Below are 144179 nucleotides of genomic sequence, written 5' to 3' on the forward strand. Positions count from 1 at the left end.
CACCCTAAGTTACTAGGGGAATCCAGACGTGGACCCCTTGCTCACTATTCTTAGAGAGGCACAGATCCACCCTACTGATGAGGTCCAACCAGACCGAAACACGTGTCTGGGGTTTCTGTTGGTACTCTTGTTCAGAGGAGAATTGCCTCGCATTTCGGTGCTGGACTGCCCCAGGGCAGGACAAAGACTGATATGTTTGGGATATTTCTTCTCTGTGAAAAGATAGTGAGCTAAAGACTCTGGGTAAGTCTCTCGTAACCAGGACTAATGTCTGGCAGAGAGACTCCCAGGACCCCCCTTGTTAAATCTGCATATTTAAGTAACTTTGGGTCTCACCCTAAGTTACTAGGGGAATCCAGACGTGGACCCCTTGCTCACTATTCTTAGAGAGGCACAGATCCACCCTACTGATGAGGTCCAACCAGACCGAAACACGTGTCTGGGGTTTCTGTTGGTACTCTTGTTCAGAGGAGAATTGCCTCGCATTTCGGTGCTGGACTGCCCCAGGGCAGGACAAAGACTGATATGTTTGGGATATTTCTTCTCTGTGAAAAGATAGTGAGCTAAAGACTCTGGGTAAGTCTCTCATAACCAGGACTAATGTCTGGCAGAGAGACTCCCAGGACCCCCCTTGTTAAATCTGCATATTTAAGTAACTTTGGGTCTCACCCTAAGTTACTAGGGGAATCCAGACGTGGACCCCTTGCTCACTATTCTTAGAGAGGCACAGATCCACCCTACTGATGAGGTCCAACCAGACCGAAACACGTGTCTGGGGTTTCTGTTGGTACTCTTGTTCAGAGGAGAATTGCCTCGCATTTCGGTGCTGGACTGCCCCAGGGCAGGACAAAGACTGATATGTTTGGGATATTTCTTCTCTGTGAAAAGATAGTGAGCTAAAGACTCTGGGTAAGTCTCTCGTAACCAGGACTAATGTCTGGCAGAGAGACTCCCAGGACCCCCCTTGTTAAATCTGCATATTTAAGTAACTTTGGGTCTCACCCTAAGTTACTAGGGGAATCCAGACGTGGACCCCTTGCTCACTATTCTTAGAGAGGCACAGATCCACCCTACTGATGAGGTCCAACCAGACCGAAACACGTGTCTGGGGTTTCTGTTGGTACTCTTGTTCAGAGGAGAATTGCCTCGCATTTCGGTGCTGGACTGCCCCAGGGCAGGACAAAGACTGATATGTTTGGGATATTTCTTCTCTGTGAAAAGATAGTGAGCTAAAGACTCTGGGTAAGTCTCTCGTAACCAGGACTAATGTCTGGCAGAGAGACTCCCAGGACCCCCCTTGTTAAATCTGCATATTTAAGTAACTTTGGGTCTCACCCTAAGTTACTAGGGGAATCCAGACGTGGACCCCTTGCTCACTATTCTTAGAGAGGCACAGATCCACCCTACTGATGAGGTCCAACCAGACCGAAACACGTGTCTGGGGTTTCTGTTGGTACTCTTGTTCAGAGGAGAATTGCCTCGCATTTCGGTGCTGGACTGCCCCAGGGCAGGACAAAGACTGATATGTTTGGGATATTTCTTCTCTGTGAAAAGATAGTGAGCTAAAGACTCTGGGTAAGTCTCTCGTAACCAGGACTAATGTCTGGCAGAGAGACTCCCAGGACCCCCCTTGTTAAATCTGCATATTTAAGTAACTTTGGGTCTCACCCTAAGTTACTAGGGGAATCCAGACGTGGACCCCTTGCTCACTATTCTTAGAGAGGCACAGATCCACCCTACTGATGAGGTCCAACCAGACCGAAACACGTGTCTGGGGTTTCTGTTGGTACTCTTGTTCAGAGGAGAATTGCCTCGCATTTCGGTGCTGGACTGCCCCAGGGCAGGACAAAGACTGATATGTTTGGGATATTTCTTCTCTGTGAAAAGATAGTGAGCTAAAGACTCTGGGTAAGTCTCTCGTAACCAGGACTAATGTCTGGCAGAGAGACTCCCAGGACCCCCCTTGTTAAATCAGGGTGGGAGAAAGAGGCAGCCTTAGAGATCGAGATACGACCTGGCAATGCCATTCCAGTATTGAGTGTGAGTGAGAATAAGGGGAGTGCTGGGATGGCCACAGGGTTGAGTGCAGAAGACCTTGAAAGGAAGTTTCCCACTGTTTTTACTTCCATGTTGGGTAAATTAAAAGGATTCTCTCACAAGATCGTACTGAAGAGAGGTGCCATACCCAGTGTTCATAAAGTCAGAAGAGTTCCCATTTTGGCTCAGGATGGGTTAAAAAGCGAACTGGCCAAGCTCAGGGAAGCCGGTGTTATAGATGAGGTAGAGAGTTTCGAATGGTTGGCACCGGTAGTGTTGGCACGCAAGGCTGATGGTAGTATGAGGATGTGCGTGGATTTTAGGGACTTCAACTCCTGCATCTGGGTAGACAGGCATCCACAACCCAATATAAACGAGATGCTCACTTTGGTGGTAGGGGCTTCTTGTTTCTCCACCTTTGATCTTTCAACCTCCTACCGCCAGCTAGACCTTCATGTTGAGTCTCGTCCATTAACATTGTTCGTTACCCCGTTTGGCGCTTTCTGGTTCTGTAGGATACCCTTTGGTTTGGCATCCGCGGTGTTTCAAAGAATAATGCAGAAACTGTTTGTGGGCATCCAAGGGGTGGAGTGCTTTCAGGATAACATATTGGTCTGAGGCAAGTGTCACGCCGAACATGATAGGAGGGTTTTGCAGGTGATGGAAGTACTGAGAAGTAGTGGACTCACGGTCAAGTTAAGCAAGTGTAAGGTAGGTGTATCCAGTGTATGGAAATGCAAAAAGTTAGAGCAAGGGAGTCCTCTTTTTTAGGGGGCTGTGTGGCTGAGGACTAGTTAAGACAAATATAAGGGAGGTACCACAAACAGCTACCCACCTATACACGCACAAGGTGTGCCTGGTTGTAACAAGTGCTACTTATCATGTTGGTCAAAAGATCCAAACAGGGGAAATAGAGAAAAACATTTTAATCAGTTCATGTAAAAACAACCGGAATGTTTTCCGTATAAAACAGTGGACAAAAAATGCATTTTGTAAACAAACAAAGAAATCACATAAAACAATCTCATGTGACGGTCATATTTTTCAATAGTTGAGCAAAGCCACAATTTTCATATAGTGACAGTTTTGTGAGGTTAGTAATAATGTGTGACAAGCACCTAATTATTTCTGATGTCTTTAAATGATGATAACTAGTCCTTGACTCCGTCGACACAACAACATGTGTTTCTGGGACACAGTAACAGTTGTTAGAAATACTCTATAGCCAACTTAAACTGCTATTAGGTATATACTGGACCCGTCTTCAGGACGTAGAATTATGGCATCACCAGAGGTGGTGGTGAAGTGGAAGGGAGAAAACCGTCAGTCAACCTTTCCAATTTGATGTAATCTAAAAACCAAAAGCACACAAGACGGCAAATTGGTGGAAGAATAATAAAAACCCAGATTTTAGGGTAGCATATCTCTATTAAAGTGCACGTACAACCTTTTGCACTAACCTTTCAAGTATTTTGATGGCGTGTATGGTAGCGAATGAGGAGAGCAGTTTTGACCAAATTCGACAGGAATCGCTGTGGAGACTCACAGTGATTAAGGCTGAAAAAGCAAAAACGGAGGGAGCTTGGGTGCGTTAGCGTTCCAGGTGGGGTTGCGCGGTGTGTCAGGTTGGGTGCCTGTGTTGTATTTTTATTTGGTGTTCGGAGGTTTGTCTCCTGGGTGTGGGTGTGTGGTGGAGAGCATGTGGGAGTGATGCAATATTGGTGATGTTGGTGTATATTTCGAACTATTGTACTCTAATGGGAGAGTAGGATGCTCGCAGTGCTGAGGGTTCTTTGGTGGTATCTAATGACGATAGCAGTTAAGGGTTATGCCTTAATCTGGCAGTTGTGGTTTTGTTGAGAGTGTCCTACGTTTGGTGTTGTTCCCCATTAGAGTTCATCCCTATTACTTTCCATGTATTGGAGATGTAATTATGGTGGGAACGTGGGTTAAAAGGTTGCCAGGTGTCAGTAGTGTGGCAGGGTCAGGTATAGAGGTGTGTGTCGCGATGGTTAGTGGTGGTGATGGTGTACGAGTGTAGATGTAGTGATGTTTTTGCATCTGCTTTCCCCAATTGGTGTTGGGCATTGTTGTTGCTCAGGGTTGAGCTGGGTTTGTGCTCAGATGTGGGAGATCTGAGGCTTTGGGTTGGCAGCCCGGAGCGGAAGGTGTGATGGGCCATGAAGGTTTGGGTAGTTTTTTTTTTTTTGGGTGAGCATTCCTGTAATGTTTTAGTATTGCTCGGGTGTGGCAGACTGAGGTTTTGAGGTGGCAGCTTGGGACAGGCTGTGGTGCGTGTTTTGTTGTTTTCTGTCCTCGAGGGTTGCAGGTTGGGGATGGTTGTGATGGTGGCAGGGTCCTTTTTACATGTTGGTGGACTCTGTGGTTGTGTTGGGTTTCTGTGCGGGTGTAGCATGTTTGGACATATTGTAGGTTGGTTGTATGTTGCAGAGTTTGTTTTAGGATGCTGTCATTTTGGGTGGTCTGGTGTCCTGTGGAGGAGTTTCCTGGTGTATTGTGATGTGTTTCTCGTCCCATTGTAGGCCGCTATGTGGTGATGACGTGGCATGTGCCTTTGTGATGTTCGGTAGAATTTGTGTGGGTCACATTTTCTTCTTTTCTTGTGTGTTCCCAAGGGATGGAGATGTGTAGTGGTCTGCTTAGGTGTGGTGATGTCATAGTGGGCAGTGAAATGTTTGTGCCTGGTGGCTTGGGGGTTCTGAGAGGAACCGTTGAGAGTTGAGAGCTGAGAGAGAGAGTTGATGGGTGTGGGGATCCCGGTCTTCATGGCACACCATTTTGTCCCCATTCATTTGGCTGGGGCACCTTTTCTTCACACACAATGTCCCCCCCAACATTTTCAGCAAAGTTACTCCACTGTCCTCAACCTTCCATTTCATGTATGTGGGGGCCACCCCCGCAACTCCTGAAGCTCATCATACCAAACTAGGTGAGCGAGGGACATCCCCGCAACCCCATTCACATAGTTCAGCATTTTGTGATTCGTCATTATGAACTATGCCGAATGCGCAGAAAATGTTCATGCAGCATTTTTGATACGATATTTTGGTCCAATACCCGCAGTTTTTTCTTGTGCCAACTTTTTCTCATAACATAGTTGTGGTTTTTTTCGATCACAACATTACGTATTCACATGTCTGCCTCTGACATTGGAGCAACTGTGTGACATTATATTTATTAAAGCAATCCCAATATTGATGAATCTTGAAGAGAGGACAAACACCTGTGTTCTCAGTGTTATGAACAAAGGGATGTTTCTCATTCAAGGCTCACACACATTTTCAAATGCCTACTACTCTTTCTTTGACAGCAAAATGGGTTTTTCTGAACCGTGAAAACGAAAAGCATTTCAGAATGTATATTTCGAAACAAGAACAATAGGAATGATAATAAAAGGAACACATTTCCTGCACTGGCATCGCTCCAATTAAACTGGCTGTCTGTTTGCTTGGCAAGCTTTCAAAAACATGATGCATGCGCGAATGACAGTGCTCCCCTGTCCTCCCCGCACACCCGGTGGAAGAGCAACACAACACATATGACATGAATATGATACGAAGTTTAAGACATTTGAGCTAATAAAGCGTATTTCTAGCAGTAGAATGTCATTTTATTTTAATAATAATCTTCTAGAAACAAACAGTTGGATACTAGCTGAATTGAATACTTTATGGGATGGTCAGGAATATGGCATCGGATGAGGGGCAGAAAGTAGTTAAAAGTAGACCTGGAATTCAGTGAAGTGCTGCTTTTGTATCCGTCATATTCCCAGTGGACATCCCCCAACTCCTCTCTCCCAACTCTCATGCAGCATCTGTGGCATGGCAAGAGGCGCAAGGGATCAAGGTCCTTGGCACTGAAGAGACAAGCTTGACCTACTGTTTTTGAGAGTGCCATTTGGATGTATCCCTCTTGTGATCACCAGAAATGGGCATTTCATCGAAAGATCTCTCCACTGTTTTGGCCTGTCATCTCCAATGCAGTTCACTGCATTAGGGTGAGGTGCTGTTGATCATGCACGCCCTATCCCCATGCACACAGGCTCACTTCCTCAGGCATGGAAGCATGGAAGCATGAAGGTGTGTGTCAGATCCAGAGCATTTGTGCACAAAAGGTTAGAAAATGTGTCCGGGTGGAACCATCAGCTAAAACTGCTGAGTTTTTCGTTCCTCTTTTTTATTTCAACCAGTTACCGAAGGCACCAGCTACATGCTAAAGACATATGTGTGTACCAGTTGGCTGAACAGGCACAAATTTGATTGGAGGCAGGCCTCAGGCATGTGGCTTTGGTGTTACCCAGGACCAGCCTTTTTGGGATGCCTGATGACCAGGTCTATGGCAGGTACAGGTTTCCACCCCATATCATACTAGAGATGGGGCCTCATTACGACTTTGGAGGTAGCCATGGTGCTATTAGCGCCATCGCTGCCTCCAAATTCGTGTCCGGGTCCGGGTTTTCTGAAAGGGGAAATACTGGGCCATTCCGACTTTGGAGGGCCCGGTATTTCCTCCTTCAGGGAACCCGGACCCGGTCGCTCCCTATTCCCATTCGAGCCCCCAGAGGGCTCAATGGGAATGGGGAGGAAGCTAACAAAGGGCTCTGGTAAAACCAGACGTCCAGAGCGGGTCCCATGAGGGAACCTTGTAATAGGGCAGAATGGGATTAACGGCGCTGGCACCATTACCGGCGCCGTTAATCCCATTCCGCCCATCTCGTAATGAGGCCCATGGTCACTGAGTGGGAGGATGACCTCACATCACCCACCCTGTGCTCCCAAGCACTGAGCCCCTTGGAAAAGGGGCTCAATGTACTGCATTTCTTGGCCACTGGGTCATTTCAGTGGACAACTGCCATAGTTGGGGGCGTCTCACAGCCCACGCAGTCATGCTGCCTACACCAGGTGTTGGCAATCATGACTGTACGCCCCTCAGTCCGCAGGCACATATACATGCCCAGAACACCCACCGAAAGACAGGCCGTGGCACACAACTTTTACAGGGTGGCACACTTCCCCAAAGTGCTTGGTGCCATTAATTGCCCCCATGTGGCTCTACGTCCACCTAGGGCCACTGAGCACATCTATCGCAACTGCAAGCACTGGCATTCCATCAACGTGCAGGTGGTTTGCGATACCAAGGGAATAATCACCTCTGTCTACGCAAACTATCCAGGGTCCACGCATGATAGATTCATATTCAGAATGTCAACCCTAAACCGGAACCTGGAAGCTGGGAGGCATGGGGACACATGGCTCATTGGTGAGTACAAATGCCTGTGCACATGCATGCATGTCACACACACATAAATGGAGAAACCCAACTAATCACACCCAGTATCACCTCCCCAGGGCACAGTGCCTACCCTCTGAGCACCAACATGATGATGCCAATAAGGAACCCCACCACACCACCCGAGGTAAGCAGCCTATATTGCAACCTGGGGCATAGTGGAGTGCACTTTCGGAGTGCGGAAGTCAGGTTTCCGCTCCCTTGACCGCTCTGGTGGGAAGCTACAATATGTGCCCCAGTAGTGTGCGCCCCAGTAGTGTGCAGGATCATTGTGGCAGCATGTGTCCTGCACAACGTTGCAACCCGGCGGGGCGTACCGGTGGACATGGTGGCGACCCTACATCCCCAAACACATGCAGGGCCCCTGCGCATGGGAGGGGAAAGGGCACATGGTGAGGCAGCCCGTATCCAGCTTGTGGCTACATTTTTCACCTAAAATACCACCCCTGCGGAGTGCAAACAGGCCTGGCACATACCAGGTGACAATCGATGATGAGAAAGGCACAGTGAACTGTTACAACCTTACCAACCTGAGAATGTGTCCCTGGAAGTGCTACAATGTGTGCATCCCTAGCTACTTAAACAAACCCAATGCTGTGTGACCAAAAGGCACATATTCATGCAGCATAATCCACTACCCCCTTGCAAATCAGCACAGACTAATACTGCTATGTCACCTAACCCCTCCGAAAGCCCATGTCACCCGCCCAACACACCATTCTAAGTGATTTCAATCCGGCACACACCCAAGTCAACGCCTAGCGTGTAATGCACAACTGAAATCCTTATTTATTTTTGTCTAAAAGTTCTTTATTCTGAACGATATACCACTCATATCACGCCCCTCTCGTGGACCCCCCCCCGGTCATACTGAACCAGGAATCAGGCTGGTTTGCAAAGTTAAAATATTTATTTATGTATTCACAATTTAATCACACTATGTTTTAATGGGTACACAATAATAACCAATGGGGTGGTGTAACACTGAATAATCTCTTTAATACACAAGGAGTAGTAGTGAGCAAAACAATTCAGCACAGAAATAATACTTTTGTGTGTGTGTTCAGATCAAATGGCACTGTGGTTAGAGGTTCCCCCTGTACACCCCTCAACCCCCAATATGCAATGTAAAGAGATTGGAGGAGAGAGCAGGTATTCAGGAATGGCAGAATTCACACAGAATATATCCCACTTTCCCCCAGCAAACACAAGAGAAAAACGGAATTAACTAGGATGGAAAGAACTAAGGATGGATTACTTGACTTTCCATGTACCACCTACACATGTCTATTTCTATGCCTCACTTATTGTTGATATATCATCATTGTATGCAACGTATGTAACCATTGCCTTAAGAAATGCGCCCGGTAGCCTCCGGGCCTGGTCTGCGCTATACAAATAAAATAAATACAAATACAAATACAAACTATCAAGCTGTCAGAATGGCTTTTAAAGTTATCTTAGAATGGACTGGGCAAAAACACCAAATATGGTCAAAATTGCTGAAATTACTAAAAATTCGTATGGAGGCCGCTTTGGATAGTTGCACAATAACACACGCAATGGTTTAATACCAAGAAACAATTTGAAATCTTAAAAGTCAAGTCTGACGCAATCAAAAGCTGTTTTACACATGTCAGAATTGCCCCAAAAAATGAAATGCACGGCAAACGTTTCACTGTGCGATAATCACGATAATGGAAGAACCGTATGGATTTGGAATGCGGTTTTAGATGCAATTTAAAGCTGTGGATGTTAGCTACAAGCAGGAGTTGTTTCTAGCACAAAAACCGAGGAAGTTATGGATGTTTTAGTGGAGGTCATTTTTTCGAGATAGGCGCAAGAATGGAAAACAGGAATGCACTTTTAAAATGACAAAAGGATTTCTTACACTAGATGATGACTATGAACAAAACTAATGGCCCACAGGAACACAGCCACTTGATCAGAATGACTGCCTGCTAAGGACTAGCATTCTTCATATGGGAAAAGATCAGCACAAAGATAGTTTTAGCAATACTATTACAGGAGGAAGATAGAAAGGTTTGGAGAGAGTTCAGATAATTCAACAGTACTCCTAACAATACAGGTTCTGAATACAAGATGGATGGGTTTAAGATAGGGATTGACTATGGGCAGTACATATGCTAGTGACACAGTTTAATATATAGATACTCACTAGATTTTTTAGGTTTTTAAGCGGAACCGTCAGGATTCTGGTCCCTCAAGATTCTGGTCAGGGAACTGGATCTGGTTTTGGGACAGACAGCTGGGCACATCAAGTTGGATCTGCAATCAGCAAGGCGCTCTGGTCACAGAATGGCACAGGACTGGACTGGATCTGCAATGCACTCTGGTCACAGCACGGCACAGAACTGGATTGAATCTGCCCTTCTTGGTTCTGATAATTCTTTTAGCAGGCAAGCAGTACAGCGCAGCCCAGCTGTGTTATGCTTCCCCTTAGGTTTGTGGGGTTTTGGTTCTGGAATTGGAGGCCTATCTGAAAATGGTTCAGCTATGCAATGGGTTTCTGCTTTGCCAAGTTTCTGGTGTCTGTAGCAATGAAGATGTAGCGTTCAGCAACAGGGTGCTCCGCCAGTATCGGGATGGTGAGTGAAAATACCTGTTTTTTTGAGTGGTGAGCTGTCTCTATTTATGCTATGATAAAGGGGTGTATGGGCTGGTTTATCCTAAGCTCACCCCTTTGACAGGTTATTGGGTCAGAGTCTCCACTTTGCCTTGATAGTAGGAGAGCAACAGTGGGTCACCTTTATGGTGTGATTTTATGAGGCAGAGAATCCACCCCTAGCCCCTTGAAAACAAAATCTACTTTTGGCACCATACATATTTACACATGTGCAACCTCTATAACAATCACATATACAGATTACATATTTTATATAGCAGCTATCCCTCAAAACCCTGTAGCTGTGGGATCTTGTCTCGGCTTTTCACAGAATTGTGCCCTTTTCATCAGGAACACAATGTCCAATGTATAAGCAAATTTCTACACATGTGTGCGTTTAACATGGGCTTAAGTGTATAAAGTTTCATACTTCTAGCATAAATACATTTTGTGTAAAATCACATTTCTTGCCCTTTCTTTCCAGAACATGTCACGCGATTTTTCCTCCTCTTGAAACGTGCAGCCAAAATTTAGATTCACAAATCTGTTGCTTTTATATTTTGTACAATTTTCAATGGCAAACTATAAGTCTTTTAAAAAAATGTTCTTTGTGAAGGTTCAGCCACAGATGGCTGTTTGTCTCAGCCTCATTTTGTCTCCCTGGAGTCCAGAAGCAGTCTCCTCCCTGTTTGCTTTTGGCAGAGGCCATTTACGACTGTCCTCACACACCACATTTCCTTAGTAGCAGCTGTTCATTGTTCCCTTTTGCCTCTGTAAACCAAGTTCTTTCCAAACCCTATAATTACTGCTTGGGTGTGATTTCCTGGTGGGGGGAAAGGCCATCCTCTGTGGAGAAACCTGATATTCCAGTTTGGTAGCTTTTAGCCAGGCTTGATTTAAGTGTTAATTCTGTTGCATTTTCCCTTAGCTTAAAACAAACTTGTGATTTCAAAATAGCAACTAGAATTCTGATTCAAGATTTTAAACAATGGGATCAAAACAATGACAATATGGTTACTCTCAGTAACAGAGCCGTTAGATTGCAAACATTTGATTTCAGTTTATACATGTTTAAAGTTTAATCAGGCAGGCTCTTGACAGCTGTCATCTCAGCAGTCCACTGCTGCACAGAGATTTTTGAAATCCACAGACAGGTCACCTTTGCTGTGGAAATCCCTTTATGCTTTCAGCTTTTCAGGACCTTGCAAGTTCACAATGATTTCTTAAACTAAGTGAATTGTAGCACCCAGCAAGAATTTTGGATGTTTGAGGGTGTTTTGTACCAGCATTCTGCAGTTCCAGCACCAAAGAAAAAAGGGATTTAAAGCACGATGTTGGGTTTTCATTTAGCAACACTGCTTGTTCCTTCTGTATTCCATTTTCACATGTTGTGGAGCCCAGTGACATATTCCAGGAGTGAGATCTCTGTTCCACCACTGACAACATGCGTGGCAGATAGGGCAACCATCTTTTTCTGCATTGCAAAGTGCGAATTTCAGGGGCTTTGGCATGCACAAGGGTTTTGCGGCCATTTTGATGTTTTCTGGCACATAACACAGTGATGCTGCATAGCAGAGCAGAAGTGGGTTGAAACATCCCACACCATGCCATGGTATGCAATGTGAAAGCAACCAAATAAATGCACAACACATGACACAACTGTCACAAAGTGCACCATCAGAAATCGAAACAGGCCACAGAAAATTCCCTTTCACATATCAAAATGAAACTGTACACATGAACATATATTTACCTGCATGACAAATCATAAATACAGAACCCAACAGTGGCAACGTCAGACAGTGAACAATCACAATACCCAAGTATCACAATCTGAGAAAGCCACCACATGGACCCTTCCCATCTTCAGTGTGTTGCTGGTAGGCAAATGTGGCAGGGTACTGCATACAGCATGAACTGCATCTGCAATGGACACAGGCAAGGTAACACATGAAGAAGCAACATGTAAATATGCACAATGAGCAATATTAAAAGCAATATACATATCAACCATGCAGTGGAGAAACCATCATGAATCCCCACTAGGGGTGTATACACAGTTTGGACTACAGACTGGCCACACAACTGATGGAAGCCCAATGCCTCTGCATAAGTTACTGTCACACAGTGACATCCTTGCAAGCCCATGGAAAGTGGAAGCAGGAGTGGCATATGCGTCTGGACTCCAAGCCTCAAACACAAACACAAGACAAGCCTGTATGGGTCCAGCTGGAACACACAGTGGATGCCTTCGGATGCCACACAAAGCAACACACTGTTACATAAATGCACAATAGACAGGAAAAGTGAAAAAGAGATAAATGCAAATAAAAATAAAAAATAAAAAATAGCCATGGTTGACCAGGGGGGGACCACACAGGAAGGAGGAGGTGCAGGGTGCACCTCAACACCCTCATGCGTGGATGTTGAGAAAACAAAAACCTTGATGGGCTCCTGGCCTGCACGGCTAGCCGATTGTGGGAGAACTGCTGTCGCTGTCCTCACCCTCAGGTGGAATATGAGAAGGTGTGTGTGGTACAGGAGGCAGATCACACAAGCCCTGGCATGCTCCTCCATGGCAGCAAGCATGCAGGTATGAAAGGTTTGGTTCTGCAGGATGATGGTCCGGAGGTCCCCATGCAGCACCTCACGTGTAGCACGGAGTTCTGCCTGCAAGGCCTCACGTGATGCACAGACCTCCTCACCGGTTGCCTGGAGCTCCGTTGAGATATTAGGTGTTAGCTGCTGCAGCTGCTGTTCTGACCATCAACTCCGGGCCATCTCAAGTGCACCCAGAGTAGCTATGAGGGAGGTGTTATCTTCCCTCACGGCATCCCTGCGGGCCTGTGCCTCTGCAGATATTGCTGTGCGCAGAGCCCCCAGTTCAGCCCGTCGGTCCCTGTTCTCGGCCAACATGTCCTGCCTGTGTGAGCGGCACCTAGACCGCGTTGCCTGCTGCTGGAGCTCCACCTGCCTTTTGGGGGGGAGAATGGAAGTGGCAACCCTTTCCACAGCCTGAGCCACCCTCTCACATGATGCCCCCTGTTGTTGTTCAATTGCATACAAGGAGTTCTCCCACACGGGATTGCCCGGTGGTGCACGGCCACTACGTGGCCGGACACGACACCTGTCGGGCCCAAGGAGACGTGCACCTTGCTGTGCTGGCACTACCTGTGGCTGCAGGGCTGCATGCCTCCTTTGATCTGCCTCCCCAGGAACAGTAGCAAATAGTGTGGAGTGTGACCCTGCATCCGTAACGGCTACAGGCAGACCATCCAACACTGAATGGCCGATTGAGGGGTCTACCCTTGGTGCTGGTGCATTGGACAGACAGCATCCCTGCCAGAAACACTCCCCTGCGATGGGACATCTGTGTCAATGATGATTCAGCACCTGAGTCATAGAGATCCTCAGAGGTGTACCCAGAGACACCCGCGGAAAGGACAGTCTGTAGGAGCAATGGATTCTCATGTGGCACCACCCCACGTCTTCCATTGGTTGTTGGTTGGGGCTCTGAGTACTCCTGCCCCTGCACCATCTCCTCCTCCTCCAAAGCTTCCAGTTCACCTGCACAAAATGAAAAAGAAATAATGAACACACACGTGAACAGCATAGCCCACACACATAGGCATCACAATCTTGACATCCAATATATTAATCAGACATGTCACACATGACACAAATTCAGCCATGTATGCAGTGGCAATGAAGTGGAAGGGGACCCTGAAAGCAGACACTGATCACTCTAAAATGGATAAGCAACATATGTGCTGCATAGTTCATTTCTCCTACATCATACATCTCCCTGTGAGTGGCATGGGCCATCCACAAACATGACAGATGCCAGCACACAGATGGCATGTAGCATAGCCATGGGAGAACAGACAAGGACACCCAGATGGGAGTGAAGCAGCACTGTCCCCCATCCATGTAAAATGTATTTAATCAAACAGAACATGCAAAATAGTGGGAGAAAACACACATGTGTCACATGCTGCAACAATGCCAGTGTGTTGAAAAACGGTGATGGGAGGCACATGGATACATCAATGGTAGTCAATTGGCATGTTGAAGGTTGAAACAGAGCTCAGAAGTGAGCAGGTGCAGTACATGTGTAGGTCCTCAGCAGTCAATAAAGATAAAAAAACATAATTACAATGTTGTGTAATGATGGCAGTTTAAGGGCAAGTGCAGTCATCATGTGCAAAGTGTTTGCAGTGGTAAGTAGGGATACAGTGAACCCCAAACCCAAGGGCGGGGGATGGCTTGGAGGCAGCACATGAGTCACATATGGCAGTTATGACTACATAGCCTGACCTGGCACTCTATCACAACACATCACCCAAGCAACATACACATGGTCTGGACACACACACAAGAACACTCACAGGACATTGCCTCAAGATCTAGGAGGTCTCCCACGCCTTGGATCTGATCCTCTGTGATTAACTCTCTAGCGATTGCCTCATGTTCTGTGAGGTCATCCTCCTCTGGTGGTGACCCACTGCTAGTCAGCAGAGTAGAGGCGTAATTAGAAGCCAGCTTCTTTTAAGCACAGCGTTTGGGGTCATTCCAACACTTCGAGCAATCATCAGCTGTGCGCTTCACAAATCCCAAGGAACTAATGTGGTCCGCGATGCACTGCCAGTGCACCCTACGCTGAGCAGGCATAGATTTTCACCCTGCCGTCACCAGCATGTCGCGGCTGTGTTCCGACACGTAGCCCACAAGTGTGTTCAGTTCCACATTCTTGAAACTCCACTTCCTTGACGTGCCAGAGGGCCGAGCCGTGTCTGGGGTGCCAGCCTGTTCCGCAAGAGCATGCTTCTTCCTCTTGAGAGATGGTGCAGACCCTGAGTGGCTTATGCCACTCCGGTCTGTAGGGGCTGAAGCGTAGGTAGACTGGCCACTGGAAGCAGGCACTGGCATAATGACCAAAGGTCTCACTGCAGGCATTGGCTGCTGGGTGCTGTTGCCAGGACGAAGAACCACAACTGCCTCAGTGTGAGTCGACGGGACTAACACTATCCCAGCTGGGTGACCCACCACCGGGGTGGTGTCAGCTGCAGCTGCCCCTGCAGCCTCCACAACCTGGCTGCTTGGGGCAGCAGATGACATTGCTGCCCCTAATCCACGTGGCCTGGTGACAGCAACTTTCACTGCCACACATGGCTTAGACTTTGTGACACAGAAGTCAGCCTGTGAGTCATCCCTTGCCTGTTCTGTGACCAATCCGGGCCGGGCTAGCAGGGCCTAAACTGGGATGGTGTCAGCGGCATCTCCCTGACCCATGGGGGGGAGAGCATAGCTGTCCCTGAATGGTCCTGGACACACTGCCCTCTTGGGCCACCCTGCCCACGTCGCCCACCACTGCCACCTTGGCCACCCTGGTCATCCTGGCCACGTCCCCTACCACGGACACCTCTGGGAGGTCACATAGCTTTGCCTCCCTTACAACTTCATGGCCTCTCAACCATGGCACTGATGTACTTGTGCGAATTGGAGGTGCAGAAAAAAATTGTACTGGGCAATTCGGGTGAAGGGGGCAGGGTACTAGATGGAATAGGTACCCCTGTGCTCCTGCAAGGCTGTCTGTGTCCCCTGGGGAACAATGACGGGTCACACAACGCTCAGGCACCCTAAAAACAAAAACTAACATGCACGCGACCCCTCGGTACCCCACGTGCGTGGAAATAAGGTCCTGCAGTATGCTGTGGCACCCAGAAACACAAAAAATGCGTACACCTGGAACACGCAGGCTACTATGAACTTGTGAATGGGGTACGTGACACACGGGGACAACCACAGTGGGAAAGAAAATGTGCGCGACTCACCGTCGGCTTGGGAAAAGTATGAAAAAAACATGTGTGTGTGCGCGTTGGCAACTCCCGTGCCAAAACAAAAAGTATGCTCTGCTGCAGTAACCAAGAAGTACGCACTGCAACTGTTGTGAAGTAATCGTGTGTAAACCCACAAGAAGTAGAAGTATCACACGCTTGCTTTCCACAATAAGCGAATACAGCAAAAATGGTGTACTACGCGCACCTTTAACCCGTGCAGAAAGCAACACCTATGCGCGTCAAGTCACATACGCGCTTACACGCTAAGGGCCTTTCTTCGAATTACATGCTCACGTGCTGTTTTTTCATGTACGGACTCACTCTGCATCAAGCTGGCCACGCGACATCACACAGAAGACCACGTTCCTGTCCAGAAGCCATTTACCTGCCCCCCAGAGTACCCAAGCAGCCTCCTACGAACCATCTGCTGCTGCCAGCCTGCCTGCTGCCAACGTGTCCTGCTATTTGGTGCCTGCACAGAAGCCATTCCCAAGGATTCTGTTCCTGAGACTACCTCTGCTGACCCAGAAGACTCCTGACTGGTATACCATCGCTCCACAGCCCAGCCCCAGGACCCAGTTGCCCACCCACACCTGCCTCGGGGGTTGCCATGTTGGACTAAACACCATCCAGGGCCAGTGGCAAACCTCTGGCAGACAGGCAGAGGACTTTCAGGTTCACAGCAAATGAAGTTGGCATGCTGGTGGAGGAAGCCCTGGGGCATTATGATGCCCTCTTCTCACCAACATCGCGCCTTGACAAGGATGGACAGAGGAGGATCTGGTTGGACATTGTGGATGCCATCAATGCAGAGGGGTTGGAATGCCGTGACTACCATCGCACCCAGAAGTGCTGGGAGGACTTCTGGTCCAGGACCCACAGCAAGGCCCGGCACCTCATAGAAGCTCGTGCAGAAGTGGTACGCTGGGACCAGTTGTCCAACATCCAAATACAGGTCCCGGAGCGCACACGCCCACTACTTCACCACCAGGTCCTCGAGCTGCTGACCAGTCTGGAGTCGAGTGGTAAGTGTCCATGTGTTCTTGTCCAGTGTAATGCATGTTGCGGTGTGGCAGGAGTGTTCACCTTGGCCTCAAGTCTAGCATGCCCCATGTATGTATGTCTGTGTGCAGGGCCATGTCAGTGCTGCATGTGAGTCCACTGAAGCCTGTTCCACGTCAATGGTGTCTGTGTTGCAATGCATGATGTGCACCAGCATGTGACAATGCAGAAATGTGTGCATGCCTGTGTCTGGACTTGGCCATGTTTGGGGTGTGAGACATGGATGCTGATGTCACCGTCATGGTCATGCATGGTGTACATGTGCGTGTGTCTGAGTAGTGTGTGTGTGTGACTGGGAAACGCCATGGATGCCTAACACATGACCATCACAATGTGTGAATTAGCTGATGCCGCCTAGTTGTGCATGAATCTACTGCGTCAAGAGGTAGAAATGGCCAGATGCATGAGTGTCCGGTGGTGTGTGTGCATGTGATCAGCATGTCCCATGATACATGTGACGTTCAGCCCCCCCCATCGGATCTTCCAACGGTGCCTTGGACATAGATGCAAATGTCTGTTGCACGTGCCATGCCTGTTTCTGCATGTGTGTTGCTTGCACTGACCCGTGTGTTGTGGAGGGTGATGATGGAAGTGACGTTTCACAGTGCCACTCATGTGCAAGTCTAGCAGACTATTGTTCAGTACCCTGATGCTTGTGTTCAATCTCTCCCTATCTACATCGGCGACTGCCGAAGAGGGAGGAGACGGCGCTGTGCCGCAGAACGGCGGGGATACCTCCCCCAGGTAGGGACGCAAGGCCCGGTCACCCTCCCAGGACATGTTATCTTCCGGGAGTGAGGGGACTGTTGCTGCGTCCAAGGCCGTAGGGGCAGGTGAGCCCAAACAGGGGCTGTCCACAGCAGAAGACGGTGCAGAGACATCCAGGTTGGTGGTGGGTGAGGAGCAGGAGAAGGCTGCATCAGACCCACACATGGGGCCTGGTGGGGGTGGTTGCACTGGTGCAAGTGGTGCAGTCCAGGGGCAGGTGCAGGAGGCAGCACAGGTTGCCACGGAAGGGCCTGTGCCTAATCCTGTCCCTGATACTGAGACTGCATCACCATGCACCAGCAGGGATGCCCGGTCCCAGGCCCGTCCACAGGCAGGGGGGAAGCCCACGTCAACTGGCACTCCTCTACCTGCTGGCGTGGTGATCCCTGACAGGGTTTAGCCTGTTATAATCAAAATCGTGTTGCGCACATGCGACATTCGTGATGATGTGCATGCTTCCTGGGGGGACCATGCACGTCATCACAAACAGGTGTCTGCCAAAGTGAACTGGCTGGAAGGGCTCATGGCTGGTGGTTTCCTCCATGTGCAGGGTGCTCTTGCGTCCCTCTCCTCCTCTTTACACACTATGCGCCAGTCGTACTCCATGCCGTCTTCCGGCCCAGATGCCACCATGGCCTTCTATGGACCTGCACAAGCCACCAGAGCCACGCTGGTGGAGATCCCATCCATGCCACAGTCAGAAGTCGGAGGTCCAGCAGAGGTGGTCAGCCAAGCAACTGGACCCCTGTCAACGGAGGTTGTGCAGGCACCATCAAGCAGGGCATGTGCACCACGGCCCGGGTGTTGCCATCTTCCCCGAGGCAGTCGTGGTGGCAGAAGCATTTGGCATCAAGGCGGCAGCAGGATCATTGTGGGAGGCATCAAGCTTCGGGCCGACTACATCACGGGGGCAGGCATCAGCTGATGGGCAGGAGGACCCGGGACACAGTGTATCTTCCGTGTGGTAGCAGTTGGGCCAGCGGGTAGGTGCAGAGCGGCGGCAGGCAGAAAGGGCACGTCTCACCATGGTCAGAGTGGAGACTCACGGGGAGCTGGAGGAGAGCATGGCGACGTCCCTGCATGCCCTCGAGGACAGGGCGCAGTCCCGCCTCTGGGCCATAGAGTCAGAGTTCAATGATGCCCTGGCCAAGACTCTTGGGAGGAAGGTGAGCCATAGGACTAGCCCGCCACCATTGTATATAGTTTATCAGGCTTAGGTTTCCTTTTGTTTTATTTTTATTTTGGAGTCGATGGACATTGCTCCACTTTTTGTACATAGTTGTATTTTCGTAGGATTTTTACTAGGTTTCATTTGGTTTTGGGATCATGGACACTGAGAACTTTCATTGTAAATAGTTCTGGAACTGTGGACTTTATTCTTTTATGTTTTTCACACCCATGATTTTATTTTATTTTTTACCCTTTGGATTCTGATTTTCTATTTTATGGACATGGACCACTTGCAGGTTTTTCTTATTTTTTTTAATCAAATTTGTCATGCAGGTAAATATATGTTCATATGTACAGGTGCCCGTCACTGGTGGGGGGGCATGAGTCGGGGCCTACTGGCAGGTGCCCGTCACTGGTGGGTGGACAAGAGTCAGGGCCTGCTGGCAGGTACCCGTCACTGATGGGGGACATGGGTCGGGGCCTGCTGGCAGGTACCCGTCACTGGTGGGGGGACATGAGCCAGGGCTTGCTGGCAGGTGCCCGTTACTGGTGCATGGACATGAGTTGGGGCCTACTGGCAGGTGCATGTCACTGGTGGGTGGAAATGAGTTGGGGCCTGCAGGCAGGTTCCCGTCTCTGTTGGGGGACATGAGTCAGGGCTCACAGGTGCATAGTGCCATGTGGACTGCATGTGGGGCATGGTCAGGGTTGATGGGCTGCCTGCGGGGCATGGTCAGGGGTGATGGGCTGTCTGCGGGGCATGGCCAGGGGTGTTGGGTGTTCCCATGGGGTGTGGTGTGGTCTGCCTGCGGTGCATGGTCAGGGGTGTCACAGGGGACCGCTGTGGTGTGGACAGCCTGCAGGTCATGGTCAGGGGTGATGGGCTTCCTGTGGGGCATGGTCAGGGGTGTTGGGGTGTCCCCTGTGGTGTGGGCTGTCTGTGGGCCATGGGGAGGTGGGGAGTGGGCACCCCACAGCCAAATCACGTGAAAAGAACACTTGCGTACCCCGGAATACACAAACCCTGCTCACGCCAGCCAAATCGTGTGAAAAGCACACTCGCGTACCCCGGAATACACATTCCCCTGCTCACACAAGCCCAATCGCGTGAACAGCGCACTCGCGTACCCCCTGACTGATTCGCGCACCCGCATGGTGAGGAGCCACATGCACGCCCTGCAGGCAGCCCACACCACAGGGGACAACCCATCACCTCTGACCATGACCCACAGCCAGACGACACCACAGGGACCTCCCACACCCATTGACTATGCCCCGCAGGCAGCCCATCACCCCTGACCATGACCCGCAGGCAGCCCAAACCACAGGGGACCATCCATCTCCCCTGACCATGCCCTGCAGGCAGCCCATCACCCCTGACCATGACCGGCAGGCAGCCCAAACCACAGGGGACCACCCATCTCCCCTGAACATGCCCTGCAGGCAGACCACACCACAGGGGGCCCCCCAACACCTGCACCACACGCACAGCCCTTTCCACACGTTTTGGCTGCCACAAGCGGGGTAAGCATATTCAAGGTTGTGCGCTGGGATGTTTCCACACTGTTTGGCTGCCATGAGCGGGGTACAGGTATTTAAGGGGGTGCGTTGGATTATTTTCATGTGTTTTGACTGCTGCAAATGGGATACATGTATTCAAGGGGGTGTGTTGGGATATTTTCACGCGTTTTGGTTGCCGCGAGCGGGGTATGCATATTCAAGGGGGTGCGCAAGTAGATTTTCACACATTTCGGCTGCCGCGAGCGGGGGGAAAAACATATTTTTTCAAACGATCACAGTGTAGGGGCCCTTTAAACTGGTCCTGGGTTAGCGCGTCCCTTTGCGCTGTATTGGGGATTTCTATGCCTTTTTCTGGCGCAAGGGGCGTTCTTGGGGGCGTAACTGGCGCTGCTGGATGTTCGCTGCGCCATGGCTGGAAATGGCTTGGGAAATCCATGAATACGCGGTGCGCCTGAATGCTGTTTTGCGCACACGGCTAGCACACGCTGGCACACGCTCCCTCTCTGCGAGAGCTTCGTGCGCTGCATCTGCGCCTGATTCCATGAATTACCCACTGAGTGTCTACCTTTTAGAATCCCTGTTTCCTGTTAGTTCTCTTTCTCTAGTATAAACTCTGCTTTACACTAGGTAGTTTAATGTATATCTATGCCCTGTATTTTTTCAGAGCAGTTTACTGGTTATGCCCATACAAGGCTATGTCATCATCAAAAAACATGTGCCAGGCAACAGGCACTAAAAAGCTTTTGTTCATGTTTGAGGTGGGCTCGATCAGCTCCTGGCTACTGGTTAAGTTCCGAAATGCTGAACTTAGATGGAATTCAAAAATGTTCCGATATCAATCCCTCTTACATTATTCATTCTTATATGCGACTCGTACTGAAAAGGAGAGATTCACACATGCAAATTCATAGAGTTCGACCGACTTGATTAAACCAAGGCTCTTTTTCACACACAATTATTTGAGTAGACAATGTGCTAAAAAACAGTATTTCAGTGGTCAATTGAATTCTTATACACAATCGTTTTTTCTACAGACACCTCTCGGGCATTTGGCAACTTTTTTCTAAGGGTCCCTCAACCCGAGAATCGAAGGATTCTCGGCCGGGTAAGGACCCGACAAGAGCCAATCAGAATGCATGTTGCATTCTGCTTGACTCTCGCCGGGTACTAAATTCCTCTTCAGGACCCAGTGAAAATAACATGGCCCATACACAATTATCATTAAATATAGGAGAAGCGGCCGAGCTCGCAAACACAACATCATCTGCTGTGAACATGCAGACCCTATTGAATGGCAAGGTGTGTTCTTGAACAATATTTTGCAGGGGCCCGAGATTGGCTAGCCACTGCTAATCTCACAACATAAGAATTGGGCTTTTAATTATTGTTCTGGGTGAGTATTATCAGTCTGTGTGCTCTGCTCCAGGTTTCGTTTATTGGGTATTCTTTGTAACTGACCTGTCCACATTTAGTTAGGGGGTCAGTGGCTGCATGGCTCAGTAGAGGCCGAAATTCACCAGTCGGTCTGATTGTTTAACAAGGGGTGGTGTTATTTTCTATTGAGCCTTTTTGCTTGTATTACAGGTGTCCCCACAGGTTTCTGAGCTATATAATAACTTGTGAGGTACACACTTTTTAGTGTTTGAATATAGTTATAACACTTCATTACATATATTTCTCAATCATATTATCCACATAAGTAAATTCACTTAGTTTTTACTTTTTTTTCTTTTTTTCTCTGTTCAACACATATCAGTATCACACACATTATTTTACTTTGTGCATTCTTTTGTGACATTAGATTGTGACTTTACTGGTGATTGGTGCGTTGTTTCTTTGATTATTTACAAAAAGCCATTTGTGCCAGCATTACTCTGCACGTGCTGCTGTTTCGCCCTTACTTGGGCTTTGTCAAGGCACATTCTTTACTTGGTATTGTGTCAGTTATGCATTTACACTTTACATTTCATTGCATACATTTCAATTCAGTGACAGAAAATTGCATAGATTTGTACATATATACATCCGAGTATGTTTGTTCAATTCATTGTTCCTGAGAGAGAACTTCAGTGGGTCTCAAATTAAGGTAAGTCCACTTTTGTTTTGTTGGGATTCTGTGTTCAATTAATCTGTGACTTTGAGTTTCTAAGTTCAGAATTCCTTTCGCTGACTTCAGTGGTTGCTGTAGATTCGGAGGCATGGCACCAAACCTGTCTATTCTGCATTATGCTTCCTTTGAGCGAGAGTAGACTGAGGTGCTCTTATGGATGCCATTTAGCAACAACATCCCTGTTGAAAAGGAATATAAGTAAGTCCACACAGGAAGGACTGCCAGTATAATGGTTCCAGGTAAGTCTTTATTCACAGCTTAGATCAGCTTCACCAGTGCTCTAACACCCGGCAACTAGTTAACCATTGCCTACACAACACCAGCATAGCTATCCTCTCAGGAGGCTAGTTTAAGGGCAACGCGCTCACCTTGGAAGCAAGATGACTTGCAGCAACGCAGGTTCGATCCCGCGGTCCGAGCTTAGAAACCATTGGTATTAAGCGCGTTTTAAATAACCAATTGCAATTGTAAATACATCACACATTTGACATCACAGACGATCATCCTTCCAGCTCACACATAATAGAACTCAGGTATGCGCACACATCCCTACTTGCATCTATTATCACCCAGGCACAGACATCTCCTCTAAGAAACAGACCACACACAGCAGGACTGACTCTGTCTGAGAGCATAAAACACACAACACCACTCACGCAGACTCTGACCGAGCCAAACAGAGAGGGAATGGACTCTGCAAGGTATCCACTGTATGAGATGTTCAGCTAAGTCAACTGATCGAAGTCTGATGAGGAAATAACACACACACAACACACACTCAAACTTACAATTCTGCCACACCTGGGATCTGGCAGCATCCTGATCTGGCAACATTCCTGGGGCACCCCCAAACTATATGTGACCCCAGAGACATTTTTATGGAAGGGCAAAAGGGGCTCTTGCCCAGGGCCCCACTGTTTTCGATAGCACGAGCAGGGTATGCGTATTCCGAGGGGTGCGTGGGGTGTTTTACACGTGATTGGGCAGTGTGGGCCCTCCCTGGTGTGGCCCTCCCCACTCCCCATGGCCCGCAGGCAGCCCATCACCCCTGTCATGTCACCATGCACTTGGGAGGCCCGACTCATTTCCCCCACCCCCACCCTCCTTTGACAAGCCCGGCTCATGTCCCCCACCCCAACCACCCACCCCCCATTGACAGGCACCTGCCAGCAGGCCCCGACTCATGTCAATGACGGGCACTTGCCAGCAGGCCCCGACTCATGTCCATCCACCCACCCACCCACCCCCCATTGACAGGCACCTGCCAGCAGGCCCCGACTCATGTCAATGACGGGCACTTGCCAGCAGGCCCCGACTCATGTCCATCCAGACCCCCCATTGATGGGCACCTGCCAGCAGGCCCCGACTCATGTCCCCACTCCCACCACCCATTGACGGGCACCTGCCAGCAGGCCCCAACACATGGCCCACCAAACACCATGTCATAACAAAACAGACCCATAGCTCTAATGCCAACCCAAATCCCCTGTGCCCCCAGTACAAGCACGCAGCCATCCACTGCACCCACTCCCAAATTACCCATGTCATGAGAGTCTTAAAAGAACCAGTATGGCCATGCATACATTTACAACAGAGTCACACAGTGGCAACACATGACTGAGGCAATGCTCATAGAGACATGCACAAAACCAATGAGAGTACACAACATCAAAAATGAAGATATATGAAATGTATTAAAAAACATAATGAAATAACATAATGAAAATCAAACTTGCAAATTAAGAAATAATGAAAGCAATACCAAAAAAAAAGGTAAATTCAATGAAAATCAAAGATCCATGATATGAAAACTGAAAAGTGGTCCATCGCCAATGTCCATATAAAGTAAATAAAACATTTTTAAAAAAACATTGATCCATGGAAAGTTGAAATAACAAAAGTATGTACAAGTGTTGGACTATTTACAATGCAAGTTCAAAGGGTCCATGATCCCAAACAAAAGGAAACCTACCAAAAATCCTATAAATAAAAAACTATATACATAAAGTGGAGCAAAGTCCATGAACTCCAAAATAATATATAAAACAAAGGAAACCTAAGTCTAAAGAACTATGTACAAAGGTGGCGGGCAAGTCCAACGGCTCACTCTTTGATGTTCCGGGCCAGGGCATCATCGAAGTCCACGTTGATGTTTTGGAGGTGGGCCACTTTCCTGGCCTCGAGGTCTCCTCAAACTCCCTGCGAGTTGTCTCAGCCCATCTCAATGCCCTGTGCATGGAGTTCTCCGCTCTGACCATTGTGAGCCGTGCCTCCTCTGGCCACTGCCGCTCCACATCTATCTTCTGGCCCAACCGCTGCCACACGGAAGACACTCCCTATCCTGGGTCCTCCTGCCCTCCGGCCAATGCCTGCCCCTGTGATGTTGATGGCCCCAGCCATGATCGCTCCCACCCTGAGCCTGCCGCTGCCGTGCACGTGCCCTGCCTGTTGATGCCTGCACATCCTCCTCTTGCTGGGGTGGCCACCCCTGCTGGACCTCCGACTCCCGACTGTGGCAGGGATGTGCCCTCCACCAGCCAGGTCGCTGGCTCAGGGGCACCTCCACAGGGGGCCCATATGATACTTGGGATGGAAGATGGCATGGAGGACGACTGGTGAATAGGGTGTTCAGTTGAGGAGGGGGTCGCAAGAAGTTCCAGCACATGGATAAACCCAGTGCTGACGACCTGTCCTAGTAGGTCGATACGGCCAAAGAGGGATCCAAAATGACGTGCATTGTCTAGACGAGAACCCTGCATGTCATCCCGAATCCCACATTGGCGCAACGCCACCCCGGCTAGGACAGGCTCAATGCGGTCATGGATTGCAACGTCTGCACAGAGAGGAAGGCCAGTTGTTGTATGCACATCCCCTCCCTGAAAACGGGTCTGGACGGAGGCATCCCTGCTGGTGCCGGATGATGAAGTCACAAGATCGGGGACAGGATTACACACAGGCAAATCCGTGGCGGCCTGTGCTGCCTCCTGTCCCTGCCCCTGGACTGCACCACTAGCACCAGTGGAATCCCCCCTCCAGGCCCCATGCGTGGGCCTTCCGCAGCCTCCTCCTCAACCAAACCCCCAACCAACCTGGATGACTCCGTGCCATCTTCCTCCGAAAGCCCCTGTGGGGGGCTCAGCTGCTCCTACTGCTGCCGAGGAGTCTGCCTCCAAATGCCACCGCTTGGACGTACCCTCGGCAGCTGCGGCCATGGACGCGGCACCAGACTCCTCACTCCCCGAAGAGATGACTACCCAGGAGGGAAGCTTTGCCCTGCATCTCCGGCTGGCGGTGGGATCCCTGCCACTGTGCTCCACAGCATTGTCTCCGCCCTCTTTATCAGTTGACGCTGCAGACAGTGAGAGACAGAACACAGGCATCAGGGCACTGTGCAATGTTCGTATACAAACATGACAGTTGCACATGAGTGGCAGCGTCAAACTTCACAGATGGCATCACACTCCCCAACACACATATCATTTGAACCCACACACATGCAAAAATTAACAGGAATGGTGCATCAGGCATCAGCATCCATACACACACAACAGCATGAACATCCGAAGGTCAGCCTGTCTCACATGCATCCATGGCATATCACAGTCGCACACACGCCAAACACACACACACGCACATGTACACCGTGCACGTACATGAAGGTGGAACCAGCATCCATGTGTCACACCCCAACCATGGCATAGTACATACACAGAAATGCTAACATGTGTGCGTCTCCAAATGCATTTGTGCATCATGCTTTGGAACACATATACCATTGATATGCATCACACATGACTGGACTCACATGCGGCAGGCTCATGTACCTGCACATATACATATATACATGGGCCTTTGCAGACATATGTCCATGCTGTACACTCCTGGCACATCTCAACATGCACTGCATCCAATCAGTACACATGGACACTTACTGCTCGACTCCAGACGGGTCTGCCTCTCAAGGACCTGGAGGTGAAGCTCTGGGCATTTGCATTCCAGGACCCTCATCTGGTCGTTGGTAAGGTGAACCAGGCAACCCCCGGCAATGCGCTGCATCCAAGAGGCGCTGGGCCTTCCTGAGGGTCCTGGCCCTGAATTCCTCCCAGCGCTTATGGACGTGTTGTAGGTTGTGGGTTGCCAGACCCTCCGCGTTGATAGCAACCACGATGTCCATCCAGATCCTTCTCCATCCATCCTTGTCGGCGCGTGTTCTTCTGAAGAGGGCATCATAATGCACCAGAACTTGCTCCACCAGGATGCCAGCCTCTCCTGCTCTGAAGCTAGCAGCCCTCTGCCTCTCTGGCTAGGGGTTGCAAGTGGTCTTAGATGTTGTTTCCCCCGACATGGCAACCCCAGAGGCAGGTGTGGGTGGACAACTGGGTCCTGGGGCTGGGCTGTGGAGCGATGGAACTGCAGTCGGGAGTCTTCTGTTCCCGCAGGGGTGGTCACAGCAACTGGACCCCTGCAGATGGCTAACGTGCAGGCTCCAAATAGCAGGGCATGTGACCAGCAGGCAGGCAGGCAGCAGCAGATGGCTGGTGGGAGTCGGCTCGGGGCACTGGGGGGGGCAGGAAAATGGCCGTCTGGGCAGGAGTGTGGTCTTCCGTGTGTTGTCACATGGCCAGCTTGATACGGAGTGATTTTGCATGTGAAAAAACAGCATGTCAGTGTGTTATTCTAGGAAAGGGCCTTAGCGCGTAAGTGTGTATGTGACGAACACGTGCAGGTGTTTCCCTCGGCACAGGTGCATCCGCACGTGCAAAAACATCACATCTGCGTGTGAATGCGTGTAATTCGAGGAAAGGGCCTTAGTGCGTAAGCACATATGTGACGTAACACGCATGGGCGTTTCCCTCAGCATGGGTGCATCCGCACGTGCGAAATCATTACATCCGCATGTGAATGTGTGTAATTTGTGGAAAGGGCCTTAGCGTGTAAGCGCGCCAGTGTGTTACACGCGCGGGTGCTGCCTTCAGCATGGGTTAAAGGTGAGCACGGGCTAGCAGTCCACTGTACGTGCTGTTCATGGAGACCGACGCGTGTGTTAACTCTGCTGGAATCACACGCGGTTACCTCACAGCGTTTGAAGTTTGTACCTCTTCTTTTGGCGGGGTGTTGCCTACACGCACAAGCACATTTGTTTTTCCTTTTTTTTCCACGCAAGGCAGGTGGTGAGTTGCCCATGCTATTTTTCCCACTTTGGTTCCTCATGTGCATCGGGTACCATTTTTGAGGTCATAGTAGCACACGTGTTCCACATGTATGTGTTTTTTGTGTCCCTCCGTGCCACACCGTACTGCTGGAGGTTAAATCAACGCACGTGTGCTATTGGTGTCGTGTGCACATTATTTCTTTTTAATAATTACAATTTCTTGTTCTTATATTTTGTCAATTTCTGCATTATTATAATTTTTTTTTCATTTTTGGGGTTGACTGAGCGTTGTGTGACCTGTCATTTTTCCCCAGGGGTCACAGACAGCCTTGCAGGAGCACTGGGGTACCTATTCCATCAAGTACCCTGCCCCCTTCTAGCCAATTGCCCAGGACAATTGTTGAGTGCACCTCCCATCGGTTAATTTCCATCTGTGCCATGGTTAGGAGGCCACCAAAGGCTAAGGGCGGCAAAGCTGGGTGTCCTCCCAGGGCTGGGCATGGTCAGGCACGTGGGCGCGGAGACCAGGGAGGATGGGGAGTCCAGGGTGGCCAGGGTGGCTACAGAGGGGGAAGAGGCAGGGGTGCCCCACTAGGGCAGGATGCCCAGCCACGTGCTGGTGCAGACATGCCACCACTCCCTGTGGCTCCTGGTGCGGCAGCTGTTGCATCACAACCTGGTGCCCATATGACCCAACAGCAATTTACATCTGCTATCACGGGCCCACCGGTGGTAGTAGCTGCAGATGCAGCTGTGGGCACCTCCACCCGGGCTCTGGGTCAGGCAGCACATGTTGCGTTGCGTGATGAGAATTCCCAGGACGATTTCCATCTTGTCCGGAGGTTCCGGTCACGTTTGTCCAGTGTAGCTGTGACTCGGGCACACGTATCTGGGGCAGTTATGTCATCTGCTGCCCCAAGAAGCCGGGTGGTGGTAACTGCATGTGCAGATGCAGCCAACACCACCCCGGCAGTGAGTCAGACCCAAGCCAGACCTTCTGTCCCCATTCCAACACCGACTGCCTTGGTCCAGTCCACCAGCGCCACTGCCCCCACTGTCCAGGGCCACATTAGCCATTCAGGGTCAGTACCATCGGCCAAAAGGAGGAAGTGTGCTCCTGCACAAGAGGCTGGGACCCCAGATACGGATCCGGCCTCCGGCACGTCAAGGAAGAAGCATTTCGGCGAGCAGGAACTGGACTTCCTTGTGGACTACGTGTCGAAACACCAACGCGATATGCTTGTGGGCCCACAGTGCCATACAACGCATCACCAGCGTTGGGTCCACTGGCAGCATGTTGCAGATGGTGTGGCAGCCATGGGATTCCAGGTGCGCACGGCTCAGGACTGCTATAAGTGTTGGAATGACCTCCGACGGAGTGCAAAACAAAAGCGTTCCTCCAATTATTCTAGGTCTCTGGTGACTGGTGGTGGGCAAATCCATGGAGTGGGAGAGAGGATGGATTATGATGCATCCTCTGGTGAGTATTGATGCGTGTAACTCAATGACATGTGTGTTTGGCATGTGTGACCCTCCCAGCTACAACTTGGCTCCTTCCTTTCTTCAATCTCCCTCTTTATGTGTGGTGTGCACCAGGGGTCTAACCTCTCGGCCTCACTTTACAAACAGCACATGGCAGCTCTCGCCTACTGCATTTTCCTTTTCAGCTACCACTTCCAGTGCTATGCTGATGACAACAAACTCATTTCCAGGCTGCCCTTGGCCAACTCCTCTCCCTCCCTTATTTCTGATAGCCTCATTGCTGTTTGCAATTGGTGTACTGCCAACGATCTCCGTCTAATTGCCAGCAAGACTGACATCCTCCTCATTGGTACACCTTCGCCATCCTTTCCCCTGACTTTCTGGTCAGCCGCACTTGGCCCTCGTCTTACCTTCACCTGCAAGGACAACAACCTCAGGATCACCTTTGACTCAACACATTCCTTTTCCACACACATTCCTGACATATTGTGAGATAAACTTCTTCACCTCCTCAGGGGTACTGTGCCTTTCCTATCGTTTACCTACATGCTCACAGTCTATCATGCTCTGGTTTACTCAAAGTTGGAGTACTGTGAAAGGCTCTTTCGAGCTGCCTCCACAATCCGCCCTCTACCACTAATCCAGTACAGGACTGCAAGACTTGTCCTTGGCCTATGCCCTGGGATCCTACCTTTCCAGCTCTGTAATCCCTTCATTGGCTACCATTGGATGAAAGGATGATACTTCAGACCCTCTGCATTGTGCACAAGGATTTTTTGGGACTGTGTCCAAAATACCTTAAACAATCCCTCTGCCAATTCCTCCCCTCTTGATTCCTTTGTTCCTCTACCTCACACTCCCTCCGAGTCAGTCGTTACTTGAATGAATGAGCTGGGGGCAGATCTGTGTGTACGGCTGGGAGCTCCCTTTGGAACAGCCAACTGTCTATGTTGAAACTTGAGTAGAAAAATCTCTGCCTCCAGAAGCACCTCAAGACCTTCCTATTTGCTCCTGCTTTAGCCCCTCTTCTCCCCAGATGAACAGTTTCCTCTGGTGGCACTGTGCCCCTGCACACACTCTGTCCATCGGGCCCAGGTACCTGCTCTCTCTGCCTCCCTGCTGCACTGCCGCCAGGCCTCCCATTGCAATGGCTCCTGTGCATGTACCGATACAGTCCCCCACTCTTCTTCTGCACTCATCACATTTGCCCTATCCAAATTATCTTGCACTTGCCACTTGCTGGCTGCACTGCCTCCTTTTAAATGCCTATTCTATCATTGGACTTAATTTTCCTTCTTTGGTCTTCTCTGTTTGGCACGTTCCTCTTCTCCCCCTTTCAGGGTCTTCAACCCTTTATCCCTTTTCCATGCAGTTGCGTGTTCTCAATGTCACTGTGCCCAGTATGATAGTTGTTTTGAATTCCTTTCCTCCCTTGTTCCCCTCCCTTTGCTTGTTTGCGCTCTGAGCCACTTGTGAACGAGTGCAATCTTGATGAGATGTCATATCATGTCATATACATCCTTTGTCCTTGGTGCAGTGTGTCTCACTCTGACTGTGCTGATGGCAGTGGCTCACCATGCACATGTGTGCGCAATCATGCTCCATGTGCATTCCATGTATGCCCCTGGTGTCCATGACCACCTGCTCATTGTAGTATGTGTCCAGGATGATCCAAGTGTCATCTCATTTGGACAGCCATGTAATGCTCACTGTAGGTCTGTGTGTCACAACTGCACAACTTTAGGCTGTCCACATTTGTATCATGCACATGCTCCCCCCCTGTTACAGGCCCACTGCCTCTTTTCAACTGGTGTTGTGTCTTCTATATGCATGGGTGTACTATTGATGGTTCCTCATCTGTCCTCCATCATGTCCACTTCTCATCGGCTGTAGTGACATTTGAATGACGAAATGCAATAGACACATGCCAACACTCTCTGGCAATGCACAGTTCTGTGGGGAACCTTTCATTGTCATGCAGTGCCTCCCTGCTATTGCCCAGTGGGTGGGTGTTTCACGGTATCCATGCTACATGGTGCATGCCCTTTGCACATGATGGCTGCAATTGCCCTTGCACTGCCGTCATGTTTTGAGATTGTCATCACTACGTACGTGTTGATGTTGGAAGTTGAGGTGCTATACATGCACTGCACCACACACACCCACTCCTGTGCCAATTTAAGCCCTTCAACATGCAAACACAATGCTGCTGTGTGATGGTGACCTGATATGTATATACCCATGTCCCTCCTTTCACTGTATAGAAAGGCACTAGTGTAGGTGCTTCGTGTGACACATGTACTCTGCATAGTTGATGGTAGTTGAGTGCTGCACATGAACATGCATGTTACATGTGTCATGGTGTGTTTGGTTTGATTTCTAGCTGATTTCTAGCTGTGGCTATTTGTGTGTTCCCCCATTTTTTTCACACTTTTGTTTCAATTATTTTTCTCTTGTTTTTTATTACTTTCCTTTTTGAAAAATTATACTTTTTTTGAATTTTTTATTTACTGATTACATTTTATTTTTTCCAACAAATAATTATTTAATTTATTTTAATTTTCTGGTGATTTTTTATTTATTGCATTTTCTTTTGTCTATTGTGCATTCATGTGACAGTGTAGTGCTTTGTGGCATTTGAAGGCATCCATTGTGTGTTCCAGATGGGCCCATTCAGGCTTGTCTTGTTTATGTGTTTTGCTTGGGGTCCTGACACATATGTTACTCCTGCTTCCCCTTTCCATGGGCTCGCAAAGATGGCTCGGTGTAACAGCATCTCACACAGGGGCATTGGGCTTCCGTCATATCTTGGTCAGCCTGCAGTGCTACTTGTGTGTACACCCCTAGTGGGTATTCCGGATGGCTTCTCCAATGCATGTCTTCTGCACTTCACTTTGGTGAGTATTCTGTTGACTGTGCATTTCATCATGTTGCTTATGATATTTATTATGTATTGACTGTCAATGTTCATGCACTTCCTGCTGTAGGTGGTAACACACACTGATGCTGGGAGGGGTCCGTGTGCTGACAATGTTGAATTGGGACCATTTCCACAGAGTGATTTTGATATGCCACAAGAAGGCTGCACGCTGAGTTATCCATGACACCACGCATTTCAATGACCACCCATTCCTTGCTTGGACCACTTTGGCCATCTTGCAGCCCTGGCTGGTGTTTTGATGTACCATTTGAAGTATGGCCGCATTGCTTTTTACTTGACTGTCATGTTTGTGTCCTGGACCTGCTCCGCCCTCCCATTGTTTGCACGTGGCCCTTATGACAATCCGGCCAACCAGGAGGCTAGAGCCTGCCACCACTACCAAAAGCCCACAATGGAGGCCCTGTCTAGCCCTGTCCACCAGCCTTCTGGGTCCCTTGATTGTCCCCCTGTCTCCCCCCGTTCACTATCACATCCCCTCCCCTTCTGCACCGTCTTTCCCTCTGCCCCCTGTGTGTGCTTTTTTTCCCCATCTCCCCCTTAATGCATTTTGACCTTGGCCCCCTCCTCCCTTCTCTCCTCCCTCTCCCTCTCCACCACCCTTTACCCTCCTCCTTGTCCTCTGTCTGTCATTTTCCACCACTACCCCAATTGTCATCAGGCATGGAGATACGTAGCCGCTTGTTCTTTGCAGACATTTGCCCTTCTGCCTCTGTCCATCCACCCCCCACCTTCAACTTTCTTAGTATTATTTTGGCACTTACTTTTATCATTGGTCCCTCCACCACTGATTACAGGTCATCTGTTCCCCCATTCCCTTCTGTCTTTATTCTCCCCCTCCCCAGCACTATCTTTATTCTTTGTCGACCTTCCACAGTTTTTCACTTGTTTTGTTACTCTCCCCACCTCTGCCCTCCTCTTCCCTCACTCCCCTCCTTATGTGACTCCTGTACTGCAACTATTGCCACCAGGCATAGCAATGTTGATGCTAGTCTTGTTTTCCCACATTCCCTCCGTAGACTCTCCCTTATTGTTCCAGGCACTTGTTATATGTACTTTGATTTGATAGTTCATTTTCACATTGTGGACAGTTTGAAGGACTTGTAGGAATGTACTGTTCTTCTCCCTTGTTCCCTCCTTCATTGAGGCGCTTTGATGAACTTTGTGTGCAGGTCCTATGAGGATTTTCAATGAATCAGTGATGGGTCACTGTCTGCCATTTTCGATGTGGGGTACTCTGTACATGATATGTTCTTCTGGTCGATGGCTGATCATATATTGTGCTTTATTTTTAGGTGTTAGGGGATGGGTGTGGTTTAACACACAGGGGGGTCCTTGAGTGCAATGTTCACATGTGCTGTGTACAGGACACTGAGGCTCACTTCATTTCACATGCGTGTATTCAATGCATGTCCCTACTGACACAAACGCTTAGGCAACACCCCCCCACACCAACTACATTGACATCATGCACACATGTGCACCCAGATTGCCTTCTCAGGCATGCTGTGTCCCGACAATCCATGTTCACTTTTGAGTCATTGATTGTGTACATGCATGACAGGGTACTATTTGGTTGATTGCCCTTTTTTAAAATGGTGCTCAAGGGGTTTCCCCAATGCAATGCACACTCACTGTGCTGTCCAGTGAGCACTGTTTGATGTGGCAATTTTCGATTGTCCAATGTGCATGGCAACAGGTAGTCTGACTTTTGTTGCTTGCACCACTGGTGGCATGCATTTGTGCCACTGTTTTCTGGGTGTGAGGTTTTGGTCAGTCATTTCTTCAGATTCCATGTCAGGTGTAATTGTTTGGTGCCTATTTACATTTCTCACGTGGCACTTCATGACTATTGTGTCATGTCTTATGCATATGGTTTGATGTTTTGCCCTTGCATACCATGGTATGGTGTGGCAGAGAGGGGCCATGGGGGTTTGGGAGGGTTTGGGTGGCATACCAGTACTTTCATGACCTGTTTTGCAGGGTGGGGGATATGCACCTTGCATGTGTTCCCTTTGGTCACATGGGACTGGTTGTGTTTAAGTAGCTAGGGATGCACACAATGTGGCGCTTCCATGGACACATTCTCAGGGTGGTAAGGTTGTGACAGTTAACTGTCCCTTTCTCATCATTGATTGTGACCTGGTATGTGCCAGGCCTGTGTGCACTCTGCAGGGGTTGGTATTTAGGTGAAAAATGTGGCCACAAGCTGGGTACGGGCTGCCTCGCCACATGCCCTTTCCCCTCCCATGCTCAGCAGCCGTGCATGTGGTTGGAATTGTGGGGCACCACCATGACCACCCGTTACACCATGCCATGGTGGAACATTGTGCAGGACACATGCTGCCACAATGATCCTGCACACTACTGGGGTGCATATAGTAGCTGTCCACCAGAATGGTCAAGGGAGCGGAAGCGTGACTTGAGCACTCCGAATGTGCGCTCCACTATGGCCCTGGTTGCAATATGGGTTGTGTTGTATCTTACCTGGGGTGGTGTGGTGGGGTTCTGTATTGGCGTCATCATGTAGGTGCTCAGAGGGTAGGCACTGTCACCTGGTAAGGTGATAATGGTTGTCATTAGACGGGCTTGTGTATTTGTCTGTGTGTGACATGCATGCATGTGCACAGGTATTTGTACTCACCTAGGAGCCATGTGTCGCCATGCTTCCCAGCTTCCAGGGCCCAGCTCAGGGCGGACATTCTGAATATGAAACTATCATGGGTGGACCCTGGATAGTTTGCATAGACAGAGTTGATGATTCCCTTGGCATCACAGACCACCTGCACCTTGATGGAATGCCACTGCTTGCGGTTTCGATAGATGTGCTCACTGGCCCTAGGTGGATTTAGGGCCACATGGGTGCAATATATGGCACCAAGCACTTTCGGGAAGTTTGCCACCCTTTAGAAGTCCAGGACCACGGCCTGCCTTTCTGTGGGTGTTCTGGGTATGTATATGTGCCTGCGGACTGAGCGGCGCGCAGTGATGATTGCCAACACCTGGTGTAGGCAATGTGACTGCGTGGGCTGTGAGATGCCCCTACACTGTGGCAGTTGTCTGCTGAAATGATCCAGTGGCCAAAAAATGCCGTACATTGAGAATCTTCTCCAAGGGGCTCAATGCTTGGGAGCACAGGGTGGGTGATGTGAGTTCATCCTCCCACTCCCTGACCAGCTCTAGGATGATATGAGGTGGAAACCTATACCTGCCATAGACCTGGTCATCAGGCATCCCAAAAAGGCTGGTCCTGGGCATAAAAATGCGGGGACTGGCTATTCTCCTCCTCCTGCGGTGTCCCACGATCACTGCTGCGAGGAATGGGACATTCATTGTAGCTGTATATGCTTCTTTGTTGTTTGCGTGCACTGTTATGCTGCGCGGGGGCGCTTCCGCCTGCTTTCGTGTGGCGGACGTAATTGTGCGTGTGCGTGTGTTTTGATGTGCGCGGGTTTTCCCCATTTGATTCTATGAATACGTGTTGTTCACTAGCCTGTGGGCATTGTGTGTGTTTCCCAGCGGTACTTCCCACGTTATGCCTGCATTTTCCCTCATTGTTCCCCATTCCCCATGTTCCGCCTCCTTTTTAGGTGTGTGCGCGAGAAGTTGTGCGCTTTCCCCGTTCCTGTTGTGCACGCGTTTGGAAAGTCGCAGTGACATGTAAGGTAAGCGCAGATTTGACGCACATCCTGGAAAAAACACACGCAGGGCCTTCCATGAATCGCACACGTGCTATTCGCATGCGTGCACCAGCTTTTGTGCGTGCGCACATTTATTCCATGAATTCCCCCCCAAGTGTCTACCTTATGTTCTAAATATTGCAGGGCGGCAATGTAATTTTTCTCGTATAATCTAACAGGGGATTGGGATACCTGTATACCTAAACAACGGATTCCCTGCGGGCAACAAGCGAAGGTATTACCAATGTCATGTGGGGAAACCCCTGCTGTGACTGGGAGCACTTCGGATTTTGTCCAATTAATACCAAGCCTGACAGAGCCCCCAACCTGGTGATCTCGTCCATTACGGGGTTCAAGTTAATCCGCAGGTGTTTGACATATTTCAACATATCATCCACGTAAAGGGAGACTATGGATGTGTGTGACTGGAGTGTTACCCCTCTATGGGCATGGTATTCCCTCAAGGCACATGCCACTGGCTCGATTGCTAAGGCGAACAGGATGGGCGAGAAGGGGCAGCCTTGTCTGGTGCCGCGGGAAGGATGCATGGGTATAGATTGAATACCGTTGGTGTACACCGGTGCTAGTGGTGCCATGTATAGTAAGTGGACCCAATGTAGGAAGGTGTTACCCATGCCTACTCACCGCAGCAATTCAACAGAGTCAAATGCCTTTTCTGCATCCAACGCTACTACTGCTATTGGGACGTCTGGTTCACATTGTGGAACAGGCTAAAAAGTCTCCTCGGATTGTTTTGTGTATAACGACCTGGTATAAAGCTAGCCTGGTCAGGAAGGACCAGGCCAAGCATGTGGGGTAGAAGCCTGTCAGCCAAAAGCTTTGCTAAAATCTTATTATCCGTGTTCACCAACAATAGGGGCTTGTAGGACGAGCACTTCTTGGGGTCCTTATCTGGCTTAAGGAGAACAGTCACTAAAGTTGTCCTAGTGGACTCGGGAAGTACACCTGTCCAGCTGGCCACCTCATACATGCTATGGAGGCGTGAGATGAGCAGAGTCAGGAAGGATGTATACAATTCGGCATGATGCCATCAATCCCCAGAGCCTTACCATTGGGGAGGGTGTGAATCAACTTAAGAAATTCTTCATCGGAAGGGGGCTCATTTAATCGCATTCCATCCTCCGGATCGATCCAACCCAAGGCTATCCTATCCAGATATTGCACAATATTGTTGTGCCCCGCTATTCACTGGGTCGCATAAAGCTTCTTGTAGTAGTGACGGAATGCCACCTTGATCTTAATGGAGTCCTTGGAGGCCACCCGGTCGGGTGTCACAATTTCTATTATGGGGTTCAGGTGATTCTCCTGTCTTATGGCCCATGCTAAGGTCCTACTCAGGCACTCCCTTGCCCCGTACCTAGCGCCCGCAATTGGATCCCCCAGGAATCTTTCCTCCCTGTCCATCAGCAGACGGATCTCCTGTTTTTTATCTTCCAGGTGAGCCTGGATTTCAGGGGAATCCCTCTGGAGTTGGCTATTCTCCATATTCCTTAAGTCCTTTTCTTTGGACAGAATGGCTCAACGAATACTCTTTAGGACACACCTCTCCTAGGATATACACCAGCCTTGAATGTATACTTTTAACGTTTCCCAGACTACTCTGGGGTACTTGACAGAGTTTGCATTCAGTTGGAAGAATTTGGAGAATGCTTGGCGAATATCTTCCCGGTATGCTATGTCCTCCAGTGCTCGGGTCTGAATCTCCAACGGAGTTGCTTGTGACGGGTGATCGGGCTGGTAAACTGTACCAGGACCGGGGAGTGGACAGGCAGGGTTCAGGGTAGAATCTGCGCCCTATGAGACACCCGGGCCAGTTACGGAGACACTTGAACTTAATCTATCCTGGAGGAACTACCATGTACGCTCGAGTGAAAGGTGAATTCACATGTATCGGGATGGAGGAGCTGACATACATTGATCGGGGCATAATCTGCGGCGATGGAGGCCCATTTTTGGGCCACCTAAGAGTTAGTTGACTGAGCCGATGAGGATCTGTCCAGCCTTAGGGACAGGGCTATATTAAAATCCCCCGCCGATACTACCTCATAACCCGGGAATATACGTGGGTGCTCTGAGCAGGTCTGGAAAAACTCTGGGCTGTCATAGTTAGGGCCATATTTATTTAGGAAAAGAACGTACCATCCTGCAATCTCCCCAGCCACCAGGACAAATCGACTCTCCTCATTGGTCACCGTGTTGTGCAGTTTAAATTCCAGAGTTCGGTGTATGTAAATTGCAACCCCTCAGGAGTAGGTGGAGTAGGAAGAGCAATACCTGTGGATCACCGAACCCGCCACTGCAGGGAGGTTGTGTCCCTTCCCCAGGTGAGTTTCTTGTAGACAGAGGACATTAGCATAGTGGTTCCTGAGATAGTTTGAAATTAGGCAGGTTTTTATCCCATTGGTGAAACCCTGTATATTCCATGTAACCAGGGTAATATCCATATTGGAGGGAGTGTGTGCCCCCAGAGACTGTGTCACGTTATGTCAGGACCATGGTTAATGATTGAAGGATTCCTCACAGTGTCCATAGCCCTAAGGACACTAGCATAGCGGGTTACTGATGGCACCAAGCTATGTGCCTCTAGTGTTCTGGATTCTCTATTGCGTGTTGTGTATCTTGCCCATCTTGAGTGTGCTCGGGACCCAAAGGTCCTGAAAGAAAGTATCCCACCCGCCCTCCCCCTCTGAACCTAGTATTCAAACTCGTATGAAACTGTGAACCCCACCCCACCCACCTCCCACGCCAGAAACACCAACCTACCAGACTATTCAACCCGCCCCTCCCAATTAACTATGAACATCTACCCCAACTAGGTTACTTTGCCGCTGGCCACAGCGGGTGCCATCTGCCAATGTGCCTCCAATTAACAGGAGGCTCATTGCCATATATGTCACCCAAATGTACGTTGTTGTGCATATCAATAGATTCAGTGGTTGTCGTGTGTGGGAACTTGTGGTGCCGAGGAGTTCCCACGAGCGTCCACTGCACACCAAAGAAGGGCTCAATCTGTAACTTTCTTACTACTGCTAACCACTCACACCCCTCGTCCATCCTCATTCTACCCAGTCACTCTGAATCCTTTGTCAATGTTAAGCATACACTTCCTAGGCCAAGCTCTATCCATCTTTGGCTTCGAGGATACGACACTCTAACTTCTCAGACCTCCTATATTCTGGAACTCAACCACTTCCTGCAAAAGCCCCATTTCAGCGGGCATCCCAAATCAATCCTATGCACACTCCTTTCCATTGTAAGCATCTCCTCACTGGTTAAACTCATCTTATCCTTTGGCTTTTTATACCACATTTTTTTACCCCAATACCCAGATCATTTTTCTTCCTTTCCCTCTTTCACCCCAGCCAAGAGTCAACAATTGCCTTTCTGCTGGCTTGCTTGATGCTAAACTCCAGTAAGATGGAAGTGATCTTTCTCTCAGCCTCCAACACAAAGAGTAAAAGGTAGGAGTAAACTAGATTGCAAGGACAAGGCAGAATGCGGGGACGAGGTGGATGGATGGGCAGTTGGATAAATGGCAGCATATATGGAGAGATGGAATTGGGAGATAAGTGACCATGGACTAACGGTTCAATGAAATAGTATGACGAGGGCCGAATGCATAAACATGTGAGGAAGGATGAATGAATAAGAATGACTATGAATGCAGGTATTAATGGAGGAGCATACGGTGATGTATGGTTAAGAGAATGACTATGACAATGAACGTGACTGTGAGGATGAATGAGAGTTTGAGCGTGGATGAGGGTGTGGGAAATATGGAATCTATGTGATCACCTCGAAAAGAAAATCTCGCACACGAAAATGCCGATTTTCTTTTCTGAACATTTTCCCGCAGTTATGCGCGAGGGGGATACTCCCGATACTCCTGGACACGTGAGCTCTGCTCAAGAAATGTGAGATAATAACAAGACATGAAAGTGAAAATTGCCCATTAGCACTAACATTGGAAATAATATGTTGGGGGTTAAGACACTGGGTGAGTGTGAGGGAAATGTGCAATTGACCGTTGTCAGTCAAGCTAGAGAGGTGATTACGTGGAGGGCCATCAACAAGGAGGACGCACTCACTCCCAGAATGATATATAGCATCCTACCATTGTGGAAATAACTTGTTTTTTTATGAATGAACACCCTCCCAATGAAAGCATGATCCTGTCACATAAGATCGCACCAGGTCAATTAAGAAAAAAAGAACATAAAAATACACCCAGGTACGATGCAAAGTGCTATGAGGCAAACAATTAATTAATTACTTATGCAAAGAATGTATCATCCATAGGTATTATGGCATTGCGCCAAGCAAGAGCATGCTATACAAAATTGATACAAAAATACGAGGTGGAAACATGCAGTTAATGAATGGGATTCACAATTCATGGACATTAAAAACAAAGAGACAACCAATTTTTGGAAGTTGATGCAAACAGGGACATTTGAGAATCACACCTTAATAGGGGAATGTGTTATGTTATGTTAAAAGCACTTATAAAGCGCAGCGTACACCCGAAGGCATCTTGGTGCCAGTGTCGGACTGGGACAAGAAATAGGCCCGGTCACCCAAAGAAAAAGTGGCCCACCTCTCGCCTCAAAAAAGTGGCACACCCCTCGCCTCACGACCCTTGACCTCTGATGACATCACAGGAAGTGATGTCATTTGACCCCACCCCAAAGTGACATCCTGGAAAGCGATGAAACACGACCATTCACCCCTTGACAAAGCAGGAAGTGGCATCAAATAGCATTGTTCCTAAGTACACTAAATTACTGTGAATCCAAGCAGACGTCCAAGGCCAAATGATAATATGTTATTGTATAGCACTTACGCTTAAGCTCTTTTTTTATAGAACAAATATACATACATTGTCACCCAACCTGTGTTGGTACTCATTTATCGACCTAAGAAGGATGAAAGGCTTTTTGAAAAAAAAAAAAAGAAAATTTGGAAAAAAAATATTTATGTTCTATTTATTTTCTTGCAAACTGGCCCAGGCATGGCCAGAAACCAGCCCCCACCCCCCAAGGACGATTTCGGCCGGCCACGGGCCGAAAGGCCAAGGGGCCAATCCAACCCTGCTTGGTGCTACTTCACTGGAACAGTCATCAAGAACAATACCTAACCTCTAAGTGTATTCAAAAAGAAAAGTTTTCAAAGAATGACGAAAATAAAGATGATCTGCAGTGGTATGAAGAATGAGTGGAAGAGAGTTCCAAAACCTAGCCGCAGCAATGGAGAAAGCGTGCCCGTGGAATTTCAGCGGCATACAACTCCTGCAAGCGGAAGGGGCAATTAAGAACATATGCCCGAAATGTGCACTTGTGATACTCTGCCCGCATGCCGTAAAAGCCGCAATGCACTATGCACATGTATGCACATGTAGTTGAACTGGACCCATTGCATAATGGGAAGCCAGTGCAGCTGATGCAGAGCTGGGGAGATACGCATAGGAAAGGGGGTCCGGGTAATCAATCTGGTTTCACCATTTTGCAGGACTTGTAGACGGCGCAGCAGATATAACTGTTGAGACAGGTAAACACTCAGGACCAGAGCTGAAACCACTTGGGCACGAACCTGTGATTGTATGAAAAGCAGCACCTTGCTCAAAACCCTAGGTTTGCAGTGCCCTGATTGACAGATGGATGCTTTCTGAGGCTCGAGTGACTGAGAGGATGACAGCTTGACTCCTAAATCTTTCACCACAGACACCAGTGAAGGGAAAACATTGAGAGAAGGGGGCTAAAACAAAGGAGTCCATGAAGATGAAACAGAAGAGGTGCCAACCATTAGCACCTCAGTCATGTCCCCATTCCATTTCAGCCAGTTGTCGCTCATTCAGCAACCGTGAGAGTGGATGAGCTCCATCAGTGACTGGATCTAAACATTGAATAAAGTAGGGGACAAACCAGACCCCAGGGGGACACCACAGGACAAAGGCACTGATACAGAACAAAAGGGATGAGGAGAGATTGTGCCTGATCAGACAAAAATGATTTAAACTATGATAGCGCCAGACTGGCTACACTATTAATGCCCCACTCCACCATGAGAGCTGGGGTATGTCATCTACAACAGAGACTGACACGCTCTCCGTACCGTGGCAAGGGCAGAAGCCAGATTGAAATGGAGAAAAACAATTAGAAGTTACAAGAAATTTAATGTTAAATGTTAAAGGTATTTGTACTGCGCACCGTCACCAACGGAATTGGTCCCCAGGCGCTCTGGCGGATCTGTAAATGATAAGGTGGGATGGGTTAGTAAGGTGAAGAGGGAGTAGGATACTGAGAGAAGCGGTGTTCTGTTGGCAGCTTCAACTCGGTATACACCAGATGCTGTGCTTTGGTGCAGGTATTGGATCGGTGTCAGGCTGCGTGTGCTGTTGGTCTGGCTTATGTGTTGCAGTGTTGTGAAGTGCGTGCGGCTTGTTGTGCGAGAGATGGTTGTGTGAGTTTTTGAGTGAGATAAGTATGCAGAGTTTGAGCCTAGATTGGTTAGTGGGTTACCTGACCTTTAGCATGCTAACATTCACAGTTCTGTCTAAGTGTGGCACCCGTCGACACCCACAACTCTATCTGGATGAGGCGCAGGCCAATGTCTAGAACTCTATCTGGGTGTGGGCAAGGCAGCATTCACAGTCCCATCCAAATGCGGTGCAGGCTAGCGTCTAGAAATCTGTCCAGGTGTGGGCATGCTATCATTCACAACCCTATCTGGATGCTACGCAGGCTGGTGTTCACAATTCCAAGTGTGGCACACGCCATCATTCAAGTTTCATCTAGGTGGTGGCTTGCTATCCTTCAATCAATCCCATCTAGATGTGACGCAGGCTAATATTCACAAATCTATCTAGGTGTGGGCATGTTGGCATTCAGGTTTAACTAAGGAGAGGATAGATTAAAGATTCCAATATCTTCATAAAGAAAGGAAACAGAGAAATAGACAGAAATTGACAGGAGAGGTGTCAAGTGAGGGCTTTTTAGAAAGGGTATCACCAATGCACGTTTGGAATCTGATGGCATGAAACCTAATTGACAGGAGTGATTGATTGCCTGAGCCACCTATGATTTAATGGTCGGCATAATATCCTTACAGATAGCCAACGGAATTGAATCAAGAGTGGATGCGTATCTCAATTTGGAGGTGGCTGACACTATATCCTGATGGTAGAAAGATGGCAAAAAAGACCACACACAATTTGGGGCACACTCAGACAGGACAAAATAATATTTACCTGTCTTCAAACCCACACTCACAATATTGCCACAAATAGACACGATTTTGTCAATAAATGAACTAGATAAGGAATCACACAAACCCTGAGAGGGAGTTATCCCTACCTGCATAGTAGAAGGGGAGGATAGAGAGTGTATACGTTCAGACAATTCTATAGGTTGGTTAAGAACATATTCCACTTTACTAGAGTTGAACCTGCTTTTAAGAGCCACAATAGCCTTATGGAACAGGGCAGTGGGCTGGCTCAGGAGCATAAGGTTAGACTGACAATAAGATTTCCTCCACTCCCGCTCTGGCTGCCAACGTTTGAGCCTCAGTAGCTTTAAATCCTCATCAAACCAAGGCTCAGGCTGGCTAAAAAATATCTCAATGGTGATCTGGTACAACAATTCTAAGAAACAATATAGTGAAACATGTACATTTCACATGCAGAGAAAGCCAGGGCAATCTACCCTCTAATTTTCAGTGGAAGAAATCAGTATAGCCATCATGAATTTAAAAAAATGATAAAGCCTTAAGTCCTGATAAAATTCCAATGAACCTATATAAATCAGAACCTTATGGGCACCAAATCTTACATGCCTGGTTAATGCGGTATTAGACAAGAATTCTGTACCACAATCCTGGTCAAAAGCAGAAATGTTTCCCCTGTATTAAAAGAGAGGGAGAGAGAACCTATGTAATTATCGTCCAATTTGATTATTGGATGCAGTGGGCAAACTATTTGCCGGAGCAGTTTTGGTTGACTTATTTACTATCTTTGTTTTAAAAAAGGAATATAATAAACCATTTGCCGGCTGGCTTTCAAGCAGGCACTCTTCCATTGATCAAAGCATGCAGCTTCAGCTTCTCTGCGATAAGTGGTGCTGAGGAACATGAACCTTTGCACTATGTTCAATGATCTAAAGACTGCCTTTGTCTGGTTCCTTTTTAGTAGGAAATGGAATTTTTTAACAGATCGTGGTATACTACCCGCACTTCTCTCAGCTATTCTACTTCTCCATACTTATCCTGAAGCTGTGGTGAGGTGGAATTTGGATGGCAGGACATCAAAGTCATTTGCGATACAACTTGTGGTACAGCAATGCTGCGTCTTTGCACCAAAAACTGATCTGCATTTGCATCAATGGCATCATAGAATGCCTGCACGCAACTTTCCACTGATGTTCCAGCCATGGCTAGAGAGATATTTCCAACCCTTATGTTTGCTGATGATGCAGTCCTCACCTCGCTGACGCCTGTTGGTTTAAAGGCCCAATTCACAATATTCAAAAGTTTTTGCTGCAAGAAAGGCCTATCTATTAATGTGCAAAAATGGAAAATAGTGGTCTTCAGAAAAAAACAGGAGAAGAAAACAAGTGAGGTTTGAAATTGAGTTACAAGGTGAAAGAAATAGAGCATGTTGAAACATATGACTACCTCGACAAGGGATCAGGGACAATTGTACCAGTGCCATGCAAGTAGATAAATCAGAGGCAGTGTTATCTAGATGCAGTGGGGCTACTGAAAAGGTTCACGAGAGAACATGGCAATGGCGTGGTAAAGGTCTGTTTGGAGGTCCACTAATTACAAACCCAGCAGCCAACCCTCTATGGGGCAGTACTATGTTGCAATGTGAACTGAAATAGCCTTGATGTTATTAAAATAGGTTTGCAAAAAACAGCTTGCACCTACCTGTTAACTTTCCTAACTTATCAACAAGCATGGAATTAAATTTACAGGAGATAGATGCTCAGATTAAACTAAGACCCCTGTGTTATTGGATTCAAGTGTGGAGCTCCACCAGGCTAACAGGATACAGCGAAGTGTAAGGGTGCAGAAGTACCAGGCTGATGACACAGGTGGCATGATCGTTGCTAAATACTTTTGTTTATGAGAAAATAAGGGGAACACCTTACCTGACCCTGTTACTAAGAGGGGTTTCCCTGCCTCAACCAAAACTAAAGATTATCTCAGAATGTCCGTCCAAAGCAAATAGTTCACCATCTTGTGTCAAAACCTATTTCTATCCCTTACACTCTAAAGTAAACTAAGAAAGTGGTGATCTTCTTGATACAGAAGAATGACTTCCTTCTTCTGAACGGTTGACCAATGTTCAAATTCTGAAGAAGAGAACTCAAAGTTCTTCTCAAAAGGGTTAGCTCAAAAAGTCTCAAAAGATCTCTCAGGTTGTTTCTCCTCAAAGGCAAATATAACAGAAGGTCTCTTGTATTTACAAATGTTAGGGGGATGATTCCCTCCCGCTAACCCTCTCCAATAATTCAATGTGACTACCTTCCCTTGACCTTTCTTAGTTTGACAAGATTGTTTAGGCAGTTTGCAGTGCCAGGAGGAATGACTCCCATGCCCTGGCCTTTCTATTGCTTTTTGGTCCCCAACACAAGTTCTTCTGCTAACTCATTTGAGCAGACCTGGTTCACTCACCTGCCCGGTACTGCCATGAATATGAAGCACCAAGGAGGTGCTCCTCTGACTCTTTGCGGGTCCCAGACCCGGCAGCCTTTATGATATGGCTTTTTCGTTTATCTGGTTAACTATCCTGCCAGGTCAAGGACTTGCATGGCAAGGTTGCATATCCTTTTCAGAAAATGCTTCTTACCCCCTCTAAGACCTTGGCAGCCCTGGTACCTTCTTGGTATCCTTGGGTGCTTCTCTGCCAGTATTGGGTTCCTTGGAGGTCTTCAGAGGCTTCCCCATTGCCTTCTCCTGTTCCTGCTTGTAAGCTGTGGCTCTGCAGCATTATCTGTGGTGTGTCCGGCACACTTTTGTTGCGAAGCATGGTTTGCCAGCACCTCTCACCGGTCTCAATGTCTTCTCTTCCTTTGTGTTTGTCTCTCCATAGCAAACCTGACATGGACACCTGCATCTCTGGATTAGCATCCCAGGCAGCACTCTTCACCTCTGGACAGCGGGAAACTCCAGCTTCCTCTTTGTGCCTCCAGGGAGGTTCTGCTTGACTGCTAGTCCTTTTTCTCTCTTTATACCCGGCATACTACTGTGTCTAGTATGGTGAGTGTGATTTTGCAGATGATTCTCTAGGGGTCTGCGTCTCTCACTCATCACATTACTTTTAGTTAAGACTTTCTGTAAGGTCATCTTTGCTGTTCCTCATTTCAGTACTTGTTACAGGAGTAGCTGTGTAACAATACAGGGTAACAACGATGTGGAGTGTGGAGGTAAAGGAGAGTTGTGAGTATGTTGTGGGTACTGCGTTCCCTAATGATGTCCTCCCTGTGTCCCAGATGGAAATACCTCCACATGAGATCCACCCGCTGAGTACCACCCCCAGGAAGACAATCGGGTAGCTGCCTCACCTCCTTGGCCTCAAGGGAAGGGTCTGTCTCTAGAAGAGTATGGACGACAATATGATATCCGTCACAGAAGCTATAGAAGACGTTTTGTCCCAAGAGGCAGGTACGTCATGACCATTGTGTGCTTTTATCAAGGAAATGTTTAGCAGGATTGGTTGTAGTGATAATTGGAGCAGGCCAGTACAAATGAATCATCTAACAAAGTATATTGTGAGGAAGGCTTTTAACGCCAATATCATGACGCCGTAACAGCAAAAGTTGGAGGATTCAGGAGTATTAGAAATTATTGGGACGTTAAGCAAATACCTGGCTAAAAAAAAGTATCTAGATACTCTGAAGCCTAATTACTTGAGAGTTTTGCACATAATGCTCAGAATTGGAATAGTGCGTATAGCTGTATTGCTTAACAAATGTAATAGTGCCAACACAGACACGTGCACCCACTGTAATGAAATGTAGAGAACCTCACACATTCTATGTTAATGTGGCCGCTATACCTGTATTTGAGAAGAAGATATTTTAAACTATTGGTTTTAGCACAAGCAATCAGAGGGACTGCACAAGCTATCACATTATGCTATGAGCATTATGATAAATTGACTGTACACTCAGTGACAAATTATCTCTCAAGAGCATCACTGAAGAGACAAGATAAAAGCGATGAATGCACCTTTTCCACATGAATAACTTTTATGAATCCGCTGACAGTTACTATGCTTTTTCTTTTTTTGAAAAGGTTAAATCTTGTATATTAACCTGTATACTGCAATTCCGTTTGTATTATGTGAATGTATTGAAGACCGTATGACATATTGTCAACTAAGGCAAATAAATTGAAAATGGTAGCTGATGCCGATCAGAGGTTACCAGGAAGGTGCACATACTGGAACTGAGATTAGAAGAGTACCATCGTTTTCAAGTGGTATTGTTTTTACTGAGCAAAGAAACACATTATTTTTCGGTCTGCAATAGATCAATGGTCACTATTATTATATATGATTCAACGCTATAGCCTGTTATACTATGAGTGAGTTTTTTTAAGAGTATCCTGAGAACTAAATCACTTGTGGAGCTGAACATTTGGAAGTATTTAGAGATTGGCAAATGTGGCAGGTCAATTGAGTGGCCCAGGATCACACACGAAAAAAAATACCAAAATAATTTTGCTTTTATACTTTATTGTGCATTTAACTATTAAACAAGCCTTAACATTACAGAATAAGAAATACATAAAATATGCACAAATCACATAATAAATAAAACATTTGAAACAAAAAATAACTTTATAAATGAATAGTATGATACATGTGAAAATTGTACAACACAAAGTGAATGTTTTTTTGTGACAAATAAGCAGACACGAAAATAAGTTTGCCACAGGCCTGTGACATGTGGTCGTATCTTTACTGCCTAGGACTTCTTTCTAGCAAATGACCTACATGACAGGAAAGATCAGACAATGGCCTAAACAATTTCACCAGAATAGGGGAGGGCACAATTTTTTTTACAGAAGATGGCAGAGTAGCTCAGAGTGAGATAAGGTAATTTGTCCATGAACACTATGTCGTCTGGAGGTGAAGCCGGAATATGAGCCTCAACCCTTTTGTTCCATGGACGTGAATTTGGCTACCTAGTCACCTTTCCGGACTAACACTTCATTCTCTTTATTGGAGGTTGCAGGAGAAGAAGAGCTGCTCTAGAAAAGCACCATTCTGATGCTATGTTCATTTCTGTAGCTAGTGGATCCAGTGCAGATACTTTGCTTTTTAACACAGTAGGAGTTACTATCCACAACGTGCATGAACATGGAAGTTTATCAACCTCCAACATAGAAAAGGCAGATATTGCCTTGTCAGAATTTGGCACTGTGTTCCGGCATAGAAGTAGAGTAGTAGTAGTTTGTCATTTATATAGCACCTTTATCCTGTAGGATTATTTAGTGTGTTTTTGGAGTGCAGCGCCACTGCATGGGATCAATGTATTGCTATAATGTGGTACAGTAAGCCATGTGTTGCCAGTTTAACATATGGACATGCAAATGAAGACAGGTTACACATAGTAAAAGCACATAATTTTGAATGGTGTAACATATGGACATGTAAATGAAGACAGGCTACACAGGTCAAAAACAAACCATTTTCTCATTTAAAAGCACACCATTTTTTTTTCTTTTCTCACCTGAAATGCCTCTATTGCAGGAGACACATTAGATAATTAATGAACTAATATAATTAACAAGTACTAACACAATTTTAACTTCTTAATATTGTAATGTGTTCTCCATGTGCAAAATGAGGCAGGCTGAAGCTCACTTTAAACGTGCATTCAGATTTTTTTCTCTCTTTTTCTCTGTGCTTTTCACGGTCCTTGCTCAGAAAACAAAACTCAAATAAGCAGGAAATCAATTTTGTTACAGTTGCTTACTGTAAAAATGAGCTATTGTTTGAAGAAGGAGGGTATGACATGATGGATTTTCATTGGACAGGCGTCAAGTTAGGGGCTGTAACAGAGGTTTCTTGGTGCACCTCGGGGATGGAGAAAGGCAGTGTCCATTTTTGCATAGCTCCGGTGAGGACTTGGCTGAAGTGGCTGTGGGGTTGCCTGGCTAAGAGGCGTCGTTCCAGTGCACTGCTGACCTTCACCGGCTGGGGATTCTAGTCGATTAGCACCGGCTTGAGAATAGAAGATTGCAGGTTGGAACTGCATGTTCTCGCTGGGGTGCTCTAAAAGAAAGCCTGAGCCATTTCAAGAAAGCGACCAGCCCAGAGATTTCACGTGCTGAACAGCTACGAATTGCTGGTTATTATCTTATTCAAAGTGAGAGTGCGGTGTGTGAATGAAATCTATTTCAGGCAGGCAGCGTAGCGATAGCTTCTATTGAAGAATCACTGTATTTAAATGCTACACTCTAATGTTGCCATCTAAATGCAAGTCCACTGATGCATTGTTTTCTTTATTGTTGCAAAGAATATAATGAAATGCCATGTATGTTGCAATTGTTTCTCTTATGTTTATTTTAGAAAAGACTGCCTCACAAAGCTGGTAATGTATGATTTTTGAAATGAAACTGATGTAAATCACAACCTGTGAAAAGGCTTCTTTTTGCTTCTGTTTTTCTCTGGTACAGTTAGCCCATATCACATGATAAAAGGGGAGGTTATTAGGTAATATATGCCAAGCATCCTATGTGGAAAATGTTATGTTATGAGTAATTATAAATAGCTGTGTGCGTGGTTCCACTCAGTGTATATGTGTGTGTGGCTTCTGAGTGGAACACAATCCGATAGTCTGCTGGGCGTACATGAATCAGCAGAGAGAGAGGACTCTGGAAATAGTTTCACTAATGTAAATACATTAGTGATAATACCACATGTTATTGTGAATACTACATGGAAACATAAACTCACTAATGTACATAAATTAGTGACAATACCACATGTTATTGTGAAAACTTTATGGAAGCATAGCTCACTGGTGTAGATAAATCAGTGATAACAGCCATTAGTGGCACTCCATATGAAAATGTGGTGTTATTAAATAATGTAGAAGCCTGAGGCCTCTAGAGATCACAAGAACAGTTTAAACAAAAGAAAGTTTTTGTACGTTGGGGGCACAAATAAAACAAAGAAATTATGCTCATCACTATACCACAACGAAATGTATACCAACCAAATGTATCTGTGTACTGAAATAATGCATAGCCACTATAGCACTATAATACCAAACCCAATCTAAATACAAGGAGTGGTTATTACTAAACTATTTTTTGTTTTTGGCGGTAAGAAAATACCGCTAGGTCCCAAATCTACACAAAATACCCAACAATCCCATTTGTATGACCTCAATTCACTTGTGGTGGGAACGCCCTCGGGGGAACGAAGTCCAAGGTATGGGAAAATTGTCTGAATTATTAGAATGCTTGTGTGCATTTGACTGAATATATGTGGTAAACCATTGCTGAATTCTGATGGCAGAGGTTTTGTGATTTGTGTTTTAGTCTGGTGTATGGAAGCAAAACATTATGTGTCCAGCTAGACTGAATTTTTGGTCATAGGCCATCTCTGTATTCTGATGCATGTGGGTGGGTAGCCATGACTGCGGGAGATGTCCACCTTGAGGCTCAGATGGAGCTTTGACTTTGATGTAGCTGTGTAATCAGATCTGTCTAATAAACAGGCTATCCTCATAGATCCTCGAAGCACAATTAACACGCTATCCTAATACAACTTCTAAGTGCAGTAGACAGGCTGCCCTCATAAATCTTCTAAGTGCACTATCAGGGCTAAGTGCAATGAACAGGTTATCCTAATACATCTTCTAAATGCAATAGACATGCTAACTTATAAATCTTCTAAGTGATGACAGTGGAGAACTGCACCAGAAAAAGAAAAACATCTTCTAAGTGCAATTTCAAGGCTACCCACATCCTTCTTCTATGTGCAATTCATTGACTATCATCATCAACCTTCTAAGCACCATAGACATCTAGGTGCAGTAGAACAATGGACAGGCTTGTAACAGTTTATTGAGAAGCCACCATCAACAAGGGGAGTTCCTTTCCTCCCCATTAGTTATGCAAGAAACTGTTTAACAGATTTTTTTTATTAGCCCTATCTCAAACACATATCATACCCCTTGGATCCCTGTCACCTGAGCTAACAATGAGCCAAGAACCAGGCTCGTGTTCGGGAACTATATTGGTTTATTTAAATTAAAAGTAACATAAATTAGCACACAAATGTCAAACACCACTTTATCAGGGGCACAACTCAATCAACTTCTCTCACCATAACCACATCACAAAAGTGAGTTAAAAAGAACACCATAACAATTCCTCACTTTCAACAAATTTCACTTGACAAAATAATTGCACTGATCAGTCACAAAGGCAATTATTGTGTAATGTTGTGCGATTTTGATTTTCCTGCAGGCCTAAAAGGCTACTAGTAGGATTTCAAGATTGGTAACGATGATTCACCCACATCTTTGGTTTTAAATAAACACAGAGTGATTTATCGGTTTGTTTTTCAGAACCCCCCCACCCCTGTTTTGGTCTATGCTGATAAGTCAGACAGGACAAATTGGAATGCTTTGGGGAGTTTTGGATTTCAGACCCACCTTACTGCGTTGGGGAAGCTGGATAAAATATTATACTGATTTAAGAACAAAGACACCCCTCTCCCTTAACAAAGTAGTGTCTGCTGGACAACAAGGATTACCCAATTAAGTTATAGGCTATAGTTTTTAGTACACATTGAGAAGTGATCTTTGTGAATTTTGAGTTTTAACAAAATTCACCCCATAGTGTTCTGCCAAATGGGATATTAATCAAAATAATGTTTTTGGTCAAATAGTCTAAGGATCTACACAATTCTAACCCCCCCCCCACCCTGCCACCCACCCACTATAAAGGGAAAGGATTCAAGGCAAGCAGATTCCCCCACCTTTTGGTTTCCGAGGTCTCAGTTCTACTTACATAGCAAGCCTCTGCTTAAGGTTCAGGAAAGCCACCTGCATCTCATGACACTCTGGAAAGATAGGGCATGGGTCTGGTCACTCCACTCTCAAAGATGGCCTCCCACACTCTACCATAGGACCCAGTCAGCTTTGAGGCCTTCCTCCAGATGCACTCTCAGCAATCTCCTCTGGTGTCTCCTTACAGCTGTGAGATGGTAAATTTCAGCAGCCTTCCTGATGGTCTTTCCCCTCTCTCTGTCTGTCCCTGTGTGTCTCCTTTTTCTGTGTTTCTCCCTCCTTTTTCTGTGTGTCGCCTGTCCTAGTGCAGTCCCCCTTATATAGCAGCGATGACACCACCAATTGTACAATCTTGGGGAAGTACCCTGCAATTATCCCTGCCACTGGGATTGGAAAGTTACCCTTCTCGCTCCTCCCACACTGAGCCTCCAAATCAGGACTGGTTTAGGGGTCTGGAGCAACATATGGCAATTCCCATTTGTAATCGCCCTTTGTTCTCCTTTCAACTTATTGGCAAAAACTAGTTATGTATCAAAACTTCATAAGTGCACTTGCAACTGCCATACTAAACATATTTTCTGATTCAGCTAATCATGGAGAATTAGATAAGCCAACCACTAAATCTGTACTGTATAGTACAGCCATGTGGCACCTTTCTGCTGTTTTCATAAAAAGCACAACAGTTATGAATATGTAAGTTATTAAGCATATCCCTAATTTCATTTTCCGCCCACTCACCAATTCTCACATTTGGAGCATGTTCAGATCAGGCAGCAACCTAGTTTAACTGGCCATTACAGTTACCAGAGTCACAGTTAGATACATTTTATATCCCCAAAATTGCCTGGAAATTACATATACAGTGTTACATAGATGGAATCCATCTACCTTATGATGGCTGACAAAAAGGTCTAAATGATAATAGTCTTTTAAAATTAATTGTGAATCTTCATGTGGGACAAATGGCCCTGATTCCTGCCTTTCCGGCCATTTGTTTTTACTCGGTTAGCCTGTACCTTTATCTGTCTCCTTTCTTGCTCTTTGAAGTGGATGCCTCCATTTTCACATATATTGGTCATTCTCCAGCCAAGGAGTAACATTTCTTGAAGTCAATGCTTTCAGAGCCAGCAGGTCTGGAGAACACTGATTTTTTTCACCTTTAGCAGGACATTTTATTGCAATTGGTATTTAGATGGGAGATGTAACATCCAGGCTGGGAGTGTGACATGTCCTTGTAAAACTTTGCCCACAGCCAGCAAAATGGTCTGCATGGGGCTGATATTTTCCATGAAGACAAAGTGGCTTTTCCAAATGTCACTGGAGTTTTGTAGGTCAAACATAATATACATTGATTCTTGTCAAGCAGCACATCATGTTTTGTTTTCTTGACATTTTTCTGTGAGCAGTGATATTCTTTTCACTTTTAAACTACTTTAATTTGCACACACCTGTGCAAGCCATTTTTTTGTCAATATTTTAAATACTGTTTTCCATGTGACAGGGATCTTTGATTCATCCTTCCTTTGTAAATTAAAATGCTGCTTATTCATTGGTAATGACAGTAAGACCCCTTTTCCACATGGCTGTTTATTCTTGCTTGAAAAACAAAAACACAGGCTGGGCTGTTTTTGTTTCTATGTTTACCTTGCAATTCATGTGAAAGGGGCTTCTGCTAGGGGACTTTAAATGCACCCCACATGCACCCCCCATTTTCAATGACTCTCTGTTGGGGAAGAGCAGGGCAGAGTGGGTTTCAATAGGCGTAATTTTCTTCATCAGGGAGTGGGCACTCCTGTCTCTCGTTCCATCTCTGGCTTGGTGGTATGGCATGGCACCCCCTTTTTTCTTCCTTCTTTTGGGAGTGGGCATACCAGCCTCCCCTTCCATCTTTGGGTTGGAGGGTGTGACATGGCACCCCCTTTATTCCTTAGTTTCCAGGTCCCTGGGGTCCTCACCGGCCTCCACTCTCACTTCCAGGCTGGAAGTTAAGGAGGCGAGTTTTCTAATAAAAGATAGAAAAAGAGTTTCAGTTCTTTATACACACATTTCTCCTTGTAAAATGTACATAGAATTCACAACATCAACAACAACATACAGTTATAACATGAGATATCCACTTAACAAACACATTTTATTTAATAATTTTCTTCATTTGTACAATAACACAATAAATGACTCCCTGTTATATATACACATTCATACATTTCCATCCAATTTTTCATCTGCTCGACTTTCATTTGGCTCATCAATCAGTCGTAAAGCGTGTCTGGGATGACAACTTTTCAAATGGTTGATATTGACCCATTTTTTCTTTTGTCTGTTCTCCTTTTGGGATGCAGATCTTGTAAGCAACAGGTGATATTTTATCTACAATTTCAAAGGCACCACACCAAGATTGCAGGAATTTCCACTCCTTGGCCTGATTCCTTTGAAAATTGTACAGGTAAGCCTTGTCACCTATTTCATACTCTTTCTTGGTGGTCTTTAGATCATAGTAGGCCTTCATTCCTTCCGCCGACTTTTCTAAATTGCGCTGAGCATAAGCAAAAGCAGGGGCTTCCTTAAATGTTCAATGTACTCATGAGTAGTGGACGCATTTATCAGTGTCCGCTCCTGAGTCCTATAGAGCAGATGCTGTGGTATCACCATTTTACATCTAGTCATGAGCTTAAATGCAGACATCTTTGTTGCAGAAGATTGTATTGACCTGATTTACATCCGGACAAGCAGCAATCAATGTCCTAACTGGGTCCTGTTTCTGCCACAAACTTCTTTAAGATACTCACAATTGTTTTGTTGTATCTCACTACTCTCCCACTTAAGGTCAGGAGGTAGGCGATGTGGAGTTTTCTTTTTACCCCTAGAATCTCTCACATCTTTACCATCTCCTTAACGGTAAAATGGCTTCCTCAGTCTGACTCAATCCTTGGCAGGAGGCCTAACCGAGAGAAGATGTGGTTGATCATTAGTGCAGCAGCTGTCTCCACCTTACAATTCGAGGCTGGAAGACCTGCTACCCACTTTGTGAACAAGCATGTCACAGTTAACATGTATTTGTTTCCTCTAGAGGAGTGAATCGCTGGCCCGATGAAATTGAATTGCAAATCTGACCAAGGCAGTGTCATTCCTAATTTTTGTAGGGGAGCTCTGTATGTGAGTAAACTGGGCTGGAATTGAGCACACACAAGACCCCCTTTAGGTAAGTGTGTAGGTCCTGGCCCATGTGTGGCCAGTAGGCAACCTTGCACAAAATGTCTAATGTCATATGAAACCCCCTTTGACTGGCAATGGCTGTGTTATGGACGTGGTTCAATATCAGGCTTCGGTATGAGGTAGGTACCACCCACTGGTGACAGCCAAACAGGGCTCTGCTTATCAACAAACCACCTTGGATCCAGAACATCTTGGAAAACTTAATCAAAACCCAGAGATCCTCCTTACCATCATATTCCGACTCTGTTAGAGGAAATGTTTTGGGGTCTTCAATGTGTCGATACAATTTCCCAATGATCGAGTCCTCTTTCTGTGCTGTGAGCAAATCTGCATTGGGGTAACTTTACTCCACTGGGCTATTGAGAATTCACTTGTAGCCTGTGTTTGTGACCTGGTGACAGCTGTCATTTGGATTTCATGAAGCAGAGATTTTGTTTCTATGAAATCCCCCTGCAGAGCTATGGTTTTAGCCAGCTTGTCAGCCAGGTAATTCCCAGTCTTATCTGGCCCCTCTATCTTGGAGTGACCTCTCATCTTGTCTTATCTCCAAGAGATGGTCATCTCATTGGAGGTCACCAGATCATCGATTGACTGGATCAGTGTGGCATGATTTAGGAGTTTGTTGTTGGCACAAAGCATCCCTCGATTCTTCCAGCTAATCAGGTGCTCCACAAACCCATTCCTGACATAATCAGAGTCAGTGATTATGACCAGTTCATTGAGTTGGAGGTACACTGAAGTGAGGATGGCTTGATTCATCTGCCCAGGCATTCCCAATGCCAGCCACCAGTTTTTTTCCCCCCCGTTGTTATCAACATGGTGGGAGCACCCATCCACATAAACTGTGGGTATCCCCTGACATGTGACTCCTTCTGTGTGGAAGTTAAGTATGCCTCCATGTTGTTGTTGGTCAATAGACTTTCATCCTTGAGACAGTTTTCTTGAGCACAATCATGCAAGTCCGCCAACCCTTGCGCTAGGGGACTCTTCTCGTTTTGGCCATATCCTCCACACGAAAGCCTTGCATGGACAGAATCTAGAAAGTCATTCTGGAATTACTAATGTTACCCGCCTGGATTCTGTCACTTTGTAGATATTGCAAGGGTTGATGATGAGTGTCGACAATGATATGCTCCCCCTTTATAATTGGTCAGTAATGTTTCAGCGCCCACACGGTTCCTAGGAGTGACTTCTCGCAGTCATTGAATTTTTACTCCACAGAGGACAAAGTCTTGCTCGTGTATGAGATGACTTTGTTGACCTTCTCATGCTTTGGTACAATACTGCTGTTGAGCATGTATCTGAGAGCCCTGTCTCCAAGAAGAACTCCTTGCTCTTTATGGGGTAAGCCAAACAAGGAGCATGGGAAAGCTTCTTTTCAGTTGTTTAACTGCCTTGAATTGTTCTGGACCTCACTCCCACTTCACTCCGTCCTTTAATAAATGGGCCAGGGTCGAGTGACCTCTTTGCAGTCTTCAATTAAGTTTTGACTATAATTAGTAAGTCCAGGAAGGTTTCTTAATTCTCGCAGAGTGGTAGGGTCTTTCAATTTCAATAACGCTTCCGCCTTATTCTCTTGCCCTAAGAAGTTCACGCAGGTCTTACACCAATGTACCTTCTGAGAGGACAGTTTTGCCCTGGCCTTCTGAAACTGGGTTAGAACATAGCAGATTTCTGCTATATGGTCCTCCACAGTTGTGCTCTTGATCAAAACATCATCCACATAGGCAAGGTATCCCCTTTTGCCCAAATCGGGCATGACCTTATGTAGAAAGATGTTGAACTCATTGCCAGAGTTTATGTATCCACATGGGGTTCGGGTCCACATGTACTGCTGCCCCCAAAGGTAAAGGCAAGCCTGTACTGGTCTTCCCTACTCAGGTGTACTGTCCAGTAACCATTGGTCAGGTCAATGGTGGTGTACACCTTTGACCCTTTGATCTGGGCCTGTACCTGATCAATGCAGCAAAGGGGCCATCCTGACAGGTGGACCTGTTTGTTCAAATCCCTCAGGTCTGCAAATAGTCTCCATTGGCCATTTGGTTTGAGAATCCCCAGTACCAGGTTTTTGACAGTACTGTTGATCGGAAAAATTATCCCACGGGATTCTAAATTCTTAATAATCTCTGTGAGTGACTGCTGTTATGCATCGGCAGCATGATTCTTCCTTTACCCTGATGCGTACACCTTCTTTTCATTGGAAACGGAGTGCCAGAGCATCTGTATGGCAGAGGCACAGATTGCGATGGAGGTTGTTTACACAAAGGACATATCCCTGTCAGGTGACGCATCACCAACACAAGTACGTGGAAGCCCCTCCCCCAGCGGTTTAAATCCAGCATTTGAAGTGTAGCCATTGCTGCTAATTGTGGTGTTTTTCTACATGCCTATTTTGCGATCTTCTGTCCTTGCCTCCCTCGGATTACTCTCCGGAGGATTCCTTTGTCTATACGGTTAACCGAACACTGCTTAAGTCTCCCAGACTGCCTATCTGCCTTACGCTTGCCTTGGTCTGCTTACCTGTTGCCGAACGCGGAACGTCCCTGGACTGCCTCCGCCTCCCGCTTGCCTAGATCTGATTACCTGTTGCCAAATGCTGAACGTCCCCGGACTGCCTCCGCATCCTGCTTGCCTAATTCTGATTTCCTGCGGCCGAACGCGGAACGTCCCCGGACTACCTCTGCCTCCCACTTACTTCTAATTACATTACCGAACGTATGTGCTGTATTCCGCTATACACATACAAAATAGAAAGTTGAGTGTTCTTCCTGCCTTGCTAACCCAGACTATTCCTCAGAGCTACACTTTCTTTACACTACCTTACTCAGAGGGTTATTGGTAACTACCATCCATTTCCTGATTTCTAAGCTCCTCTCCTTGGACCTGTTTTGTGCTGTTTTCTCATCATCAGCTACTGTACATTCTGAACGCTTTGCTGCTTAATGCACCAACCATTACCTACTGTGTCCCTCGTGCCGCCCAGGTTACTTACCCTGTACTAATATCCCTGTTTATTATTTTCTCCTTTCGTTGTGTTTTGTTTTCCTGGAACTAATCTAACTCAGAGTCAGTTCTCTCTCAGGTCAGTGGTTACAACAAATAGCCAACATTTGGGTGTCATACTGTCCCAGTTTTAAGTTTATAGTGTGGGGTTTCATTTATAGGTTCAGGAGCCGTTCATCTTTTCCATGCCATAGCCAACATACCATCAGGTATTCTGTGTGTGGGCTTTTGTTTTCTGATCAAAACACTGATTGTACCATCAGTAATCATATCTGTGGTTTCTTCCGGCATTGGTTTGGCGGTGCGCGTGTTCCCCGCTCTTGTGTGTGATCGACACCGCTGTCAGCAGAGAGGTATATCGTAAAGAAGAGTGCCTCTTTGAGGAAGCCTGAATCCTTGAATTGAGGGGAGCTAGAGATCTGGAGACTGATTGCCATTCTACTCATACCACTCCTTTCATTCTGGGTCGTCCAACCAATGCCCTAAGCTGTTTTCGGTGTGGTGAGTAACACTGCATGGATGTGAGAGTTAACCGGTATTGTTTCACAAATACTGGAGCCATCTCGGGGACTGTGGCAATGGTGGTTGAATGAATGGATGTGCCTCGACAGTCATATGAGTCCACTGAAAAGATATCTTGTAATTCCAGGAATACCTGTTTCAGATTTTGTCTTTGCTCCTCGGTCTCACAGGCTCAGCAAGATTGATCGTTTCCTCCACCATCTACTTGAAACCTGGAAAGACCTTGGGCTTGGCAATTTCAGCTGTCTCCTCCAGTTGTATGAGAGATCTCTTTTGATGGTGTTGACCTGGACAGGGGATTCGAGGTAGTGGTCCTTGACTCTGAACACTACCTCCTCCCTCCTAATGTCACAGATCACTTCTTCCACACCATAGGGAAGGAAGAGTACAGCACTAAATTCCCCCCATGTCTAGTAAATACCTTTTCTGGAGGAATACCGTCGCTGATGTTGAAACAATCATTTCGGATTGGTCTCATGATTTCATTATCTAAATCAATAAATAATGCTGGGCATCAACCGCCATTCCAATAAAAGTGTCTGAGCCCAAAGTGATACCCTTAGCGTCGCTGTTACGCACCAACATTTGAATGGTGTTGTGTTTTAGGTCCACTAGAGGTGTTGGATTTAAATATAAACCTTGTTGTTAGTGTAGAAGAGCAGCCGAATGCCTCTGCAGGAAGTTCCGCCCCCCTACTACCTGTATGCTGGCAGCCTGAACTTGTGCCATGTTTTACACCAGCAGTTTGACTATTCCTCATTGAATCTTTGAGAAAAGGTATACACTATGAAAACCATACGTGATGTATCCCCAAAAAGATGGCATTCTCTTGTAAGAGGTCCCAGAAGGAATATGAAAATGAGAGAAAGAGAAGCTGGTGACATCACAAATGACAAGCGTTGAAGAAAAGACTGGTTGAAGAAGAGAGTGTATGGACCTTATAGAAACTGATGACAGAATGAGGAATCGAGTAAACGTTTATATGCAGAAAGAAGACTGTACGTGTGAAGAGCACTGCAGGAAATGCAAGACATTCAATAACTGTACCGATGCAGCAACACAGGTGGATCAAATAATCATATAAGCTAGCTATACATCGCGAATAGACTGCAGGCGGAGCCGCCATTATATAGAAGCTGGACATCAGTGTCACAATTTTAGTAAGTTCAAACCCATGAAGAGAAGGGCTGAAAGCTGTGTCACAGCAGAGAATTAGCTGGGAGCATGGAATAATCTAGAAGGGCTGTCTGGCGTGGTGTCAAGACTGAAGGCAGCCAAGACTGGTTATCTATTCTTGAGGGCAGAAAACATGAGAAGCTGAAACGTTCCCTATCAAGGTGCAAGAATGAGTACCATGAGTGCCAAGTTTTATTAATTAAAGACAATTAAATGCTGCAAAATGGGTGAAGTACTGTCTCTTGTCACGTGAGCCGAGGATGGAAATAGCATTGGGCATGGAGTTCCATAACTAATTATAGTGTATGCCCATACTCCCTTATATTCCCAGAGATGAGGATACTTTGCAAGGCCAAGTTCAAAGACAATCTCCATGGCAGAAGGCATGGGTGATGAGAGATGGTTGGCTAATTGGGTGGGGAGGTAAAGTCATGGGGCATGTGATTACGTGCTGCTAGTGAGCTGAATGTTCCAGACATGGCATGAGCATGCCAACTAATTGTAGAGGGCCATATAAGGAAGGGCCTTATATTTCAAGAGCCAACGATGTACTGTGTTTCTAATAACTATTGAAAAAGCCTTACACTAGGGGTGGGCATGTGTTGTCTACCTGATCATAGATACCCAATCACAACCCAACCCTGTACATAAAATATATTTAGATGTTCCCCTTGAGCCAACCACATCACCCCCATAGTTTTTTTCTTATTTGCCATGTAGTATGATGTCACGCATGACACATTTCTGCTATAAAAGTGTTGTTTTTATGGAATGCTTTGAGAGAATGCCATCCGTTGATGTCCGTTGTAACTTCGTGTTTTAGACAATTGATCATAAAACAGTAAAATTGGACTTTGCCATCTTCCTGAGTTGGTTTGATTATTTGGAGTAAGAGTTACACTGCATCCTACACACTGCATGACACACTACCCATCAAGGGCCCTAAGTTCATTGGAGATGGAAATGTAGATTTACATATGCGTACTGATGTTGGAGGTTCTGTCCATGTTTAAATTTGATCTGAAGCGTAGATTGTCGCACCTGTCCTGGGATGGTAACCTCTTTTCATACTTGAACTTCAACTACATAAGGCAGCAATTGAGCTTACCAGAATGCTTTTGCAATGTTGTCAAAGCCCATGGGGTTACTCCCCAGTCGGGACCAGGCTACATTATTAATTAGGTCCAAATTTATTGTGAATCGGTTGAGAATATCACTTCCCATATAAAAGGCAGAAGGGACATCTCTCCCAACCCCACAATTATGGTCTAAGCTTTTGTTGCCAATGGACATTTTTAGCATAAACCTGCTAGGCAGGAGATATTTGGAATTTGGGGTTTCCAGACCTACTTCCCATTTGGCAATCAATTTAAATGTGGCAATGGTCCGATGTTTTGGGAGTTTCCTGAATAATTCTTCACTGATGAATATCTTTCCATCATACAGGCATACTCTGGCGAGCACCGGTTCCTCCCCCTCATTGCCCTTTTTCTGAATGTCCGTCAGACTTTAAGCAGATTCTTCCTTGTCTGATTTCACAGGACTCAACATTTCTTCTGATTTTGGACTGGTGTAATATTTTGAGTGTTCCCTTCCAGTGTGGACTTAAAACTGGGAGGAAGGCTGATTTTCAAGAATGGAGAAGGGATCCCATCACCAGTTTGTTCTCCGACAGATAATGTGAAAATTATCATGTAGCTTTCAAATAACGTACTCTTTCTTTGTACCTTGGAAGAGAAAGAAGGCCGATTGTATGCACCGGTTAAGGTGCAGTGTCAGTGTGAATTAACAACTGATACTGGATTGCAAACCACCCTCCTGTCAAAAAGAGAGTTTGACCAATTAAACTCAGGACAGGGGGAGGGCCACCAAATTCCACTCACACCATTTCCCGACAACTGTAACATTTTGACAGGAATGATATTTCCATCAAAGGGAATGCAGATCTGAAAATAAAAATTGGACGGCACCAGCTGAAACATACAGTGATCATTGTGACTCCAGAGGGCACACTTTGTTTACTGGGGAACTATCTACTGAGGAGGTGATCACCTCTGATCGACTGTGTAAACAAGGTCCTCTGGATTCAGACTAACTGCCCTATCAAATTAAAAATGAGTTCCAATTATGTAAGCCTGAATGGTACCTGTCACGTAATTGATCAACACTCTGAAAATGTAGAATTCCATTTGAAAAATAACCAAGTCCAGTGTGGGGTGTGGGAGTGGTCATTTTGTGCTTTTACAGTGCTCATGGTTTGCAACCGGGCTGATTTTGGCCACCTCTGGCCTGCTCCTGCACACCTCACACTGTTTAATGCCCGGTCCGCGATGTCAGTGTTTCCGCCACTGTCATCACGGTGCCACTGCCACTTTTGTGCCAGTGTTTCCATGAAGTTGGTACTTGGAATGTGCACTTAGTACTGCTGTGCGTGTGTTTCAGGCCAATGCGTCATTCTGCAGATTCCGTTCATGGTGCTGCCAGATACGGTAGGTGACTTGGGGTTACAGAGTTTGCAGCATCGCGTCCTGGTGTATACCGGTCTGGAAAAAGGTGCTGGTATGGATGACCGGCACCTCTATTTCTGGACCAGCAAACTAGTAATGAGGGCCTATGACTCATTGGAAGCTGCATTCAGAGCAAATGAATGCAGTATAACAAATGACAATTTCAAATAATACAAACAAATTTTATACAATGAACACTAACAAGAGGAAGATATTGAAGATCAACTAGACGAATAGACTGGTGAGGTTAGTCAACCTAAGAGCGCCAGGGGACCACTCTGGTGGTGATAGTGCGCGGTACAAATGTCCTTTAACATTAACATTAACATTAACATTCCCTTACTGAAAGCCAAGAACCACTTGCAGAACCACTCATTCTAAACGAAGCAGAAATAGCAATGACTGAGGTAGAAAATACCATTTATCAATATAAACAATCTGAGGAAGACTTGTCAGTGCTCGAATCACAGCTAAATGATGAACAACTCACCATTTATCTAGAAGTCACTCAAGAAATTGAACATGGTTTTAAACATGAAACTAAAACCTGTAGCTGCAAAAATTATAAACCTCTGCTCCTGTATCTAAGTGGTGAAGCATGTTCTGGTAAAACATTCTTAATTAAAATAATCGGCACATTGCTACAAATCTTAACAAACAACCTTTTGGCTGTGGTAACTTCCCCGCAGGTTTAGCTGCCTACAACATAGGAGGTGTAACTTTACACTGACTATTGCGCCTCCCCATAGAACATCAACTCAAATTAGAATATTACAAATTATCAGCTGAAGATGCTACTGAAGTTTGCAGAATTCTAAAACAAATGAAAGTGCTCCTGATAGATTAAGTAAGCATGGTTTCCAACCTCATGTTGGCTTTAATTCATCTCAGAATGCAAGAAGTCCTCAAAACCAACTACGAAGAACTGTTTGGAGGAAAACATTTTATTGTTTTTGAGGACCTGCTACAGTTAACACCAGTGAAAGGTCACACTATTTTCAAAACATTAGGACAAAAACAATGCCACATTACCCTTGGCAGCTTTGGAAATTTCAATATCTGGCAAAAGTTTCACTAGAGAGAACTAACTCAAAAAAATGCATCAGTCTGCAGGCCTCACCTATGCTAACATTTTAAAAAGCATTAGAACTTGTCTGCTTACTAAAGATTCAAAATCCATCTTAAATAGTAGACTAATCCATGAGTTATATGGACAAAACACATCTGCACCTGATGTCATGGCTCAATTAACTCAACAAAATCTGAAATGTATGTCCTTAATGTCAACCCTTACAAGCTGTAGTCAATTCAATGAGAATATGTTGAAAAAAGAAATGCAACCCGTATTGCATATCAGATCCACAGACATAGAAGTGCATGGTATGACACTTCCTATGTGCCAACAAACAACAGAGTGACCAAATAGCTTAAAAAATGTATCTCAAGCACAGCTGGATTGGAGAAACCATTGACTTTGCGTCTAAACTGCAGAGTAATTCTGAAAGTTAATGCTGACATAGAACAAGGTTTAGTCAATGGAGCAATTGGTACAGTTGTTGGCTTCCAAACATATCCACATGACAACAACATTCAGTTTGGCAACATCCACTTTGAAAAACTTGCAGAAGTTAAAATAATTGGACGGACAATAGCATGTTTCCTTCTTTTCACAGACATGTACGTATGCAGAGAGCATTGTCTCTATCTCTTGCATATGCTGTCACTAGGTACAAATCAGAAGGTCTAACCTTACATCAATCATTGATTGAAATTGGAAGCACAGCCTTTAAAGAAGGTATGAGTTACATAGAACTTTCACATCTGTGTACAATTAATGGTCTATTCCTAGTTAACTTAAATGCAAACAAAGTCAACGCTGAAATTCCTTGCATACTGGAATACAACAGGCTACGGGCACTATACACACTCCCATCTAGATATGTGCCCTGTACCTAAAAAAAAAAGAAATATTTTAAAAGATAATTAATACTTACAATACTGATAAAAAACAATGACCAACTCCTTCTGCATCAAACAATACAACCACAAAACTGTCTAGCACAAATTCAACTGCACATCCATCAGAAAAGAAAGACACAAATGTCTCTTCTTCAGAAACATCTGCAGGCCCACCAAATGATCCACAACAGAACTGGTTCATTTAAATTCATCAACACAACTCGAGTAAATTGTTATGCAATTAATCTTCTCTTTCAATTGCCACCAATTGTTCACAACATTTACTTAAACGGTTTTGACCAGTTGTGTTTGCAAATGTTTGTCCTTCATAGAAATGCCACATATAATCCTGATAACATTTAATGTGTCTTAGGTATAAGGCAAGAATTGGACTACTGTGCAGGAATCGTAGAATTGACCATAAACACACAGGAAGATCCACAAAAATTCCACATGTACTTACTACATGTACAGGCAAACACACACATCCCTATAAATGACATTTTCCAGATTTCCTACATGTGGAAACATACATGCACTCTCTGCAACTATGTGTCACAAGACCACATCCTTAAAGAACTATTTGAATATGTATTGATACAAAATTCTGAATCCATTCTATTTGTCCAGCCTTGGCGGAATGAAAATCGTGGCATATTATGACCATTTTGCAATTCAGACAATCATTCCACTGTACAAATAAACTCACAAAGCTAATACATCATACTGATGCTTCTAAGGTACAATGCAGATGTTACAAAAAATAAGTGTAAGCTTATAGGCTACACACATGGCCAAGTATCCTTTGGAAAGAAAACCTTCACAACAGTAGGTATAGTATACAACACTGGTGCCACAACCACTCCAGGGCACTACTGTGCATATGTTAAAAAAAGAAGTGTTTTTTTAATGTAATGATATCTCGGTTACTCAAAAACATAAGTAACCAGCAACTTTAACAAATGCCTACTTAATATTCCTTCAACCCAAATTTTGTCATTGAACTATAGCAGAATTAACAGTTAGAATACGCCAGCAGGAATCTAACTACATCCACAATGCTACAATAGTACTTTTGAAAGTCAATCTAGTTATAATACGCCAACAGGGATCTAACTACTTGAAAAATGCCCTTCATTCCAAAACACTTCAAATACGCCATTTCAATTCTTATACGACAAAACATCTTCTAACCTCTATTGTAGTTGGAATATGTCAACAGGTATCTAACTACTTCAAGCATTCCCTTAATTATAACAAACATACTATCATGTAACTGTAATTGTTTTTTAATCCAGTACAGATTTATTTTCCCAATGACCCAATGTTTATTCAATGTCAAAACAACAGCAGTGTGTTATATACTAATGTTTTACCAAACGTAGTACTTAGAATGTACTGTTCATGAGGGTCTAAAAAAATGAATATGTAAAATTGTATACAACTAGAACTTTTAAAATATCCTGCTTAATAAATTGTACTGTTCTTTTCCCACAGAAAATAAACCTAGAGATTCCAGCTTCATAATGCGAGAAAACTAAGTAACCATAGCAATTATAATCAAATACATATTCTATAAGTACTATCCACAATTGTACTACAATCATAAGTACCATATACAGTTCAATTACATCATTCCTTCATTTTACAAACACCTTGTACTCTCACTGCATTACCTATAATTACTATAAACTTGTTATTACTATGGTGATTCTGGCCATACTCCTACTACATTACCCCATTACAAACTGGCAATGTATTTAGCTACCACAATACAATTAACTATTAACTATATAACAAGTACTTACCATACACCATCCACTAATACAAATCCTGACCCCTTGCAATTGAAATGATGTCCGAATGACACCAAAATTGACAGCGGCCTCTGCAGCATTTCCAAACCCCTTTTACCTATATAAACAACTCCACGTTACCCTCATTCCACTTCCCTACCATGTCTACACACCCTCACAGCCATCAAATTACCCCAAATGTCTTTCCCAAGATGTCCATTCAAGGCACTGTCCGCAAACTACTGCGGTGTCCACAGATAGCTATAACACCTCCAAAACTTTTTCCACCTACATAAATAGCCCCATATCATATTTGTTCCACTCCCCCACCCTTCCCAGTCCCTCTTTTCACCTCCAAATAACCCTGTTAAGGATTTCAATCAGGCAATACACCTGGGTCTCAGCCTAGCATGCAATGCACAAATGAAATACTTATTTATTGTGCCTATAGGTTCAATATTCTGAGTGATATACTACTCTTATCACACCCTTCTCAAAATACCCCCCAGGTCACAGTGGACCAGGAATCAGGCTGGTTGGTAAAGGTAGTATTTATTTATTTATTTAAAATTCAAATCACACATATGTTTTAATATAAAAGGGGCAGCAATCACCAATGTGGTGACAATACAAATAAGAAAGTAAGTAAGGCAGTTGAATTCACATCTATCAATACAGAAGATAAAACACAGGGAAAAGAACAGTGTTGGCTTGTTGAAAAGATGGCATTTAAGTTAAATTTTCCCCCTGCAAATTTCTCATCTCACAAAGAAGCAATTCTACAAAGATGTAAGTAAGCAGCAGGTATTCAGGAATGAAAGAACATTGTATAGGGTTTGAATGCAATTACCCCTCCCCAAACAAGTGAGAACACATTTTTGCAACTTTTACACTTTTAAAATAAATGACAGATGAAAATGGCTTTGAAAAACAATGAAAAGTGTGTAAATATCCTTAAATTGATATAAATTCCCATGGGAGCAACACTGAACAGGTCCTAACAAACATAAGCTACAATATGAGCAATAGTACACACTTTAAATCAGAAGGGAAGTTTGGAAATACTTTGAGTGGGAAAAGACACGTGTAAAACCTTTGCAAAATTGCAAATTCCCGCCTAATTTTCACTATGCAATTTTTAATAAAAAGAGGTCAAATACACTGTTTTGGGATGCAGATTTAGTTGTGGATGTAGCTAAAGGTCTTGGGTTTAATTCAGAGTTGAAATTAAGTCTCTAGCTATAAAAAGGAAAGTTATGTACGTTTGAATGAGCGGTGTTTTTGAGAAAAATGAACAGAGAAAAACAGAAAATCGGTTTTAAATATGACAGATTTGTTTTACTTAAACTAAATTAATGCTAAGAAACAGAAGAATTCCACCCGGGAATCTCCACAGTTAAGCACAGCCGATTGTAACCCTTCACTTGGCAGATACTCCATATTTCTTTTATGGGAATTACTTTATTTAAGCCAAATCACAAATGCCTTATGGTCTAGCAAAACAAATGAGAGAAAATCAGCCCTAACATTAGGGATTACAAACAGGGTTGCAAAAACGGTTCTGACAATATTAGAGGTTGTTCAGTTAAAGATGGGATAGGTTGAGAGATGGGGATAGGACAAGGTAAAACCAGATATGCTAGGGTTCACTATGATTCCTATTTATACTTACAGTAGACTGCAAAATAAGATTGGACCGTCAGGTTCTGGTCATCACAGATTGGGTCTACAGATAGCAAGGCACTTCTGGCGGGATGGTCAGCTGGGCGGTTCTGGTCAATTGGTCAGGATCGGATTGGCCCTTCTGGTTGCTGGACACTGTAGACCAGTGGAATGGCGAGTTTCAGCAGGCAAGCCTTAATGTTAGCTTGCCAGACTTGATCAGAATTATTTCCCTTATTAAGTTTTGGAAAGGCTTCAAGATTTGGGCGTAGCCAAAAAAGAGTTCAGCAAATTCTGAGGCCTTGGCTGTTTAAAGAAGTTTGGTATCAGCTGCAAGATGAAGAAGTCAGGAACAGAGCATCACACGGAAATCAGGATGGAGTCAGGAATCAGTGTGTCCCTGTGTTTTGTGAAGTTCCCTTAATTGTCATGCCAAGTGACATCACTCAGTTTATGGTAGGGGCAGACTTACAACCCACACCCACAAGGCTCTGATAGGTCAAAGGCACTTGCCTTTTTCTGGTTGGAAGCCATAAAAGGCTGTCATATTTTATCATGTGACGTGGGTAACTCCCACAGCTATTCGGACCAAAATGTAACTTTCCCACAAATGCACATTTCCATAATTATGCCCTCTAATAGAATCAGACACATACATTACATATTTTGTGGGCTACATTTATATCCAATTCGCACATCAATGAGACCTGGCTTGGTCTTTCTGTGGAATTGTGCCAATTTTAAACATAAAGATTTGGCCTAACAATTCCTATTTCAGTACATATCTGTGCAAACACCCTTAGAACACGGGTATACAATATGAGATTTGCTGCATTAATATTCTCTGTGCAATTAGTGTTTTTGTATAACTTTGGTCCCTTATGCAGTACAGGGTTCAATCATGACTTCAAAGAAAGAGCATAACATTAGATTTATAACTACCAACTTTTAGATTTATCCTGCTTCTTGTGGCAAAGTTAAAAGTCTTTAAAGCTTAATTACAAATAGGCATTTAAGCACCAAAAGTCCTTAGCAGTTTGTATTTTACTTTTCTTTCAACTGGCAACAGCAGTCAAGTTCCTTTGATCAGGGTGGGGGTCTTCTTCCTTGAAAAGGAAGTTTCCTGCCCCTCCCCTGTCGGGATGAGTGTTCAAGCATGCCATTGTCTCTGGCTGGGGCCCAGACAAAAGTCTGTTGAGTTCTTTATCATGAGTATGCAAAAAACTCGTAGCAGCAATTAGTCCTTTGCTGCCAGCAGTGAGGTGTCAACCATTCGCAGGCTGAGGCTGCCAGATCAGAATTAAATAGTTAATTAACTCAAGACTGGGTTTTAACTTTAAGTTGCCTACACTTTCCTTAAAACACATAAATTGAGCACAGTTTATAGATGGATTTTGACATTTAGCAATCCTTTGACATTTCTTACAGAATTAGGCCTTTCAACAAAACATGCTTTTAAACATGCAATTTTGCACATTCTTCCTGAAAAAGCACATTTAAATTGAGTCCTTTACATCAGCTTTTCCTCTGCAGCACACACATTTTATTCAGCACCAATTATTTCCTTAAGTGCTGGGATTTGTTTTGCAGTCTGGATATATGTATCCAGCCTTTGTTTGGAGATTCTGTCTGCACAGTTGAAATTGTTACATATTGCCATTTTAGCCGCATTTTACCCGTGGAACTGGAAACAAATGTTGCTGGGCAGGTTTTTCATGAGATACATTTCTTAGCTGCTGTCAGTCAATAAGGCCCGGCTCCTCTGAGCCACACTGGATGATCTATAACCCTTGTACTCTCAAGGATTCACTGGAATTGAATGGATCTAGTGCCAAAAACAGCACTTTGAAAGTTGCAAAGCTACATTTTAAAAGGCATTTTCGATTTTCAGGACAATTCTGCTGCCTTGCTCCATGTTGAATGTAACAAAGCCCACTGGCATGCTCCTGCAGTGTGGCAGGGGTGCAGCCTTTCCTTGGTTGTGACCAATTGCAGTTTTGCAGATTTCTGCATGCACAGGGTTTAGCGCATCAATTTTTGGCTGTTTCTTTCATCATTTGTAAAGTGGTGCAGTGGGGCACATTGCAATGGGTCAAAATATCTCACAGAAGCCTACCATGTCTTCGGCTTGACTTCCAGTCATGGGGAAGTCGGGCACATGGGATTTTTCTTTCTGTCCATGTGAACACAGATTTCTTCAGGTGTAGGTTCTTCTCCCGTCAGCGAATGATGCGACACACTCTCCTCGCCGGTCCTGGTTGGAATAGGAACCATGCCCCCGTCTTCTCTCATGCTTTCTTCCCGGTGTGGAGCGACACTCCGAATCTCTTTGGTTTTTCCTCCCAGTCCCCTGAGGAGGTCTTCCTTCGTGATTAGGTACACTTTGTGCCAATTCTAGAAAACAGAACATAACCCAGTTATGGACATGTTCCCACTACTACCCGCCAAAAGGGATGACCGCCGTTGGATATACATATGCATTCAGTGATAATTTACAATATTGCACTCATGTATTTAATGACAATTTCAAATTTTCCTAGGTTTCATCATTTTCTCCCTCTGGGTTTTCTGTAGGCTCTACTATTTGCGCAAAGTATGCCTGGGATGGCAACTCTTTAGCTGGTTGATGTGGACCCACTTGTCTTCTCCTGTCAAATCGCCTTCCGGGATGCGGATTCTGTAGGTGATTGGTGAGATATCCACAATTTCAAAAGCTCCCCGCCAGCTGGGCAAAAATGTGCACTCCTTGGCTTGGTTCCTTTGGAAATTGCACAAGTAGACCCTGTCTCCTACTTGATATTCCTTTTTGGTTCTCTTAAGGTCATAGTGGGTCTTCATACTGTCTGCAGATCTTTCTAGATTCCGCTGAGCATACACAAAAGCATGTTGAAGTTGTTTTCTCAGATTCTCAACATACTCATGAGTTGTGGAGGCATTTATCAAGGTCTGCTCTTGGGTTCTATATTGCAGATGCTGGGGTAGCACCATCCTTCATCCAGTCATCAGTTCAAATGGAGACATTTTAGTTGCAGAAAAAGGGGTAAATCTGATGGCCATCAGGACAAGGGGTAAATGAATATCCCAACTTGGCCCAGAGTCTGCCACAAACTTTTTTAATATGCTCACAATGGTTTTGTTGTACCTCTCAACTCCACCACTAGAGGACTGGCGATATGCAATGTGTGGTTTCCTTTTTACCCCAAGTATCTCCCACAACTTTGTCATTACTTCGCTGGTGAAGTGACTACCTCGGTCTGACTCAATCCTTTGAGATACTCCAAAACGAGAGAAGATGTGATTGATCATCAGGGCAGCTGCTGTTTCTGCCTTGCAATGTGGGGCCAGGAGACATTCCACCCACTTAGTAAACAAGCATGAATCACGGGCCCGATGAAATCTACTTGTACATCTGACTAAGGCAGTGTCATCCCCCTCTTTTGGAGGGGAGCACGGTGCATGAGTAATGTTGGCTGAAATTGTGAACACACAAGACACCCCTTCAAGTATTGGTTGAGGTTCTGCCCTATGTGTGGCCAGTATGCAACCTCTCGCAAGACTTCTAATGTAGTATGAAACCCCCGATGACCGGCTGTGGCTGCATCATGGGCGTGACTTAGCATCATGCTTCAGAATGAGGTAGGGATCATTCAGATATGGATCTCCTCACCAACAAACCGTGTTGGGTTCGGAACATTTTTGGAAATTTCATCAACACTCAGAGATCCTCTTTCCCAATGCAATCTGTAACTGTCAGGGAAAAGTTCTCAGGGTCTTCAATGTGTTGATAAAACTTACCAATTATTGGATCCCCTTTTTGAGCTGTGATTAAATCAGCATCTGAGGTCTCCTTACTCCACTGGGCAGCTGAGCGTTCATTGTGAGCATTTGTCTGGGACATAGTGATAGCAGTGACCTGGATTTCCCCCAACAGGGACTTCATCTCAAGAAGATCCCCTTGGATGTCTCAGGTTTTGGCCAGCTGATCAGCTAGGTCATTTCCAGTTTTGTCTGGACCCTCTACCTTGGAAAGGCCATTGATCTTTTTCCAGTAGATTGGCATCCTGCTAGAGGTGACCCGATCATCAATATTTTGTATTAGCTTTCCATGTTTTAGTGGTTTGTTGTAAGCACATAGCATGCCTCTGGCCTTCCAATTGACCAGGTGCTCCACGAGCCCGTTCTGGACATAATCTGAATTAGTGATTATGACCAGTTTGTGGAGTTGGTGTTGGACAGCAGTGAGGATGGCTTGATGAACTGCCATCAGCTCTGCCACCTGACTACTACGAGGACTGATTTTGTACCCAGCAGAGGGTTCCAGGGCATCATTCACCCAGGCATTCCCCACGCCGGCCACTAGTTCCTAGTTGTTGTCAACATGGTAGTATCACCCATCCACATAGACAGTGGGCATTCCCTCACACTTGTCTTCTTCATAGACTTTGTGTGAGGAATTGAGGTACGCCTCCGTCTTGTTCTGGATTTTAAGACTTTCCTCCTCGAGACAGTTTTCTCTGGCACAATCATGCAAGTCAGCCAGACCTTGCACAAGGGGACTCTTCTTGTTGTGTCCCTATTTGACCTCTACAGGAAAACCTTGCATTGACAGAATCCAGGAAGTAATTCTGGAATTACTCACATTTCCTGCCCGGATTCTGTCACTCTGAAGATATTGCAGAGGCTTTTGTGGAGTCTCTACTACGATGTGTTCCCCCTGGATGAACTGGCGGTAAGTTTTCATTGCCCACACTGTTGTCAGGTGTGCCTTTTCACAATAGTTGAATTTTTCCTTCACAGAAGATAAAGTCTTGCTTGCATAGGATGTGACTTTATTGACCTTGTCATGCTTTTGGTATACTTCTGTGGTCAAGCATGCATTTGAGAACCCTGTCTCCAAGAAGAACTTCTTGTTTTTGGCAAGGCACTTGTGAGAGGCTTCTTTTGAGTTGCTTTACTGCCTCGGCATGTTCTGGACCCCACTCCCACTTGACCCCCCTACAACAGATGGATCAGGGGTCTTGTGATCTCTGCATAATTCTCAATGAACCTTCGACTGTAGTTAGTCAGTCCAAGGAAAAGATGGCATTTAAGTTAAGGTTTCCCCCTGCAAATTTCTCAAATCACAAAGAAGCAATTCTACACAGATGTAAGTAAGCAGCAGGTATTCAGGAATGAAAGAACATGTATAGGGTTTGAATGCAATCTCCCCTCTCTAAACAAGAGAAAAAACGTTTTTGGAACTTCTACACTTTTAAAATGACAGTTGAAAATGGCTTTGTAAAACAATGAAAAGTGTGAAAAAATCCTTAAATTGATATAAATTCCTATGGGAGCAATACTGAACAGGTCCTAACAAACATAAGCTACATTATGAGAAATATTACACACTTTAAATGAGAAGGGAAGTTTGGAAATACTTTGAATGGGAAAAGACATGTGTAAAACCTTTGCAAAATTGCGAATTCCTGCATAATTTTTTATATGCGAATTTTAATAAAAAAGGGTAAATACACTGTTTAGGGATGCAGTTTTAGTTGTGGACGTAGCTAAAGGTCTTAGGTTTAATTTAGAGTTGAAATTAAGTCTCTAGCTATAAAATTGAGGAAGTTATGTAAGTTTGAATGAGAGGCATTTTTGAGAAACATGAACAGAGAAAAACATAAAATCGGTTTTAAATAGGACAGAATGGTTTTACTTAAACTATATTAATGCTTAGAAACAGAAGAATGCCACCCGGGAATCTCCACAGTTACGCACGGCCGATTGTAACACTTCACGTGGCAGATATTCCATTTTTCTTTTCTGGTGAATTGGACTGGATTGGATTGGCCCTTCTGGTTGCTGGATACTGTAGATCAGTGGAATGTCAAGTTTCAGCAGGCAAGCCTTAATGGTTGCAAGCCAGACTGTATCAAAATAATTTCCCTTATTAAAGGCATGGTCCAGTAAAATGTTTTATTGTCCCTACGGGTCGGCCATGTTTTTTTAAGCCTAAGTGGCTCGATTTTAGAAAACTTTCCTATGGACCTTACCCGAGTTTTCGTCCATTAAACGCACACGAAAACAGGCACCAGGGAGCCGCCATTTTGTGATAATCCTATCACTTGCCGCATTGCCCTGGCTGACCTGCTTCTGTGGCACTAAATCAAATCCCCCGCCCCTGTGCCTGACATTATCAAAACATTCATATTCCCCACCTCTCTCCATGACATTTCTGTGCTGCGTAGGCAAACGCGCCCAGTCGTCTTCTACGCGACTCGACACATAACCCGGAAACCAACACAGACCATCTCACAACACAGCGCACCACAATTCGGAATATGAAACTGTACTTTAAAATCAAACAGCAACACGGTACATTTGGTAAAGTACATTTATTTGACGTTAAATGTTTAGAGAATATTCAGCAATTGCCATATGAACTCCGAAAGCCCTTTATTTTCTTTTATCTGTATCCGCAAATCCGTCTAAGTTAATATTGAGTCACGCGCTGTTCCTTAATGGTACCCAGGGTGTTGCTTTTCGTTAAAAGAAGCACTTTGGAAGCACGGTGAACCGCAAGGCTGTTCCATCAACTAGGCACTAGTCCACCGTAAAGTTTGATATGTTGCTTCTAGCCACTAGTACAGCGTAAGGGCATGTGGGCCCTTGGCAATTGTCCCATAATATGGTTAACATGCTCCAGTTGTTCACACGACCTGCAGGTGTCTATTGAAGAATCCGTCTGCCGGTGTCTCAAACCGATGACAGTAGCAGAAGGGGAGCAAATACCTGTTATGAAAACAAAAAAATTATAATTAGTCTCGCCAGCCGATCTTCATTAATATTACTCATTTTATTTATTACGGCCAATCAGAAACTATTTGCTTGAAAGGATAGTTCAATGGAGTATGTTCGGCTCTAAAATCAATGCGAAAAGTAACAAAATAAATCGAGGCCAACACACAATGAGAAACGACAGTTAGTCTACATGCATGTGGAATGATATGATGTATGATATGCCATTTGTAACGCGCCTATACACAAGTGTTTCAAGGCACGACGAGGCAGGAGGGGAACAAGGGCAGACAGACAACGATCCTAGTAGGCCAGGTCTCTTTCAGATTGCGCATGGGGAAGGGGACAGGGGGGGGTAAAAGTGCTGTACATGGTTAGTAGAATACAAGATAAATAATAGGGCCAGCTGGTGGCAAGTGCAAGGTAAATGCCGGGAGAAGGGACTGAAGGATACATAGACAGTCCTGTAGTGCAGGTAGGCAGTGCAGGGAAAAGTGGCTGGGCCAAGGACCGAGATCGGTGAGACCAGTGGACCTGCATGCCCATGTGCCCACTACGAACACGTTTTCCGTGCTTTTCCTAGCTCTTCATTCATTCATTTATTCATGCATCCATTCATTAATTCTTCATTCCGGTATAAAAGCGTCTAAAGATTTACTCACATTATATTTGAAATTTCCATTGTTTCTCTGCGTAATGCAGTCTGTAAATCGGACCATGCTCTTGACAATGATTTTTCGTATACTGAACTAAAATGAAACTCGGTCTAGTTTCTGAATTTTCTGCCTTATCGTCTCTTACGTTATTGCGCACCCCCTTCAAATTAAGTTCTTTCGGCATGGTCCCTGTCTCAAGGTCAAAAAACAATAGACCCTTATACTTCCAGTGCGACTTGTGGGCCTCTTCTGGGCGCAAGCTGAAAATCAAAACTGCTGTCCTTCGCATTCTTTATATGCAACATCCCGTAGTAAAGGCATCTGTGAGAACTTGAAGTTTAGAATCCCTCTATGTAGTGCGCCACAATGTGCAAATGCGAACTGGCTTCTCTCCCAAATGCCACGGCCCGCTTGGCGCGTTCTAAGGCCCCCAATTTTGTCCCCGTTGTCTGCGAGCTTTGCAGCCCAAATGGAGACATTTAATTTTTGGCGGACGGTCAGGGAAAGTATAAAGTACAACAGGAGTTGAGTTAAAAGTGAGATTTATTGTTTGTTTGTTTGTTTTATTATTTGCAATACGCAAGCCTCCCCTCCGTTAACAGTGCGCAACAGTGCGCAGCATTTACATTTACATGAGACATGAGAAAAATATATACATACACATATATGAGGTGAATAGAGAGAATTCAAATATGACACCCAGCTTGTTCGCCACCCATGATGGTGACGGTAGGGGTTAGGGGGACAGGTACACTGTACAATAACATTTATTTACAAAAAGACAATCGTTTTGCAATTATTTAAACTGGGATTTGTACTTCACAACCAGCTGTGCTTCTGGTGGACATGGCACAGTTGCAATGTTCGGTGGCAATGGATCACTGCTCTGCACAGAAACGTCCAAAATTCCATATCTGTGCTTCTCTAACACAGCAACAATAAGGCCTTTCACAAAGTCGAACTGCATTTCATCATAGACTGGTTTGATCGCCCATTGCTTACTTCGTTTTGAAAACACCTTAGTGTAGCGAGGCATCCTTACTTTAGCCCTAGTCCTAGATTGTTCACGTCCGACATTGATGTTATGTGCCAAGACCGCTAGTAGAGTGCAATGTTTCATGCCCCAAAAGCTAAAATGCAAGCGCTTTGGCCTGTACTTTAGGCACATATTGTGGAACACCTCCAAATCTCCTGTGTGACAGAATTCTGTCAGTCCTCTCAAATCTCTTGATAGATTTTTGTCGAAAACAATCTTCTCAATGGCTTTGTGTGTCGGTGAAGATGGAATCAACCACTTCTTCTTCCTTGCCTCCTCTGGGTACAAAGTGTCATGTTCACATTGGTGGAAATGTAGGTTTTCTGACCAGCGGTGAACGCTGGTACAGTGGTGCATCAGTGACCGCCATTTTTCAAGTAGTATTTCCACTGACCCGTCACAAGTTTTTGAGCTCCACCAAAGATGGTTGGTGATAGACTGGGACCACTACAAAATACTTTTAAAACCTTTTTTTTGTCCTGCAGCCGAGATGTTCTTACTGATTGATTTAGCAAGATGCCATACATCAAATTGATGATTAATAAGCGGGAACTGCTCTCTCATTGTCTTGGCAATTGAAACGTGTCTGTCCGTGGCTATGAGGTTGATGTGCATTCCCCTTGATTGTAGATATTCCACTGATTTTATAAATCCTAGTTTCTCCATGGCCACTGAGGATGTACATTGTGTTACCTGCACGACCACTGAACTCACAATTTTCCTACTATCCATGTCCTGAAAGTGATAGGTGCAGTACTTGGCAGAAAATCCAGGGCTGTTGCACTGTCCATCGCCGGTTAGCCTGAAACATTTCCCTTAGAATGTACTTGCTAGAGACAATTGTTCAATTTTCCAAGCATCACTAATGGCCAGAAACAGATAATCACGTTGGTATATGTAGTACAGCGATCTAGAAATGAAATGGAGTCCCACAAACTGAAAGAAAGCCTCTAACTTTCTAAAACTGGAGCCACTAAAAAGTGATGCAGCTGGACACAGTAGATTGCCTGCTGGCATTTTCCCCAGCATCGTTTGTGCAGACCATGAGAACCTATGATTTAATTGACAGGCGGCATTTATTTTGCTGTTACTGCCTTTTATTTAACGAGTTATATTAATCAATGGCTTCCCACATACTTTCCCTCTAACTGAATGCCCACATTTCAGCATACTTATAATTTCCATCAAACAACTGTTGAATACAATGTATTTGCTCTCTTTCATTAGAGTGTCATCCTGCGTCAACGTTGTTTCGGCCTGTGACGTTGCAGAGATTTCAACACATTGGAAAGTAATATCGCTGCTATCAAGTTCTGATGCATCTATGGATGCTGCGGCTGGTTCATTCTCTGTCATTTCGACATCTGCTACTTCAACATTGATGGGAGAACACAACAATGTCGACATGTTTTTGGGTGGCAATTTTTTGGCGGGTGTAGATTGTGTGAAGTGATCTGCAACTACTTCAGAGCTATCTTCAATACATTCAATATCATCTTCTTGTGGTGGTGCGGTCGCACTGTAGCAATGGTCCAATGCAACTTTGCTGTATTCTCCAAACACAGTTAATTCATGTTCTGGTTATTGGACATGAGCATCTCGAGCCTGAACACGCCTTGCCTCAATTAATAGTTCCTCCATAGTGTACATGGTCTGGCAAGCAACATCTCTCATTCGCTTCACTGTCTGTGTATGTATAGTTCTGACACCCACGGGTAACTAGAGGAGAGATTGGAAAAGGGATGTTCAGTTTAAACACAAGATAAAGTGTAGTCCAATTGACTGGAAAAAACATACAATAGACCCCAGCACAAACATTTTTTTAAAGTTATTAACTGTTTGTAACTAACCTTTTTTTGTTTTTTTTCTTTGCAACTTTTTTGACTCGACCTTCAACATCTGCACACTGTAGCTCCGATTCATTTCCGCATGTCCTCCCTTCCTCTTGCGCTGCAACGACTATATTTTCTATATCCGCATAGACAGCACGGAATGAGGCTCCATCGTCTCCCTGAAACATAATACTTTCATTACTATGTATCAAAATATTGTTAGCATAAAACACACGTGAGGACGAACACACAGGTACATCTCAATAGCCAAACACGGTTTAAACATTCTGTGCAACAATCAAACGACAAGTATTCGACCAGTGATGATCTATTTCGATGGAGCTGTCAGTATCCATACCTTGGCTCTGCATGGACTGCCATGAATGGTTGTATTGGAGAGGAGGCATCAGCATCTCCCTGAAACACAGTACTTGCATTAGTATGGTTTTCAATATTGGAAACATAACAAACACTTGGGGTCGAAGGCACAGGTACATATAAAGAGATAACCAAAAAAGATGCATTGTCTAAAACAATCAAGGAAAATATAAATATGCAGATTTCATCGACTTATTTCTCCGATTCCTTTACATCTGCATCATCAAAATGGGATGTTGTGATTGTAGTGGAAGCTCCGTCGTCTCCCTGAAACACAGTACTTGCATTAGTATGGTTTTCAATATTGGAAACATAACACACACTTGGGGTCGAACTCACAGGTACATATAAAGAGATAACCACAAATGATGCATTGTCTAAAAGAATCAAGGAAAATCTAAATATGATCACATTTCATCGAGTTATTTCTCTGATTTATTTACATCTGCATCATCTAAATGGGATGTTGTGATTGTAGTGGAAGCTCCGTCGTCTCCCTGAAACACAGCACTTGCGTTAATAGGGATGAAAGTATAGCAAATGGAATCACGTTATATGATCACGCATGATGGAGCTGTCAGTATCCATACCTCGTGCTGCTGAAGAATATCTATGGATGTTGCAAATGTAGTGTGCACTTCTGAAAGCTGTTGCGCCGATTCGTATACGCATGGTCCCGCTTCCACTTCCCTTGGAATTACTTGAATGTCAGGCTCCGCATCAAGTGCAGGGGTTGATGCTCCATCAACTGCCTGAAACATAGCACTTGCATTAGTGAGGATTACAATAGTGAAAACATAACACACACCTGGGGTCGTCAGCACAGGTACATATCAATGGCTAACCACGAATGAAACATTGTGTAGGACAATCAAACGATGGAGCTGTCAGTATCCATACCTCCTGCTGGTGAAGAACATCTAGAAATGTTGTAGATGTGGCGGACGCTTCAGCATCTCCCTGAAAGACAGTACTTGCATTAGTATGGATAACACTAATTATAACTGAAAACAAACACGAGTGGACGATAACTAAGGTGTATATCAATTGGAAAGCACTAACCAAACATTCGGTAAAATAATAAAACGATAGAATAAAACTATTACTTGACATGCATAAAACAAGTCTGTAGCGGATTAGCCTAGTAAGATTACCTGATACGCGCTAGAAGTGGTTGATAACTGCGACCACGTCAAGGATGTAGAATGTTCTTGCTTCAGATTCAAGGGATAGTCAAGAAGTTGTAAAGGTAAATTAATGATTGATAATGAAATGCCGATATTAAAAATAGCTATGTAAGGCGACAGAATACTTGAAAAATGCTCAATACAGCACAGTTCCCTGTTCCCATATATATACATTTTGTTTGTGGGTTATGAAATCGAAAAAAAAGAATATATTGATTAATGTCATTATTCAAAAAGCTATACACTCATATCAATATCGAAATTATTACAAGGGATAGAACACCTACAATATCAATTAATCCATTCGGCTACCTACACACTACCGCAAGGCCTAAAGCTAAATCTGGACACTTGACTCACCGGTGGCGGAATGTGGACGAATAGAGTGGGAATAGCGTTTTCGAGCAATTTCCGTGTCGTTCGCCGTTTATTCTTCTTTGTTACCCAAGATGTTGTGTACATGTCCAAGGAAAAGTGCCGGCTGCAGATGCGGTATCGATCACCCCTCTTGTCCTGTAAGACTTGTTGGACTCTACTTTCCAGCTCATCTAATGGATATCCGCAATGTCTGACCCATTCTCTTATTCGATCAACAGTTTTCGGGAATACATGCATTGTAGTGCCTTCAGATTTCGCATGGGTCTTCGTAGGGCAACCGCTAATCGAACAGGCAGGCATTGTTGATAAATCTGAAAAGTAAATGTCGACATTATTATACAATCTTCACGAATAAAGATTTGATACAAAAGTAAATGAATCATACAATGATCAATGCAAGGTTTGCTTTGGTCGCCGGAACTATACCAGTTCATTATGTGCAGCTTAGTATTTGCATAAGTTGCAGAAATGTATACATGATGTCACTAAAATATGAACATGTGACTCGTCCCTTGGATGTTCTGTCTTGCACGAGAAGGAAAAATGGTTACATTATAGACTGGACCCCCAAAGGATGCAATTTGATGACAATAGACAAAGATGAAAATAAATAGATCTATTGATAGCATAGCAATGGAAACTCAAGTCAATAGCAATGAGACCAATGAACATAGCACTATTGTGTACTCTACTCGCAAATAGATAGAAATGTAAAAATCTGCGAAATATGACTAGGATACATGGCCTTAGCTTGACCAACAAACAGTTGGATTCAGCAAGCAGAGCAGTAAGTTGCAGGAGAATAGGTGGGTGGCCACAGGTAGCACACTGATGGGTTTGCTCTAAGCAGTCACAGAAGTTCACGGATAGCACGATGACGAGCAGATTAGCGTAGATCTCAGTGGTTGCCAGGTAGCACGTTCAGGAGTTGACTTGCAAAGCACAAAGATGTTCTCATGAGACATATCAAGTGGTTTATAAAGTATTAGAAACAGGGGTGTGTTTGTGAATGAATGACGTATGTATGTCGTGGTCTTAGGGGGGCGGCCCGCTTGAAGGGGAGGCCAGGCTGGAGACACGGGGTCTGAGGAGGCCATGTGAGCGATGGCCCCTCGGCGTGGGATACCTTTTGAAGTGTACATGCTGTTTGGCACCTTGGCCGTTTGCGCCCGTGACAGCCCCCCATGCCAGCGCTCATCCCCGGGTGCGAATTGCCCTTGATAGAGGGGGTGGGATGGATGGGCCTGGGGCATGCAGATAAGGCACAGGAAGACTGCTGAATGGAGACGCACTTATGTGGATTGCAGGGGGGCCGCCTGCTTCAAGGGGAGGTCTGGCTGTAGACACGGGGTCTGAGGAGGCCATGTGAGCGATGGCCCCTGGGCGTGGGATACCTTTTGAAGTGTACATGCTGTTTGGCACCTTGGCCGTTTGCGCCCGTGACAGCCCCCCATGCCAGCGCTCATCCCCGGGTGCGAACCGCCTTTGATAGAGGGGGTGGGATGGATGGGCCTGGGGCGTGCAGATAAGGCACAGGAAGACTGCTGAATGGAGACACACTTATGTGGATTGCAGGGGGGGAGGCCTGCTTCAAGGGGAGGCCTGGCTGGAGACACGGGTTCTGAGGAGGCCATGTGAGCGATGGCCCCTGCGCATGGGATACCTTTTGAAGTGTACATGCTGTTTGGCGCCTTGGCCGTTTGCGCCCGTGACAGCCCCCATGACAGCGCTCATGCCCGGGTACGAACTGCCTTTGATAGAGGGGGTGGGATGGATGGGCCTGGGGCGTGCAGATAAGGCACAGGAAGACTGCTGAATGGAGACACACTTATGTGGATTGCAGGGGGGTGGCCTGCTTCAAGGGGAGGCCTGGCTGGAGACACAGGGTCTGAGGAGGCCATGTGACCGATGGCCCCTCGGCGTGGGATACCTTTTGAAGTGTACATGTAGTTTGGCACCTTGGCCTTTCGCGCCCCTGACAGGGCGCATCCACTGGCGCGAACCGCCTTTGATAGAGGGTGGGTGGGATGGAGGGGCCTGGGGCGTGCAGATAAGGCACAGGAAGACTGCTGAATGGAGACACACTTATGGGGATTGCAGGGGGCGGCCTGCTTCAAGGGGAGGCCTGGCTGGAGACACGGGGTCTGAGGAGGCCATGTGACCGATGGCCCCTTGGCGTGGGAAACCTTTTAAAGTGTACATGTTGTTTGGCACCATGGCCGTTCACGCCCCAGACAGCCCCACATGCCAGCGCTCATCCACGGGTGCGAACTGCCTTTGATAGTATATCGTTGCTTATCAATAACAAATGCCACATACCAGAGATTCTTGTGAGCACAGACCCACACTTCAACCGGTGCATTATAGTGGTCAAGACCCTAAGGCCTGTATAATCCAATGGTTTTTGTTAGTATAGATATATGTGTGACTTTTATAGAGACAACCCACTGAAAGACCTTGTTCAAGTGTTATTTAGTGCATGCATTATCGAGAATATGTTATGTTAGCTTAGATAGATAGTGACCACCCTGCTTCACAGCGAACAGACCTTCACCCATTCGGAGCACAGATGTCTGACGTCCATCCTTGAATGGAGACACACTTGATTCATTTAAAAAATCGAAACAACCGTTGTTAAAATATATGTGGTGTTTTATTTTGTATCTTATTTTCATGACACAAAAATACAAGACTTTAAAGATTATACAGGTCAGGTTGCAGCACAGCGAGAGAAAATCCCCTGTACTGACCGCTGTCACTCGGGAACGTTTCTCTTATGGCACGAACGGCACAGGCGGGTATCACTCTTCGAACGCGGTGTCCAAGCCTCCCGTGGAGCCACCATGTAAAGGAACGATAGGCCACCAGCCTGTACCACCTGTGAAAAGGAATGAAACAAACTGTTTTTAAATGACCAAGATAAGTTTAATAAACGTTTGTTGTCAATGAAAATTCTTGTAACTAATGGCATTCTGCACGGACAAATGCTATCTAGACAATGCACACTATTGAACGACTTTCATGCGTTACTATGATATGAATATATAATTTTGGATATAGTAGAAGAACATGAAATAGGAGTGGCATGACAAGCAGAGTATACTTACTCGTTACTCGGATTACGAGGACGAACAGTTGCGCGAAGTTCGTGCATAAGCACCATCATTATTCTCAAAACGGCCCATGTGAGGCAGGCTGCCCTGAAGTCTGGCAGCTCGGTGATGCATTGCGGTCGTGGCTCGCCTTCCGAAATGTAGGCCACGCATCCCGAGTTTTCTCGGCAGCAGCAGTTCTCGTCTTTGGTTGGCATTAGCTTGCACCGATTGCATGTGCACCAGGTGCAGACATCTTCCATGCGACTAGGCCCAGGCTCTTCATCTGTTGAATCGTCCTCCCAACTGCCGTCCGAATCCCCATCGTTTTTGCGTGCTTTCCTTTCCAGTAGTTCCTCCTCGGTATACTCGGGCTCGTACATGTAGGGCATTATTGTAGCCATTGTGTGGTAAACAAAGTAAAATAATTTACAGAGATGGTACAGGTGTTCACACGGACTACAAGCGACGAAGGTAGCTGACCAGAGCACAGAAACGAGTCACAGAATACTCAAAGTAAAACAGAGAGAGGAATGGAATCAAAAATCTGCTGCTGTGTGTTGTGAAACGGTCTGTTTATACTTATTGAGGAAAGAGGCGTCCTGCCATTTCCATGGCGACACGTCATTAGCTGAGGCGCAGCGATTGTTGACACGAGACGTGCTTTGGCGTGGGGAAATGGGCGGTACGAGTCTGCTAATGACAGGCTCAGGGGTGGGGGATTTGATTTAGTGCCGCAGAAGCAGGTCAGCCAGGGCGATGCGGCAAGTGATAGGATTATCACAAAATGGCGGCTCCCTGCTGCCTGTTTTCGCATGCGTTTAATGGACGAAAACTCGGGTAAGGTCCATAGGAAAGTTTTCTAAAATCGAGCCACTTAGGCTTAAAAAAACATGGCCGACCCGTAGGGACAATAACATTTTTTACTGGACCATGCCTTTAAGTTTTGGGACTAGCTGAAAAAGAGTTCAGCAAATGTGAAGGCCTTGGCTTTTGAAGGAAATCTGGAATCAGCTGCAAGATGAAGAATCAGGAACAGAGCCTCACACGGAAATCAGGATGGAGTCAGGAATCAGTGTGTCCCTGTGTGTTGTGAGGTTCCCTTCTTTATCATGTGAAGTGACATCACTCAGTTTATGGTAGGAGCAGACTTAAAACCCACACCATCAAGGCTCTTATAGGTGAAAGGCACTTGCCTTTTTTCTGGTTAGAAGCCAGAAAGGGCTGTCATATTTTATGATGTGACTTGGGAAACTCCCACAGTTATTAGGACCAAAATGTAACTTTCCCACAAATACACATTTCTATAATTATGCCCTCTAATAAAATCGGACACATACATTACATATTTTGTGGGTTACATTTACATCCAACTACCACGGGTATCAGGTAATAATATCCCCAACAAAAATATCGGCGTAAATATGGCCGTTTGGTTCACCATAGGCGACATTTATATTGGTGATATTATGTGGGAGCAGGGGTTGCGGGGGTGTCCCCCGCACATTAAACAGTGACGTGGGGGTTGCGGTGGTGTCCCCCGCAGGGTCCATTGTGAATTTTGTCGCAAAAATATGGCGATATTTTTGTATGGCGATATTTTTACGTCAAAATTATCACATGGAACCCTCCCACGTCAGTGAGACCTGGTTTTGGCTTTCTGTGGAATTTTGCCACTTTTAAACATAAAGATTTAGCCTAACAATTCCTAATTCGGTACATATCTGTGCAATCACCTTTAGAACACTGGTTCACAATATTAGATTTGCAGCATTAATAGTCTCTGCGCAATTAGTGTTTTTGTATAACTTTGGTTCCTTATGCACTACAGGGTTCAATCAAGTTTTCAAACCAGGAGCATACAATTAGATTTACAACTACTAACTTTTAGATTTATCCTCCTTCTTGTGGCAAAGTTAAAAGTCTTTAAAGCTTAATTACAAATAGGAATTTAACCACCAAAAGTCCTTAGCAGTTTCTTTTCTCTTTTTTTCAACTGGCAACAGCTGTCAAATTCTTTTGATCAGGGCGGGGGTCCTCTTCCTTGAAAAGGAAGTTTCCTGTCCCTCCCCCGTGGGGATGCGTGATCAAGCCTGCCATTGTCTTTGGATGAGGCCCAGACAAAAGTTGATGAGTTCTTTGTCATGAGTATGTGAAAACCTGCCAGCAGCAATTAGTCCTTTCCTGCCAGCAGTGAGGTGTCAACCATTCCTAGGCTGAGACTGTCAGATCAGAATTAAATAGTTAATTAACTCACGACTGGTTTTTAACCTAAAGTTACCTACATCTTTCCTTAAAACACATAAATTGAAGACAGTTTATAGGTAGATTTTGATATTTAGCAATCCTTTGACATTTCTGACAAAATTAGGCCTTTCAACAAAACATGCTTTTAAACAGGCAATGTTGCACTTTCTTCCTGAAAAAGTACATTTAAACTGAGTCCTTCACATCAGCTTTTCCCCTGCAGCACACACATTTTATTCTGCACCAGTTCTTTCCTTAAGTGCTGGGATTTGTTTTGCTGTCTGGATATATGTATCCAGCCTTTGTTTGGAGTTTCTGTCTGAACAGTTGAAATTGTTGCATGTTGTCATTTTACCCATGGAATTGAAAAGAAATGTTTCTGGGCTTGCTTTTCATGAGATACATTTCTTAGCTGCTGTCAGTCAATGAGGCCCAGCTCCTCTGAGCCACACTGGATGATCTATAACCGTTTTACTCTCAAGGATTCACTGGAAATTAATGGATCTAGTGCCAAAAACAGCACTTTGAACGTTGCAAAGCTACATTTTAAAAGGCATTTTCAATTTTCAGGACAATCCTGCTGTCTTGCTCCATGTTGAATGTAACAAAGCCCACATGCATGCTCCTGCAGTGATAACTTTGTTTTCACCTCCACTTTGACTGTGTGTGGCAGGGGTGCAGCCTTTCCTTGGTTGTAACCCAAACGCAGGTTTGTAGATTTTTGGGTGCACATGGGTTAGCGCATCCATTTTTGGCTGTTTCTTTCACCATTTGTAAAGTGATGAAGTGGGGCACATTGGAATGGGTCAAAATATCCCACAACCCAAAATATGTTTTCCAGACTTTTTCCCCAGTGCTGTGTCCGCAGGCACCAGCAAATGTCTGCAGATACCACATGGAGGTTGTTTCCAAAGATATGACACTCCTCACGATTTTAACCATCCAATCGGTGGGCGTGTCTGATGTCTGTATTCCTCAGGCCACCCTGTGGGCCAATCGGATGCCCATCCCCAGACTGAAAAGGGAAGTGAGTCCACGGACTGAACCCAGATATCACTATTTTCTTTTATCTACATATTGGTCATTTTAAAAAAAAAACGCCTGGATGGATTTACATCAAATGCTCTCGGGACAAAACCACCGCTCCTGCCACAAATTTGTTGAAAATCTGTCACGCAGTTTGGGCCGTATTCTTGAGCAAATTTGTTTTCATTATGTCTATGGATAAAACCACACATTTTGGGACCCCCCATAACTTTGCCCCACCTTAACAAAACCTCATCAGACTTTGCAGAATCAATCTGACGGGCCATATACCTTTTTTGCAAAGTTTTGTGAGCATTCGTCCAGGGTGGGGAGCAAAGTTATAAGCTGCCCAAAAAGTTTTCTTCCTATGGGTTGAGCACCTTAACCATAACTACAGGGCCGCTGCCACAGGCCCTGTAATATAGATATTTATATATCACAGGGCCTGCAGAAGCAGGCCTGTAGTTATGGCTAAGGTGTTCAACCCATAGTCAGAAAACTTTTTGTACTGCTTATAACTTTGGCACCATTTGGCGAATCTTCACATACTTTTGCAAAAAAAGTATATAGCCACCTCAGTGTGAAGTTTGGTGCAGTTTTGTCCGTGAGGGGCAAAGTTATAGGGAGGGTCTCAAAATGTTTGAAATCCTCATAGACAAAATGGAAAAATAAATGTGCTTGTGCCTACAGCCAAAACAGCTCGATGGATTTTTACAAAGTTTGCACAAGGAGTGGCAGCCTGGTCCCAAAAACATGATTTTGTAGATTTGGTGTAAATTAGTCGAGTAGTTTTTTTTTTAAAAAAGGCCAAACAGTAGGTACAAAACAATTAGTGATATATGGGTCTGGTCCACTGCCTCATTTCCTGATTTGGTGTCCGCGTACACCTCTGGACCAATTAGATGGTGGCTAAGTGTCCTCAGACATGAAAGACGCACACTGATTGGATGTTGAAAAATGTGAGGTTTGTTAGAATTTTTGAAACAGTCACCAAATTGGATCCACAGACAGCCACCATTGACCACGGACAGCGCAGTGAGGAAATGGTCTAGAATCACATTTGAGGTTACTTTGTGGCCAAAAGAGGGAAAGCAAAAGGTGGGGGAGTGGAAATAAGTTAATAGGGAGGTATTTTATGGGTGAAAAAAGGGTTTGCAGGTGCTGCAGATTCCACAGACAAAGCTGCTGACCAAGGACAGCACAGTAAGTAAAACGTTTGGAAAACATATTTGGTGTTATTTGGTGGCTGAAACGGGGCCTTGAAAGGGTGGGGGAGTACAATAAAGGTGTCATTGAGCTGTTCTAATAGGTCAAAAAAATAATGCTGCTGCCGCCATGTCCACAGTGACTGTCCTTGTCTGCAGACACAAACACATGTCCACAGACATCAGTTGGATTGGGGAGTTTCTAGGTGAGTCTTGCTATATGAAGGTGTACTCTACCTATGGTTTCAATGTATTGAGGTGGTTGTGACCAGTGGCCAGATTCTTGGGGGAATGGCCATAGGCTATGACCCCAAGATTCCGGCCACTGTTCGCAAACACTATAATAATATGTGTATAGTAATTATATGTACTGTAGGGGGAGTAAACTACATTAGTAATATGGTGCAATGATATAATTGAAATGTACATGGTATTTATGATTGCCATAGAATTGAGGATAGTGGTGATGGAATCTCTAGGTGAAGAAACAATGATTTAAAACAGTGGGTATGGATACTTAATTGCATTTGGAAATAAAGTTGGAAGCTCTGGTTCATTTTCTGTGGAAAAAAACAGTACAATTTGTTAAATACAGTGGTTTCAGTGGTTGTATTTGCATTTAATTGTACACATACATTTACTTTTAGACCCTCAAAAATAGTACATTTCAAATACTATGTTTGGTACAACATAAGTGTGTGTTGCACTGTTGTTGTATTTACTTGAAGCACTCATTGGGTCATTGCAAAAAAAAAAACCCATAGTGGAATAAAACAAAAATGACTACATTTTAGAGAGTACATGTGTTTGGTAGAATTGCTGCATGTTGGGATTGTAGGTGTGGTAGCATGTTAGTTGGAAGTGGGATGTAAGTAAATATATGTTTTAAGTAGCTAGATAACCATTGGTGTATTGTAACTATATGGGATGTTAGATAGAGTATTCCAGTAGCAATACGTGTTATGGTATATTTGAAGTGTATTAGAATTAAAAGGATTTTTAAAGTAGTTAGATACCCATCAGCGTATTCTAACTGTGTTGGAAATAAAAATTAGTATTGTTTTATTATGGATGTAGTTAGATAACTGTTGGTGTATTCTAACCTTTTACTGTACTATACTTCAGTGAGTAAATTTGGGTTGAAGGAATATTAAGTAAGCATTTGTTAGATTTGCTGGTAACCGATGTTTTGGAGTAACGGATGTGTTGTTACATTCAAACCAACCACTTGTTTTTTTAACATATGTAGTAAAGTGGCCTGAAGTGGTTGTGGCATAGTTTATGCCAATGGTTGTGAAGGTTTTCTTGACAAGAGATACGTGGCCATGTGTGAAGCTAGTCAGGTTACAGTTAGTTTTGGTAATATCTGCATTGTACTTTAGAAGCATTAGCATGACATATTGGCCTTGTGAGTTTATGTGTATACTAGAACGATTGTATGAATTGCAAAAAGGGCATAATATGCTATGATTTGCATTTTGGAGAAACTGCAGAACTGGAATTGATTCACAATTTGGTATGGACACATACACAAATCGTTCATTAGGAATGTGCTCTTGATGAAATCTGGAAGATTTCATTCATAGGGATGTTTTTGGTTTCTAGTATTTGTAGTGAGTACACTAGTAATTCTTGTGGATCTTCCTGTGTGTTTAAGGTGGATTTTACCATTTCTGCACATCAGTCCAATTCTTGCCTTATACCTGAGACACTGTAAGTATTGTCAGGATTATTTGTGGCATTCTTATGAATGAGGAGCATGTGCAAACACAACTTGATGGAGTAGTTTAAGTAAATGTTGTGAACAAATGGTGGCGATTGGAAGAGAATATTGATTGCTACATTTGCATAGCAAGATACTACACTTGTGTTTCTGTAATTCAAATGGACCAGAAAGTTCTGCTTTTATATCTTTTGGTGGTGCGGCAGTTGGTTTTTGAGAAGCAGCATTTGTCTATTTTGATTCTGATGTATGTACAGTTCTTTTTGGACTAGGGAATTTTGTGGTTGTATTATTAGATAGACTAGCAGTTTTATTTTCAGCGGTATTGCTGAGAGATCTTGTACTGGTTCTGTTTGTATCCCTTTTCTTTTTCAAGGTTTTCTTTTTTCAGGTACAGGGTACATAGCGAGGTGGGGGTGTATAGTGCACGTAGCCCGTTGTATTCCAGGATACATGGAATGTCAACTGAGACTTTGATTGCATCAAAGTTAACTAGGAATATACCACTGAGTGTACAGAGACATGAAAGTGCTATGTAACTTATACCTTCTTTGAAGATTGTGCTGTCAATGTTAATCTATGTGTGATCTAGGGTTAGGCCTTGCGATTTATGAATAGTTAGAGCATATGCAAGGGATAGAGGGAATTGTTCTGTGCATAAGTACATGTCTTTAAAAAGAAGGAAACATGCTATTGTACAGCCTTTTTTCTTAACTTCTGCAAGTTTGTCAAAGTGGATGTTGACAAACTGAGTGCTTTTCTAATGTGGATATGTTTGGAAGCCAACAACTGTAACAATTTCTCCATTGACTAAACTTTGTTCTACGCCAAGGTTACATTTTAGGATTACCCTGCAGTTTAGACACAGATGTAATACTTTTTGTAATCCAGCTGTGTTGGAGATACATTTTCCTAAGCTGTTGCTTGTTGACACATAGGGAATCGTATGCCGTGCACTTCAAGTTTGTCTGTGGAGCTGATATGCAGTATTGGTTGTATTTCTTTTTTCTTTTTTCAACATTGTATCGTTTAATTGACTACAGCTTGCAATGGTTGGCATTACGGACATCAATTTTATATTTTCTTGAGTTTTCCACGACATCAGTGGCAGATGTGTTTGATCATATAGTTCATGGATTAGTCTAGTTTTTAAGATGGATTTTTCATCTTTAGTAAGCAGATCCGTTCTAAGGGTTTTTAAAATGTTAGCATAGGTGAGATCTGCAGACGGATGCATGCTTTGAGTTAGTTCTCTATAGCGAAAATGTTGCGTGAGATTTACATTTCCAATGCTGCTGAGTGTGTTACGGCATTGCTTGTGTGCTTATTTTCAGACAAAAGGTTCACCTTTTACTAGTGTTAACTGTAGGAGGTCTATGAAAACAATTACATGTTTTCCTATAGCAGTTCAGTGCTCCATAGTCGTTTTTTAGGACTTCTTGCATTCTGAGATGAATTAATGCCAACATGAGTTTGGAAACCATGCTTACTTCATCTATCAGAAGCATTTTCATTTGATTCAGAATTCTGTGCACTTCAGTAGCAGCTTCTGCTGATAATTTGTAGTATTGTAATTTGTTTTGGTGTTCTTCTGGGAGTAGCTATAGTCAGTGTAAAGTTGCACCTCCGATGTTGTAGGCAGCTAAACCTGTGGGGGCTCTTACAACAGGTGAAAGGTTGTTGTTAGTTAAATCTTGTAGAAATGTGCTGATTATTTTAATTAAGAATGTCATACCAGAACCAGCTTCACCACCTACATACAGGAGCAGAGGTTTATACTTTTTACAGCTAAAGGTTTTAGTTCACGTTTAAAACCATGTTCAATTTCTTTACTGACTTCTAAATAAATTGTGTGGTGTTCATCATTTAGCTGTGATTTGAGCACTGACAAGTCTTTGGGCCTCATTACGACCCAGGCAGTAACCATGGCGCTATTAGCGCCATGTTTGCCTCCAAAAACGTACCGATTCCGCCATGGTGAATGGACCAATTACCGCCCCATTCCAAGGCTGGCGGGGCGGTAATGCCCCATTCACCATGGCCCTTCCCCATTCCCATTTGAGCCCCCATAGGGCTCAATGGGAATGGGGAAGGCGCTAACAACGGTACCGCTAATTGCGGTACCAATATTAGCTCCAAAGTCCCTTTGCGGGTCCTGTCCTTAATGCCTGGTAAACCCAGGCGTTAACGGAGGACCCGCAAAGGGACCTCGGAATAGGGCGGTAAGGGATTACCGGCACCAGTGCCCTTACTGGTACCGGTAATCCCTTACCGCCCGGGTCGTAATGAGGCCCTATGTCAGATTGCTTAGATTGATACATGGTGTTTTATACCTCAGTCATGGCTAGTTCTGCTTCATTTGAATGAGTGGGTCTGCAAGTAGTTCTTGTTTTTTTGTAAGGTAAGGTTTGCGGCCCTCAGGAGTGGCTTTAGTTAACATAGCTTCAATTTCTTCAAATTTTTAAAAACATTTTTACATGATTAGTTAGGCTGGGTTTCCTAGGTTTTACTAAGCTTCCTCCACAAGTTGAGAATGAAAACATGGGCTACATTTTTTCCAAACTAGTACTTCTGTTTGGGTAGTATCTGTCAATTACATTGTTTTTTTAAAATGTCCTAGCTGTTGGGATCATTTGTGGCTTTTGTTTCTATCTCTTGCTAGGATTTTAGTACTATTTTTTGGGATGAAGCTGGACAAAGATTTAGCCAGACAATGTGTTCAGATTTGCCATAGAAGGTGGTTCCTGTTAAACAGTCTGCAGCTTTGTAGCACACGCATTCTCTATGGGAAAGCATTTTGATACCGAAGCTGTATACATTTTTGTGACAGTGCTTTGTCAGAGGATCTTTCATCCCAGAGGTCTTTTAACTCTGTTTTCTCAGCTTTGGTAAGGTAGGCTGTTACATATCTTGCTTCTGCAGTAGAATTGTCTGCGGTGAATGTCTATATTTCCATTACATAAGAGGGCAATTATTGCATTTTAATCATGGATGTACTTGGATACTTTGTCCCTTTTAATGCTGAATGTTTTTTTAGGGGATTTCCCTTTCACACTTAGTCTAAGACACTAAGCTCTTTACTTGTCCTGTTAGGCAAACTGGTCTTTGGTAGAGTATTTGCCTTGTTTTTATATCGACATTGCCAGTATTTGTCACCCATGTCTTTGGAAGTGTAAGATTTGTTTACATAGGTCATTATCTGAGGTTGTTGAAGTGATGTCACAAGTAATGCATTTTTGAATACATTGTAAAACATTGCATCACTGTCATGGTCAAATCTGGGAGCATATTTTATCCACAAAAGCGTGGTGCTCCAAAAGAAGTGTTGCACTTCTCCGAGTCGAGGGGTATTTTTATTGCAGATGAAGTTGATATGATATGATATGAGATGGCATTCGTAACCCGCCTATACACAAGTGTTTCAAGGTATAACGAAGCAAGGGAGGGGGAACAGAGGGAAGACAGATGACAATCTTACTAGGCCAGGTGACATTGGGATCACGCAAGTGCAGCATGTCAATGAAGTGATGGTGAAAGTACCTTGACATATTCACAGGATCAAGAAAATTGAGTTCTCCTGGTGTTTTAAAATCTATTCCCTCTTAAATTTAATTTAACGTGCGTAAGAAGTCATCCCATGCATATTCTTCACAACTTAAAGTAGCAAACCATGTGGGTGTGCCTAGGCTCCTTAGCATACAATATACATCGGCGGGCTGTCACAACCAGTATTCTTTTGTACCACGCATGTTTGCCATGAGATTTGTGATACTTGACTGCAAAACTTAATCTTCGCTTTTATCTTTTGAAGCAGTTGGGTAGCAGATATGTTTGAAAAAATAGAGCCAATTTTTAATGTGTTTGCAACTCCATAACATAGTGTTGCTAGTTCACTTTCAAACAGGAAGTGGTAAATGGATTCTACATTTTGTCTAAATCTGGTGTCTTCATAATACATTTGTAAAGAGCTATATTCTGATGCACTAATTTGTTTGGATCTTTAACCATATCTGCCCCTTTTTCCTATTAGATAAATTAGAAGAAAAGAACCTGCTTCTTCACTTTCCTCCCATATGCTCATTGGAGAGGTTTTGGCTTCATGCATTTTATATGTTTCTAATGCATCTTCTATGATGTCTTTGGTGTTTAGTGGTTGACTTGTATACTGGTCTAAACTGATGGCTGCAGTAACAGGATTTACACATTAAAATTGGACAGTGTGTGGTGAATCGTGAATTATTTGGGTTGTTCCTTTTAGGTTTTCCTCTATATTTATGACTTTGTAGTATTCATTGTTTCTTTAAGGTATTGTAGGGTTTGTCTAAAGTTGTTTATGTTTACTAGTTGTTGCCAAATTATTTTGTCTTTTGTTGGTACACCATTAACTAGTACAATCAACGATAGATCTATTGGCCATTATACTACTAGAGATTCTACATTTGTAATGGCAAATATACTACTTTGCCACAAATGCCTTTTAGTAACTCAGATTGGCTGTGTTCGGTTTAAGGCACATTATAGCTTGAAATGTGCGTATAGTTTGGATTATAATGCTCTCATACAAGTTACGGTGTTGGAGAGCTTTTGGAAGTGGGAAGATTTCTAATTTATTAGTAATAGCACATGATGGCATTTGCTTATTGTCCAGATTTGTATTGTAGTATGTGCAAACTATTGAGACGTCAGTTATTTTGTATTTATTTTCTGCTGTTGGATATAAAGATAATTGGAACCATTGGGATTCCTCATTGTCTTCTATTTTGTAGGCCATATCTACTATTTTGGTGCTCTTTTTATAAAAGGTTCTGCAAGAACAGACACATACTTTCTCTGGTATTTCAGCAGATGTGTTTTGTATGTGTTTGTAAAATGAGTGCTGTTTGTGAGGATTTTTAAAATGTTTTTAAAAGTTACTGAATTTTGTGAGTCAACTTCAGTTCCAAAATATTTACTTTGGATCTGTTCTTTGGCAGTGCCATGTAGGAGAATGATATTTGCATTTTGCAGTTCTAGAGCAGGACTTTTTGCATACTATAGACTATACACAAGATTTAATGTAGCAGAATTATGTGTTGCTAACATTTTGATGTGATGGAACATGCTTTTGCAAGCAGTTTCTGAAATGCAGACTAATGAATGTCTTCACAGTCATGTTTGGATGCGCACAGGGCAGGAGTCCATGGTTTGTAAAGTTTTTATTCTACTTTTGTCTTTTTGTTTTACATAAAGATTTAGGAATTGTTGCAATAGATTTGAAGGATTGTTGTCGCACATTGTATATTGAGCTGCACATCCATTTGTATACTGGATGGTTCCTTTGAGCAAAAGGAACATTGGGTTGACATTTTTGTTGGAGAAGATTTCTCTAGAAGGGTTTCTTTTGCCATAATCATGTGACCTACCATTTCATAGCCTCTGCTATTATTGTCTATGACAATTGGGATTCTTTGTTCTTGTTTATAAGTGTCATCATTGAAATATGGCTTTGTACTTCTTTTGTGAATACATTCACTGTCACAGAAATGTGAAACCATTGCACATGTTTAGTATTACTTTTTGTAACTTGTTGATTAATTTAGTTAGTGGTTTTACTCTGTTTAATATTAATATAAACAACTTTCTCTTTAGTAGAAATGCGCTGTCAATAAGAGCAGCCAGGATTAATTTCCTGGTGTCGTTTTTAAGGGTACATCTTGACTTTGTAGATGTTTTTTATAAGATTATCAAGAACTCTACTGTGTAATTTGTTTTTGTTAAATTGTTTTTTTGGATTGCTTTATTGTGACTAGGCTAATATTGGTAGCTATAATATTAGGTTCATTACTTGGTCTGGTTTTGTTTGTACATGTGTTTTTACTTTTAGATTTTGCAAGAGGGACATAAGTTGTTTAATGGTAGCTGGTTTACTGTTGTTGAGTGACGTTAGTAACTCGCTTGTCTTAATGTTTTCAATACATTATTTTAAAGGAGGATGACTATATGTCATGTTTTGCATTTTAGTAGGCATTGTGTTTTGCCTGTTAGGGAAAAAAGAAAGTTTGTGTTTGAAAATTGGGGAATGTTTATGTATGTATTATGTTGTGTGTGTAATTGTTCAGTGGGATAAGTGTAGTTGGGAAGTATGGAAGAGTAACAGGATCTACAGGTGTGATAGGCTTGGGTTAGTAAGTAAGGGAGTGGTGGTGTGATGGAATAAGTAGGGACATTATGAGGTTTTGAAGAAAACAGTGGTTTTTATAATGTGGGATTTACTGCATAGGTATGAGGGTTGTGTGGATGTAATGGGAAAGGGGTGAAGAAGAGTGTCTGTGTGTGCTAATTTGTGTAAGTGCTTTCTCTTCACCCGATTTTCCTTGCAGTGTGTTTGGTCATAACAGTTTTGTGTTTATCTAATAAATGCTTTTTGTCTTGCAATGTCACTTTGCCCAACTCCCTGTCTACTTCACCTACTTATCCAGGGCATCATTTGGCAGAGGTTTTAACCTTATGTGCTTGCAGGAGGCAGTGCATCGGTTCCAAATGTAATGAAGCACCTTTGCTTCTAGGAGTTATTTTCTTAAGACCCTGATAACTCCTTTTCAAGGGTCAGTGCCGGACCAACATCCAACAAGCTCCCTAGCCAAACAGCCTTTTGCTGGACATGCATCTGATAATAGTGTGGATTTGCCAACTCCCACTGCTTTGCTAAACTCTCGTATGTTTCCCCCTTCAACCCTTAAAGTAGTGGGGATTTATCTATTTCTTCATCTTTGGAAACCCCCCCTTGGTTGAGTGGGGCTATAACATCCAACCCTATACCCCTTATGGATTCCTCAATAAGTTCTGACAGTACCAGCACCATGGAGCCCTGGTGTTATTGGAAGGCCACTCTCATTAATGAGTTAAATAATTGTGTTACCTCCATGGATTTTGATGCTTGGTTATTTTCTTTAGACATCTCTGCTGAGAAATACCATTATTTCATGTTTGATAAAACCTCCAACCTATTCACACTTTATCTGCAAGTCATCTGCCCAACAATAAAGTGAACTTTGCGTCTCAAACAGATCTGCCTTTCAAGGAAGTTGAGAATCATGTACTCATCGTAGGGGCCCTCAGTGCTGGCAGTGTTCCAAATTTACTGCAGCTACGAAAGATACACCGCCATTTCAGGCTTCCTTAAGTAACAAACAACTAATGAACCCTCACTCTGTTTTCCCTGAGCCATTGGTGGTGCCGGGGAAACCATGTCTGGATGGTACTGAAGAATTTTTTAAGCCTAGACCGATCAACTTAAGAAGCTTTCCTCTAAAGCTGATATGCCTACACCAAAAAATGACGGCACCAAAGCTCTGGTTCTGGACCATAGAAACTTCATCATTACACATGTATGAAACCCTCCAAGAATGAACCTAGAGATGCTCTTCAAAATAAGGTTCTTGCCTGGCTTCGCAAGAGATTCGGATCTGGGGTGGTTCGTTAGTTCAGATTTGTTGTTTTTGTGCAGGATAGAACTGGATGATTGCTGTGGCCAGGGGAACAGGGATTGTATCCTCGTGGGGGTGTGGTGCCAGTACTTAATCCCTCTATTTGAGACAGTGCAAGTATTTCCCCAGGGGTTCCTCGAAATCTGGGGCTTGTAGTCTGAGCTGAACTGCTGCTCAAAAATCTCTGATCTTTGGTTCTCCTGGTTCTATTTTATGTTATTTTGTCTTGTTTTCCTGCTTTTTATGTTTTGTTGTACTGTTTGTACGTTGTGTTTTCTTTGTAGTGCTTTGAGGCCTGTGGGCATTAAGCACTTTTTAAGAGGTCATAATAATAATAATAATAATAATAATAATAATAATAATAATACGTGATTTGGAAAGGAATGAGTTTTAAAGATGTTGCGTTGGAATTAGGACCATGTGCATAGGGGTATGGAATATGAAGTAAGTACATTATGGTGTAGCAGTTGTTGAGAGATAGCTGTGTTGTAAAGAAGCTAAGAATGGGCAGTGTTTTGAATAAAGAACAGTGTTTAGATGGGAATTGAAAGAGTGTCAATGTTGCAATCTAATGAGTATAAATGAAATACAATGTTGGCGAGTAGAACAGAATATTCTAGTGTAAAAGATAGGGAAAATACATTGTTACAATTAGAGCAGTGAACATGCAATACCTATGTACTTTATAGGATGTGAAGAGTGTTCTTTCTTTGGTAGTTGTTTTCTTCAATCTTCTTTTTTGCTGTAATTGTAAAAGAAAGTTAGTGGGTAATGTGTAATGGTGAAGTAATTTTAGTGAGATAGTTTGTTATTTTTTAAGGTTGTAGAAGTTTTTGGGAAAAAGAGTTAATGAAGGTGTGTTATGGGTGGTGTAGTAAAGTATGTTGTTAGAACAATTGGACTATGGGTCTTATTATCAATGAGTTAGTCTGTAGTTAATGGTACTAGTAATAAGTTACAATCAGATTTTCTGGACCAGCTAACTCTGTGTTTATTGGTAGGGGCACTGTACTCTTGGCAGGTCTTACCTGCTGGGAGTAGAGGCAGCTACCGGCAGGCCTTACACTGAAGCACCAGCATCATTCCTAATGGTGCCGGTGCTTCATGGTTCCCATTACCATCGAGTCATATAGGACTGTATGGGAATGGGAACTTAGTGTACTGATGCTGATTGTAATATTTCAGTTGCATTGTGATGTTAGGTGGTGGTAACTGTAATATAGGTTTGATGGCAACACATGGCTAGTGGTGGGTTTTATCAGAAATCCTGTAATGGGGTCCTATGAGTAGTGCAGTTTGGGATATGATAAGGTGTATGGCAAAAATGGGTGTGTAAAAAAGATGCCTATCTAGATTATTTTTGTGCTTGTGATTTTAATAAGAGAAAGGCTGCATTAGTGGTGCAATGTATTTGTAATGTGTTGCATTGTTTTTAAAGAATAGAGAAACTGTGGCTGAGTGGTAATGCAATGACAGATTGCAGTTGAGCAGTGTTTGGTGTGTTGTGGGTGGTAGTGCTTGGAAAAGGACAATAGTTAATATATCAAGAGAAGTGTTGTATATAAATACTCCGGGCCCGATTAATGGCATTTTTGCACAGTGCAAAGTGACTTTGCAGTGCTCAAAAGTGAGTTTGCACTGCCAATAGAAACCCTCATTCATAGAACCGTGCAAAGTGTATTTTGCAGTGGAAAGTCAGTGCAAATTCATTTTTGCAGTATAAAGTGAGTTTGCATTGACTTTGTACTACCAAAATACACTTTGCACAGTACTATGAATAGGGTTCGTGCTTGCAGCTCAAACTTACTTTTTAGCAGTGGAAAATCACTTAGCACTGTGCCCAAAATGTTATGAATTGGGCCATGTGGCAGTATATACGTATTTGAGAGCAGGTGGCGAATGGTGGCACAGTAAGAGATTTAAAGAGAAATGTTGGAATGTTTGATGTTGACATGGAATAAGAAATGGACAGCGGTATGCATTTATGAGTGTTTATTTTTAGGAGGATTTTGCAGAAAGTAAAAAAAATGCATATGTGCATTTACAGCAGCATTGCGTCTAAGTATTTAGTAAAAGAAAGTAAAAAGCTGATGTGAAAGATTTGTAAAACATTTTTCAAGTGGCACTTGGTGTGTGGAACTTTAATATGTTGGCAGTGCATGCAAGTAACTGCCACTTGATGTTAGCAGGTGTAGAGTGCGGTCATGTATGGCATTTGATAGTGGTTAAAAAGAGAATATGCTTATTGAGAATATTATTACAGGGTAAGTAGCAGCAACACTATATATATATCCCTATATATATATATATATATATATATATATATATATATATATATATATATATATATATATATATATATATATTACATGGACGTGGTAGCGTCCATGTAGTTATGGTTAAGTTGGTGTTTCCATAGGAAGAGCATTTTTTGGGTGGCTTATAACTTCGCTCCCTCTGGACGAATCCTCACCAAACTTTGCAAACAAAGTATATGGCCCACTCTGAATCTTTAGACATAATGGGAAAAAACTTTGCGCATGCCTACAGCCCAAACCGCTGGACGGATTTACACCAAATTTGCGGCAGGAGCGGGGGCTTGGTCCCGAAAGCGTGCTTTTGCAAATTTGGTGTAAATCCGTCCAGTAGTTTTTTTTAAAATGACCAAAATGTAAGGCGAAAAAATTAGTGATATCTCCGTTCACTCCGCGGATGGACTTCCCGGTTCGCTCCGCAGACAGTGCCCTGATTGGCTGAGCGGCTTGCGCGATGTCCGCGGATATCCGACCTGTTCGCTGATTGGACGGTGTGGTGCGTGAAGCGCGTCAGATTTTCTGTGGCGCCCGCAATCTTGCATTCGCCGACGACCGCGGACAGCGCAGTGAAACTTGGATTAAAAATTGTATTTAGTGGAGTGTGTTGGTGTGTAAGAGTGTTTGGGGAGGGTGGGGGAGTATGAGATAGGTTCAATGTTTTTTTTTTTAATGTGCTAGACACTTTTGTTGTGTTCGATTTGTCTGCGGACAACACGGCTGTTCTGAAATTTTCTATATAAACTAAATGGTGGGGTGTTCTGAGGACATAGTATGTGTCCGTTTTGTTCGCAAGCAAGCTGAAATTGAGCTAAGGACACTTGCGGTGTCCTTAAATGTTCGTACATAAACAAAATGGGGGTGTCCTGAGGACGCTGTGGTATTGTTCTCTGGCAAGGTGAATGTGTTCTAAGAACACTTGCAGTGTCTTGAAATGCTCTGATTACTTACCGGTAATCTTCATTACTCCTAGTCCTACTTTTCCTCGTCACAGTACTGACGACCCTCCTCACCCTCCCTGCGGGGAAGGTCCCATGCTATGGCTTGGTAATATGAAACTGAGTGATGTGGATGTGGGGGAGGAGTTATAGAAATTTAAAGAAATAGAAGAAGGTCCTGTGTCGGAGGCAGGGGCCTCATGAAGTAAGTACTGGGACGAGGAAGAGTGGACGTGGAGGTAATGTTTGCAATTAAACAAAATGGGGGTGTTCTGAGAACGCTGTTCGTATTGTTCGTTGTCAGGTTGAAAGTGTTCTAAGAACCCTCCTTATGTCCGTTGACCTTACAATTTCCTCTGGGCCTTACCCGACTTTTTGTCCACTAAACAAACGATAAATCAGGCTGCTGTGCGCCGACATTATGTGATGATCCTATCACTTGCCCCATCGACCTGGCTGACCTGCTTTTGCGACACTAAATCATATCTCCCGCCCCTAAGCCTGACATTATCAAAGCATTCACATTCCCCGTCTCTCTCCGTGACGTTACAGGGTGCGTAGCCAAACGCGCCCAGTCGTCTCCAGTCCTACGCGACTTTACACAGAACCCGGAAAACAACACAGATCATCTCACAACACAGCGGGCCACAATTCGGAATATGAAACTGTGATTTAAAAGCAAACAGCAAGATTGTACATTTCGTAAAGTACTTTTATTTGACATCAAATGTTTAGAGAATATTCAGCGATTTGCATTTGTCTTTGCTGTCGATCCGCAAAAGTTCATATTGAGTCACGCGCTGTTCCTTTGCGGTACACAGCGTCTTGGTTTATGATAAGAGAAGCACTATGGTCGCACTGATAATCGGAAGGCTGTTCCAACAACGAGGCATTAGACCACCATAATGGTTGGTATGTTGCTTCTAGCCACTAGTACCGCGTAAGGGCATATTGGTCCTTGGCGATTGTCCCATAAAATGGTGAGGGTCATGAAGTTGTTTACAAGTAGCTGCACCTGCCAGTTAAAAAATGCATCGGCCGGGGTCTGAAAATCATGCCATTGACAGTAGGGAAGGATGTACCTGTTTTAAAAACATAAATTAGTCTCACGAGCCGATATTCATTAAAAATATTCATTTTATTTATTAGGGCGTGAAACTATTTGCTAACGAGGATAGTGCAACAGAGTATGTTAACTTATTCTTACTAACCCACCCTCTCTCCTCTGCCTTTTCCAGAGCCTTCTGAGCGCCAGGCGACCACTTCGGCGGTGATAGTGCGCGGTACAAAACAATATGCCACATTGAACGAACAAGTACAACTTAACTGGGCTTTAACGCCACGCTATTGTTATTATATTCCGGTATAAAATAATCTAAAGGGTTACTTACATTATATTGGCATTTTCCATTGTCTATGCGTAATGCAGTCCCTAAATACGACTCCGTCTGTGCCAACAATCTTTCTCATAGTGATATAAAATATAAAAGCGGTTTAGTTTCAGAAATGTCATCCTTATCGTCTCTTACGTTTTTTGATATTTATTCCAATAATCTTTGACACTATTTTTATTAATATTACACTAAGAATCCCTTGTACAGACTTTTCATGAAAGGTAAATGCACATGTGATGTCATCAATGACATTTGTGATGTCATCTTTGATGTCCTGGGTTTTAGGCTTAGCAGTGCACGGTGGTGGCGCGAATTATGGTTGCTTAGCTTACCATAACTGGTGAATTTCAGGGGTTTTTCTGTTTTACTTGGAACCATAACGTCCCTTTAACAAAGTTTTTTCACTGAATTTCATGGGTTTTTAGTTGCGCAACTTAACCATAACGTCCCGTTAACAAAGATTTTTTACTGAATTTCATAGGTTTTTAGTAGCGCAATTTAACCATAACGTTCCGTTAACAAAGTTTTTTTACTGAATATATATATATATATATATATATATATATATATATATATATATATATTTATATGTTGCACTATCAAAAACCCATGAAATTCAGTGAAAAAACATTGTTATACGTAAGTTATCGTTACAAATAAAACCAGAAAATCCTTGAAATTCACCAGTTATGATAAGCTAAGCAACCATAACTCACGCCACCTCTGTGCACTGCTAGGACTAACACCCAGGACATCAAAGATGAGATCACACATGTCATTGATGACATCACTGATGACATCACATATCTGGTCCACTTCTTTTTGTTCACTGACATAACTAGGCTATGTGATTGTTTTCACTGATAGAGACAATTTTACAAATTAAACAATGTTACATATGTAAACATTAACCTTGTTGTATGTTCTTATGGCAGTTTCCTTAGGATTTGGCCTCAATTCATCGTACACATACATGAATAAATAAGCAAACCTCAAACACACAATTAATTTGTGTACTTGATGATGAAGCCTAATGTTACTGTCATTTTATGGTGGTGTTGTTTATTTTGTCCTTACTGAAGTTTCCATGTATGTGCTTCAGATGTGTATGAATTGTAGGTGTTGATATGTATTGTTTGTACTAACACAAGTATGTACTAAGTTTTCATTTATTAGCTGTTAGCTATTTATTCCATGTTTATCATTACTGAAAACTCTGATAAGGCACCATTCATTATTTTAATATCCAAAATTACCAAATTAAGAATATTGTATTTCTATAGTGATCACTGCAACAATTGCATATATGTATTTAGGATTAGGGTCCTGTATTAACAACAACACTCCAATATCATGTTTTGTTGAGATCAGTACATTCTTTCATACATTAAGTAGTTCATAATGGATCTCCCAATCACCCCTCACATCGTTTTACTAACATTATAAATACAACCCCTTTTTATCATAATTAATTCCATATGTGATGTCATCAGTGATGGATGTTAGTTTTAGCAATGCACGGAGGTGATGAGATTTATGGTTGCTTAGTATATCATAACTGTCAAATGTCAAGGGTTTTTTGGTTTTACTTGTGACCATAATGTCTCTTTAACATTGTTTTTTTTACTGAATTTCATTGGGTTTTTGTTGGTGCAAAGTAACCATAATGTGAATTTATAAGTCCCTTATATTATACTCCCCCCATATTGCAGCTATGAAGTTCATGGGCAGCGCAGTAGTCCGCGGACATCGGGCAGCATTTACAAGGCTTAGAATCATAGCGCAGAGCCAAAAAAGATGTACCCATCAATCAAAAAACAGATGTACCTAAAATCACAACTAATGTTTACAACATGCAAATATACCGTTTTGTACAAACACTCACGCTAAAAAATATGAATTATTTTTATGTCACATATATCACAATGGAATGCACCAATCACAAACCATAACTGTAAACTTCATATAATCTCACCACAACTCTGCATAAAGATTAAGACACACAAGGTGCTTATTGGATAACACATTCTCACTAAATAGTAAGCGCATTGTATTTATATCTCTTTTATTAGCTTTCATTACATAGACATGTGTTTTAAGACATAAGCCCTTTTTTCCTCACAGAAATGGCAAGCAGGCTTGAATGGTTAGAAGAGAACTTCCCAAAAAAAATGAGTAACGATAATATCTCCAATGGTATACAATAGATATTTTAATGTAAACAAATAATGTATTTTCTCCTCACCTAAGTAAAATAATAATTTCTATTTCTCGTACAGTAGAGAGTTTTCATGAAGAAACCACACCCCAGTTGAATTATAACCAATCCCCAGATTCACAAACATAAGCCCTTTCCCCAACTGTAAATAATCAAATCATTAACTTGTCCAACACATTAGATGAACTTAGTAGTGATTTGAATTTTCCTATCACTGTCCTTCTTGCACCTTCCCCAGCAATCATCCCCAGCAAATTCTGCACATTTTAATGAAATACACTTTGATGTAACCACACTTCCATCCTCCCCATATAATTATTTTACAAAATTTCCTGATTCTCCCATTTACATTTTCCATTCCGATACCCCATCCCTTTCTTGAATAAATATATTTTTTGTACTATAAATATTATGTTTACTGTTGTGTAATGTTTCCTCCCACTATGATTCCGCGGACCAAGTGACTGTCTGGGGTATCTGCGCTCAAAATGGAAATGCACCCAAAAAGACGCACTGTCTGGACATTTGACGTACATTTAATTAGTCGGCGGACAATATAACTGCCCGCAGTCGTCTGGTGGTGTCCAGACAGGCGCAATGTCCAGATATGTCAGTTTTTGTGTGACAGACTTTTAATTAGTCAGTTGACACCACGACTGTTCTACAGACATCCAGTGCATTTGCCCTACGATTCCCGTCTGGAGGGTGTCCCCGAACGTCATCATGTGACCGCACGTTTACGGCATGATGGTGGTGTCCATGGCTGCAGACAGTTAAAAAGTGCTTTTCCAGCCAAACAAGGGTGTTTCAAGCAGAAATGCTACCTTGCACAGCTACCAGACCCATTTGTGGTTGATCTGGCAACTTTTTACAACTTTTCAAGGCCTTTTTGTGACTTGGTAGTTTGCAGACAATACGACTGTCCGCGGACAGTCCTTCTAAAGGGACCCACCCATTACTTTTCCTCATTCTCAATCTGGCTTCCAGGAGAGAGCACTTGCTTGCAGATTTGTTTGGCAGAACTTCACGGAGACCATCATCACATCTGTTATGGCAATCCCTCCTTCGCAGCCACCCCCACAACCACCTCAACAACCTGGAGGGCCTGGTGACGGGCACAGGCGTGGTGATACAGAAGAGGAAGATCAAGACGAAAAAGAGGATGAAGTGGAGGAAGTTCCTGTCACCAGTACTCAGAGGGAGTCCTGGGTGTGACATTTTTTTACGGCTGTTGGAAATGTCCCGAAGGCTTATGCAAGCAAGGCTTGATGCACTGATTGTAAAGTTGTACTCAGCAATGGAAAACCTGTTTTGTATTCCTATGGGACTACTTCCATGAGGCGCCACACCAAATTGACCCACCAGAGTGCTCTGAGAAAGGCGATACCTTTCCCCGTTAAGAGCAGGTTGACTTCCTCCAACACATCATCTTCATCTGCTCCTGTCACCACAAAGGGTACTCCTTTGGGGCAGAGGATCCCAGCAGAGGCTTCAAAGGCCATACAGAATGCTGTTGACCCTTACCTTTCCAGGATTACAGTGCTATGCATGTACTGTGAAGCACCAATCTGTAGGGGGAGAAGTTTCGGAGTGCTTTTGAGGCTGCGGTCAAGGAGCATGAGAAACATTATCACCTATCAGATTAAGGCTCGCCCAACATCTTCTTCTCTCCACATGCCCCTTCGTCGCTGTGGTTGGTGCCCCTTCCCTCCGTTCCCTCCCTTAGCTTGCCTCTCGTGAAAAAAAATGCCCAAAGAAAACAACATTAAAACAATCCCAAAAAAGGTTCCTTTTCCTTTAGGAGCCACTTTTCACAGTTAAAAAATAGAATTGCATCCTGCAAAGTCCATGGACAGCGTGGTACCCCACGGGCATCCAAATATTTCAGGGCGTGGTACAATTGAAATCATTCTAATTGTTCTACGTTCAAAAAGGGTGGCTTTTATATTTTTTTTATTTTTGGTTTTACAAACTGAACTAAGAAAACATTTCACTGAATTTCATTATTCATTTTCACTTTCACAAAAACTGCTTCAAAGCATTTTGAATTTTTTGCACAAAAATCTAATTACCACATCAGTTAGATGAACTCCATCTTGCTGAAAAATGTTGGCCAAATAAAATTTAATGTTCTCATTATTAAGCGCTGCCATGCAAATGTCGCAAACATCTCAAACAAAAGCACACACAGCTTTATTGATGTTGTGCCTCGCTTTTTCCATTTGCGGACCAAATGAACTGGAATGCATCCATCCTTCAACTATCCCAATGTGTCCTTCATTGGAAAATGCAATGCAACTCCAATCAAGTTCCCCAAACTGTTGCCACCACAATGAATGCTAATGTCCAGATGTTTCAATTGAACCATATTTGCACACAATGGGAGCAAGTCAACCCACTTCATGCTTCACACTCCCTACCAGAACACTTCCAAATCAGGGAATCCAAAACTGTTTCATTTACAATTTGTTTTAAGGAACCTCTTCAATGCATTCCTAAGATTGTAAAGGAAAGTTGCATTTCTGAAATCTATGAAGTGGAGTCCCTGATGGTATGATAGGTTATTTGTAACACGCTTAACAGGCAAATCCTCTGATCCTGACAGAATTAGAGGTTGGAATCACTAGAAAGTGGGCAGAGCTTGATCTTAGGGTGCAGGAAGGGAGGTAGGGTATTATCTTCTCTTGTAGGTACCTTGGGCTGGTCTTGTGCACTGCTCAGTGGGTATTGCATAGAGTTTAGAAGGTGATCCTTCGTTCGACTGGGAGCGAGTGGAGGGTTTGGAGAGCAAGTGAGATGTGGTCGCTGTGTCCCAGGGTGAGCAGGAGTTTGGCGGCAGCATTTTGGGCTCTTGGAGTTTGTTGAGTAGGTATGCCGGTGCTCCCAGATATAAGGATTTGGCTTAGTCCAGTCTCAATATAACAATAGAAATAACATTGGCGAGTCTGTTGGGGTAGGAGTGGTAAGGAAATATGCATCTAAGATGTTTGAGATGGTAGTGACAGCATTTTGAAACATTGTTGATCTGACTGAAGAAGGTTAGGCCAGAGTCCATAGTGCAGCCTAGGGTTTTGACTATGTTGGAGGGAGGGGATGGTGGGCCGAGGGAGGGGGCCATGGGATTGGTTGTGGGAGAAGGGCCGTATTGCTGCACACCATGATTTCTGTTTTCTCATGTTTCAAAAGGAGGTGGCTACTTGTCATCCATTGGTCAATATCACAGAGACAGGCCTCAAGGTCAGGATGTGGGCTGGTCCTTGTATTAGGGATTCTAAGGATAATTTGGGTATCGTCGGAGTAGTTGTAAAAGGAGATGTTGCGCACATGCATGATTCCTGGTAGAGTGGTCAGATAGAGGTTTAAAATGAGAGCAGAGAGGAATGCACCTTGGGGTACTCCAGTGTTCACAGGGTGAGCAGTTGAGACAAAAGGGGAGAGGAAGGCGATTTGTTTCCTGATTCTGAGGAAAGAGGCAATCCATTTGTGTGCTAAGCCAGGGATTCCTAGAGAGTGGATGCGGTCTAGGAGGATTGAATGGTTAACAGTGTCAAAGGCTGCAGAAAGATTGAGGAGCATCAGCGCTGCACAACCCTCAGAATCTGCCGTGACCTTGACATCATCCCAGATCCAGATCAGAGTGGTTTCTGTTCCATGTTGGGGTCTGACGCCCAATCGATCGGGGTCGAGGAGTTTGTTGGATTCTACAAAGTGGTTGAGCTGGGCGTATGCAGTCTGGTCAATGCGTTTCATGAGTAATCTGGTGTTGTAATTCTTAGGTTCAAGGTGTTCGAGGGATGCCTTTTTTTAGAGCAGTTTGGAATGCACTGTTTTGAAGGTTTCCGGGAATATGCCAGAGGTGAGCGAGTTGTTTAGTAGGATTCTTGCATGTTCTCCTGGGCAGTTAGAGGATAATACTTATCTTAGAACAGCGGCAGGGACCGGGGTCAAGGGTTGACCCAGAGGGTCTTCTGGCTGATAGCTGGTCAAGGAACTCATCTCCGAAGATGGGTTTGAAAGAGTCGAAGTTTGGTAAAGTGGGTGTCAGGGCAATGGGAACATGAGGGGTCGGTGTAAGGAGGGAGTGGGCGAGGAAAATATGGTGTTAAGGGATGCAATCCTGTCAAGTGCAGTGTTGTAGAAATGTAGTGAGAGGGAGTCACAGAGTGGTTGTGTGGAAGTGGATTGGGCAGAGGTGCAAGTAGGTTTCACAAATTCAGAGATGATCTTGTGGAGTTCTTTGCTGCTGCTGCCACAGTTCAAAATGTGTTTGTTGTAATGGGCTTTTTTGGCCTTTCGGTACTCGGATTTGTAATTACGGTGGTGGACTTTGAACATGGATCTGCTGAGATCGGTTTTAGGTGCTTGCCATTTGCGTTCAAGAGTTATTTTGTTTTTTGAATGTCCTCACGTGGGACGTGAACCATTGGGGGATGGTGCTTTGCCTGAGGTTGCGATGCACAAGGGGGTGAGAGGATTTACAGATTCTTTAAGCTAAGAGTCAAAGTTTGTTTGTTTGTTTGTTTTATTTGTATGGTGCTCCAAACCCAGAGGTAGAAGGGCGCTTAAGAATTTGGTTACAGCGTTGAGAAGTATCTTTGTGTTGCATACTTCGTACAAGTTTATAATATATACATATATATACAGTGATCAATAAACAGAGCATATGCAGTACGTACAATATACAATTTTCAGTATAAACACAGTGTCCAAGCCAGTTACCGCACGGGTCTGGTGTTAATGGCATTATTCTTTGTTTAGCAGCCAGCTGATGACCTGCTTCCTAAAGATCTGGAAGGATTTGACAGTTTTTATGTTAAGCGGTAGGGAGTTCCAGAGTTGGGGGGCAAGCACTGTGAAGCTTACCCCTCCAGCTCTTTTTAGGTGGAACCTGGGCACTAATAAGCAAAGAGTGTTGGAGGATCTGGTGGATCTGGTGGCATGTTTCAGGGTGAATTTATTAGCTGGATATGGTGGTGCTAGGTGATTGAGGGATTTGTACGTGAGGCAGATGGTTTTTAGATCAATTTTTTGGCGTATGGATAGCCATTTGCAGGCTTTCCTCGTAGCAGAGATATGCTCTTGTCTGGGAATGTTGAGGGCTGCGCGCAAGGCGTAATTTTGTATTACCTGCAGCTTGTTGAGTACGGATTGATTAGCACCTAGGTACAGGCTGTTACAGTAATCCAGTTTGGATTGTATTAGGGCCCTGGCAAGGGTGAGGCAGCTGTTGGGTGATAGGAAAGGTCTGCTGGCCCTAATGAGCTTTCCGGTATAGGCAGCGGCTGAGGCGGTCATATTGGTGTGTTTGCTAAGGTTGGTGTTGGCATCTAGATAGAAACCAAGGGTTTTTACGCTTTTGGCTATGGGGATGGCATGGCCATCGATGGTGATGTTGTTATAGCTAGGGTCAAGTTTAGTTAGAGTGTTGGGGGAGCCGACGATTAGGAGCTCTGTCTTCTCATCATTCAGGCAGAGACCATGGGAGGCCATCCATGCCTGAATGATGGAGAATATTTTGTTGATCCGGGCGGAGTCTTCTTGGTAATTACCAGAGATGGTGAGGAGTATCTGGGTGTCATCTGCGTAGTTTGTGTAGGTGACACCCAGACGGTCCAGTTGGTCAAATAGAGGCTTTGTGAATATGTTGTACAAAGTGGGGGATACACAGGATTCTTGTGGGACCCCGCATGTGATGGGGATGGGGTCTGCTGCAGCTGTAGTGGAAAAGACTTGCATGGTTCTGTTTGCCAGGAAGGATTGTATCCATGTGATGGCAGAGGAGGAGAAGTGGGCTGCGGTGGCAAGGTGATTACAGAGGACTTCATGGCTGACCAGGTCAAAGGCCGCTGCGAGGTCTAGTAGGAGTAGGATTGCGGCATTGCCTTTGTCTTTAATTTCATCAATCTGGCTTTTGAGATCAACAAGGGCGGTTTCATATCCGTGTTGAGGTCTGAAGCCAGATTGACGTATTCCTAGCAGTTGGTTGGATTCCAGGTATTCCTGAATTTGGATGTAGGCAACTCTGTCCAGGATTTTCAGTAGGAAGGGGACTGTGGTGATGGGCCTGTAGTTGGTGGGTATGGCCGGGTTGAGGGATTGTTTTTTCAGGAGTGGGAGAACCCATGATTGTTTTAAGTTGCTGGGGATAGAGGTATTGGTGAAGGATAGGTTGATGAGTTTGGTAATAAGGGGGAGAGCTCTCTGGCTGCATCTTTTATGATCTGTGCCGGGCAGCTGTCTCCTTTACAGTTAGAGGGTTTCAGGGAGGTGATGATTTTTTGAACTTCCGGGGTGGTGACTTTTTTCAACGCGAAGCCTGCGCTAGTGTTGTTGGGTGTGGGTAGGCTAAGGTTGGTGACCTTATTGTTGAAGAGTTGTTGCCGTTTGTCTTCGATTTTAGTTTGGTGTCCTATAATTTTATTATTGAGGGCATTCTGGATGTTAGTGCACCAGGATTTGTCTTTCAGGCAGGTTTCTGGAGGTGAGATTGGGTTTTCTAGTTCCTTCAGAATTTTAAATAATTCTTTAGTGGAGGATCCTGCCTGTGTGATCCTGGTGTTGTATGCATCTTTTTTGGTCCGGATTATCTCGCTTTTGTAAAGTGAGGATAAGTTAGTGAGGTTGGATTTGTTTTCCGCGGTGGGGTTAGTCTTCCAGGTGTGATGAGCCTTAGCTTTCTCTTTCCTGAGTAGTTTGAGCTCAGGGGTGTACCACGAGTTCAGATGAGCTTTGGGTTTAACTTTGCGTATTTTCAAGGGGGCAACGGTGTCCATTGCTCTGGCCATGGAATCATTGAAGGTGTCGATCAGCAGGTTTAAGTCAGCGTTGGCAGGGTGAGCATTGAGGGTAGGTAAGACCAGTGGTAGTAGGGCTTCAGCAGTAATGTTGCGTTTATTCCTGGTGGGACATGCTGGTGCCATGGTGTGCTTATTGGGCAGTACCTGATTGGTGTTGACCTCAAGGGGGATCATGTGGTGATCGGTCCATGCCAGAGGTTGGGGGTCTTTGCAGGTTGTATTGCAATTGTGAGTTGCTACCCAATCAAGGGTTCTGCCTTTTTGGTGGGTAGGCAGTACAATGAGTTGAGTAAGACCATGATCGGTTAGGACATTGGCTAGGGATGCAGCATGTGCATCGTTCGGGTCTTGGTAGCCGAGATTGAAGTCTCCGAGGATCATGATTTGTGCTGATGGTTTGGAATTTTCGGGGATGAGGGATGTGATGTCTTCTTCAAAGGTCCCAGGGGGGTCTGGGGGTCTATATATGAGGTGGATGGTGATCGTGGTTGTGGGGGAGGTTTGTAGTTTGGCTGTGAGTAACTCGCAGGATGTGAGTGTGACTGTGTCGGTTGGTCTAAGGCCTAGGGTGGATTTGGAAATGATCGCTACACCTCCACCTCTGGCATTTGGTCTGTCCGCTCTGAGGATAGAGTATTTGTCTGGGATGGCTAGCGATAAATGGGGTCCGGACGCCTCATGAAGCCAGGTTTCTGTTAGGGCTAGAAAGTCAAGGTCGTTGGTAAGGATAATGTCTGCAATTTCTGTGGGGTGGGCAGCCAGGGATCTGACGTTGAGTAGGGCGCCTTTTAGTGGGGGAGGTGTGGTCTTGTTCGGTGCAATGTGCTTTGTATTAGTTTTGGTGTAAGGTTTGGAGTTGGGTTTAGAAATTGTGGTGCGGAGCCTGGAGCCTAATCTGTCATTGCGGGCTGTGAGGTTGGGAGTAAGGGAAGGGGTGGTTGGCCCGGGTGGCTTAAAGCGGGCGGGAGGTTTGGTGGTCAGTTTGATTTGGTTAGACTTAGCAATGGGACTGGGATGGCTGTTGGTAGGTAGGCCATTGATGACAGTGGAGGTGGAGGTGAGAGGGTGGTGGTAAGTGGGGGGGAAGGGGGATGCGGGGGGTAGGAACGGAGTGGGGCATGGGATGGGGTGGTGTCTGGGGCACCCTAGTTTAGCCAGGACGTCCTGGTGGGCTATGTAGCTATTGTTGCTACATGGTACGTCGTCCTGTATTAAGCAGAAGGGGAACATGATTAGGGCGAGCCAGAAGATCATGGTCTGTAGATAGCGGTGGAGTCTAGTGGCGCTGGTGGGGAGCAGGCCAGACTATGATAGTTGGTGGCTAGTTAGAGTCGGGTAGAATTGGTCAGGTACAGCCTGTGCACTATGGTATCTAGATTGAGTGCAACTAGTTTTGAGGTTGGACAATAAAACAGGGGCACATAGATGTGACAATTCCTGAGATTGACTAGAGATTATACATCAGAGGGCACCTAGATGTGACAATTCCTGAGATTGACTAAGATGCATACATCAGAGGGCACCTAGATGTGACAATTCCTAACATTGACTAGAAAGCATACATCAGAGGGCACCTAGATGTGACAATTCCTTACATTGACTAGAAAGCATACATCAGAGGGCATCTAGATGTGACAATTCCTAACATTGACTAGAAAGCATACATCAGAGGGCACCTAGATGTGACAATTCCTAACATTGACCAGAAAGCATACATCAGAGGGCACCTAGATGTGACAATTCCTAACATTGACCAGAAAGCATACATCAGGGCCACCTAGATGTGACAATTCCTAACAGTGACTAAAATGCATACATCAGAGGGCATCTAGATTTGAGGAATGTTCAATATGCATTTAATATGGTTGGATGGGGTGTACCAGGCAGAGGTGATACAGTTGGGCTGAGGTGCACCTTGTGGTGTCTAGATGAGGCAGATTACTCTATGGCGAGAATCAAAGTTCAGGGCAGCAACCAGATTTGACAACGGTTGATATGCACAGGCAAAGTGACATACATCTTGTCTAGATTGACGTTGCAAGGATAGGGTTGTAATACAGATATTCAATTAGGATGGCAGCGTGTCAGTTCGCATTTGTAGCAGGTGTCCGTGTAGGACTGGGCAGACGTAGGGATTTTCTTTACGGGATTGCGCACAAAGTCAATAATGTAGCGTGAGTTGCAGGGCGCATTAAGGCACTTACCCAATGATTCTCAGCAATGTGCCTCGAGTCAAGCAGCGTTTCTGTCCCCTGGCTCCTGCGGCTCACGACAGGCTCTGGACAGGAATGGGCCTTATCAGTGAGGGCCTTGTCCAGGAAGGGCCGGCTCACACCATCCGGTCGTGACGACCTGCTGATGAAAGCAGGAGCGGCCAATCGCAGCTCGTGTTGCCTATGCCTGGTTGCTAGGCAGCCATGTAAACAATGCTGGGGGCGGCCATCTTTGAAATCAGCCGCTTGTGGGCTGTAATGGCAGCAGGCACCCAGAGTGTAGCGGGTGTCGGGGTGATCAGCTGGGCTCGTTTGCGGCGCAGCAAACGGTAGGCCTGGGCTGCATGGATCAGCGCAGCTCCTTCTTTTTACCTTGAGGGAGCGGGGCGGTGGGGCTCCGAGGGCTCATCCAGGTGGGCAGGCTGCATACTAGGATATGCTTTGGGCTCCAGCCCTTTCGAAGCAGCGGCAGCGGTGAGTGAAAGGTTTCGATGGTTAAGGGTCTGCCACAGTACAGTGTTGCAGGGGGACGTAGTAGCAGGGCTCCATTTAGGTCGGGAAATATATTTACTTTGTTCCAGCATTTGTGATCAAAGTTTCAGGCAGGGGCAGGTGTCGGAGGATGAGTTGGTGAGTGGATAGAGAAAGGGATGGCAAAGTGGTCTCTCCACATAAGCGGTTTGGGACTGGATATAGAGACCAGGTCATGGAAGCTGAAAATATCATCAAGCGTGTGCCCAACTGAGTGAGTTGGACCAGAGGTATGTTGGCAGAGGTTGAGTGCATCAAGACTGTCGACTAGAGGATGGGTCATGGGGTTGTTGGGCATATCAAACCAGATATTGAAATCTCCCAGTAGAGTAAAAGATCAGTGATTTACCTGGATGGTAGCTATTGGTATCAAAGAGGTTATGGGCGAAATGTCTGTCATATCCTGGGGGTCTGTAGATGAGTAGAAAGCAGATGCAACTTTATTGACAATCTGCCTTCATTCTTCAATTTTAGGACTGAAAAAGTTTATCTCCATGTGCGCCTCTGATTTAATTTTAAAAAAAATAATCTGAGCAGGAGAAACCGTTGCATTAGGCTTTTAAAGAAATACTTCAGCAAAACTTGCAAAACTTGCAAAGACACTGGAGTCCCACGCAAAGAAACCCCAAACTGTCCCCTCCACAATCACAATGTCTGGACACTTAAAGTGAGGCATACTCTCACAGAATGAAAGCAAACTTGCCCAGTTTAAGCCACAAACTGCATGCCAGAAAACTGGATGACATGATTTTCACATACATCTACAATGACCTAATATAAAGGATATACTTGCAGACATCAACAACAAGCTTGAGGGGTACAAAACAGATCTTGAAGCAAGAAAAATAAGAAAGTTCAGACGAGACTCACTGGACTACTTAAGAGACAAAGTTTACACGTGGGCTGATGAATATCAAAATCAGCCACAACGATCAAGGAATCCCAACCCTAACTCAGATAATAGTAGTTCAGACACGCACTCTAGCAGAGACGGACATCACGCCCATCAACCACAAACAGCAACAGAACCAGAGAGTGCAGCAGGCGGAACCGGACGACCAAGCACAAGCAGTAGAGGGCCGCATCCGGCTTCTTTTTTTAGACAGACACCCAAACGCAAGCGAACGAGGAGGGGGAAGAGGAAAAGGACCAGGAGTACAGACGAGATTCCAAGCTCGCACAACTTAGTGGTTAACATCTCAAACCGTATTTTGAGTCAACAAGAAGAACGTGTACTACAGAAGGGTTTGAAATTTGTACCTAGATTTGGCACTAACCTATTCAGTTCCAAGACTGAACTTCACAAATTAACCAGAAAATTGAAATTAAACGTTTTTCTGCTGAAATGGAACATGAGTCTCCCTATAAAAAGGCAACAGAACTAGTTGAGTTCAAACCAAAGAGTACTTTTACACCGCCCATCAGTGTACCTGCCATAGACATCTTGGAAAGAATGGTTATCTCTGATCTAAAGAAAATCAAATATGGAGCTCCTAAAAGCAAAAACCTTAACAGAAAGGAAATGTCCATAATACGCAATCTTTACTCTGACGACAATATAACCATCAGACCAGCAGACAAAGGCGGCGCTTTGGTGATCCAAAATACTTATGATTATGAACAGGAATGTGGGAGACAATTGGATGACCACACCGTTTACGCAAAGATGGAACAAGATCCCACCAAAGATATTTGTGAAAACTTGGAGATACTCTTAACCAGAGCAGAAGAAGAAGGTATGATTACAAAAAAAACCAAAGCATTCCTATTGACAGAGAAACCAACTACTCCACATGTTTATCTTCTACCAAAAATACCTAAAGGTTTAACTAATCCACCGGGAAGACCAATCGTAGCTGCCACAGGAGGCATACTACAGCCACTTGGAACCTAAATTGATTATTTTTTTAACGCTATCATACAGAAAACAGAAACTTTTGTGAAAGACAGTACACATTTCCTTAGCATACTTGAGAACATACAATTAACTGGGAAAGATATCCTTTTCACAATAGATGTGACAAGTCTCTATACCAGCATCCCTCACGATTTGATGCAAGAAGCGGTAGAGTGGCTCTTGTTACGAGAAGGCAACATAGGAGCAGTCAAAGAATTCATAATGTCCTTGCTGATGTTCATCTCAACTAACTCGTATTTCAAATACAAGAATGAGTACTACATACAAACGTCAGGCACAGCCATGGGTGCAACCATGGCACCACTTACGCAAACTGCTTTATGTGCCAATGTGAAATGTCTCATATTCTACACAAAACAGAGTGGAAAGACAAAATAAAATTGTGGATACGATACATCAATGATTTTTTTTGCATATGGCAAGATACGAGAGAGTCGCTAGATGAGTTTCTTCAGTACATCAACAGTATAGAACATCGGATACAATTCACCTTCGAGATAGGGAATCCTGGAATTCATTACCTGGACATTCAAGTCAATGTACATAATCAACAGATTAAAACATCCTTATTCACCAAACCAACAGATAGAAACAATTTACTACATCGGATGAGCTTTCATCCACAAAACACACTATGGAATTTGCCCTATGGTCAGATGTTGCGTCTCAAAAGGATAATCAGTGATCGAAGTGAGTTCGAACAAGAGTTAATTAGATTGAGCGAGAAGCTTGAAGATCGGCGATACCATGAAGAGGATATACTAACAGCAACAGAGAAGGTAGCGACAAAAACAAGAGCCAGCATCCTTATGCCAAAAAGCAAACCAACATCACCATCATTGGTATACGTATCAAGATTTTCTACTCAGAGTACACAAATTAAGAGATGCATAAATAAACATTGGCAAATACTGACTAAAGATGAAAGAACCAAAGATCTTTTTTCTGCTCCACCAATATTTGCGCACCAAAGATAAAACAACCTGAGAGACCTATTTGTTAACACACGAGAGACACACCCAGAAGAAGCGCAGTAACAAAAAGTACTGGAACTTACCTATGCTTAAATTGTGGGAATTGTAACAGCATAATAAAAGGAAGTACAGTGGTACATCCCTACACAGGAGAAAAGATTACACTAAAATGTCAAGCAACCTGCAACACAGAAAATTGTGCATATTGTATACGTTGCCCTTGTGGTATATATTACGTTGGTGAAACAGGACGGAAGCTACGTATACGTATTAATGAACACAAATCATGTATACGCAACAATAATACCAACTCAGCAGTGGCAAAACATGTCAATGAGAAAAAGCATGACATCTCACAACTCAGATTCCAGGTACTTGAACTAATTGACAATACCTCTAGAGACACTAAAAAGAAGAGGCAACAGAGAGAAGCATACTGGCTTGATCGACTAGAAGCGTTATCACCAAGAGGAATTAACGATGAATTCGACCTGAATTGTTTTCTTTAAAGACTTTTCATATAGCCTAGTACCATTTAACTGCAACATGTATTGTTACTCTCAATGAATCCTGTTTTTACAAGTACTGTACCATGTTTTATGTATCCGCACAGTCAGACTGGTATCTTTTGTCAATCACGTACCGGAAGGGTGCTCTGCACCTCAACAGCAATTAATATTTTACACACTTACATTTTGCATGAGTGATAGAGATTGGACGGTTCAGATATATAAATGTTTTTCAAGTATCTCCTGTCTTTGAACTGATCATCACCGACGAGCATTACTCACTCACACAGGCACTGACTAGCATACCATGCAACACCATAACTTTATTACACACTCCGTAGCATACACGCATCATACACGTCACTCATTTATTGATAGTAATTGTAGCATAATTTGCACATATACACATTACAACTATAATTAGTCTTTAGGCACCTGACACCCACAATCTAGTTGATTAACAGATTACAGAGACAGAGCACAGCAATTTGCATTAAGCACAAGAGACATGCCCACACCAATATGGCCGACAGGCTCGACTGCGAGCGGCCATTTTAGATATACACATTGCCTAGACAACGCTTTACTTTTCTGTGACACCCGGGACTGGTAGCAGCTCGGAAGGAAAGGCATGAAAGGATTGCTTTACCGATAGCAAAGCTCTTTAGGTAAGCACTATGAAACAACAAGAAACAAGAGCAGCAGTGCTCCTTATCAGCACAACACGTTAAAGCACGCATTTGACTCATACTATTTAACCTTTTTTCAGCGTTACTCAAACGCATCCGACAACGCTGACCAGCACCGCTAATCGCGTCTGGGACACAGAAGCACTGGCAGGTTAGTGCTCGCATACGACATGAGGAAGAATAGATATACATAACATTTGGTGAGAGCTGACAATGTTTAGTTTAACTACCAGCGTGAATAAATACAGTTTGACTAGACAAAATGTATAATGATCCTTAAGATTACGGAGAAGATTGGGTAGATAGTTCTCTATGCTGTAATAACACGTGGAACAAGTTTCATCATTATCAAGTTTCATCATTACATTATGAGTGCGCAAGGAATAAGTTAAATATGGATCTTGCATAAATGTACAGGTATTTTTACACAAGTCACTAATAGCGGCATATGTTGTTTTCTCTTTCTCTTTACGTGTTATTTGTCAATTGTTTTTGTCCCCTGTGGGTACCGTGTATTTTTCAATGTTCTTGCAATACGTCTATTGGAATATGAATGTATAATTTTTGATTCTTTTGATGATGGTAGAACAATTTAAGTAATCCTGAATAGATTTACCCGGCTCTGAAGAAGGAAACTAGGTTTTCCGAAATGCATTAGCCACAGGGATATCATTTGCCTACAATACAGCAAATTACAAATTGGTGTTTCTTAACCAATGACAAGCTCGTATTAATTCACATAGCAGTGGATTAAAGAAAATAATTTCAAAATCATTTTCAACTGTGTTCGACTCTTCATTAGATATTTTTTGACAAAGTATAATACAAACCATTTAACCATTTGTGGTAATTACAGGTGTGCGGCCCGCACCGATTGCTTATCAGCCTGGGTCCTTTTTCTTCAGTTCATTACGAGAGCCCAGCACAGAGGCACTATTTAGTGGGCTGCACCCTACTAAGCAATTTTTTTAATAATAAGAAGTTTGCATGGAGTAAATTTACTAAATCACAGAGTACATAGCTGTGCACCCTCTTCCTTCTCAAATTTCAGTGAATTGAAGAGTCCCCCAGAATCCACACAGTCTGTCTTCTCAAACACATAGCCATAGCCATTGTCACTACTCTCACAACAAAACTCCTACTACCCTCTCTTCCTGTACACCACACACAGGAAACCTGATTGGCTAACCCCAACTGTCCCCCTTTCCATGTCAGGCATCCTCAAAAGACGCAGATGTGGAACGTGCCGTCCACGGACTACTGCGGTGTCCTCAGACCCCTTAACACAGGAACAGCCGTTCTACCCATTCCACTTCCATGTTAACACTCCCTCATTGGCTGCTTTCAAGGAGTCACACATCATCCACCAGTCATCTCACTTCAACTGTTCAGGTGTACACTTAAAGCCATCTCCATTAAAAAAAGTACTCTAAAGCTGTCCAAGATTTCTATTTGCAGATTGATCAAGATCTGCATCTAACATAGTAAAGGTATGCTTATATTTAAAAATAAAATGTCTTCTACATATATATGACAGGGCCGACAGTAGCGAACGTGCAGTTATGGTTAAGTTGCTAAACCCATAGGAAGACCAATTTTTGGGCGGCTCATAACTTTGCCCCCCCCTAGACAAATCCTCACCAAACTTTATTTGGCATGTTTGGTGAGGTTTCGTCAAGAGGGGGAAAAGTATGCACAACGAGCGGCGGCTTGGTCCCGGAAGCGTCCATAAAAAAAAACAACACAACTATCAGAAAGTGCTCATAAGTCTAGTGATTATCTTTATGCACAAAAAGGATTGCTGTCCTTCAAGCTTGTGTTTTCCCATATGTATATGTTTCATATGATGTGACTGTACTCTAAGGGAATTACTGTAAGAACCTACTAGAAGGATATGTCTACAAATAAAATCAAATTCTTAGTTTCTGACTGTTACTGAAGAAAACCATGTGGCCTAGATACGTCAGCAAAAGAAAAAATAGTGAGCCAGACATGTGATGTCATCAGTGATGTCATCAATGACATTTGTGATGTCATCTTTGATGTCCTGGGTGTTAGTCTTAGCAGTGCACGGTGGTGGCGTGAGTTATGGTTGCTTAGCTTACCATAACTGGCGAATTTCAAGGGTTTTTCGGTTTTACTTGGAACCATAACGTCCCTTTAACAAAGTTTTTTCACTGAATTTCATAGGTTTTTAGTAGCGCAACTTAACCATAACGTCCCTTTAACAAAGTTTTTTTCACTGAATTTCATAGGTTTTTAGTAGCGCAACTTAACCATAACGTCCCTTTAACAAAGTTTTTTCACTGAATTTCATAGTTTTTTAGTAGCACAACTTAACAATAATGACTTTGACTTTATATACATGTCATATGGAACTGACTAGATCTCTTCTTATGAACTTGATGTCCGCGAACTTATTTAATGTTCGCGGACATGTTCGGAGAACAGTACCACTACCTAAAAACTGTGGGGGGGTGGTGGGGTATGTTTGATTGTTATATCATAATATAGGAACATTTAACAAATTCAAAAAGCAGCACACAAACACATTATATATAGTAATACATAAGAAATGTAACCCATATATGTAACACACTAACCATTCATTGAAATACAATATGTTCTGAAATGGAATATACCACAAGAAGATAAATTGGCTTCCAACATAATTACCTCACAGACACAACAGAACTGAGAACAAGACCAGACCCACTGAATACATAGGACTTATCTTACCAGAAATAGTAAGTGTACTTCATTTTACTCATATATTTATAAACTTTCTGTATTAGATTAAAAAATATATTATCTTTTTTTTTTTTTTCTCACAGAAATATCTAGTACTCTGGAATGGCTAGAGGACAATTTCCCACATGAAGAAAGGTCACAAGATAGGGAAACTAATGGTAAACACTTTTTTTTTTGTTTTTTTATATACATTTAACATATATATTATTTTTTTGTACAGAGCATAGAAAACCCTGTTATGGATAACAGTCTTCACAATATAGAAGAAAAAATGGATGTATTGTTGGCTAATTTTAATAATTTAAAAACTTTTGTAGAAAATCATTTCAAACCAAAAACCTCGTACCATTGCCCCACATGTACTTGTTCCTCCTCACCATATCCCAGTCAATTATCCCCAAACCCTCTCCATAATCCAAAACGTTTTAATGAGACTTCCATCCCTTCTTCACCTAATACCAATCATGTTGAAACCCCAAATTCTCCTGTTTTTGTTTCTGTTTCTGCCTCACCTTCTCTGTCATAAATTATTAATATATGTTAAATAAAGTTTAATTTTTATATTGTATTGTGAATAGTTTCCGTTTTTTTTAAAAAAAAAACAATAAAAGTGTCCGCGGACAGTGCGAGTGTTCTGAAATGTTCGTACATAAACGAAAATGGAGGTGTCCTGAAGAACACCACACCTGTTCGTACTGTTCACTAGCAAGTTGAAACTGTTCTAAGAACACACGTGGTGTCCTGAAATGTTCGTAAAGAAACAAAAATTAAAGTGTTCTAAAGAACACTATATCTGTCCGTAATGTTCGCTATCAATTTAAAACTGTCCTAAGAACACAATTGGTGTCCTGAAATGTTCGTAAATAAATGAAAATGATGTGTCCTGAACAACAGTACAACTGTTCGTAGTGTTCGCTAGCAACATGAAACTGTACTAAGAACACACGCGGTGTCCTGAATTGTTCGTAAACAAACAAAAATTAAAGTGTCCTAAAGAACACTATACCTGTCCGGTACTGTTCGCTAGCAAGTTCAAACTGTTCTAAGAACGCTACTGGTGTCCTGAAATGTTCGTACGTAAACGAAAATGGAGGTGTCCTGAAGAACACTATAGCTGTTCGTAGTGTTCGCTACCCAATTGAAACTGTTCTAAGAACACAATTGGTGTCCTGAAATGTTCGTACATAAACTAAATTACACGTGTCCTGAAGAACACTATATCTGTCCTTACTGTTCGCTACCAAGTTTAAACTGTTCTAAGAACACACGCGGTGTCCTGAAATGTTCGTTTCACGTGTGACGCACTTTTAATTACTTCAGAACCCGAACAGTGTCCGTAGGACATCAATGCGCATGCGCTAACCAATCTCCGTGCACTTGGTGTCCTGCGGACAGGCGCTTCCTTCGCGGACTAGTTCGCGAACGGATCATATGACCGCGCCCACGCTCATCGTGTGTCCTGAAATGCGGACACTGTTCGTGTCCCCGAACAATTTAAAAGTACATTTTCAGTTAATCCAAAATATTTTTCAATAAAATCTCACCATGGCACAAGTCCCACATAGCAATCTTGAGTTTCTATATACCTTTTGAAACTTTCCGATCCTTTTTTTGTGTTTGATCTGTCCGCGGACAGTGCGAATGTCCGCGAACCGCGCACATGCACCCCTATAAAAGACCACGCCCAAGAGCTTATTCCCATTGTGTTTCTGGCTATTCTTCAGAACACAGTGATTTTTGCTGCCACCTGCAGACTACACCATCATCGAGATGGCATCCTTGGCTGCTAAACTGCCACTTGGTGCTGCACCTGCTTCAGCACCACCCCCACCCCCTCCACCACCACCACCTCCCCAAGGGCCTGAAGAGGGGAACAGGAGTGAGGATGCGGAGGAGGAAGAAGAGGATGATGAGAAGGAGGTAGAGGAAAACCCTACTACCCGCACTAGGCGAGAGTCTTGGGTGTGGCGGTTATTTACCATTCATGGTAATGTTCCTAAGGCTCGTGCGAACCGTGTTACCTGCAATGAGTCCAAAATGATACTCAGTCGCGAGAAGCACGGTAAGTACAGCTTTGGAACCACTACTATGAAGCAACACCAGAGGTCATTTCACTCTGGGGCTATTCGCAGGGTTGTACCTTGCGAAGAACGTAGCAGGTTGATTTCCCCTACTTCATCCTCTGTTTCTGATCCTGTCACCACAAGGACCACCTCTGTGGGACAGCGTCTTCCTCAAGCTGCCTCACAGGCCATACAGAATGCTGATGACCCTTACCTTTCGAGAGTCACAGTTGTATGTATGTACTGTGACACAGTACTCTGCAGGGGGGAGCGACTTCGGAGTGCTTTTGAGACTATCGTATGTTAAACTAAGACCTGCTCACTACCCAAATAAAACCCACTGTACATCTTCCTCTCTCAGCTCGCCATTTCTTATCCCTGTGGTTGGTGTCCCCCCCTTTACCCTTCTTTACCCTCCTCTCCTAGTGTGTCGTGTCTGAAAAACCAAAAAAAATACAAAATTACAAAAATCAAAAAAAAATAAGGCTCTTTTCAGAGCTGGCTTTCACAGTTAAAAAATAGAAGTGAAAATAAATGAAGCAGGGCTCTTTGTATTTTTTAGAAGTCTGCGGACAGTTCGCAAACATTAAAAAAATTGGGTTGCTACTCCATCACAAACATTGTAATTTTCTCTGGAAAGAAGTGGTGGCTCTGAAAAGAGCCTTTGGGTGGTGTTTTTAAGTCAAAAATTGTAAATGCTTAACATCTACTTCAAAATCGTTGTTGTAATTCCAAAAAAGGTCGCAATGCATTTTGTACATTTCTCAGAAAAATCTGATTGCCAGCATAAGTAAGATGGACTCCATCTCTGTGAAAAATGTATTTACTACAAAACATAATATTTTCATTGTGAAAAGAAGACATGCCAACATCTCTTAGAAAGGCACAAACAGCCTTATTAACATTGCGCCTTGCTTTTTCCATTTGTGGACCAAATGAAGAAGAACGAAGCCACATTTGTCTCTGCGCAATCCGTGAAAATATCACTTGAGAATTAGGAAACATGTCCATAACCTTCCTAAGTCCTTCTTTCATAGCAAATTGCAAAAAAATTCCAGTCACATGTCCTAAACTGTTCCCTCCACAATGAATTACAATTATGTCTGGATGTTGCTCTGTCTCCAAAGTAGCACAGAGAGGTAGCAAGTCCAACCACTGTATTCCACGTACTCCATGCCAGTGTACTTCCACATGTGGGAATCCAAGATCTACAGCTACTCCACAGCTTTCTGCATGCACCTTCAACCAATGTATCCACGAATCTCCTAAAATCCAAACAATCTGTTTTCTGAAACACACAGCCATAGCTATCTTTTGTTCTCTCAGCAAAAAGAGTATCTGAGAAAATCTCTCCTGGCACAACACACCCACCAAACTTTCCTGACCAATCCCTTTCAGTGCTTATTCTCATTTGCATGACTTCTGAACCCAAAAATCCCTGGATGTAACTCCCGTTGCCCGCAAACTACCGCCATGTCCGCGGACATATCGTAACATGAACAGCCCCTCTACCATTTCCACTACACTCTCTCTGCCATTCCCTCATTGGATGTACCTCAAAAATCACATGACCATGCACCAATCACATTCAAGACCTCTACATCTAACTGCATCATCATAGATCAGCACTGCAAATGTACTCTGAATCTCTCTGAGTACAAGTGTCATATCATTGGCAAGCAGCATCTACCAGAAATACTGTACAAGTCTTCAAGATTTCTACTTGCAGCTCCATGCATATCCATATGCATGAACACAAACTTCAGGTATGCATATTTTCTGTATAGTAGATGAACACATTTTCAAACAGACTTTTACCTTGTAAAATCTGTAAAATGAATTTACTGTAATTTTTTCAATTTCCTAAAATCAACTATCACTTATAAACCTTTATACTATTTACTTTCTTTATACACACACACTCAAATCATGTTAAACTAACATTTTTTAAATGAAATATATAGACTACATATATTCAAACAAAATTGCATGCAAACACAATCTATGTTTAAACCTTTATAAAAATACTTATACAATTTCATATTTTTTGTTTTTATTTATTTATTTACTTAATTACTTTAAATTAGACATGACATTGAGGCGCTATTACCTAGAACAGTTTACTTACAGAAATAGTGGTATTCACTAATATATTATAAATTTCACAAGACATAGTAAAGATATTTTTTTTTGCTACAGTTAGTCATTCAATACAATTTGTTCATTGAGAACATATCATATGTACTGAACTGATGCAATGTATCTTATGTAAATAAATTAGTTTAATGGTTTTACAGAAGGCACTGAGGATTTCAATTAAAAAAATCAATATCTAAATTAAAAACAGTGCTATATACAAACAAAGTTACTAATTTGAAGCTTTTACAATTGCAGTGAAGACCAGTTTCCTGAAAAGAAGCAGCCGAATTTCGAAGAAGAAAGAAAAAGAAGTTACCTGTTAATTTAAAAAAAAGTAAGTAAAATATCACCATAATATTTGTATTATTAATCAAATATACTATAACATTAATACGAGCTATTTTGGTTTCTAAAAATAGAGATTTTGTACCATTTTGTCCAAAAATTTCCACAGCGATTTACAGCCAGAATGGCCCACAAATTTCTATTTTTGGACACACAAATTACCCAACTGAACAAACCACTACAATTTTCATATTATAGAACAAACAACTGTTTTGATTGTATACATTAGATTTACTATTTGTACTTTTCCACACCACTAGCTTACTTTTTTTTTGTCATGTGAACCCCAGTTTAGTAACACATAAATTCAAGAATACCTATCCCTACTAGTTTTAGTTCCCAATGCACAATCACACACCATTACATACATCTTTATCATCTTACTCAAACACTCATGCACACAGCACACATACATTCCAGAACACCCCAACCCATATCTTCTTTATTTTTTTCAACAGACCCTAAAGAATGCCTACCAAAAGTCAAGTTCGTAGAAAGCAACGCAAAAGTAGAGCAAATGAAAATAAAGGTGTCCAACATAAGCATCCATCTCTAGCAGAATTTGTAAAAAAAGTTGAAACAAAACAGCTAATACAATCATTTAGTGAAACACAAGAAGTTTCAAGTACAACAACTTCGCTTCCTCTATCAAAATGCAAAACAAACCAAAAAACAATTAACAGAAAATCAGCTATCAGTACAGATAAAACTACTTCTTCATATTTTAATATAGTGCAAAGTAAGCATACCAAGAAAAGTATTTTAGCCAAAATATACCGTCACAAAGTCCTTCAAAATCTTATAAAAACAGGAGAGAAATCAGGTTCAAAGCTTAAAACCTATCGTAGGAAATTAATCTTAGAAGCGTTGATGGACAGTGCAATTCTTCTCAAAAGAAATGTATTTATGTTACTGTTAAACAAAATGAAACCACTAACAAAACTAATAACTAAATTACAAAAAAGACTTCTCAATAAGCGAAATGTCAACAGAAAGAACTTCTTAAGTATCTGCGGAGGTGAATGGAATCACACTACGAGCACAGAACCATATTTTAATGAAGAAGCGTACAAACAAAAGCAAACAAATACAATTGCCATAAATAGCAGTGGTCGAGGTTATGAAAAAGTGAATAATACCATAATGGAACAAGAAGTACTCCTTACAAAAATATGCCCTGAAAACTTAGAATTACCCCTCTATTCAACTGAATCAGAACGTCTAGTGTACAAATGGCCATGCACGTCAATGTGTAACATTCCCAAACAATGTTTCAAATCTTTACGCCAATTCCTCAATAAATATGTAAAAAGCAAAGACAAAATCAAAATTAAATTACTGCAAAATATAGATACCTGTCCAGTGCGCAAGTACACAGGACTACAAGGACATTCATTGGCCTGCATTACAGGACCTACTTGTAAAACCACTTTCCATGATATCAAAAGGATATCAACACATCATTCAACTATAAGAAATCTAGTCTATAAACTGTACTATGCTAAAAGTCCTGCTTTAGCACTAGCAAAGTTAAATAACATCCTTCTACATGGTACAGCAAAAGACCTACTTGAAGAAATTCACTATATCCAGAAATTCATATTCATATCCATATTTACTGAATGAAATAGCTTTAAACCAATTAAGCAACAATTCTACACATGGCAACCTTTTGCTAAACACATACAAAAAAGAAATACCAAAATTTAAAAGTACATCAGCTGAAGTACCAAACCATGTATGTGTATGTTGCCGTAGAATTTTTTTTAAAAGTAACACAAAAACTGTGGACCTATCATACAAAATAGAAGACAATGAAGATTCTAAATGGTTTGAATTAGCTCTATACCTTGTAGCAGAAAACAAATATGAAATAACTGAGCCCTTAATACTTTGCAGTTATTGCACTACAAAACTTGACAACAACCAAACTCCTTCACGTTCTATCACAAATAATTTGGAATTATACCCAGTACCAAAACCTCTACAACAACTTAATTTATATGAGAGCATCATAATTCAAACAGTACACCCATTTCAAGCAATAATACGCCTTCAACCAAAAACAGCAAAATTACCTCCCTCTGAATTGGTAAAAGGCATTCGTGGAAAAGTAGTTTATTTACCATTACATCTAAAAGAAAATGTGCATAATCTAGGAGTGCAACGTCCAATGCAGCAATCTTTAATTATATTAGTAAATGGAGTACCTACAAAAGACAAAAAAATATGGCAACAGCTGGTAGATTTATATAAAGTTAGACAAGCCTTCCAATATCTTAAAGAGAATAATGAATATTACAAAGAAATTAATATTGAAGAAAACTTGAAAGATACAACTGAAATAATTCAGGAAACACAAGAAGCTGGTCCATTTGAGCTACTAGATCCTGCTACAATATCAAATACTTTAGACCATTATACAATTCATCCTTTGCACTGTAATGACACCGTACAAGATATACTGGAAACTTACCAAATGCGTCAAACAAAAGGATCGCCAATCAGTATATGGGAAAAAAGTATAGAAGCACGTGCTTTTCCTCTACTCTTTCCTACTGGCAAAGGAGGAAGGTCTGATGATAGACCTATTCAAATATCAGCTTCAGAATACCGCTCATTACGGATGTATTCTGAAGATCCCAGATTTAGACAAAATGTGGAATACATATTCCACCTACTCTTTGAAAGTGAACTAGCAACTTTATGTTACGGAGTTGTACATATATTAAAATCAGGATCACACTTTCAAAATATGACAGCCACACAATTATTAGAGAAAGTGCAACAAAAGGATGAGGTTTTACAATCAAATATTACAAATCTATTAGCAAATATGCGTGGTACTAAAGAGTACTGGTTTCGACGTCATGGAGATGTACGTTGTATGATCAGAAACCTTGGCCCACCCACTTGGTTTGTTACATTAAGTTGTGCAGAATATGCATGGGAAGATTTACATGATTTCCTACGCATATCAAATAAAAACAAAACAAACATAGATATTCTAACACCTGGAGAATGTTGTTCTTTGGATCCTGTTAATGTTTCAAGATATTTTCACCATCGCTTCATTGCTATGCTACATTTTATTTGTAATAAAACTGTTCCTCCCCTTGGAGAAGTGCAACACTTCTTTCGGAGAAAAGAATACCAAGCCAGAGGAGCACCACATATCCACATGCTTTTATGGATTAAAGATGCTCCTAAATTTGGTCAAGACAGTGATGCCACTGTTTTACAGTTTATTGAAAAATATGTCACTTGTGAAATTCCATCAGAGGCCACAAATAGTGATCTTCATGCACAAATTCTACAATTTCAAAGACACAAATGTGGAAAATATTGTCGTCGCAAATACAAAAACAAAGGCAAATACTACACCAAATGCCGATTTGGTTTCCCTAGACCAGTTACAAATACAGGTCAAGTAAACAACCTCATGTATTCAGTTAGACATAGTGTTAAAGGTAAGTCACCTAAAAATACATATTACATAAAAAGAAAAGAAGAAGAAAAATATATCAATGATTATAATGCAATCATTGCCCACTTATGGAATGCAAACATAGATGTGCAGTACATTGCAGACAATTCTACTGCAGTTGCACGATATGTCACAACATACTTAACTAAAGCAGAAAAGACAGAGCTCCAAGACCTCTGGAATGACCTGTCATCAGATAAAACAGTATCTCAGAAATTATACAGCTTGGGCATAAAAATGCTCACCCATAGAGAATGTGGATCTTATGAAGCAGCTGGTACTTCATTATATGGTAAATCTGAAAATATAGTATGGCTGAGTCTTGGTCCAGCTAAATCTAGAAAAAGAGTTCTAAAATCATATGAAGATATAGAAACAATAGCCAAACATGATCCCAACAGCCAAGGCATTTTAAAAAACAATTTATTGGACACATACTACCCAAACAGAAGTAATATTTTGGAAAACATGTGTCTATACCAAATAGCCCAAAACTACACATACAAAAATAATATGAAACCTGATGAAAAAAAAGGTAAATCAGACCGAGTTTTAACGAAACCTCATAACATTGAACAAATCAAACGAAAGGCACGAGAATTGCTACCGGCTTTTATTCAATCGCATATCTTGAGTCCATATTCTAATGCTCAGCTAATTGATAATTTTTCCACTGTCATGGGGAACATACAAAGCTCAACCGTAGAGAAAAGAGCTTATAAATTTGTTACGGAGAGAGTCAATATACCGAGACCTGTCCTTAACAATAACGATCAAATAATCCAACTTGAGAAAAAGAAACTTCGTAAAAATATAAAAATATTGGTTCAATCGGAAAAGGAGGTGATACAGCCTACCACAATATCATCCCAGATCCGCAACTTGAAGAAAACCTATCAGCATTGGCTAAAATCTCATAAACTGAATCTAGAGTTAAACCTTTGGAAGAAGATAGCAAGGTTGTCATTGGGGGGTGATGGAAATGCGATATGGCATCTCATAGCCAAAAACAAAAAAAGAGATTTAACCATAAACTGCATTAGTGAAGAAACATGGGCAGAACATATTGCCTCGACAATAGGCAGGAGCGATACTGTTGCTGAAGCTATACCGATCGCTGAGTCTTCCTGGGTGTGTATGGCTTTGGTTTTAGATATTATAACCATAATAGAAAACCTAAAATCATCGCGGGCGGCGGGCCCCGATGGTATATCTAATTTAGCGCTCAAAAGTGATCCTCCATTATGGGGTGCTGCCTTGCACATCTTATTCACCCACATTGGTATACATGGAGAACTACCACCATCCTGGAAAGCTAGTAATATCTTGACAGTGCATAAGAAGGGAGCCTGGGATAATCCTACTAACTTTAGAATGCTTGCGATGCTTGACTCTGCATCTAAAGTTTTTTCCAAGGTCCTCCTATATGAGCTAAACTCATGGATTAGTTCCAACTGGATTCTTCCACTAAATCAGATTGGTTTTCGTCCTAAATCAAGCACCCTACACAATCTGTTAATACAAAGTTCTGCCATTGAACATTCTTGGGAGCAGCGGAATCTTGATGTTTATTGTGCTTTTATTGATTTTTCCACTGCTTTCGATACGATATGCAGGAATCAGCTCTGGCGTAAACTGACAGCATGGGGGATTCCGAGTGGCTTGCTGCGCATGCTGATGTTACTCCATGCAGATAGATCAGTGAGCGTTCGTCTTAATGCCTTGGGTAAATTATCCAAATCAATGCCCTCTAAACGTGGTATAAAACAAGGATGCATGGTCGCTGCAACACTTTTCAACCTGTATCTAGCCGATATGATTATCTCTTTTAACATCCATGCTGCAAATCCCATCAAAATAAAGAATATGACTATTTGCTGGTTAGCATACGCAGATGATCTCTTACTCCTTGACTATACCCCAGCCGGGTTACAAATCATGTTAAATGCCCTAGCTAAATATGCGTCTAATAATGGTCTCATTATTAATAATCATAAAAGCAAAATCATGGTTTTCACCAAAAAGTTGAGGCCGAAACGCTTTAACTGGTCCTTATCTGATGCCCCATTAGAACAAGTTTCGTCCTATAAATATTTAGGGATTGTTATCGATGAGAAGCTGAAGTGGGACCTGCAATTGGTTGAAATAAAACTGAAATGTGAGACCTCTACAAACGCATTAAGTGCATTTATTGGTAGGAACAATGGCTACAGTGCAGCAGCAGTTTTATCTATATATAAATCCAAAATAATTGCCATAATGTCCTACGCAATAGCGATTTGGGGTCATAAATTCCAAATTGAACTAATTCGGCTTGAAGCCAAATTATTGAGGCGTCTGCTCCGACTACCCAAAAACATAAGCATTCAATATTTGTACCTTGAATTTGATCTAAAGGGCATATAGAATGTCTGCCTATCACAATGTGTGTTGTTCTTTCAGCGTTTAACCAGTGTCCTAACTGATACAATAACGGTGCCTTACACACAAGCATTTTTAGCCTTGGATGCCTCTAAATCAGTTGGCATAATTGGTATTTTGAAAAGCACTCATAGCCAGTGGCTTAACGCAGAAGGAGATTCAATTGACATAGGTAACATTAAATTGTGGCTTAAAAAGAAATTGGCTATATTGGCTTTCCATCATAATATGAACCACCTTGAATCTTTAACATGTGCCAAAGATTTTTGCCAATACAGACGAGTACGTGTAGCCACCCCGAGATATATATTGGCATATCCAAGCCCTAATATATTTTGGGTCTATCTTTTGTTGAAATTCAATACATCTGTGGCATTATCACCTAAAAGTTGGCTGAATAAAACTGAATACAACCATACATATTGTAGATTATGTGGCAATTTACTAGAAGAATCACTGTTTCACCTATTAATTATATGTGAAAGCTTAAACTGTCTCCATCTGCAATATTTTAAATCATACACCAATGCTGTCAGCATATCTGATTTTCCTCGATTATGGTATGAATTTCTACAAGGCAATGACATTAATTTGATCTATTCTATTGTTAGATTTTATATGCACATTGTTGAGATTTTTAAATGTTTATACTGAGATTAGCTGTAAAACGACGCAATGTATTCTAAGCTGTCAGCAATCATTTGTACTATTTATTGGTTAATTGTAATGAGCATGTGTTTTTTTAAATCAAATTTTATACAAAGCTTTGTGCTATATGTATATTCAATAAATTTTCATTTTCAATAAATATAGAGTGACAGACTGTGAAGGCAGCTTAGTTAAACTCACTAAACCAAATTTAATTAATCATATCAAATTGTCATTGAAGACTCCTCAACATAAAGAAGTATATTACATGTCCCTGCTACAACTCTTCAAACCATGGAGAAAAGAAGAACAATTACTAGATAACTATGACTCATATGAGGATGCTTTCAAAGCAAATGAAAGCACTATAACTGATGTAAACTTTACACAGTACAAAACAATGTTGCACAATGAACAGAAACATGAAGAAGAACTCCAAGCCCAACTAGATAAGGATACTCCTGACAGTAGTCAACCTTCTGTAACAGGAAGCCAAGAACCACTGGGAGAACCACTAATAACAAATGAGGCAGAATTAGCTATGATAGAAGTAGAAAACAACATGTTTCAGTATGAAGATAAGGAAGACTTAACTATACTACAATCAAAACTAAACAATGAGCAAAGTAGCATTTTTCAAGAAGTAACAAAACAAATTGCACATGGTGTAAAACATGAAAATAAAGAATGTTCCTGCCATAATTATAAACCTATACTACTGTACGTCAGTGGTGAAGCTGGTTCTGGCAAAACATTCCTAATCAAAATCATTAGTAAGTTCCTTCAACAATTGACAAACAACAAACTGTCAGCTGTTGTCACTGCCCCCACAGGTTACATTACACCGATTACTACTATTACCAGTAGAACACCAGAACAAATTAGACTATTACAAACTTTCTGCAGAAGCTGCAATGGAATTACGCAGAGTATTGAAATGAAAATGCTACTAATAGATGAAGTGAGCATGGTCTCCAACCTGATGTTAGCTTTGATTCACCTCAGAGTACAGGAAGTACTCAAAACAGAATATGAAGAGCTCTTTGCAGGAAAACACATTATTGTTTTTGGAGATCTGCTTCAATTAACACCAGTAAAAGGTGAACCTATTTTTAAAACATTAGGGCACAAACTCTGCCGTAAAGCTGTTGGCAGCATTGGAAATGTCAATCTTTGGCAACATTTCCAATACAGAGAATTAACAGAAAGCATGCGCCAATCTGCAGATCTAACTTATGCCAATATTTTAAAAAGTTTGAGAGTTGGTATACTTTCTAAAGAAGCAGAAGCAACATTGAAAACCCGTCACATTAATGCACTTTATGGCGATAATGCATGTGCTACAGATGTTATGGAACAATTAACCGACAAAAATGTCAATTGTATGGCCTTAATGCCAACTCTTGCAAGCTGTCTCAAATTCAATGAAATAATGTTAAGTAAAGAAATGCAACCAATAATGGAAATTAGCGCCACAGACAAACTAGATGTACATGGTATGACACTACCCATGTGTGACCAAGCCACAACAAGACTAAATAATTTAGAAAAATCTATCTCAAACACAGCAGGCTTAGAAAAGATGTTAAAATTATCCTTAAATTGCAGAGTAATGCTTAAACGTAACCTTGACGTGGACCAAGGACTAGCTAATGGAGCACTGGGTACAGTTGTTGGCTTTCAAACATACCCACGTGACAACAAAATTCAGTTTGTCAATATACTCTTTGACAAACTTTCAGAAGTAAAACGGATAGGACGCTCAACAGCTAGATTCCTTCTCTTCAAAGATATGTATGTACGCAGAGAACAATTTTCTCTAACTCTTGCATACGCAGTCACGATTCATAAATCACAAGGTCTTACCCTAGACAAAGCAATGATAGATATTGGTAACACAGTCTTTAAAGAAGGCATGAGCTACGTAGCACTATCACGCTTACGTACACTTGACAGTCTATTTCTAATCAACTTTGATGCAACCAAATGGCCATGCACCCAAGACTCTATGCCCTGGCAACAACCACCGCAGCATATCACATCCATAGAGTCAAACATTTCAACTATGATCTATGGGAAACTTTTAATGTCCAAGAACAATGTGAGTGTTCTTAGAACACTTTGAACTTGCCAGCGAACAATACGGACACCGTTTTCAGGACACCCCCTACGAACATTTCAGAACAACGCGATAGTTCTTAGAACACTTTCAACTTAACAACGAACAATACGGACAGCGTCCAAAGGACACCCCCTACGAACATTCCAGGACACCGGGAGTGTTCTCAAAAACGTCTTCAGAACACCCCCATTTTGTTTATTTGCGAACATTTCAGGACACCGCGGGTGTTCTTAGAACACATTCAACTTGACAGAGAACAATACGGACAGCGTCCTCAGGACACCCCCTACGAACACTCCCCGGACAACGCGAGTGTTCTTAGAAGCGTCTTCAGAACACCACAATCTTGTTTATTTGCGAACATTTCAGGACACCGCGAGTGTTCTTAGGACACATTCAACTTGACAGAGAACAATACGGACAGTGTCCTCAGGACACCCCCTACGAACATTCCAGGACACCGGGGGTGTTCTTAGAAGCTTCTTCAGAACACCACCATCTTGTTTATTTGCGAACATTTCAGGACACCGCAAGTGTTCTTAGGACACATTCAACTTGACAGAGAACAATACAGACAGCGTCCTCAGGACACCCCCTGCGAACACTCCCCGGACACCGCAAGTGTTCTTAGAAGCGTCTTCAGAACACCACCATCTTGTTTATTTGCGAACATTTCAGGACACCGCAAGTGTTCTTAGGACACATTCAACTTGACAGAGAACAATATGGACAGCGTCCTCAGGACACCCCCTACGAACACTCCCCGGACACCGCAAGTGTTCTTAGAAGCGTCTTCAGAACACCACCATCTTGTTTATTTGCGCACATTTCAGGACACCGCGAGTGTTCTTAGGAAAAATTCAACTTGACAGAGAACAATACGGACAGCGTCCTCAGGACACCCCCTACGAACACTCCCCGGACACCGCAAGTGTTCTTAGAAGCGTCTTCAGAACACCCCCATTTTGTTTATTTGCGAGCATTTCAGGACACCGCGGGTGTTCTTAGAACACATTCAACTTGACAGAGAACAATATGGACACCGTTTTCAGGACACCCCATACGAACATTTCAGAACAACGCGATAGTTCTTAGAAGCTTCTTCAGAACACCACCATCTTGTTTATTTGCGAACATTTCAGGACACCGCGAGTGTTCTTAGGACACATTCAACTTGACAGAGAACAATACGGACAGCGTCCTCAGGACACCCCCTACGAACATTCCAGGACACCGGGAGTGTTCTCAAAAACGTCTTCAGAACACCCCCATTTTGTTTATTTGCGAACATTTCAGGACACCGCAGGTGTTCTTAGAACACATTCAACTTGACAGAGAACAATACGGACAGCGTCCTCAGGACACCCCCTACGAACACTCCCCGGACAACGCGAGTGTTCTTAGAAGCGTCTTCAGAACACCACCATCTTGTTTATTTGCGAACATTTCAGGACACCGCGAGTGTTCTTAGGACACATTCAACTTGACAGAGAACAATATGGACAGCGTCCTCAGGACACCCCCTACGAACATTCCAGGACACCGGGAGTGTTCTTAGAAGCTTCTTCAGAACACCACCATCTTGTTTATTTGCGAACATTTCAGGACACCGCGAGTGTTCTTAGGACACATTCAACTTGACAGAGAACAATACGGACAGCGTCCTCAGGACACCCCCTACGAACATTCCAGGACACCGGGAGTGTTCTTAGAAGCTTCTTCAGAACACCACCATCTTGTTTATTTGCGAACATTTCAGGACACCGCGAGTGTTCTTAGGACACATTCAACTTGACAGAGAACAATACGGACAGCGTCCTCAGGACACCCCCTACGAACACTCCCCGGACACCGCAAGTGTTCTTAGAAGTGTCTGCAGATCACCACCATCTTGTTTATTTGCGCACATTTCAGGACACAGCGAGTGTTCTTAGGACACATTCAACTTGACAGAGAGCAATACGGACAACGTCCTCAGGACACCCCCTACGAACACTCCCCGGACACCGCAAGTGTTCTTAGAAGCATCTTCAGAACACCCCCATTTTGTTTATTTGCGAACATTTCAGGACACCGCGGGTGTTCTTAGAACACATTCAACTTGACAGAGAACAATACGGACAGCGTCCTCAGGACACCCCCTATGAACATTCCAGGACACCGGGAGTGTTCTTAGAAGTGTCTTCAGAACACCACCATCTTGTTTATTTGCGAACATTTCAGGACACCGCGAGTGTTCTTAAGACACATTCAATTTGACAGAGAACAATACGGACAGCGTCCTCAGGACACCCGCTACGAACACTCCCCGGACACCGCGAGTGTTCTTAGAACAGTTTCACTTTGCTTGCGAACAAAACGGACACATATTGAGTCCTTAGAACACCCCCCAGACAGTTTATTTAGAACATTTCAGAACACCTGTGATGTCCGCAAACAAATCGAACACAAAAAGAACGTCTAACACATAAAAAACACAACTTTTATCCTATCTCATACACTCCCACCCTCCCCAAACACTCCTACACACCAACACACTCTACAAAATACACATTTTGAACAAAGTTTCACAGCGCTGTCCGCGGACGTCCGCGAAGCCAAGATGGCGGGCGCTACCGAAAAATCTGACGTGCTTCACGCTCCATGCCGTCCAATCAGCGAACACATTGCATGTCCGCGAACATCACGCAAGACGATTGGCCAATCAGGACACTGTCCGCCGAGCGAACAGGGAAGTGTGTCCGCGAACCGAACACAGATATCACTAATTTTTTTTGACCTACTTTTTGGTCATTTTAAAAAAAACTACTGGACGGATTTTCACCAAATTTGCAAAAGCACGCTTTCGGGACCAAGCCACTGCTCCTGGTCCAAATTTGGTGGAAATCCGTCCAGCGGTTTGGGCTGTAGGCGCGAGCAAACATTTTTCCCCATTCAGTCTATGGGGAAAAAAAAAGTTTTGGGACCCCCCCTATAACTTTGCCCCCCCTAGACGAATCCTCACCAAACTTTGCAAAAAAATTCAGAGTGATCCAAATACTTTTTTTGCAATTTTTGATGAGGATCCGTCTAGGGAGAGCGTAGTTATAAGCCATCCAAAAAGTGCTCTTCCTATGGAAACAGCAACTTAACCATAACTACATGGCCACTACTGTGGCCATGTAATATATATATATATGGAAGCAAAAGAAGAGGAGAAGGTGAACCGCACTCTCCGCGGTCAGCTAGGAGACAAAAAATCCATAGAAAGACCCAAAATTAGCACAGCTCGCAAAAGAAATGTAAGGTCTTGAAATACTTTAATATGACCAAAGAATTTGACAAAAAATACATAAAAAACACTGGGAAGCAGCAACAAAAACAGAGGCAGTACGCCGGTATGCACGACCCACACACAACGTGTTTCACACTCAACTGACTGCTTGTTCACGTGAAGAGAAAAAGGACTAACGCACTTTTATAGTTTAACCAAACATAGTCCTTTTTCTATTTCCCTGGGACAACATAGGTCCTGCACAGACGGGGAAGGCGGCGGCCATATTGGAATGTAATGGCAAACAATGAACAAAAGGAATGGCCAAGTGGCCCTACAATAAAGCGAGCGCAAATTACATAAGAGTGAAAGGATAGTGGATAGACGATAAAATAGACACTAGAGCACGCCTTCCATGTAGGGCAGGACCAAGGTTCCAGGGTACCACCAAATATAATAGTACAAAGTTATAATCAAAGATGCACAAACACAGTCGAGGAAGTATTAAATACACAGTACTATTGAATAAAACCATTATATAAAATAGAATGGAAGAATGGAAGTAAACATGGCGTCTAGTAACCACATCAAACGAACAGTGAAATCAATTTGGAGCATCAAGACATAGATGTACATAACAAATGCCGATGAGATGAGCATGATATTAAAAGAAATTCTAGTAGCCAATTAATGTGCAAAAATGCAAGACAAAAGTGACAATGGCAGTATGTGTCAATAAAGCAGATAGCAGCATTCGGGCAAATGGAATAAAGTGCAAATTCATATAATAATAGCAGCATAGGTATGGAGCGCAAGTGCGCTGCAACGAGGTAGCAATATGCAAATCTAAGACAATGGAAGAGACAGCATAAATGGCCCTATTTAAAATGGTAGTAAAGTGCAAGTGCAAGCAGCATACTAGTGTGCAAATATACTGGGCCATTAATGCAAAATCAGGAATTATAACAATTGCAAAGTGTCGGCACCATTAAAAGAAATTATCGCAACCTCGAAAGATGTAATAAACAAGAGCCGGAATGATAGCAAAGAACACATATAAAATCACACAGTATATGGCTGACTAAGAAAGGAGAAAATAAATGATGCTCGGAGTCACAGATCCTAGTAGAGTAGTGGAAAGGCGGAATAATCTGATGTTAGCAAAAATATACTAAATACAGAAGTACAAAATAAAAAATGATCAACGACTGTGAAGCTGCACCAAGGAGAAGGTGGAACCACAAAAATGGGAAAAATAAAAGGACAACTAATGATGATAGTAGGAACAAAACAAAATGGTGCTTAAATCCAATCAAATCGTGCAGCAGCAGATGGACAAATAAACATGCACAAGTCTAATACAAGAAAAAATAACTGCAAGGACACCAGAAAAAAGGATACGGTGTAAAATAACTCAAACAGGCCAAGGATGAAGAATATTAAAGCAAATGGAGATTAAGAACCCCGAATCAAAGAAAAATCGAGATAGATCAACAGGAGGGAGAGCATAACACAGAAAAAATGAAAGAGTCAACGGCCTTAAGTCCTAAGGAACGTATAAAGCTCCTTATCAAGATTGTGTCCATTGAGGAACTTGGTGTCAAGATCCAAAATGATTTGTGTCTCCAATTGTCTGGGCTTTAAAATGCGGTCTCCACCCCTGGGATGAATGGGAATGTGTGCCACTGCAAAGAAAGTAAGCAAATTGAAGTAATTCGCATGCTCCTGCACAAAGTGTTTGGCCATGGGGTAAGCCGGATCAGAGTTTTTAATGGCCCTGAGATGTTGAAGAATCCTGAGTTTCAGCTTGACAGCGGTACTTCCGACGTACCACTTCCTGCAGGGGCATGAAAGAACATAAACAACATGGGTAGTGTCACAATTGATGGAATAATTGATAATTTGCTTGCTTTTAGTAACTGGATGCAAGTAAAATTTGCAGGGAGAAGCATGGGCACACGCTTTACATTTAGTACATTTGGTAAAGCCAATGGTGGATAGCGCCAAACAATTGGAAGCAAATGGACTTTTATCAATGGGTGACAGAAAGCTGGAGACCAACTTGTCTCTGAGCGATGGTACTCGTTTGTACGTGATGGTGGGATGTGTGGAAAGTACAGAGCATAAATCTTGATCCAAAGTTAAAACACACCAATGTCGCTCGATAATCCTACGTACATTCTTGGAGGCATTATCGAAGGAGACAATGAGTCTAGGTTCGTCATCCGTAACAGTTTTGCACGGTTGAATGCCATACAGTAATTTGTCCCTGCACATATATTTATATATATATATATATATATATATATATATATATATATATATATATATATATATATATATTTATATAGGGTTCCTGCTACGTACCCTGCAATAGGCTTTTCAGCATATTCTCTTTTTTAACCATTGTAGCAAATTGTCATGCTTTCCAGCATTCATCACCTGCTCACATGAAGCAGCAAAAAACTAGCAATGTGCTCCACTTCAAACTGTTTTTATTTACAATCCTTGTGATAAAAGTTAAAGAATGCATATATGTGCATGTATAGCAGCACTGTTTTACTGTTTCATACAATATGGGAAAAGCACATGAAATACATCTGTAGACCATGTTTAAATGGCAGTTAGTGTCTGCCAGTTTAATATGTTGGCAGCACATGCATACATCCCAACATCACCCATTGCAATGTATAGGAAAAAAACACACTAACTTCAAGATTCGAAACTGTGACATGTACATCAAATAAACATATAAAATGCAGTGCTTTTTAAAACATGTCTTTGGAAGCATTTTTAAGAAAGTAAAAAAATGCATCTGTGTCACTTGTAAAAGCAGATACAACAGATGTGTACACCATGTGTAATTGGCACTAGGGTGTGCCAGGTTAATATATTCACAGTACATATGTACTTCCTAACATAACCCATTCCAATCTTCAGCTGTTTATGCAGTCCTACAGTTTTCTCTACATTCTGCAACTATGTACTCCAACTTTTACAATGGTAAAAGTGGAACTCAAAGTCACAGAATGCAACAAATAAAAATCTTGGACTACATAAACACCTACAAATTAGAAGGCAAGTATGCATATACTCCTAACATATTAAATGTCCACACACCAACTGCCATTTAAAAGTGTACTACAAATCTTTTCGACCAACTTTTCATCTCTTTTACAGAATTTTACAAAGCTTCTACAAATGCACATACACATTTATTAACTTTCATGGAAATGCTACAAAAAGAAGCACATTTTTAACCATCCACCAAATGTATTAACTTTTTCCCAGCACTCCTCCTTCCATTCCAAATATTAACCTTGCTTCCTAGCAGTACTTCGCCATTACCACATATCCCCATTAACTTTACTTTACAATTACACGAAAGAAGCACATCACTGAAATCAACGACCGAAAAACGAATACCCTTCGCATTCGACAAAATAAGTACATTAATGTACCAGGTATGTGTATATATTATAGCAGCGCAGTTCCACTATATATTAGCCCAGACTACTCTTTTCAAACCAACATTTCTTTCACTGTAGCCCATTATATTTCACCATTCCCACTCTTACTATTCTCATCGACACACCACCATTGCAACACCCACTCTGTTCCTCAAAACAGCACAATCACCATACAGATTCCATCGCACCACCACTGCCTTATCACTAACCCAACACAACCTCACCTCTGTACACTCGTATTCGCACAACCTTTCCAAGCCGACCTAATATACCACCTCACAATCAAACAGCACTCTATTCTTCTCTACAAACACACCCACACACCCATGCACCATACATGGATATACATTGCACAGCTTTCCAAAGCAAGCTTTCTCTTTTCCCAACAGACACAATGAAATGCCTACTAAACAGCAACTCAATAGAAAAGAAAGAAAAAGTAGGGCACATATGACTAAAAGTACACCATATAGTCAGCCACTTCGAAAATAATGTACAGAAAATATTTAAACAAAAGCGTTAGAAACCTCACTAACCAAAACTAAACTAACCACACCTAAAAAAGGTAATGCTGTGCTTGCAAAAAACAAAAAGAAAAAAATGATGTACAAAGGAAAGCAAAACTACTAACAAACCCAATCCTCTATCTACCAGTGTTAATGTATTTACAGTAAAGCAATCGAAAAAAATATGTTACAAAATATTTTCCACCTATGTTCTTCACAATCTTATAAAAACATCTGAAAAGTCACAATCTTAAAAACTACCGCAGGCGAGTAATCCTGCAAGCTGTAATTGACAGCGCTTTTCTACTGAAGAGTACATTGTTTATATTGATTAAAAACAGATTGAAACCACTAACTAAATTATTCAATAAATTACAACAAGTACTTCCAAACATGTGCATTGTCAATATAGAGTCCTTTCAAACTTCTCTGATGGTGAATGAATTCACACAAGCAGCACCGAACCATAATTCAATGAAGAAGCCTATAAACAAGAACAACAAAAAACAATTGCCAGACAATAATGGTCGAGGGTATGAAATGGTGCAACAAACCAGTAAGGCTAAAGAAAACCTTATAGAAAGAAAGTCCCCAACAAACTTTGATCCAAATGTTCCTTTCACTCAAACAAACCAACCAGTGTACAAGTGCACATGCAGCTCAATGTATAAACCAACAACCCTTTAAATCTTTACGACAATTCCTCAATCACTATGTGAAACTAAAGACAAAAGTAAAATGAAAACTTTACACACCAACAGCTCCTGTTCAGTGAGCAGCCACGCTGGTCTGCGAGGACATTCTTTTGCCTGCAATTTAGGAACTGCTTGCAAAAGCATTTTCCACTGCATCAAAGTGTTGGTGACACACCCTTCTACTATACAAAATTTAGTGCATCGACTATAATATGCAAAATGTCCTGCTCTAGAACTGCAAAATTTAAATAACATTTGCCTACATTGAACAGCCAAAGAACTCCATCATGAAATAGTGCACATCCAATGCAAATACTCTGGAACTGAAGGTGACTTCAAAAATTTGCTAACTTTAGAAAGCATTACCGAAAACCTCATAAACAGCAACATCCTAATAAAGACATACAAAAAAGAAATAGCTAAGTTTCAGAACATATCTGCTAAAATACAAGACCAAATCTGTGTCTGTTGCTGCAGAACATTTTACAAAAAGAGCACACAAATAGTAGATGTAGCCTAACAAATAGAGGACAATGAAGAATCTCAATGGTTCCAATTAGCTTTATATCTAACAGCAGAAGCTAAATACAAAATAACGAACACTTCAAGAGTGTGTACTGCAATTCAAAGCTTGACAATAACCCAATGCTATCCCATGTAATCAATAACTTAGAAATATTCCCACTTCCAAAATCTTTCCAACAGCTTAACTTGTACATTAACATTATATTATGAACAGTGCACCCATGTCAAGCTATAATATGCCTTCAACGAAATCAGCCAAATTACCTCTACTCAAGTTATTAAAGGGCTTCTGTTGCAAAGTATTATATTTACTATTGGATCTAAAAGAAAATATGCAAACTCTAGGAGCACAATGGCCTGTAGATCAATCTTTGATAGTACTAGTTAATGGTGTGCCAACAGAAGACAAAAGAATTTGGTAACAACTAGTCAACTTAAACAAAGTTAGACAAGCCCTACAATATCTAAAAGAAAACAGTCAATACTGCAATGATATAAACATAGAGGAAAACGTAAGAGAAATCACCCACATTATTCAAGTAGTCACCAGAAACCAATTTGAACATGTAGATCCTGTTACAGCAGCCACCATTTATAGAACAGTATACAAGTATACAATTTACCCACTACACTCCAAAGACACAATTGACGATGCATTAGAAACATATTAAATGCATCAAGCCAAAGGATCCCCAATAAGCATATGGGAAAAAAGTTTAGAAGCATGTTCTTTTCCTCTACTCTTTCCTACAGGAAAAGGAGGAAGATGTGATGGAAGGTCCATGCAAATTAGTGCATCAGAATATCGCTCTTTACAAATGTATTTTGAAGACCCCAGATTTAGACAAAATGTTGAATACATTTTCCACCTCCTCTTCAAAAGTGAACTAGCAACTCTAGGTTATGTAGTTGCACACACATTAAAAACAGGCTCTAACTTTTTAAACATATCTGCTACCCAACTGCTTCAAAAAATAAAAGTCAAGGATGGATTTTTTCAGTCAAGTATCACAAACCTCTTGGCAAACATGCGTGGTACAAAAGAATATTGGTTCTGACTTCACGCCAACGTACGTTGTATGCTAAGGAACCTAGGCTCACCCACATGGTTTGTTACTTTAAGTTGTGCAGAGTACACATGGGATGACATGCACAACTTTTTATGCACTGCAAACCAAAATAAAGACATGATAGACATAAAAACACAAGAAGAACTATGTTTTCTTGACCCTGTAAATGTATCAAGGTACTTTCACCATCACTTCCTTGTCATACTGCATTTTATCTGCAATAAAACTACCCCTCCGCTTGGAGAAGTGCAACACTTCTTTTGGAGAAAAGAATATCAATTGAGAGGAGCGCCACACATCCACATGCTTTTGTGGGTAATATTTACTCCAAAATGTGGCCATGATATTGACACCACTATTTCACAGTTCATTGAAAAACACATTACCTGTGACATCCATTCGGAAACCACAAATAGTGACCTACATACACAAGTGTGTAGTGGTGGACTCATTCCGCAGAGGTGATATATATCATGTGGTGGGATAGCCACCAGCTGCGCGAGACGGCTTGTGTCATGGAGCAATGTGACACAGAGAGGAGTGAGGAGCGGAGCGTGGAGTTGACGGTTGGAGTCACAACGCTGAGTCGGAGTCCGCCAGGGCACATTTCCCTTCCCACATAGTTATTCCATGTTCAGTTAATAAATTCCCATCCTATTAATTTACCTTACGTGTCCCTGCATCATCTTTCTACACTGGAGTGGCAATGAGGATGGGATACCGATATGAGCCCCCGACGTGCCTACATGCCTGTCAATGAGCGAGCCTGCCTCTTAGCCTTCCCGATATGGCAGTGATCAAGAATAAGGTGAGGCAGTCTCCACTCTGTGGCGCCAGCAGATCAAGCATTGTGGCGCTGCGTTAAAACAGAAGCACCCAACTACAGTTTATACGTGCATTTATATGTGCATCCTGAAGGGGTGTGTTTTTATAATCATTACCATCATTCAATGTCTCACGATACTTGAGGCACCATATTGGAGTCAGGCAGCACAGCTTATACTGACAGCTGTACGCCATAATGGCCATCACCCAACCAGGCATACTGCAACCCTATTGAGTAACATGACTTATGGCTGCTGAATGGAATTGATGCACATGCAGTAGTCATCACATACTATTTAGCACATGTGGAAACTGATGAAAGGCAACAATAATTAACTGATGCAAGAGACTTTGAAACTGATTAAATTCAACAATTATTTACATCTGCAAGAGACTTTGTTTTTTACCACAAAATTAATTGAAGAGAGTTGTAACAACACAACTACATGTCATACCAGCAATTCACTAACAGGTTAAAGAATGGCTTTCAGCAGCATATTTCCACCTGTGTTTTTTTACCTGAAGTAGGAGAACCCATCACACCATGCAAAAGGTGGATAAAGTCTTTGTAACACTATGCCAAGGAATGTGGTTTGTGGCCAAAATTGTAGTATTGAAAGAAGAAAGTTCCTTTTACTGCACTGTCTAGGTCCCGCAGGCCAAGAAAAGTTTGAAGATTTACCAGATCTCCCAGAAGCTGAGGATGATGGTCTCAACGAATATGAGAGGACAGTCAAAAAGATTGAGAAACATTATGAGAAAAAACTCAGCACG

This window comes from Ambystoma mexicanum, chromosome 5p (assembly GCF_040938575.1).
Source record: "Ambystoma mexicanum isolate Mex_15411 chromosome 5p, UKY_AmexF1_1, whole genome shotgun sequence".
Lineage (NCBI taxonomy): Eukaryota > Metazoa > Chordata > Amphibia > Caudata > Ambystomatidae > Ambystoma > Ambystoma mexicanum.